The sequence below is a fragment of the Rhipicephalus sanguineus genome, chromosome 3, assembly GCF_013339695.2.
Source record: "Rhipicephalus sanguineus isolate Rsan-2018 chromosome 3, BIME_Rsan_1.4, whole genome shotgun sequence".
Taxonomy (NCBI): Eukaryota; Metazoa; Arthropoda; class Arachnida; order Ixodida; family Ixodidae; genus Rhipicephalus; species Rhipicephalus sanguineus.
In genome coordinates, this window is record NC_051178.1 from 118,763,618 (window position 1) to 118,890,170 (window position 126,553).

At 45.9% G+C, this 126,553-nt stretch overlaps 2 protein-coding genes across 2 annotated transcripts; one reads left to right on the plus strand and one right to left on the minus strand.

The window, feature by feature from the left end:
- Positions 1-7,844: 7,844 nt before the first annotated feature.
- On the minus strand, positions 7,845-44,397 carry LOC119387006 (ATP-dependent RNA helicase DHX8). Its single transcript, XM_037654310.2, has 25 exons — positions 44,113-44,397; positions 43,888-43,973; positions 41,868-42,029; positions 41,709-41,782; positions 40,141-40,206; positions 37,890-38,154; positions 36,122-36,220; positions 33,662-33,772; positions 33,318-33,509; positions 32,642-32,726; positions 32,440-32,540; positions 31,755-31,902; positions 31,265-31,446; positions 22,673-22,867; positions 20,655-20,840; positions 20,232-20,318; positions 18,576-18,699; positions 17,739-17,920; positions 16,765-16,905; positions 16,168-16,380; positions 15,919-15,999; positions 15,697-15,825; positions 12,044-12,240; positions 11,414-11,593; positions 7,845-9,314 (listed from the first exon to the last, which is right to left on the minus strand). Exons 1-25 carry the CDS (start codon positions 44,204-44,206, stop codon positions 9,092-9,094), a joined length of 3,603 nt encoding a protein of 1,200 aa, XP_037510238.1. The 5' UTR covers positions 44,207-44,397; the 3' UTR covers positions 7,845-9,091.
- A 111-nt stretch (positions 44,398-44,508) lies between these two features.
- On the plus strand, positions 44,509-66,614 carry LOC119387007 (transmembrane protein 19). Its single transcript, XM_037654311.2, has 6 exons — positions 44,509-44,775; positions 44,910-45,020; positions 45,119-45,256; positions 45,762-46,016; positions 55,912-56,127; positions 59,531-66,614. The coding sequence occupies exons 1-6, from the start codon at positions 44,688-44,690 to the stop codon at positions 59,695-59,697; spliced, it is 975 nt and encodes a 324-aa protein (XP_037510239.1). The 5' UTR covers positions 44,509-44,687; the 3' UTR covers positions 59,698-66,614.
- Positions 66,615-126,553: the final 59,939 nt, after the last annotated feature.

Sequence of the window (126,553 nt, forward strand, 5' to 3'; positions counted from 1 at the left end):
GGGAGACGCGGGTCTTTTTTTATTTCTTTTATTAGCTGGGTGAACTGAACAAAATTTAACAAACTTATCCCACTTTTTCTGCAGATACCAAATCTCTAATTAGATTTTTGGTAGCTGCATTAGTACAAAAGATGTGCAATCTCTAAAAGCATATTTCTTACGGGAATTTTTGGCAACTTTGCTTTGTCAAACACAGAAACAAAGTATATGGCAAGGCTGCCAGGGAGCTGGTTTAGCCGGTGATGCTAATCCGATTGTCTTCAACAAACTTTGAATGCAAAATTAATAGACGTAAATGTGAGTGATATTTTTTTGCTGCATACTATTTCTGATAATCGATAATTATAATTTGGTGAACAACATTATAAGAAAATAAATAGCATCACCGGCTAGACCAGCTTCCTGGCAATCTTGCCACATACTTTGTTTTTGTGTTTGACAAAGCAAAGTTGCCAAAAATCCCCGTAAGAAATATGCTTAAATATGTGTTAGAAATTGCATATCTTTTGTTCTAATGCAGCTATTAAAAATCTACTTAGAGATGTTGAATCTGCAGAAAAAGCTGAATAAGTGTATTAAATTTCATGCCATTCACCCAACTTTTAAAAAAAGAAATCACAGCATATCCACGGGGTGAATGATGATGAGTGGGGCGAAGCTACGGAGGGAATCATCTGTAAACCGTGAAACTCTTCCGTGAAATGCGCCCAGTACATAATATAAAGAGTGTGAAACATCGTGTATATATTAAACATCAAACTTTTATTGTACTGTTGGTTTACGTGGTCCCTTCATTATCACTTGTGATCGGTGAAATGCAAGGAAGAAGTCCGCTCCCGAGCGAAAGAGCGCCAAGAGCGACCGCATTCCCCGCTCGCCCTGTGCGAATTAAAGGCAAGGCTAGAGGGAAGACAGGACGCGCGTTCCACGACGCGAGGTCGGTAGCATGCCCAACGAAAGCCAACGGAACGCGATCGTGCAAGTGCTCCGGCTTCGCATCGCCTCATGGTTCCAATTAGCGTCCCAAAACCAAATATATTGTTCAAGGTGTGGCTTGCGTTTTTCGTAGAAATAATTTCTTTATCATGTACATTAAGACGAAAAGTTGAAAGCTCACTAGAGTGTATCGCCTGCAAAGTATGTCTTTTAGTGTGATTTAACTCTCGTACGGCAGGGTCCTCGCGCCGTTGCCGGTCCACCTCGCCCGTTGACGATCGGGCGAGGTGGCTACATACAACTACTACTACTACACTTTAAGAAAAACATCTGGCGTTCTTTCGTTCTGCTTTTACAAAACATCTGGCGTCTTTCGTTGGTTTATTTCATCAATCAACGGCGTTTTGAACAAAATTTTTATTGTTTAATCACGCACAGGAGAAATCTCACCAGGCACTACCTTGGAGGTAAACAATGGCTGCTAATGGGAATGAGAGACAGAAGAAGTCGGCTTTTAGCTAACACTTACACTTCTACTTCTACTAACGTTTCCTACTGGAACATGCCAATGGCTGCTAATGGGGAATGAGAGACAGAAGAATTCGGCTTTTAGTTAACGCGCACGCTGCGAATTTTTTATTGTTCAACAACGCACAGAGAAATCTCCCACCGGCACCACCTTGGAGGTCAAAGCGTAAGACTTGTTACAGACTACTATGATGACTACGAGGGACGAACGGGTGCCGCCTTAAGGAGCTTCGCCCCTAAAACATTTTTTAAGACCCACATCTCCCCTTAAGAGGTTTGTTGATCTATACAAGTTGTGGCTTAGGTTACTCGAGCCAAGCAGAGAGAGAGCCATACAACTGTTGCAGTCGTTTTCATGCAAGTAGCACAAAAACTGGGCATGTGCTTGAAACTTTTTAAAATGTATTAATGCGATAGCGATACAGAGCTCGCTTCGCAGAAATTCCAGTGTCGGCGTCGGTGTCAGTATCGACATCGGTCACGGAGTCATTGGTTGTGAGTGAAAAATCATCTTGTCTGTGACTGAAAAATCGAGAAAGATGCGAATAAAATAAATAATAAAAGTTTTCGGGTCCGAGTGAGGGTCGAACTCAGATTGTCTGCTTGGCAAGCAGGTGTTCTACCACCGAGCCACGCTACTTGAAACTGCTAGAGAAAAAAAGGCTGTATGAATGTCATGTAGTGGAAGGAGTGTCCTTAGCGCATGTAATATTGCGTGGCAGAAGTGTAGAATTGTGCCAGGCGTCAAAACATGTGAATTGTGCAACGAGTGGGTGTTTTAAAGGTCCACCCATTACAAAGCAGTCAGGCATACTTAAGGATCATCATCAGCAAAAGCATCAACGAAGTGAACAGCTCCATATGTTCACATGTTGCCTTACAGATGCATAGTGGGCCCGTCGCTGATTCGCAAAAGGAATAATTATGGCGTAGTGGGCACTTAACAACTGTACTTGCCATAGGTATGCTTGGATACTTTGAAATGGCCAATGCTATGTGCACAGCTGTTCGTTTCCTTACAGCACGGTCGAGGCATACACAGAGAACTGAAGCCAGGATAGCAATTGAGAAGGCAATGCACACGAGGCCTGATTACACTATCACGTTCTACTCTTGAAGGCGAAGCTCAAGCGTCCTCCAAGTATTTTATTAAGCTGATGGTTAAGATTAGTGGTGAACACGTATGGCTAATGCAGTTAGTCACAAGCCGATGTAATCATTACATACTTAGCATGTAAATAAAGCTACTCCTCAGCCTCCCACTCAAAAGAAGAACAAGAAAATAACAAACAAGGACTTTACTTTCATGCATATCTAAACTTGCCCACATGACTTATACAGTCGAACACTCATATATTGAACCCACATATAACGAATTATTGTGTATATCAAACAGTTGTAAAATCCTCTTCAAATATTTTCAGCATCTAAAATATTTTATATATCGAATTACCTATATATAGAACTTATTTGTGATCCCCTTCAGATTCTATATATCTGGGTTCGACTGAACCAGCGTCTGCCAGCACATTTCTGCATGTAACAAAAGGAAAGCTTTGCTATGGTTATGTTTGCTGACGGTGTACGAATGAGAAAATTTTGAATATTAAAATCGAATAGTGTCTTATTAAACTCTGTCTTTGAATCGAATAGGTGCTATTTGTAAATAAGAATGTCTCATGAATATTTGAAAATGTCGACTACATCGAAATAAACCGAATGGTATTGATTAGAGCTGTGCGAATAGCAAAATTTTGGGTGCAAAGTGAATTCGAATAATAAAGATTGAGTGCAAATCGAATCGAATAATTTTCGAATATTTCTCAAACATTTTTCCAATAATTCTAAGTGAAATTACAGAAAAAGTTGCAGAGAATCCCTAAGTATGTTCTTATGAGATAGCAACATGAAAGTGTTTCTTTTCGCTAGGTTGATGAAGCGCTGGTGGGGTCATATTTCATAGTCTTTCTTATCAAGAATGAGGCAATGTAGAGGCCGAATTGTATTTATGTACATGATTTGGTGCAACCAAAGTGTTGCCGACAACACTTTACACGTGATAGGCAGAGATGCCATTTCCTCAGCCTCTCCTCCTCTTTCAACTTCTGTGGAAGCTTAACTGATGTGGCAGACAAGGGTGTGCTCCCTTCAAGTCCAGAGTTCCAAATCTGCCTCGTAGACGTCGATATATAAGAACATCTGAACTTTTGGATGCTAAAAAGCTTCGGCTTCCAATTTTTCGGACTTCCTGCCCAAATTTCAGGTCCAAAACAGCATTAATTGAGCCCTCTGAACTTTTGGATGCTAAAAAGCTTCGGCTTCCAATTTTTCGGACTTCCTGCCCAAATTTCAGGTCCAAAACAGCATTAATTGAGCCCCCAACTCTGCCACATCTTTCATCTCCATATTGGAACCAGCGTTTTCTTGAATTAATACATTTGCGACCGTAGCGGAGCTTGAAAGGAAGCTTTGCCGCAATGCGGGGGTGTGATGAGGTGAAGCATATTGAAACTCTAGGGACCATAGAGTTTCCTACAATTTTAGGAAACTCTATGCTAGGGACCACTTCCAAACGGACGTTGACTGTCTCTTGGCCAAGTTCGACCGTTACGGAGCTTGAAAGGCGGCTTTACCGCAATACGGGGTTGTGATGAGGTGAAGCATATTGAAAATCTAGGGACAGTCTCTTGGCTAAGTTCGACCATAACGGAGCTTAAAAGACAGCTTTCCCGCAATACGAGAGTGTAATGAGGTGAAGCATATTAAAAACCTGAAGGGGTCACTTTTAACTGGACGTTGACTGCATTTGTCTTTGGGAAGTTCGAATAGTAAAATTTCAGTGCGAATCGAATCGAATAGCAAACACTATTCGAAAAATATTCGAAATTTCGAATATTCGCACACCCCTAGTATTGATGCAAAAGCACAATCAGTCAAACCTCAGTGTTACAAAGCCACATTTCAGATAGAAATGGTTTCGTTACATCCAAAATTTCTTATAAATGTTTATTCATAACACTGTGGCAAGACTATTCTTCATTACCTTCATTGTAATCAACAATTCATTATATCTGTACTATTTGTTTTATCAAGGTTTGGCTGCAATTTCCTTACCTGCAGACATATGTAGTGTATAGACGCATGAAATATTCACTGATGATTATGATGCTGCCCATAATGAAATTTGAGCACAGCTCTTAAGGTGTTTTTAAATAGTGAAAGTATTTTTAAATAGTGATAGGCAAGGAATTTGAGAGATGTACAGTACTTGTGGATTGAAACACAAAAATTTAGGGCTAAGTGATGCCCCCTACTTTTGTTCCCAGCATTTACTGTTTGTGTCACATCGGCGTAATTTCACTTAAACTTTTAGCGACTAGATTTGCAGCAAAATGACATTATCATGAGCAATTGCTCATTGCAGTTGTTATACTGCAAAAAAATTGTGCCTGTATACGTGCACCATTACAGAACACACTTGATTTTCCGCAGATACTCTTTCTTCAAGACACTCCTCTGCCAGTCCGTGATGGTCACGTATGAAGCCTTATGTTCAGAGAAATGGATGGATACACATTCCGAATTACTGCATCAATGCTTAATTCTCAAAGCCACGTCTATGCAAGCGTTTTGCGAGGTCATCAGTGCAGAGGAAGGAGTTGCGAGGGAAAGGAATGAGATGTTCTCACGCATAAGGCGCAGAAAGTTCCTGTTTATCTTTATACTGATTGACATCAAACTCTCCGATAACTAACACTGGTGTGGTTCAATGGGCAGTTCATGAAAGGCACAGGAAGTGCACGACGTCTTTGGGTAGTTCGATAGGCGAGATCAGTCATGGGCACGTTACCAGTAAAAAGTAACAGTGTTACAGTTACAGTTACCTAAGCCAAAAAAGTAACTCTGTTACAGTTACAGTTACAGAGTTTCCGAAAGTAACTTGTTACAGTTACAGTTACTGTGCAAAAGTAACGTCGTTACTTTTCCGTTACTGTATAAAATAATAGATCACAAATAAAATTATAGAATTTATTTAATAAGGGTTGCACGTCGTAAAACCCTAGACGAAGGAAACATAAAAGGGGGCCCAACACTAGCAATCATTTTGAACGCCTCTTACTTGAAGTGGAAAACGTGGTTGATGTCCTGGAACGGCGGCAGTATATCCTAAGACGTTTATTAACTATACCCAGAAGCGCATGCGAAGAGCAGCGGGGAGTGCATCACGAGTGGGTACGACGTCCATTGTGCCTGCTCCATATGTTTAAGGTGTGTCAGACTCTGTTCGGAGAGCTTCCGGTCCGCTGGGCATACAAACCGTTTTTAAGTCCCGTTATTATACCTTGGAACATGACAGCAGGGGCGTAGCCAGAAATTTTTTTCGGGGGGGTTCAACCATACCAACCATACTTTATGTATGTTCGTGCGTGCGTTTGTATGTGTGCGTGCCTATATACGCAAGCGAAACTGAAAAATTTCGGGGGGGGGTTTGAACCCCCCCCCCTTGGCTACGCCCCTGCATGACAACGTGTGTTCACAAAATCCTAAGACTGCACACCTGCGGGATCATGGCGGTATCTAAAAGTGCGATGCGGGGATCGGCGAAACGGGCAGGAAATGATCAACAAGGCCTAAAGAACTCAAGCGGAATGTCGCTAAAGCAACCCATGCAACGCGTTCTAAGACCGAGCTTGTTGAGCACTGCTGGATGACAGGCCACAGCTTCGACCTAAACAATGCGACGACGCCGGTTTGTGAACGAAGGTGGGGGAAAAGCAACTCTTGGAATCGTGGTTCATTCGCCGCGGCTTGCAAAAACAGCCGTGGCCCCCCACTGGACATTTACAAGGACATGTGTGACTAGTGGACTGGTTGACCTCGGCTCATTTTTTTTTTCTTTTTTAGGATGCCACCTGCATTGGGGGTGAAACGTCTGTCATTTTGTTAATAATTGTTGCATTAAGTCGGAGTAAACATTTTACAATCAGTTACAAAGAAGTTTCAGAAAATCGCTTCGCTAGTTCACGGAATTTCTGGCCTTAGCCGTTTCGCGTTCTGCTGTTTTCTAGCCACCTGTCAAACACGATTAGCTCAGAGCCTCAGACGAGCGAGACTATAAACATGGCATCCTAATGCTCCTCCACCTGTACACCAAGAACAGAGCTAGATGCTCAAGTGACGAAAAGGATATATATGCTGAAAAAAAAAAATGGACGTGAACTTAGCAGGCTGTTCAGTAACCACAATTGATTTACATGTTGTGTTAATGACAGACCTCCAACCTCGGTCTTCTGCAGGGAAGATAATCCGCTTAGTCACCTCCTCTCCTAAACTGCGAGGGGAGCCCTATTCTGGAAAGTTGAGGGGTGGAGAGGATATATGGTAAAGAAGAAAGTTCGAAAAAGTGTTGCTGTTGGATAATTTTTCATAAAGACAAAAGTAACTGTAACGGTATTTTCCGTTACAGTTACTGCGAAAAAAGTAACAGTGTTACAGTTACAAGTTCCTCTAACTTAAAAGTAACTAGTTACAGTTACAAGTTACTGAAAAAAGTAACTAGTTACCGGTAACGCGTTACTAGTAACTAGTTACTGCCCAAGACTGGGCGAGATGTCGACGGCCACTACTAGCAAGCCGTTGTGCAGCTTAGTGGCACAAATTTCATCGTCATCTGACATATGAAAGATTACAATGGGTATTGCAGACAGACCCGTATGCAAGTCGCTACTGCCACTGCTCTTTTGTGGTCTTCGCGAGCACCAGAGGAGTATTGGCGCTCAGCTTTTGCTTTGGCAGTGCATCCTTTGGATTTTAACGTCGGCAGCATCGAGTCTTTGCTTGGGTTGCCCATTTGGCAGTGGCAGCACAAGCAGTTCCACCAATACATCAATCATTGTTTATAAAGGAAGCGTGGCTAACCACGGGAGCACGTAGATATCTTTTCATCCTTTGAGGGACTGCTTCGTACTGCCAGTTATGCCAATGCTAAATGCAGGAACTTGTGCCTAAGAGCTGTGCTCTGAAACAAGGGCTTACAGAGGGTAGCAGGCTACTTTGCACAGGAGTCAGACTTTACCAGCCATACAATGATTCACTCACTCTGAGGAGCTTGGTGTATAAAAATCACCAACTTGTTTCTTTCTGATGCTCAATTTTAGCTTCAAATACCTAAAGTGGGCAAGTGAAGCCCAACCTACAACTATATTTCTCAGATGCTGGGTCTCGACATGAAAAAAACATTCTTTGTTCTAAAAATGAAAAGTACCTTTCTTAAAAGTTCCGTTATTTCTTTGCCCAGACAGTTAATGTCATTCAATAAAGTGATCACTATTCACTAAATTTTTTTAACCGACTACAGTGCTCTATAGCCACCTAAAGAGGCCCACAATGCCATATTTTAAGATTTCTACGTTGTTTATTGAGGCTAGTGTATAACATTAGGAAGCAAATCATGTTTTGGCAGATAATGGATGCTGCAAGCATTTGTAAGACACCTTTATTGTGGTTTCTTGCCCTACCATATTTTGTAAATAGCACCTAAAAAAAAGCACTTTAATTTTGTCATTTATAGGAGCACTTATAATAATGTAAATGTTGCGACAGTGGAGAATACAGCGTATTTCTGGCAAACATTTTTCTCCCAAATAGTTTCTCTCCAACTGGGAAAATTCAAAGTGCTCTTGAATGTTGAAAAACCTTTTTGTAAATCTGATATAGTTGAGAAAGTTGGTGTGGAATGACCCGCCTTTATTTAACGGCAGTGTAACAACCAATAAAATTGTATTTCGTATGTCATTACGCAAGGGACATGTAACATTTGCTTTAATGAGATGACTATCATTGCATCTGTGGTCAGAAAAATTATTTACAGTCATAACAACAAGAAAAGGGAAGATAGTGCTACTGATCATAGACAGTAGCAGCTCAAATTTTAGTTGAGAATCAAAAACAGCATTAGCATAAGAATATTAATGAGAACCAGACAAGGGGTCATATCTAATCTTTCAAATTACATATTTACAGTCATATTTACACATTTTCACATTATGCAACACAAACACAACACTTATGAGACAGACTAACATGTGCGCCACTTTTACAGGGTCAGTTGATTAATTGCCAGCAAGTTAACCGCAGTAAATAAACAGTGTTCACACTGCACAAGCCTTAGTGCTGGAAATGATGAATCATACATGCTCAAGTAGCAGTTGTACTTATCGGCGTGCCAGCTACGAGAACCTCACAATGGAAATTTTTAATTTTGTTTCGTGTGTGTCTAGTTTTGGGATTATCTCCAGAAAGGCATTGGCAGTCAAACAGGTCTGGTTACACAAAGAGCAAACACACGTAACCACGGTGAAAAGTGGTCATTGCTAAAAATACAATGAACGAGGTTTTCTCAATACAGCTACACAACACATCCCAGCAAGCACGTAACCAAACTGCTCTTCTTCTTCACAGCTAAAAGCACAAAAAACACAAAAGTACACACCATATTTACATAAAGGCACACACAGCCTGTGCTTCTGATACACCGCACAAATGCGAACGGCACTGTAGAACTGGTCGAGAAGCCACAGCTGTTCTTCGTGTAGACAGGCAAAGTTTGTTGATGAGTGGCGAACGATCAGTTGCGTCTGCGGCGCACACGGGATATTCTCCATGCGTTGGGCTCCTCGTACTTGTTGTAGAGGGGCTCGAGGCGCAGCTGCTTCTTGTGCTTGCTCAGCTTGGTGGGGTCGGCGAACTTGAAGAATGAAGACGCAAACTCCACCAGCCACTTGGGGTCGATAGTTGTCACCTCTCGCATGTATTCCTTCGTTGTCAGCACCAGCTCGTAGTACACAACCCTGTTGGGAAGTGACAAGTGTCAGTCAGCTTTCTCGGAGCAAAAGTAACATTTGTTTGTGCAATAAAAGAATACTAAGGTGCGTATTCACACACCAACCTTATCCTTATCTCTTGTTTCCCTTAACTTTCTTTACACTCTACACGCGGTATAAGGGCACAAAAACGGTACTAAAGTGCTTATTTGGGCCGGTTGGTACATGGTCAACAAAACGAGAAACAGCGCAAAACACAGGACAGTGCACACAGCTCCGTATGCAGCTGTCACGCCATGTTTAATCAATGCAAGATACTTCGGCGATACAGTGATCAACGAGTAGGTGAGATTTATGAGGCGTTTTACATTGACAAAAAAGGTGATATGTGCGTTAGTGTGCCTTTGTTAGCGCTCCTCACTAGGGAAATTGCGTGTCTGTCAAGTGGATGATGGCTTCTTTACACTTTTTCAGATGCTTACACAGATTTCGTGAACAAATTCCACGTCACTATTCTCCTCTCCTTCCTTTCATGTTCTGTGTGCTATATATACCCCCATGTACAGAATAAAGCCTTGGTTGTAAATCAGTGCTTGGTCCGTCTTTTTCTTCACTGTCCTGTGTTTCGCGCTGTTTCTTGTTTCGTTGACAAAAACGGCAATAAAGTAAAAGATAACTACAAGATTCGTTTGTGAATACCACCCTACTTTGTTTATCAAATGCACTAAAGGCACAAAAGCGGTAAGGATAGCGTGAGATAAGGATAAGGTTGGCCTGTGAACACGGGCCTAATCTTGAAGTGAAAATCACGGTCTCTTCTAACTCTTTCAAATGTGGTAAAAAGTGCATCAATGTTATGAAAAAAATGTGACTCTGATAAGCTAGACTAGACAAAGTAGCAAAAGAAACTAGAGAAAAAGTTAAGAACCACACAGCGTGTGATGGAACCAAAAACGATAGGAGTAACACTAAAAGACAGGAAGACAGCCAAGTGGATCAGATAACAGAGGTAGCCGATTTTCTAGACAATATTGAGAAAAAAATTGACCCAGGCAGGTCACGTCATGAAAACGACAGATTAAGTGACGGTCAGTTAAGACGACAGAATGGACACCGAGAGATGGGAAGTGTGGCTGAGGACGACAAAGTGTTAGGTGGAGCGACAAAATTGAGAAATTTGCAGGCATAAAATGGAATCTGCTTCCACAGGAAAGGGTCAGTCAGAGATCATTTGTAGAAGCCTTTGTCCTGCAGTGCATGGAAGATAGGCTGACAACAATGACGATGAGATATTTATGCAAGATTGAATGCAACTGCTCTACACTCCAAAATCTCGCTCCTACCCTAAATTATAGAGTGGCATGCAATTAAAGGGAACAATTTATCTAGTGTTTGAAAGCCATAGTGACTGCTTGTCCAATATAGTAGTACATCTACATATACATCAAATATAAAGGCGTTAAACAACCCTGTGTACAGTCAAGTCTGCATACTATACCTACGTTTTTGCATTTCAGGTTAAAATTTGCAAATGAGGAGCAACCAGTTTTTGAAAATTAATCCGGCACCCCTTTCAATGTTGCTAATTGGTAAGTGTTGTAGACCGCTGAAATTGTTCATAAGGAAGGGCTTTGTAATACTGACACAATGCTTTGCCACCATTTTGTTAGCACTCCTATGAGGAGCTTCTCTTTCACACTAATCAGTGCCACGCTGCATGCCAACAACATTCTACGAAAGCGCCTGTAAACAACAACAAAAAATAAAGTTGCACACACTTCACTGATTCCTCTGGCTCTGATCCTATTTATGACAGCAGCAAGCTCTTGGAGCAAGAACTATCAGCTCCTTTGCAATCACAATGTCATTGTTGTACACTAAATATCTTGACGTGCGTCATCAGAAATACAGAATCGCAGTGTCCAAGTCAAGATGTAAAATATATAAGTGCTCCAAAAGGTCGAATGCTACAGGCTTGATGACGCAATAACAATGACAAACTTTAATGCATACGGCATATTCAGCTCTGACCAGTTCAACTGCTGCTTCAGCAAAACATTTAAAGGAAGAAATCTGTGAAACATCTCTGTTTTGATTGAAAAGGCAACGAAAACGATGCCTCTCACCATTCCGGCTGGCGATTGAAGAGAGCACTGGACGGATGGATGTAGACAACTTGGCCGTCCACAAGTGTCCGGTATCCCTCCTGGGGGTCTTTCTTGGCGGCATTCCGGAAGAAGCCACTGCACACTGCCTTTTGCACGCGTGCCGTATTCTTGCCACAGGACACTACATCTAGCTTGTGCCTGTAAACAGGACAGTGCAAAACAAAGACAATGATGTGAATACTTGCTTAGTGGTTAGGGCGGCAGTTGCAATGGCACGAACTAAAGATTACTGCATTGAGGCCACGGTTTGATGCTACATTGCTACAGTGAAGCACATCAACAGTAGCGAAGATAATTGACATCTGCTACTCCGTGAGATGTCACTGCAGAAAACAGCTCGAACTAACGAGACAAGCTCAAGTCTGAACCCATTTAACATCCATATAACAATCTGGCAATAAAACCCAAATACTATATGAAATTTAGAACCTACTAGAAGATGTGTATTCACTCCACTCCACTTTCCAGTGGTTTTAAAAGTGCTGACCATGACCAAACCCTATAATTCAACACTAACGAAACGGCACTGAACAGAAGTTAAGAGAAAGAGTCACACAAACAACAGGTGCACAGAAAGGCACTACACACCTGTCCATGATTCCAAGTAGTTGCTTGCGCACATCCTGCGCCCGCTTGAGAGTCCGAATTTGGACAAAGTTCTCGTAGCACCACGCATTGGAGAACTTGTTGTTTTTCCAGGAGTTGTAGACGGCCAGCAGCGTCAGGTGGTCGCCCTCCGCCTGGTTGAACTTTGCCTTCTTCTGGTCGGCCAGTGCTTGTTTGTCCTGTAGGCACACAGTGTTACGCCATTACATATATCTTCATCAGCCATCAGACAAGTTTCCTACGATGTCACTGACAGCTGCGTTAACCATGTAAATAAGGAAGCACAGCGAAAAATTTGTTGAACGAGATAAAATCCAGCTGACCTTGTAAATTTTAGCTCAAAAATGACATCTCAAATTGACAAGCAATAGTGGGAATGGAGGAAGAGCAATGACATGGGAATGATCTAACTGTACAGCATAATTTATAAAGACTATAGTTTAAAAAAAAAAGAAAATTTAAAAATTTACCCTGTGATGTTTATACCAATAATATATTATGTTAAATAAGTGATGCATCGGCTGCTGGAAAACTTTTTAAAGCTTGCTTGAAGGTGTGGGTTCGAGCTAGTTGGTACTCCATGATCAACACTTCTTGCGCAAAATTTCTTAGACAACGGACGAAACAGACATGGACAGGCTAAGACTGTCTAAGAAATTTTGTGCAAGAAGTGTTGCTTTGGAAGCCTGAGCACTGGCTTGATGCCTATGTGCTGGTTTCAATATTCAAAGTATGTAAGCGTTCAATAACTTTGCAGCATAGTACTACCGCAGCCTCTACATTCAAGAGGCCATGCCATCCACCTGATCCTTCACTTCTTTGCCGTAACCTATTGCATTTATACTCAGGAAAAGCATAACAAATACATATTTTATTATTTTCAAAGCACTTTATAGTAGCTGCACTACCACAGTAATAAATTTTAAAACCAACTGCGTGAACCCATTAAAGCTAGCTACCACATCCTTTTCCGAAATCTTTCAGTGGCAGTTTGCCCATGAATAATGAGTGTGATACTATACGCTACTCAAACTTCAAAAAACATATCCTTTCACTGGCAAGTACACCATTTCAGAAAGGCTGGATTTTTCTCTAGAAACACTTTACTTGAACTTGAAAGTAATTTTGCAAGAAACAAATCATTTCAACCAGAAATTAGCATGCTAGTCGAGTATTCTTTAAAATGAAGTTCCTAATTATACTACACTCTAATGAGTTGCTTTTTAGCATGACACTAAATAATGTCAATTCATAACAACAATTTTTACAACTTATATACGTCTGCATTACATCCACTCACTGAATCACCAAAGGCAGAACACCGGTCGATGAAGCCTATGAAGTTCTGTGAATAAAGTTTCTTCCAGCATTGTAAAAAAAAAGAGGTCATTAAGATCTGAAGTTGTAATGTTTCTGTAAAGGCAGTGCTCCTGCTTGCCACATGGCAACACAAACGAGAAGGACTAGCACAGACTTTCAAGCTTGCAATTTTCAAACTGGAGGCCCTTGAATTTAACTTTAGTACTTGACTATCCTCTACGGCAAGCACCATCACCTAAATGTGTAAGTAATCTTGTACAATACTAATCTACCATACAATCCCCGTAAGGCAGGTGTAAACTGCACAATGCCACAGCCGAACGAAGGATGACAATCCAAAACACCTACAGCGATGCTACCGAGGACTTCAGATTTGGAGCAATTTTTGGAGCAGCAATATTTCCGTTTTGGAGCACTTTGGAGCAGCAAAATTTTCATCTTGGAGCACTTTGGAGCAGATTATTTTGCATCTGGAAGCACTTTAAAGCAGCGAATTTTACATCCTGGAGTGCAATACAGAAGCATATTGCATTAACATTCAAGCACCCGAGTATTATTATGGGGCTCTTATGAAGGCTAGCAATATTTCGATTCATTGCAAATCTCATGGAAAAAATCATCTCAGGAGCATAGGCGCGCGCACAGGGGGGGGGGGGGGGCAGCCCCCCCCCTAATCACCTAAGAGGGAGGGGGGCGCAAAATCTGCCCCGTACATTGACCCTTGCGATAGCAATTATATGGACACTCTCGGCGGATTTTTGCCATCGCCGTTGCCGTAATTTTCCGTATAAAGTCCAAATTAACAATATCACCACGCGCATTCTAGCCGCGGGTAAAAGCTCGCAAGCGCTGGTGACGAACGCGGCTGAAGCGGAGATTAAACTAGCCGGCCGTCTGTCTCCGCCGCACGGACAGCGCATGAGATAACATCTTCCCGCGTGCGGGCCTGCCGTCGATTGCTCATCAAACAGAGAGGAAACGCCCCGCCCGTCTTTCGTAAGGAAAGTGAAGGGACGCCAGGGGAGCGGGGGTGGGGGGTGGGACCGCATCGTTCGAAGGGCGCAGTCGCTTGCGCGCGCGCTATCTCGAGGCATCAGGAGACGGCTCGTAAACTTGTGCTCTCAACGCTTACTTCGCGTTTAGAGAACTCAGAGCAAGAAAACGCTTCGGTTGCTGGAGGGGCCATATTCCCTCAAACCAGCGTTTTGTTGAGTTATGCGAGACCGGATCCAAAAGAGTTAGCTGCCAGTCTTACTTCGTTTCACAATACAATTTTTTGCTATCGCATTCATTGTTCGCTCTTAAGCGAAACTGAGTTTTTTTAACCGTTAACTATTGACCCCCGAAAGCGAGGGGCGGACGTGTAACATGGCGTAGCCGCTTCACTGTGGGCCGTCAGCGACGGGCCCGCTACTGACAGCTGCGCATTTGCGGCTGCTCCGACCAGGAGATATGATTTTACTAATGAGATGACATTTTAAAAAAAGCAAGCGAAAAATTCGAATTGGAACCCTAGCACGTGAGCTCGAAAGGGCAGGGCCTTTTAGGGGGTATTTACCGCAGAGTGATTACAAACTCAGACGTGCTGGCGGAAGGAATTACGAAAAAGCTGTTCTGGATGAAGATCCATGGATAAAGTATATCTGAGGAAAAGTGTGAACGCGTTTCCACCGTTCACGTGCTCTTCCATAAACGCGAAGCAAGGAAAATTCGATATTGTCCCATATATCTACTGCGAGCGATCACAAATTTCATTCCGCGATGTCCGGAAACAGAAGTGACAGACATTTTAGCGGCACTCATGTAGTTATTACTGAACACTGCTTTCCTTACGTGCCGTGCGACGCTTGAAACGAGCTATCAGCAGCGTTTCTGGAACAGACGACGTCCGCCGATGAATCGTCGTCGCACTTTCTCGCTACCGATAGGCCTAGAGGTCACGAGCCTCTGCGGAGAGCGCGTTTTGCTGTCGAGCCGACTTGCAGAACAGAAGCTGCGTCGGCACCGTGCATGGCATCATGGCTTACTCGGAACACACGCGCGAGTGCTATTTATTCAGCGGAATAAATCTTGGTCCATGATTGCGACTTTATTGGCAGCCCCAAGATCGAGCTGCACATGTTCTGATGCACCGGCGGCGCGATAGCCGGTGATAGACGCCCCCAAACCCGAGACTTTGGCGCAGTTTGGCGCAAATTTCGTCGATATTATCAGGATGGCGCAGTAAATACAATTTGGCGCACTTTGGCGCAGTTGGCGCAGGAGTGGAATCACTGCACCTACGAAACATGACACCAGTTCATTTTCTCACGTACCTTTGGCCTGTAGAACACATTCTGCACTGAAAGCATGGACACCACGGTGAGGATCTCCTCACTGCAGCCCAGGTGAACAGACATGATCAACATCTTGGCCAAGTTGGGGCTCAATGGAAATTCAGCCATCTAGGAAGTAAGCGAAAGATATGCAGGGAGATGAGAGGCAAGACGACCACACTACAGCATGCTGAAAGACACAAAATCTCGAGCATTGCGTACTCTTCGCCCCAAGCGGGTGAGCAGTCCCTCGTTGTCTAATGCACTGAGGGAATGCAGCTGTTCCAAAGCCATGATGAGAGTCTGGAGAAAGCAGACAAGGTGGAAAGACGCAATTCATTATGACAGTACATACACACGATCGAGGTTCAGCACGTACACACAGTAAAACTACACACTTTTGACACATCAGGAGAGTGGTGAATGATACAGACGTTTGCTAGGGGCTGTCCAGCAAAAGTGTGGCTTTACCTCAGTGGGAGGAGCATCCATGAAATCAAAGGAGAGCAGGTCATTGATGCCCATGGCCTTCAACTGGAGCACAGTGGAGGCCAGGTTCGTTCGCTGGATCTCTGGCACGGGTGTTGTTAACATTTCGTCTCGGTAGGCTCTCTCCGTGTACAGACGGTACGTCTTGCCAGGCCCTGTGCGGCCAGCCCGACCTGCCCGCTGCTTGGCCTGGGCCTATGGGACATTGAGAGAAAATGATTTAAAACATGGCCTTCAGCCACATGGAGATGCGCAGTTGGCTGAGAACATTGAAACACATATCCAGCCTTTGTAGATCATGAAAAAAACAATGGATGTTGTCATCAACTTGTGCTGTTTAAAAGAGATTATTCATTTAATGGGCCCCGAAACTATAGATTGTGCATAAAGCAGAGGTAGTAGCGGGCTTTACACGGCTGCAGCAACAGCAATGCGCGTAAATCTCCTTGAACCATCAAACACAAGCAAGCAAACACTATAAATTCTAGCTAAGTGACTAATTTTACTGCAACATTAATGACAGTCCTCAAGTCAACTACACTTTGCTGCAGTGTACAAGGCTCTTTGCACACTTCATACCTGAGAGATAGGTGTGACAACAAGGGAATCCATGCCAGTTTTTGGGTTGTAGACATTTTGCTTGACAAAGCCTGGGTCCACGACATAGTAGATTCCATCAATAGTGAGTGACGTTTCAGCAATGTTAGTAGCAATCACGACCTGAAAATCAATACAAGTAGGTTGAAACCTAGGAAACTTGCAATTCAGCCCAAACTTCAGTGCTAGTAATAAGACCAAGTGAAAAGCATTATTGTGCAGCAAGGTTAGCAGTACTTTGTGCAGCGTCAGTTGCACAAAACATTCAAAGCCCTGCATGGAAGATTCGCACACATCTACCTGCACATTGTCAGGAGCTGTATCCGCATCAGGAAATTTACGGCTGCAAGTTTACATTTGGTGTCCCTTTCACAAGTGGTAACTGAGTGGAGCTTGTCAACAGTGACTTGATGTTGGCACAATTTACCAATGGGCGCAGAGCTCGGCCAGAGTAATGAAAAGAGTTGCCATAGGTACATACCATACAAGTATACTACCATAACTCCATCCGACACACAACCTACAACATTAAGAAGGTAAATCTCTGATGTTCAAGTCATCATCCCGCTCACCATAATGAATTAGAGTGCAGCTTCATGGCAGAGCACTACTACAAAGACAACTACAAGACAAACTTTGTGGTGGCTTTTTGTGGTGCATTCCATATTTCTTGTGTGGCTTATTTAATATATGTAAAATACTCTATTACATAGTGCCATGATTCACCAATGAGAGTAGGTCTCATTCACATTACTACGCAAGTTAACACAATCAGATAACTAAATCAGCAGCATTTTTCAACATGCATGTGCAGACTACTGTACTGTGCAAAATTCTTACAGTGTTACAAGCTTTTCTGAAAGGTGTCAGTTCTTCCGTATTTAAACAAGAAACAATATTCGTGGTACTAAGTTTTAACTGTGCCAAACAAAACTTGCAATGGCAAAGAGGATCACCTTTCTGGAACCTGGAGTTGCAGGCTCAAATATCCTGGTTTGCATTTCACTCGGCAGTGCAGAGTACACAGGCAGAATAATAAGTTCGGGAACGTCGGGGCCAAGGGACTTCATTCGCTCGTACAAGATCTCACAGGCAGTGTCGATTTCCTCTTGACCAGTCAGAAAGAGCAATATATCACCTGACACACACAAAAAAAAGAGAAAGCAGGGAGTGAAATCCCGGGGAAGAAACACATTTATATATATTAAGCTCTCATTTCATTTCTTTTATAGTTCCGTATTCTTGGTCAGTAGGTATAAACAATTATACATTACAGCCAATGTGCTGCAGTACATTGATTAAAGCACAGCAAATTAAGGTGCCTCCACTGTCAGTCTTAAATTAGGCTAACACAGAAATAAAGATCTTAACATATGCATGAGTAACGATAGCACAGTACTGATGCCCACTCCTAACATTAACTGCACAGTGGCTTCTACCTAGAACGCGGGAGACCAGCGAAACATTTAGTATAAGAATACTAAGGTACCCTAATTATACCGATTACCAATGACATCACTACTTCAGTTGTGCATTTCGCTGAGTTTGAATTCTTAATCACAACTACATAATTTCACTGCAGTGGAATTATTTGAACATCACTATACTATTCACAACTTAAATTATTGCGATGGCCACGGGCAAATGTACAGAATTGGAAAACAGCTTTCACTTTTACAAGCTGTAGGTACATACTGAGAGGTGTTCCCTTGCACGCACAAACAAGTAAACCTAATGATAGATTTAACCCTGAATTGACAAGCAGCTAGGCTAGAAAAATTTTAGACACTAACCGGGAGGTTCTGTCAGATGAATCTGCATCACCGTGATAAGCGAGGCATCCAGGTAGTCCGTCTCTGGTTCCTTTGTGTAGAGGATCTCAACAGGGAATGTTCTTCCCGGAATGGTGAAAATAGGCTGTTTGGAAAGAAGGTGGACAGAGATATGAAGAACTAGTTGAATTGAAGTAAGAAGGTGTTACTTTTATCTATGAGATAAGTACCCCCCCCCCTCCCCACAGTTTCTTTCCCACAGGGCTCCTAGCACTGGACAGACCAATGACAACCAAAATGTCCTACTCTCAGCAGCCACACAAAGTGAGAAAAATACATAAAGGACAAACAAAAAATGAAAATGAATACACGCAAACCTCGTTATAACGAACACGGATGTAACGAACGATCGGTTATAACGAAGTAAATGAAGAATAGTCTTGTCATAGCTACAGTGTTACAAATAAACGTTTATAACGAATTTTCGGATATAACGAAGTTATTTTCGTGGAAGATGCGACTTTTTTATAATGAGGTTTGAGTGTAATACCTCTGTCATACGGCCACCACCGAACTCCATTTCACTCCGTTCGGCATTTAACTACCTGATGGGGCATTACGAGAATGGAGTTGTGGCCGTGCTACACGGCTCAGTGCAAGCTTTCGACGGTTGCCGCATGGGGCAGAAACAGCGCTGCTGCGCTCGTCGAAACGTCCAATTTTTTGCCTCTGCAGTCGCCTTTAAAGCAACAAAAACGTGTTTTTGTGTGTTGATGAAGTGCTCGGAATCACCATTGCTGTCACAGTGCTTGTGCGTGCGCCTCACACGTGCAGAAACAAATATCGCGCGACGCTTCATAGCGGCGGCTTGGCGAGGCGTTGGTGTGGAGAGTACAAGTGCTGATGTCCGAAAAAAATACAACTAAAACTTACACTACGGGGCGTGAAATGCTACGCAAAAAAAGAGCATAGTTTTTAAAATTATAATTGAGCTCATTAGGACGATTTTGCTAGTGCGGTTTTCAGCATAACAGTAATGGGCTGGGAACGAGAGTACTCCATCGAGCTGAAATGGTCATTACCGAACCCCCTCCACCAAAAGCTCCATTTAACTTCCTCAGCGAAATGGTGACCGTGTGACATGAACCCCACCTCCCTCGAGGAAAAGACGAGGGAGTTAAACGGATTTCACGGGTGCCCGTGTGACAGGGGTATAATTAAACTATTTTTTCTTCAGACCCAATTGCATCATCATCATCATCAGCCTGTCTTATGACAACAAAAATGTCCATTGAAGGACGAAGACCTCTCCCAATGACCTCCAACCTACCCTGTCCTGCGTGAGCTGTTTCCATTTCATGCCTTCAAATTTCTTAATTTCATCGCTCCATCTAGCCCTTTGCTGTCCTCGGCCACACTTCCCATTTCTTGGTATCCATTCCAACGTTCTAAATGACCATCTGTTATCTGTCCTTCTCATGACACGACATTCCCAGGCACATTTTCTTCCTCTTAATATCTACTAGGATATCGGCAAGCCATTCATTCTCTGATCTATTCTGCTGTCTTCCTATCACTTGGAGTCATGCCTATCATTTCTTTACATTGCACAAGTGACAGTAATTGATGCTCATATCAATAAAAGTATGAAAAAATACCAAGAGAAGTGCCACATACTGCTTCGAAGAAATACTGTGAAAACTTCACGGCATCCAGAGTGGCTGATGTAACGATCAGCTTCAACTGCGGCCTTTTCTTGACTGCCTGCAATGAGCGTCAGCGAAAAACGAAATAAATAAAAAGTTAGAACAAGAAAAAAATACTGCAAGGCACAAAGAAAAAAGTAGAAAGCATTTCAATCAGCTGCACAGTGCTTATTACCAGGGGTATTTATTACCATAACAGTTCCATGCAAGTTTCATTCACTCCCATTACGTGGCTTTGTTATATCGCTGCCATTTCACAATGTCTGTGACATTACATAATGCCACAAACACTTATGAACAAAGCTCACCTTCCCAAAGAAACAAGCTCATTCCTCTTTACAAAATGGAGTTATGATAAGATAACACTATGAAGAAACAGATAATCGGCACATACATTCTTTAGAAGGCCGAACAAGACGTCGGTGTGTATGGTCCTCTCGTGGGCCTCGTCCAACATGATGATGGAGTAGGAAAGCAGGTCCAAGTCGATAAGGCATTCTCGCAGCAGCATACCGTCTGTCATGTACTTGATTTGTGTCTCTGGGCTGGTGCAGTCTTCAAACCGAATGGTGTAGCCTACCTGAAAGGGATAACAATGAACCAGGTAAGAACACGGTTCCTCAAACTACACATTGGGGGCCATTTAAAAACAGCAGCGAGAAAGACAATCAACAAATGAGACACAAACGGCACTGAGCTACAAACAGCATCGTGAACAGAGTTACACCATGATGATTCAATGCTTTCATTTTTCCTGAATGCCATCAGGCATTCAGGAAAAATTAAAAAACAGTTGCAGATCTCTCATGCATTGAATCACACATGTTCCCCACACCACAGCCTATACATACCAGCAACAGACTATGTATGTTCCATAATAAGAATAGCAACTCGCTTTAGAACAGACTCAGCTTTCCGAAAACTACGTGTGAATGAAGAAGTGCCACTGTAACTACATACTGTATTTACACGAATCTAACACACACCTTTCCTCCGATAAAATGAGCTTCTATATTACTGCCTGCTGGTTAGCATGAAGCATAAAACGAAAACCACATTTGCAGCATTGGCAACAGCCTCCCATCAGAGGGGTCAGATGCAGTGTCATTGCAATCACGTGAGTTCGCGTAGATTTATATCATGCTCGACTTCGACCTGTGCCCCTAAAGAAGTGCAAGTGGTGACGCGCCACTTCATTATGAAACCTCGTGCGGAAGGAAAGTTATACGGTAGCTCCCAGGAAGTTTTCTGGCTAGCGGACTATAAGAAGAGATGATGAGCACTAGCTGCTATCTTTGTGGGGACTTGACGAACCGCAACGTGTGGGCTTGAGGACTTTACATTCAGTTGTCGTAACGCCTGATGTCTAAAGCTCGTTCACACGAGCAAGATGGCGTAATTACGAGAAATCGCAAACATTTAACACATATTTTATTGCTTCTCTTTTTTTTTCCTGCACCTTGAAGCCTCATCCCGTGTACAGTGCGGCACACTCATGCCTGTTGAGCACATCGAGTCTCAAAAGTTGTAGACTTTCAAAGCCACCCGCTGAGGCGCCTTCTGGGTTTATTTTTCTGTGGTAGTATATTCATTCTTACTTTTTTATGTGGTGGTATCTAGTTTTCGTGCAGATAGTGAAGACGATTCTGGTCGCAGGTATTACAGCTAGCTACTTTGTTCCGCTGGAGGTTTGGATGCATGAACACCATCGAAACTGTGGCTAAGCATGTGGCTACTGATAAGAAGCAGGCTACACAGCTGCAGTTCTTCCACCTAAAGTAATAAATACTTTGTTTTAAGCTTCAAGTGAGTATTTACTGTGCCAAGAATGGTTCACCGATTGATTTGTACAAGAGTCTGATGCATTTTTTACATGGGTTTATATACTGAGTTCTGGCTGTATCAAACTATTTCCATTTTGTGATGCCTGCACTGTTCTATATATCAAGGTGTGACTGTAGTTTCAGTTTATTGCCTCAGTTTTCCTTTGCAGTAGCAGTGAGACTTTGTTACATATTGAAACCACGGATAAACATGCTTCATTATACTGAGTTAAAAAATGCACGGCATTCTATGAAGTTATAAAAAGTTAAATACTGCATTATATTGACAATTCCACTATACTGAAGTTTGTTATATCAAGGTTTGACAGTATATACATCACACTTGACAGGATAGCAGAGGCATACTACTAACAAAAATGCCGGCGTATGCACGGTATGGTGAGCCCCGTCTACCTGCATTCCTGGGGCAAAGGATCGAAGATACTTTTAGAAAGTGCAGTGTCAAAGTATGTCATCTCTAACAGTAGCTCTAACTTGGATAAACAAAAATTACAGTTAGTCCATACACACATCAAGCTCTTAGTTGCTCGCACTATCTCGTGCTCGAGGTAAGAGAAACCCAGCTCACCTCTTGTCCCAGCCGGCAACCAAATTCTTCGGCCACTCTCTTAGCCACAGACATGGCAGCCACACGCCTCGGCTGAGTGCAGCCAATCTTTCCCCTCGTTGTGAAGCCTGCTTCTGCCAGGTACTGAGTGATTTGTGTTGTCTTTCCCGAGCCAGTTTCACCAATGACAATCAGGATCTGGTTATCCATAACGGCCTGTGAGCATTAAAAAAGAACAAGCACGAATCAAGACAAGGCCACCAGGGTTGCCACTCACTTTCGAGTAAATGTCGCCAAATGACGAGCAAAAAGTCGCCAAAAGTCGCCATTTTTTTACAAACCTCGCCAAAAAAGTCGCCATTCTAGATATGTGCGTCATACCTAGTAATAAAAATTTCCTCTCACGTATAGCCCCGTAGAATACAGTACCATCCATGGCCCTTCAATTATATTGACGTTTCTCAATGCCAGTCGTATCGCCCGCTTCACCATGGGAGTAGTGCATGGTGCTGCTTCTCCGACTAGCCGCAAGATAGATGTGCGTGGTGGCGCAAGGGTGAATGAATGAAACGCTCACGATATCCTTCCATCCCTCTCCGCTCGTTTCAAAGGTAAAAGTGTCGTAAACCTTGGGGCGAAAACCTTGAAAGCGTTGTTTGTAGACAGCTTTACGTACCCTTTTATGAATTAAAACGATTACAAAAGGTTTATTGAAGGTGACACGACAGAAGTCTTAGAGGAACCGATCATTAGTGAGTCTTACACCTTTTCAGTGTGAACTAATATGATACCGGACGCTACCAACCCTTTCTTACAGTCACTTATATCTACACGCGTCAATCCGATGCGTTATTAATGAACAGGTAGGCAATGTAAAATGTTGTATAGCAATTGTTGTCATTGCACACGCTCACCGAGAACAGTGGAAAATGCCTCAATAAATATTTTTTTATTGCACAAATAGCCGCGTATCCTCCTCTCTTCGCTTTTCTAAAACAGTCTTTACCAGCTGTATTGGGGGTACTGCAACAGTGAATAAGTCGCCAAGATATTCAGAACAGTTGGAGCTTTGGTGGAACAAATGGTCGGAACACTCGGCCAACCCGTCGCCTAGCCCCTTCAGAAGAGAAACTTTAGATAAGCTTAAAGCGCCGAAAGCTATAAACTTATAGTCAAACACTGCCCCCTCGCGGTTTACATTCTGCTAGAATGTCTCTGGGGGACGTTCCCGTACCTCCTGCCTCTAGATGAATTGAGGAGATGCACACGAGTTGCAGGACGGACATACAGAATGACGCGTAATGTGCACACTCTACTCTTAGGTCTAAAACCAAGAAAAATACAGTGAATGTTGCCGCTCATTCGTTGCGAAGACACTGAGCTTAGGATGTATAACTCAGTGGAGACCAAAGCCTAAAATCGCCAAAAATTCGCCGTGTCGCCATTCATAATTTTAGGTCGCCACGGGCCCCTCAAATTCGCCAATTTGGCGAAAAGTAGCCACCATTGGCAACCCTGAAGGCCACATTCATAACAGCACAACAAAATTTAATGTGCTTCCTTTCTTTGGCTGCAATGAGCCTGAAAGCTTTTTAAAGGCGTAAAATGAGAAAAAAAAAATGCGCATAACAAGTCATGACCTACAGGTAAAAGGTTTGCAACCAAAGAACAGATATGCCCTCCTTCGCCCTGATACCGAATTATCAGATAAGGAAATAATAAAATTTACGTTCTTACTATCCATAGCTACACAATTCATGATAGCACTGCACTGAAGGGCGCAGGAATACCTTCAATCATCTAATGTTTCCTGATGTGCACTGTCATTCCAAAATAAATGGGCATTTCCACACGCAGGGGTGGAAGCGGGTTTAAGTGTTTTGGAGCAGCTCGGGGAGCAGGAATAATGCTGTTTTGGAGCAGCTTTGGAGCACCAAAATGTGTGTTTTGGAGCAATGCAAGTTTGTTTTGGAGCAGAATTCTACGATCAAATATCATTGTTGTTGAATTTTTTATCATTTCTGGTAAACACAAGAAATTCCAACGATTTTAGAAAACATTCAATACTGATGAACCAACCACACTTAACACAAATGATATATATATATACACACGCGCGTACGTGTTATCATTAAAACACCACAGCTGTGATAGAGCAATGACTCAGCAAAACGAGATAAGCGATGTTCTGAATAGCTACACTTGACTAGACTGACAAATGAAAAACGTTCATGGCAATGAACGTTTTTCAGCAGCGGCGTTATCACGCCGTGTTTGCCGGGTTGCTACATTTTCGTCAAAAGCCTACGCCGGGTTCAAAAAGTTCCTTCGAAATGCGCGGAGGTCAGCACCGTCTGGAGGCATTGGAAATAACCAAAGAAGCACGCGTCTGTACCCTAAACTCTGCTGGTCGAACGAGCGGGCGATGTGCCGTGCGAGGCGTTTTCTACTTCGTGTAGGAAGACACGGCGGCGCGATTTTGAGATCGCATTCGTCAAAATGACGCGAGTGGCCCTCCGACCACGCGTCAGTCGCGCATAAAATCAAGCCATTTGGGATGCAACAGCGCGATTTCACGAAGGCGTTCGTCAAAAAACATGCGCGCCCCTCCAAACGCGCGTAAATCGCACCAGAAATTGGGCCACGCGCTTCCACCTTTTCCCTTCAAGTTCCCTCCCAAGATTTGTCAATTATCGGAGTCGGTTATGTGCACGCAAATATGCAGGGGCCTAGCCAGAAATTTTTTTCGGGGGGGGGGGGGGGTTCAACCACATTTTATGTATGTTCATGCGTGCGTTTGTATGTGCGCGTGTATATATAGGCAAGCAAAACTGAAAAATTTCAAGGGGGGGGGGGGGGGGTTGAACCCCTCCCCCACCCCCTCGCTACACCCCTGCAAATATGGCACTTGAGGTGTGATGATACCAGATGTCGTAAACACACAATTTGTATCACGTGGTTCTGTTTTCGTACTACCTCACATTCGTCTTTTCAGTAATAAACGTTCCAAGTGTCTACCTTGTTCTTTTTTGTATATTTCTTCACACGCCACCTCCTGTATACCAAACCACACATAGCAACGGCGGCGAGCGGCATGTCATGTTGTGCTGCGGATGGTGCGAGCTACAGCGTACTCGACCACAAGCTGAGCGCAGGTTCTGACGAGCCAAAATCGAACAACGCGATCGATCGCACTAGCGAGACTAAGCTCGTCGCTGCACGAGCGCGTTTACATGCTGCATTTATAACGTCTAAGGGCTTGTGTGCAATGCAACAAGTTCTGCACATGGAGAGGCACGCTCTCGCTAAAAAAATTAGTTTCGGAAATGGTCCAACTGACTTACACAAACTGAAGCCCTGTGAGTGATTTCGCAATTGGTAGTGGCTTCATTGACCACAAACGGATAAAACAAATTTTTCGTTCTCATGCAGACTTATGACACAAAATCCATATTACACGCTCAGCTCTACAGCGGTTTCCTTAAAGGGACACTAAAGAGCAAAACGATTTTTCTCGCATTAGTAAAGTAGTCTTCCACGATACCAAAGACACCACGCTTGCTGCGAGAAGACGCTTAATAAGCGAGAAAACGCCCAAAAAGAAAATACAGATGGCGATGCCACCTTGGAATTCCCGCACCGTTTGCCGTGACGTCACATATTTTTGACGGCGCCTGCTTGGGCCTACGTAGTTCCTAATCGGTTAAATTGAAGTACATTGTCCTCTGAGGGGGCCAGAGACTTGACATAACGAGTTTGTGGAAATTTCGTCGAGTCAGTGGCGCCAAAATACGTTAAATGCTCTTTCAGACCTTTTACATCACGAATTACAAAGTTCGGCGCGAAATTTAAAACGAAAACTTGAACTTGGTTTTCTCCTCTAATAATAAACCTATGGTGGTGAAATAAACTACAAAGGAGTTCTCCGAGCACACTTTATCAATCTAAACCAATTCATTGTTTCTCTTTAGTGTCCCTTTAATGCAAAGTTTGTAAATAATGGTCGCGCGTTTACGTCCGCGGCAGCTTCTCGCCCTATCCTCATGGCTTCACATCAAATTAAATATTCGCAGTAAATAGAACCTTTTCGACATTATGAAGCGTCAACGCACTTTTATTCATGTTCGCAATACCAGGCCATGATGACAGGTCGATTCCACGAAAGATCGAAAAAGGGTGTATATTTGATGTTTCCGATTTTCCTGATAATTTTGTATGTTGTGCACATATGACTGCACAGCACGAAATCGCAGTTCGTTTTCAAATAAAATTTTTTTTCAACACAGCAAAATTCGACAAGTGTCGCCGGTTGACGACGACCATTTTACGAAGAATGCGTTTTCGTAACTTCGGAACCATGCTGGCAGCTACTCAAGCTATATATTACAAATATCTTTCTTTTGGCGGAAGTAGAAGTCAAGAGGAAATAGCTCTTATCATTTCATGGAATTCTGAGTAAATTATGTATTTTTAAAAATTCACGAAAAACGCTGCGTTTTTGAAAATCAGTCAAATTTGCGACGCTATGGCTACTTCTGTGAACATCTTAGCTTGTTCATATTTGCAGTATGAATAGGCCTTTATGTGAATAATGAACCTCTGCATTTGTATTTCTCTAATAATTTTCAAAGTAGTAAATTTTCATGCTCGAAACACCAAAAAGAGAAAAGTGCTCCTCCATTCAAAAATCTATAATAAAAAAAACCCAATCTCAATTTTGTTCAAAGTCCCCCAAAATGTTCTCAAAGGACTGCAGAATGATATTATGAAAAAACATGTTGCATCATTTTTATTACAACAAAAGCAGAAAATGTCAAACATTGTGTTTCCAGAGCGTGGTGGCTACTGCGCAAAGGACATCTCTAGTAACAAGAAAATACAGTAACACGTCTTTTTTCTTTTCTGAGCTTCGCTAAACAACAGTAATGATCTATGGTCGGAAATTGGGAACTGTTTTGTAAAGAAAAAGACCGTTCCAATTAAATGCATTCGCGTGGTTTGAGACTTCACGCCAGTGTTACACATCCCTCAGTCCACAGTATGCACTTTCATTTGTAGCCTCCTTTTCTTTCATCTATTTCAGTTGAGTATAATTCATATCTTGAGTGCTAAAGAATGCATTCCCTCCATGCGTCTTTTATGATGATGTGCTGTGCCAGAATTGAGAGATTGGTATAAAAGCCAAGGTCTCTTCATGAATGGAAATTTCTGGAGAGCGGTCGCCAAGAGGTGTGGTTTTTGTTGGCCCAAATGTGTACGTTGTCAAACCTTATGTGATCAATGCAGAGTTTAAAAAGAATCGATTACGTGAAGATTGGTGGCAGCAGTTCTGGCCACGGACAAAACACGTTTTGTTTGCATTGCATCTGCTTTGTTTTGCGTATCCTTTCTCTTGAAGGAGTGCTGGCAGATCTGGTTTCCCTCTTGAATTGAGCGCGCATCCTGCTTCATGACCCTCCGCAAAAGAGTCTCGATCCGATATCTTCTACGTAACGAAAATTCTGCTGCAGCGGAATTTTCTTTTTGTGCACCATGAGGCAGTCCGTACAAAATCTCAGCCATGGCTATAACGCCTACCCATAGCCACCTTCAGAGCGTAGGATAGTGATCGCATCAAAGTGAAGCACAATTTGGATGCTTAACTTCTATCTCAGGTGGTGTTTGGCTGACTGGCACAGCCGTGCTCGTTGCTGTCGTCTGCTCAGGCGGGCGTCTATCGCGCCGCCCTTTACACCTGTCCGCCTAACGCATGCTACTCCGTTTACACGAGTGCTTGTAGCGCGGGCCACACGATCCGCACGGTGCGGATCCAGAGACCGGGCGGGAGAGCGACGAGCGGTGAAAAATGTATCGTGTAACCAACGCAATCGACACCCCAGCTTTTTCTCGTGCATAGCGACAAAGCCTGGCAAACAATGTGTGGCTGCTGTGCTTAGGTTGCACTGCGGTACTCGCCGTTCACCACTGCCGCCATCTGCGATTTCTCACATTCTTACAATGCATGATCGACTCAGCTACACATATTTCGCGTTTAGCTTCGTTACTTTATATAAGCGCATTTACTAAAAAAAAAAATTATCCAGAGGAATGAAAATGTCCGTGCTGCCCGTCGACGAGGAATGTAAGTGGTGTCGCAAATGCATTTAATTGGAACGATCTTTTTTTTCTTTACAAAACAGTTCCCACTTTCCAACAATAGATCATTACTGCTGTTTAGCGAAGCTCAGAGAAGAAAAAAGACGTGTTACTGTATTTTCTTGTTACTAGAGATGTCCTTTACGCAGTGGCCACCACGCTCCGGAAACACAATGTTTGACATTTTCTGCTTTTGTTCTAATAAAAATGATGCAACATGTTTTTTCATAATATCATTCTGCAGTCCTTTGAGAACATTTTGGGGGACTTTGAACAAAATTGAGATTGGGTTTTTTTTTATTATAGATTTTTGAATGGAGGAGCACTTTTCTCTTTTTGGTGTTTCGAGCATGAAAATTTACTACTTTGAAAATTATTAGAGAAATACAAATGCAGAGGTTCATTATTCACATAAAGGCCTATTCATACTGCAAATATGAACAAGCTAAGATGTTCACAGAAGTAGCCATAGCGTCGCAAATTTGACTGATTTTCAAAAACGCAGCGTTTTTCGTGAATTTTTAAAAATACATAATTTACTCAGAATTCCATGAAATGATAAGAGCTATTTCCTCTTGACTTCTACTTCCGCCAAAAAGAAAGATATTTGTAATATATAGCTTGAGTAGCTGCCAGCATGGTTCCGAAGTTACGAAAACGCATTCTTCGTAAAATGGTCGTCGTCAACCGGCGACACTTGTCGAATTTTGCTGTGTTGAAAAAAATTTTTATTTGAAAACGAACTGCGATTTCGTGCTGTGCAATCATATGTGCACAACATACAAAATTATCAGAAAAATCGGAAACATCAAATATACACCCTTTTTCGATCTTTCGTGGAATCGACCGACAGCAACCGCCTCATGCGCACAGCATGCCAACAAACTCTGTTGCCGCCGGCGTCACAATCGAAATATAGCCGCACAACTCACTTTCTTGTAGCTAGGTTTATTGCACCTTCGACAACGTCACGAGAGTGAGCCAAGTGATGTGATGATGATATAAGCTCGCTTAGGCGCGCAAAGACACGTATGACAGCGGCATATAATGGCACCAAACGTAGCCTCCGTGATCGGTTCCGGCAGCGCACCGGAGCCCATCGCGGATGCCGTGCACCAAAGACCGCTTGGGAGCAGTTTCGGCGCAATAATGCGTTTTGGAGCAGGATGGCACAGCAGAAGCGAATGGGCACAGCGTGGCGCAAATAATAGCGCAGCACTTCCACCCCTGCACACTTTGCTTTTGCTGGCATTAAGCTGGAACAGCCGCAACGTCTCAGTGAGCAGCAGAATGTAATGCGCAGTGGGCCAGTGTGGTGGCTAGCTAAGTGAACAAAATGAATACATTAATAACTTAATAACGGTAAAAGTCATGTAGCAAAAGCATGCACTAAATGAACATGTGTATCCAGCAATGGTCGCAAATAAAATGAGTGATCCACTTATATTGCAGATATCTGCTCTACTGGAAACAATCATTCGAGAAGGGGGTGAAAAGAAAAAAGCGTCAGTATGCACAGCATAGTGCAGCTACAGAATGACACCATACTTTGCATGGTATGTAACAAATACACAGTAACGGTGATAATGTATACAAGTTTTCTACATACATTCTGCATGCATGTGCATATACCTTCAATTCCAATAAAAGCCAGCTTTATGAGAAGTACTTATAGAATATTTCGATCCCTTTTTCTTTCTTTGTTTTACCAGTAATGCTAACACCAGAGCACTGCTATGAAGCTTCAATTCCTCGACTGTGCAAGAAAATCAGGAAGCATGTGGGGATGCTATCACCCCCTGCAATGTGGTTTTCGCCTCATGGTGCACGCGCATCTGGCGGGTTGGTGTAGTTAGTGTTCCCACCACCGTGCGAGGAATGGCGCTGCTCTCACAGTGGCTGCCCTATTGGCGAGGTTACGCGCGTGCACGGGGAGCAGCAATGACTCTCTTTTGGGTATTGGTGCGGTCATGGTCGGTCGGCTCTCATGGGAGGTCTGTGGGTGCGATACCACGGCTCATTCCTGCGGACCCCTGTGGTGAGTCGAACGTCGGCAATGCTGCATTCACAGTACATTGTATGTGCTATGTTTGTGTGTTGTATTGAAATTCTATTCAGTTATTTAGCATGACTAGTTATTTACAAGATTTGGCTGGCAAGCTCGCCGTTATGTAAAAGCTGTTAATGTCCACGTGTTCGTTTGCACGATGGCCTGAACGGTGTACGGATGTTCTGAGAGCGGCACTCTTTTGAGACCCCACAAACCTAGCGAACCTACTCGAGCAATCATTCTACACTGGTTTTGGCATGCATTATAGACAGACAACACACTTATCGCTCATAGTGAGGCCCCTAATGCTTAGGATTAAAAAGCAAGATTGAAAACTATGTGCCACTGCTCATGTTATGCAAAGCTTTCTTGCAAAGAACACTACTTAGTTTCCAAAAGCAAATCTGTGGCATGCGACCAATGCTGACCTTGACCAGTTCGTCCTTGAGCTTGTAAATGGGCAGTGATTGCCTCTGCTCCAAGATGGTCATCTGTGTCTTCTTGCCGTAGGAAGCCTTGGCACCACCGGTCACATGCTTTTTCCATTCTGGCAGCTCCTGGGTCATCAGACCAATGCCCCGCATGTTGGCAGCCAGCGTCCGTCCATCCGCTGTGATGAGGAATAAGCCAAATCACTTTCAATATGTCTGCCTTACATTGAGCGGCACTGAAGCAATTGGGAAATATCACCACAGCCTTGTGCTCTACAAGCTGCACTTAATTCTTCAGAAACATGTTCAAGCTTCTTTAGGACCCCTTGATTAGCCAAACAAAGGAACGATACAGCTCTGATTCGCATGCCTGGCCAGAAACATTAATCATATGTTCCCCGAATTCTACAATGCTGAGCCGTTCCTTGCATTCATTAATCTGCTTACACTGACAGAAACACAGTTTTAGAGGAAAGGTGATACTAACCATCGGGCATGGGATCAATCCAATGCTTATTTAGACCAGCAGGAATGGAGTCCATTTCTGCTTCCCTCTGTTGCTGTTTTTGTTCTCGGCGTTCTTTGGCAAGTGCGGACTGCATCATGGCTGCTTGAGCCAGTGAACCATCTGGGTTCTGCCCAAAGAGATAGAGAGCAGACAAAAAAGCAAGATATAAACACCAAGATCAGCCAACTGATGTAGAATGGGCTAATACAGTGAATAACTGCCTGAAATGCCACTCTAAGCTTTCCTTCTTCTTTTCATACCCTTGCCTGTTTTGATAGCTTTCCTATTTTGAACTGCACACATCGCACTGCTGTGATGGATTTTGTTGGCCAGAGTTCTACAGAATCTGATGAAGGAAATGTGTCTAGTACTACATTGCTTCAAGGTGCATAGGTGCCAAAACAAAATTGCAAATCCAGCATGCATTCAAACATTTTACAAATATCAAATGAAGAATTGCAACGTTCATACCACTCCTGAAGTAAACACCTAGTGCCATCTATCAGCAATTCTAGACATGACGAGCACATAATGGCATTTGCATGTTCAGTGAATAGCTCCTCGAACTAAATCACTGGCTTTGGCAGCCAACAAATGGGTTAAGTGACAGTTAACTTTTCTGAAGAAAACAAAAACGCATCGACTGAAGTCAGACAGTACATACCTTGACAATCCTAACAGGGCTCAGGTCTTGCAGGTTTGACCTTCCATGGCCTCTCAGGAAAGGTGGTTCTTCTTCGACCAATTCAATCTCCAAGTCTTCCTCTGTGTGCACAAGCCATCAATATGTTGCATTAGTTAAATAAAGGCTGCACAGTGACAAATGCTACGGGTTTCGATAAGGAGTGGAACTCTGCGACACATACCATCATCATCTTCTTTGGGCAATAAGCCAGTTGCCTCATCAAAGTCGGGGAGCTCAGATTTGTCAATACAATTTGCAGACAGCATCTGAAAAAGGTACAAGGCTGCAAGTCAAGCCACTTTTCTAGAACAGGAATTTCCCTGCAATGTAGATTGTACACGCGTGACCAAATGAGCAACAGCTACCTTTTTTCCAGTGACAATGTGACTCTTATCATCTTGTTGTCTTTTTTTGCAGCTTTTACGTAAGCCAAATTAAAAAAAGAAGACATTCTACAATAGACTAACATCCCTACAATTCCCATGTTTTTCCTTTGCCTCAGTTAATTAAAATGATGTAACAGAATTTTAATAGAATGCAGAAATTGTTTCTATGTAGTGCCTCTGTGCTGGTATGTAGGTGCTTGGTTATGTAGGTGTAGGTACATTAGTACCTGAAGAACTCCATAAATTATCGCAGAGAGATTTATACCCCTGTCAAGCGGGCAAGTTAAGTGCACTTTTGTACCTTGAGTGAAACTTTAGGCCACGCAATGCTACATGGGAAAAGAGAGCCCTCTTGGCAGTGCTTGAAAGTTCTAGCATATCATCAAATTAAATGGCAGGGTCCAGTGAGGGACTCTGTGGACTAGTAGGGACATTGCACGTGTGTCATAAAGAAGCAGTCTTCCTACCGACCTGTTTGATCTCCCACTTCTCAGGTGAGGAGATCCTTTGGACACGCCGGCGATTGTCAACATCATCGTCATCGGGGCGGGTTAGAAGTGGCAACGAGCACGGTCGATCTGGGTTGCGGGCCGACTCGGTGCCATCCGTGTCACCCGCTCGCCGCACTGGATTGAGATCCTCCCCAGTGTCTTGGTCTACATCCTGCACACAGTGAAATGCAGTGATTTACACTTTGTGCCAGGCATTATTCAGCAGGTTTACACCATTCCTCCTTTACACTAGCCTACCCCTAGGTTTACACTACGTTACCAAACACGGAATCAAGAAAAGAGCGAGGTTCAGCAAAGTCGTACCTTCATGGAGAGACTGGTTTTCTGGCCAGTAAAAGACAGCACCTTGACTTTAACGCGCTGCCCTCTGGTGACCACGTCCCCGACGTTGGTGATGCGACCTTCTCTCCTCAGCTGCGCAAGAACACACAAACAAGAGGAGGCACATTAGTAGAACTGTGTAACCAGCACGATCATCCCTGTGAGTTTAATGCCTCATCAGGCATGTTGAAAACTGATAATTAATAACAATAATTTCCAACATTCTATGTGCCAAAACCACAGTATGATTGTGAGGCACACCATAGTGGAGGGCCCTGGAAATTTCAACCACCTGGGGTTCTTTTACAGTGCCCAGATATTGCACAGTAAACGGCCTCTAGCACTTTGCCTCCATCGAAATGCGCTTGCCGTGGTAGGGATTGAACCCACACCCTTCAGGTCAGCAGCGAAGCTCCATAACCACTGTTACACCGTGCCTAACTTGAAAACTGATGTACAGTTGAACCCACTTATAATGATCCCGGATATAGCTATGTATAGGTTATAATGACCATATTTTGGTGCACTTATGATTTTCTTATGCTACCCATTGAAACTGCATCCACATATAGCGAACGCTTTACAAAGCCTACAACTTTTACAGCGAAGATTCCAGACACGGTTGCGGAAAAATATGGTGCATATGAAACGAAAAAAAAAAGGTTATAACAGGCCTTCTAAAGCATGAGAGAGGTGCGCGCTCACGCATGCCCCACCAGTTTACTTGCAACTAAGATATCCTAGATCAGCGAGCACCGCACACAGATTCCGGACGCTGCCGAGCAAGGTCGCTCACTTTTCAGAAGTTTCTTCAGTGGCAGAATGGCAGTGATGGAAAAATAAGAAATAGGAGGCAGCATCAAGCCTTGCGGTGAACTTTGACGCGACAACCTTTTGTGACGCCATTCTCTGCAGCTACGACCGCCTACAATGAACCAAACAATGCTTTGGAATGCAAGAAGCCATAAATGCAAGAAGCAATAACCACGATAATTTTTCGTCGCACAATAAAGGTCCCTGCAGCCCCTCAACTTGTTGACGCCACAATGTATCACAAAGGGTGTTCCGTCTTTTTGGTGATAGTAGAGATTGATCGATCAGCAATTGCAGCTGCCGCGCGATTGTGACGATGCCTTCACGGATAAGCATCAGAAAAGAGCGAAGGCAAGGCGGCGGCCGACAATGAACGTGCCATTATGACTTATCGCCAACTACCTTGTCATAGCCATCAGCAGCTACCTGCTCGGCGGCGCGTGTGATGTAAACTGTGCAGATTGACAGTGGTACATGCACGCCATGGTGCCGTCTGCAAGTTCGCCGCCACCGCGTCGCGCGAAACTGCTTTAGTGTGTGTCACTTTGTGGAAACGAAAGTAGCTCACTGGTGCTGAGTGGCACAGGCACTGAGAAACGTCGATGCACTGGCAGCAAGCATATACTGCATGTTTTATTAGGCAACAACCTAAGCACACCGCGCCTCGTCGTGCAGGACTGCATGGAAACGTAGGGTGCGTGTTGCTTGCAAAATGCTTGTCTTCGCTGCATTGAACAAACAGGCTACTCACTGCACCCATTCATGCTTCGGAGTGAAGCAGGCACGAAGAATGCACAAATGCGCGCATACGGTATACAACAAGCGGCCCGGCTGTGACAGCGTGAGCCGAGTAGGCGATGCACTGCATGCAACTAGCCAGTGATGATCGGTTTCACGCGGCGGTACTGCACTTCAGTGAAACGGTGTCAATTCATTGCAGAGGTGGTTTAATTCACTTGTGAGCACACAGAGGGGGTTGCTTCGTGACGCGAAAAGGCTGAACTTGTCACTGAAGGTGTTGAAAACCAATGGCTTCAGCCAGCGGCAACATATTTCTATGAGACTAGACTTTTGTTATCTAGATCCTGAAAATCATCTTTGCTGGATTTTTGAAACATGGTTGGTTATCTTGCACGTTCCTGGCACCACTCCACTAGTAGTGACTCCCCTAGTGGTAGTGTCTGCCTTGAAGATGCTTCGTCTACAGTCAATGCTCTCAACACCCATAATCTCCTGTCGAAAATACATTTTGTTTTTGTTTTTACCAGAAAGGCATTAATGCGATAACAGTAGTTCACAATTAATTGTTACAGTATTTACCTTACTCTAATGTTCAACATTTTTCCAAAGAAGTTTTTTTTTAATTGCTCGGGCACTGCCATTCGATGCTGAACCAAAACCAAAAGCCTATTTGCAAACAGCCTAACATCAGAGCAAGCCTAGTGCAACCATGGTCCATGGATTGCAACCAAATAAGCATAGCATGACATAACATACCCCTTTGTCTGGTTGCCTCTCGTTATATTTGACCATCAGATCATTAGACCAATTTCATTGGTCTCGTCAAGGTTGAAGAGACAGAAGTTGATGGTAATACATTATTACTGACATAATGAATAGCATACATACCTGTGATATGTGAACAAGACCTTCCCATCGCTTAGGCAGCCCTTCTAGCTGAACAAAGCATCCAAACTGCATGATGTTGGTGACTTTGCCATTGTAGATCTGAAAAACGAGAAACAGCGCTTGAATCACAGCTACCAAGCGACAATCAAAAACTTCAAAACTATGTGAGGAACAACAAGATTGTTTTAAAAAACGACAAGTCGATGTTGGAAACATTGGAACAGAGCCCGGAAAGCATTTTTGCAAATTGTGAAAACAGATGCTGTGGAGAACAGTGCGGAATTTTTAAACGTGAACAAAAACTTGTTCTTCCTCTTCGTTTTGTCCACGTCTAAAATTCCGCGCTGTTCTTGACGACATGACTGATCACCAACCTGTCTAAATGTGCATCCTTCTGTAAAAAACACAACTGTGACATCTTTCAGACAAGCCCCTATCATAGGAAGGAGGTAAAAGCTATGCCAATAGTACACGGTGTTTGCCAAAGCAATCTTTTATACATCCAGCCATTAATCTGTTGCAATCGCACTGATTGAGAGCTCTGGGCAGGAAGGCAAAGCCTCACCTGTACCTTAAAAGAATTTCTGGCCCCAGTTTAAGAGGCACAATGTGACAGCCATAACACAGAAAGACTTGAGTTCCCTACAGACCATTGCGTCTAATACATGGTGTACCTATTTTCACTTATAAATAAAGTGACAACATATAACATCATACTAGTGTGTACCACAACTGAAACTAATTAGTAACCATGTAGCCTAAGAGTGATCAGTCCTATAAAAGAAAAGTTCCTAACAACGCTGTCATGACACAATGGAATCAGTAAGAGGCATTAATCAATTAAAAGAAATGGCTGGAAGATGCATTTTGTTTAATACCAAGAGGTCCAGTATCTGCATGTTGCATTTAGAGCAACTCAGAACTACCAGCATACATCTCGGCAGTTCTGCAGAAAAAACAATAAAAACATAATAATAATATAATAATAATAATATCTGGGGTTCAACGTCCCAAAACTACGATGATTATGAGAGATGCCGTAGTGGAGGGCTCCGGAAATTTCAACCAACTGGGGTTCTTTAATGTGCACCTAAATCTAAGTACACGGGCCTCAAACATTTTCACCTCCATCGAACAATAATAACAATAAGCAGAAGAAGAAAGAGAGAAGTTTCTCTCTCTATTATTTCTCACTGAGCACACAAATGGCATAATCTGCCATAGAAAGGTGAACTGGTACCACACAGGCAATGAAACACAATGCAGGTTTCATATTCCCAAGAACAAGCGACATTTGCGTTCTCTTCACTGTGAAAATCCACATTAGCATTCCCACAGACAATGACAACAGGACTTTAAGCTAATGTGGGTGGAAGAGACAAGTACGACATCCAAGCATGGCATAGAAAGAAATGTACATACAACATTCCAGCTGGGTATGAAATTCAAACGTCAATAACATATCGAATTGAGCAGAAGAGGTGTTTATGCCGGTGCAATTATCAGTACAAGGAGACTGGATCCTACAAGGCTGATTTGTGACGCTTGCTCCCCCCAGTCTGCGCAACATATAGCAAAACAAATCAAAGAGCAGTGACCAATGATGTTTAGAATAGCAATGAACTAGTCAAGTTGGTACTGTATTGGTCCATTTTAGAAATGAATGTAAAGTGATGGTAAGAGCAAAGAAAGAGTATCTTGTATTACTTCCCTGACTCATCTCTTGCATGACGCGCCTTTTCTAAAATCAAACATGAGCGTTACAAACCTGTCCCACGACGGGATCGGGAGACACTGGAACTGTGCTCTTGTCTTTGCGGCTAGACCCGTGGTGTCGTTCCCTCGAACGAGATCTCCTTCGGTCCCGGCTGCGGTCCCGGTTGCGGTCCCTGTTGCGGTCTTGGCTGCGACTGCGTGACCTGTGCCTCGAAAATCGTTTCGAGTAGGGGCTCTTGGAGCGGGAACGTGATTTGTGTCTCGATGATCGTGCAAGTGGACTTCGAGACCGTGATCGTGACTTGTGTCTTCGAGACCTGCATGAGTTTGATGATCACAATGATTCTAGTCTTGTTTAGCACTGCAGCTGTGCAAAACTAACAATTTACCAAACAATGAATAAGTAAAATTAAGGAGGCTGGCGTACAGGGCCACTTCTGTTAGTGGTGAAATTGCGATACAGTGAAACCTCGGTGATACGAATCTCACGGGACCAAGAAAAATATTCGTATCATCCGAAATTCGTATCACCAGAAAGCGTGGAAAATTAGCATGCGAGAAAAGAAAGCTGGCGTACATTTTCATTTATTGTCTTTCAGGGCTGCAGCAACGTCAGGAAGAACCCTGAATGATTGTCAGTTAAGTTTTTAGATGTCGGCAATCATACCAGCAGTCGTAAATATACGGCCCGTGCGCCCGTATTTAAATAGTGATCCAGGTGCGTTGTGACCCGCGACAGCAGTAGCGCCTTCCAAATTTTAGTATGCTTTTTTGCATGAAAACGGAATACTGCAGCAAGAGTAATGAAAGAAGAGCTTTGACGCGTTGGATCAAGGCCACAAAATTACAGAACCACGGTCCTGTGTTATGATTTTATTATCGCGGAAGCGTTGGGGATGTTTTTTGGAAGATTTACGGCCGTGCCCGCACAAGTGCGACCTCAACGGTCGCGCATGTTGACGTTGTGAGGCCTAACTCCTTCGCCAAGACCATCCTCGCCTTCTTTCGGTCCTCGTCCACCTTTCATAGGATGTCTGATGCACGAGGCAAGCACATGTTAACACAGTACAACGACAGTAGCCCGCGTCGACGTGTTAGAAAAAAAAAAAAGCACGGCGCTAATGTCCTCTGTAATCTAAACACGAAGGCACGCGAAGGCACATAAGAGCCTCAAAGATTCGCGCACGCAATCTCGGAGGCCGTGACGCGTCTCTGAAGGTTTATTCTGACCGTAAGAAAAGTTTTTTTTTTTTTTACACCGTGATTCTGACGATTTGGCGGTGCGGCGCATGCCCACACTTGCGTTCCCGCGCTCACATGTGCTTGACGCGTCTTCCGCAACAGCGCGGACAGCACCTCTTCGTACCTGGGTGGTAGCTTACGTTCGTATCAAACGTTGCTGGGTGAAAATCTGTTCGCAACAACCATATTCCATTACATTGCAGGCCAATGGGCCTTAGCTGGGACCAACGAAAAATTCGTATCACCCCGAAATTCGTATGACCTGTGATCGTATCACCGAGGTTTCACTGTATTGCAGGAACCCAAAGGGCATTCCAAAGCATATAATGTGAAAGTAGCAAGTGAAAAAGACAATTATGAAATGTATTTGCAAATATTTAGCAGTATACTGCAGGGTACACAGGAAGAACCTGTAAAGGAGTCAAAGTACGTAGTATGAAAATTGCCTATAGGGAACCCAAGCTCAAGTTTGCGGCGCGACGACAGCGCCGCGCCAGCCGCGCTGCGGCTCTGTCGGAAAACACTGAACCGTCGCGCGGCCGACTCAGCCCCTTTCACGGTAGCGGTAGCGCACGTGCGCTCGCGTTCTTCTCTCGGAGTAGTATGAAAATTGCCTATGTGAGCAGATTATCAGATGGAATTTCGTAAGAACAACAGAATTACCTTCATAAGTCCAAGTCCATGCCTTATGAAATCAGAAAGCTAATGTACTGTCCAGATAGGTGCAAGACGTTAAATGCATCGAAATATGTCTTGTATAAAACTGGCATAAGTAAACGTGCAATACACAGCACCAAAGTTCAGCAATTCTTTGAATTGACAGGAAGTATGACACATCTTGGATTTCAATAACCACAAGCATGTCTTTATAGTAGTACGGTCAAATGGTTTCATAATGTGCTCATGACACTCAAAATATTTTGTAATACAAGTCAACCTTCATTGTAAATGTGATGTAACATAATGTTTGCACTATAGGAGGTAAGGAATCACTTGTTATATAAGTCATTTTGTTGTAGAGACATTTGACTGTATACTTGGAAGTGCTTAGAGTGGCTTACCTGCTTGACTTCTCACTGGTTCGTTCATGATCTCGACTACGCTTCTCATTGTCAGCATCCTTTTTCCTGAAATGTGTGCAATGCGAGAAAAATTCAGTAAAGTTGCTTTTATTGCCATAGCAATTATATGGACAGTCTCGGCTGGAAAATGTCCGTCCCGGTCGCCGTCATTCACCGTATATGTATAAGTATGTATATACTTAGAAAAGCCACAAAGAAAAATAATTCAGAAATTCTTTCCGACGCGCGGAATCGAACGGGCGACCTCTCACTTTGCAGCCCGCCGCGTTAGACGTTAGGCCACGACAGCACCGTCTTTCAGCCTGCTAACGGGGAGCTATTTATATACACCATGTAATTCCGCATGCTTTCTTAGTGGCCACATAGATGGCGCGACGTGCGCGCGTGAGGCGCGCTTTAAAGATCGTCGCCCGCGCTTTTGCGAACGCCGTTGCTCTTCGCTCTACAGGGCGTGGTCGCTTTCGTGCGCTTATCTCGAGGAAAGAAGGGGCGGCCGGTGGGGTGCTTCGCTTCGCTCGCTGCAGCGGCCGCGTTTGCGAAAGGAGCGCGCTGTTCAAACAGAAATAAGTAACAAGTGTGACAATTAGTTCGCGCTCGTCTTGTGTGTACCTGTTCGTTCGTTTCGTGCGTCCTGCTTTATGTTTGAGCAGTGCGCTTCAAGTGTCGAGCTGTGACGCATTAGTTCGCGCTCGTCCTGTGTGCGTTCTTTTCGTGCGTCCTTTGGGCTCGAGCGACGCGTTGGCAATTTCGAGCTGCTTTCCGTTCTTCGTGTTACATTACAATTTATTGCTATCGCATTTTTAATATTGCTAACGCCTTTTATGTTTCTTTTTTTTTTTCAATTCATCATTGGGATGAAAACTGGACGTTAACAACCTCCTGAGCAACCAAGTCTCGTTGGAAAGGCAGTACCGTCAGCCTGGGGAAGCCAACTTGTGTTCACATTCCCACACGACTCAGTCAGGTTCTTCCAACACGTACAAGAGTCACCCAAACGAATGGCAAATTTAACCAATGAATTCAATGGGCACAATGATCTAATTCCAAAACTGCTACAACTGCACTGAATGAGTATGCTCTAAATGGGCCCTGCTCAGGATATCCAGACATCGCTGTCATATAAAAGGTTGAATTTTTCATGGCAGCTGAAAAGTGCGTCCATTAAAAGGATAGGTAGCACTGTGCATATGCTTCCTACAGTTTGTCATTACTTACCTGCAATTTGTTGTGCAATGTAGCACCAAGAGTTCCATATATAATTTATAACACTAGTTGAGCTCGATGTTGCACAGGTGACCGAACAAAGTTCTATTCCAAAAACTGAGAAGTTATGCAAGATGGTGGTTTTATAAAAGCGCCATGACTTGGTGGTTGATGAACAAATAGGAAAGTAGAATCCACACCAATGAGAAATATAATTTAATGAAGTCTAGCGTGCAACTGAGCTTTGGCTAAAGCCTCATGACCAGTCAAAGAAGTATTAAAAAGACCCTGGCAACCCAAAAAAGATGCAGCATGCTTCAGTCTGTGTCATAGTATCAGCATACCTGGAAGCTGGAGCCAATGCCTCAAGCTGTGCGAAGGCATCTGATGCCACTTTGACATCTTCTTCGAGCAATTTCTGAAAGAGGCAAGGTACACTGCTTCACACATCTTCGTGCACACTAAAGACAGCTTACATTAAAGCTAGAAAGAGCCAAACTTACATTGACATTTGGGTCATTTGGGAGTGCTAAAAATGGAAATCGTTCACGTTTCATGTCCAGCTCAGTCTTCGGCTTATCCTCGAAACCTTCTTTAGATGTGGTCGCTGCCTTCTTTGGCCTCATGTGCTGGATGATACGTAGGAGGTTTGCTATGAATGAATCCTGTGGGAAAAAAACGCAGGTAGTTGCATTGCACCAACAGTAGCATATGTATAGTAGTATATATATATACATATATATACATATATATGTATATATATACACAACAAAAAAGGTCAAGCAAATGGCAACAGCCATCACGGTTAGAATTACTTCGCTGCCATCCTTTAATAACTTGGACAGTAACACTGTATTTTAAACCTTTCTGTTTCCTGCTGCGGTTAGATAAACTCCCTATGGCTTACTGGACAACAAACTTCTTGGGCGAGTTGATAATTCTTACTGTGCATTAAGAATTAAGGGACGTACGAAAGTATAAAAAATGAGTACACAGTGTCTTTAAGCATGCCTTACTCACATTCCGAGTCTTACAAAACAAAATGTAGTTTATTACTCATAAATAAAATTTATAACAGCCATTGGGGGCATAATACTTTGAGATCACTCCAGTTTGTAAATTGTGCACGCTTAAAAAAATGTGGTGATAGTTGCAAAACAATTATTTGAGCCAACAGTTTAGAGCTAATATACCTTATCTTTGTTTTTAGCTTGCATCCACACTCATTCTAGGCTTTGTTGCTACTAAACAAAAGCTACTACGGCTATAATGCACCTGGTGCAGTCAAGAAAGCAGGATGACATTCCTGATCAACCTTGTTTAGAGGACATCAGTTTTAAAAAAGCACGATTACTGGCCCTGCCAGTGGCATCTTGGATGACGTGAAAGTACTCGCGAGACCAGTCAACTAAGTATAAGGCCTCCTAGAAGGACTGAAGTGTTGTGAAGACCATTGTCACAGTAGTGACCATGAACAGATAGTAATGGAAGGAAGCGAATTTCTGAAGCTTGATATGGCAAGGTTCAAGTATGCTGTAGTATGTAATGAAGCCCACATTGCAGATTTTGGAGTTGCACTTTTAGAAGTTTTGTGTACTGCTATGCGCAAAGTCCTATACCCATACACTGGAATACCCTGCGTGTCTTTGCTATTTCACATATTGTCTTCAGAATTAAGCTTAATGATGGTAAGAACAGCGCGAACGTAAAGCAAAGCACGGGACGAGGAAGGAACACACATTTGACAGCGTGGCAAACGCAGGAAATAAAGAGTTGATAGCGCTCATGTCGTCGTGTGTGTTCCTTCCTCGTCCCGTGATTTGCGTTACGTTCGAGCTGTTCTTACCATCATGATTCTCCAGCTTGGCCAGCAAGCTTCACTACTAAGCTTAATGACTTCGCGCTGTAGGAGCTAGTAATAGCAAAAGCAGTAACACTGATAGTGCAGCATTCCATAAAGGCCTCTCTTTTATACCTCTTGCTGTTAGCTACACCACGCACTTAGGAACAACAAGCAACTGTTTGTCTGTATACATGGAAAATAGAATTCCTTTTACATAATTATGTTCACTAACGTGAAACAAGCTTACAGCATATGACCATTCAAATGGATGCAATAAAGTGTACCAAGATACTGATCGCTCCAATCGAAGTTACTGAATCAACACGAAGCCATAAAGCCTACATCATTTATTAATTCTCACTGCTTGGCAGACATGCATAACATCTCATAAAGATTTCGATTATGCAGACCTTCACACAACACTTCGGCGGAAAAAATTCGCAATAGCTTCATCATTAAGTAAATATTCAGCGTGTGGTAGACATTTACAATACATCACGTCACGATTGATTGATTGATTGATTGATTGATTGATTGATTGATTGATTGATTGATTGATTGATTGATTGATTGATTGATTCCGGTAACCACTTATTTAGCCATGTTTTAGCACGTCGCATCCGAAGCAGGCATCGGACTCGGAAAACGATGTAAACAGTATTCGGTAAGTAAACACTCACTGAAAACTCCGCTTCATTTTCTTGCAGAGCCTTCTTGAACGACTCGAAGGTGTTGTTTTTGTCGGCTAGGTCGATGATGAACTCGGCTGCACGAAAATAACGCCACGAAGTTTTAGGATCGTACACGAAACACACTGGGAAGTACAAACGCGAATAAAGACTCTGCTCTTAATTACGACGGAAATAAACACAGATCAACTGAGCAGGTGCACCGAAATCACTCACCCATGTCCTTATCGTTGATTCCTAAATGGTTGTCCAATTCTGTGCAGATTTTTGACACGAGCGACAAATACTCAAGTTTGGCGATTTCGTTCATCTTGGCGAGAAGGCACGACGTGCCGAATGGGCGACTCTAGAGCAACGACGGGTTGAGATCTAGACGCTTCTGACGTGCGTAATGGCCACGAGTCGATGCTTTCAGTAAGATCTCCGCATTTATATTAGCTTGACAAGTTTTAGGTCATCGACGCACAAAATATGATTCACTGAGCGCGTCCATCTTGTCTGGAGTGAACAAGTGGCGCCGTGGAGCGTAGAAATGGAGCGCCGAGGCAGTTTCCGGTTCCGTTCGTCATTTCTTTTTGTTTCTTTTCGCACGCGATTTACCGGCGTTGCGTGTGTGTGTCGTGTGTGCGGTTTGTATCTGCGAGCGCACGGTGCGATCATCTGTGCTGTGGTTGGTTTCGCGGCTGTCAACGCCAGCAGTCGTGTACGGAACAGTGCGATGAAATTAACGACGCTCTTACGAAAGATCATATAACACCAGATCCCTTTTCTCTTTTTCTTTCTACCGTAACATGCTTTTAGTTATCCTCCTTGCTGTGACACTACCTCTATCACTGACCATTTGGTCCTTGTCAGTGGTTTCGTCTTGGTACACTGAAAGTAAGTAGCGTTGTTCTCTCTTAGGAAAGTCATTCAGCGTGTAGTATGGGCCTTGCGCATTTGTCACCGTTTCTTCAAAGCTATCTGGTGCAGCATTTTAACGTGCACCGATTGTATGTGTGTTGTGGTTTCAGGTGTAGCACCTCCAACGCCTCTCCGATTCTTTTTTTCCGCGTTCATTCCCATTTTAATATCGGCCTGGGGATACAAGAGGAAAAGCCTCGACCTTTCAGGAGCGCTATGTGGTTGGTATTGCTGTCGTGTCAAAAGACTTGCTGCTCAGAATTTCGCGGTGTTCGAATAGAAGGTTGTAACTTATTGGCGGCTTGTTCTTTTCTTTCAGGTCTGGTGGTCGGCTTCATTTTGACTTTAAGCAGCTACCTGTTTTTAGCGAGCCTTTTCGCTTTCTTTATTTCATCCTCTCGAGCAACAAAGTTTAGATCCGAGCTGAAAAAGAAATTCGAACCGGACCACAAGGAAGGTGAGTTTGTTGTTAAACTACAGCGCAGGAATTGATTCTGTATATTATAAGAGCTTTAATTTTGTACCCGCCAAGGTGAATTCTTGTCCTTCTTCTTCGCTCAATTTTCTGTGATTCATTTCACAAAGTCGGATTAATCATTTTTGCTAGTTTTTCTCCCCTTTTGAACTCGCTGCTGCGTGCAATTAAAAATGTTAAACGAAATTAATGTTTTGGTGTTGTGTGGAATAACTCTAGAGTGCAACAGTTTCTCGCAATAAACATGCAGTTGGGTGTCAAGTTGCCAACAAAAATGTTATTGCGATGTGTTCTTATTCCAGGAAAATATTGCAGACTTGAACCACATCGCACTTACAGGCAGTATTTACACTAGATCTCGCTCTTGCTAGCTTGCATTTTGAACCAATCGTAGCATGCCATTCTTCACTGAAAGGAGTGACGTCTGCACGGTTGTGCACACTTATCTGTGTGTGTGCAACATTACATTATTGCACGTTCTCTACAGGAGGTCAGCGCAATTGGGTCCAGGTGCTTTGCAATGGTGGCATTGCGACAGAGTTTGCTCTGCTGTACGTGCTGGAATGTGGGATGGGCGAGAGGCTGGTCGATCCGAGCAATGCCTGGCAGTGCACCATCCTCTCGCTGGCCGTGCTCAGCGCCCTGGCCGAGAGCTGTGGCGACACATGGGCATCGGAATTTGGCAGCGTGCTCTCCAGGGGAGATCCTTTCCTCATCACGTCATTCCAAAGAGTGCCCAGAGGTAAGACAGCTTTTGAGTTAATTTTTACATGGGCTGGTTGCATTATCACTGATTGGTTGAGCGAACAGCTGAGCACTGTTAACCTGTAAAAGGTGCTACTCCCTTTTCCCACATGTCCGTTCAAATATCCTTCTGGCTGTCATGCTTTCAACATGTAAGTAGGGCGAGTTGTCAACTGCCCAGCAAAATAAGCAAAACACATTGAAAATTCCACTCTATACCCGCCAGTAATTCTGCTAATATATCTACCTTTTGTAAATTATTCTGAAAGATAGATGATGCCTCAGTTCTTCTGTCATGTGTCTTGAATTCATTTTTACTTTCACGTGCCAAGCCTGTAGATCCCTCCATATCTGTATTAATGAGCTGATTTATCAGCTAAATAAAGGATTGTCTAGATAAAAGCAAGCTCAACCACAAAAATTACACAGGCATGCAAAAGCCGTATCAGAAACACAGACGAAATGCCTCAGTGTAGCAAGCCAGTTTGTAGGACCGTGCTCGGTATTTTCCACGTCGAGAGAGTTGGGCTTCATTTTTAACAAGTTCACAAGTTTTAACAAGTTAAAACCAGGTGGCCCATATTTTGGGTATCATCTGCAAGTTGCCTAAATCAGTTTAAATAGTTGTTTTGACATACATGAGCAAATCACACTTTTTTTTGTTAATGTTATTTTTAGATGTTGCATGTTGTTTTTTCTTTTTTTTTGTTAATTGGCAGCGCAGCAAACAGGCGTCTTATGATGTCAGAAATTACTCCAGCTGTAGTGGTGCGTTAATTCAATGACGGATTTTTTTGCACAAAGGTATCGCGAAAAGAGCGATAATTTCAAAGCAGAACTCCAAGAACAGATTGTTTGTGTGTAGCTTGATACACAAAATAACATCAAAGAAATGTGTGCATTTGATATTGAATCATATGGAAAGAAAAAAAAAAGGAAAACCATAATCTTTTTTTTACGTTCATTCATTCCATGAACATTCAAAGACTGGAATTGCCTTTCCGCTTGCTACTGCTCTTATATAGTGCAGTGTAGCTCCTTCATGTGTGAATTATGATGGACTGTCCCCATATGTGTCAAATTTATGCACCATTATTCCAAAGCACTCTATATTATATTTCAAGAAAGAAAACTAGGTGATACATTGTTTTGTGCAAGTTTCAGTAAGTAATTGTAATTACCGTGTGTAATTAAGTATCTCTTTATTCTGCTATGTCATGTTCCATTTTTGCATAAAAAAAGAATGAAACCTTCATTTCAAAATGCACAAACTTTTTTTGTTGTTGTTGTATTCATTATCAAAAATTATCATTTTGGCATGCCTTCCGGAACTCAGCACGTCAAATAGCTTGTTGAACACTGTAGCGTCTTCAGCAAAAGGATCCCCTCCAACGATACGCAGCACAGTTAAGTGCTAGTTATCCAGTCAGGAAGTGTGTACCAATGTGCACATCACGTTTCAAGCCGGTTGAAGTAACGTGTGGTGCGTGACAAGCCTCTACATTTGATGTGTACAAATGTGCACACTGCTGCTGAAGAGGTTAATCTAACAATTTGAAAAATTATTTGCATATTTTTTTTTAGAGTATCCTTAAAATGTTGCTGTTCTGCCCTCCGTACTAACTTTATTTTTTTGCATTGTTCTTTTTACAAATGTTATTTGAATGTATTCTTACTGTTTCTTTTTTTGTGCAATTCGCTGTTATTGTATTTATTATGGTGAATATGTTCCCTAAACTTGTCGCGCACATTTTTTTTTCCACTTCTTGTTTCATTTTCACTCCTGCCTGTAATGCCGACGGCCCTGAGGATATAACGAAAAAGACCTCAAGAGAAATGTTATTTTTAAAAATATTAACATATAGAATTGGCCCTCGGGGCTTTTGCAGTGGCGTGTCGTAATGGTACATCTTTCATTTTGTTCACGAGTAATCATACAGCTCATGAACAAAGTCCACATTACTGAGATTAAAGCCTTTCGGCGGGAAAATTGCACACAGGTAAATGACTGATTTGTCTGTACGGCTTTGTTGGCGGCTACACGAGATAACTGTAGCCAAAGATAGCCTGCCATCAAATCAAGTGCAAGTGGAGTGCAAATACTGGATGGCCCAGATAAGATGGCCGCTGTACTCCACTTGCCAGTCTCTGTTGTCTAGGCCAAGTTCATGGAACTTGCATAGTTACGGATGTTTGCATATGCTCTCCAGTCTGTCTAGATGGCGGGCGCTATTTTTAAAAATAGGTTGTCTGCTCCTTGATGTGTCACGCGTGAAGGTTAAGAGTTTGATTGTCTGGCTGTTTTGCAGTCTCAGGGCAGCGACTTACTGTAAATGTGAATGACATTTTAAGATGCACACTTTCTGTAAACAAATGATAAATTTCATGCAGCTTGTGTGCTAGCAAGCACAAAAAAAAAAATTTCTCATTAGCAGGCATATCAAGCTCTGTTTTTTCTTTGTGAAGGGGAAAGCCATGCACATAGCCTAGCTCTCGTGAAACAAGGAAAAAGTGACGTCTACGATAGAGGAAATGTCAAATGGTCCGTGTCTTTCCTTCCTTGCTCCTTTGTTTATTTACAGTTGTAGCAAGCGTCTTTTAATATTACCAACTATATACCTCCGGGATATGCTATAAAGTTTACTCTGCCAATTTAGGATTATTAAACACATACTATAGTAATATCGTTCACATTTTTTTTATTTACATACTACCACACCTGAATGAACATTGTTGCAGGTTGAGATGCATATACAAGCGGGCAAAGTAATGGGACTTCTATGTTGACACTTTTCATTGTTGTAGTTCCCACATCACAGATCATTTTTTTTTTACAAAACTTGAATTACTATGATCCTCATCTGCGAAGCAAATTTCCACAAGGAAGTGTACCCATTCCCCCCCCTTTTTTTTTTGCACAAAGTTGGACAGGAGTATCTGTGCATCTTTGTGACATCATGCTCTGTGGGAGTTTCCAAAGAAGTAGTCATAAGAAATGAGGCAACTAAATCTTGCCCTTATGTTTTTTTGTTAAAATGAAACATTGTTGGCCATTTCTGTGTGAATGCGTAGAACAGAGATTTTTTTTTTTCACATCCACTGACCCAAGTTTTGTGAAGTTTGTTGAATTGAGGGGGGGTGAGGAGGGGGAAGGAAATTAACTGTTGGGAGAGGGTAGACTTTTTAAAATTATTAATATGTTTATTTCTTTTAGAATTGCAATAGCTGCTAAATAAAAAATGATGCAGCGGTTCAATAACTCTGTAACTAGGGGGTAGAGTAAATAATTCCAAAAATTCTGTTAACTGAACCTTATTAGACAGGGACCATGTTCACAAACCAACATTTTCCTTATCTCTCATTTTCCTTACCATTTTCGGTCTCTTAACTTGCTTCATAAATAAATACGCAGTCAGTACTTACAAACCAACCCAAGTTATCTTTTGCTTTGCTTACTGCTTTTGTGCACTTAGCGCGTGTTAAGGGCACAAAAACAATAAGGAAAACAAGAGATAAGGATAAGATTGGTTTGTGAATAAGTGCCAAAAGCGAAAATCAGCGAGATTATACAGTCCTTCAAATTATAGAAATAACTTTGTATAAGGACTGTGCAGGCCTCACATAAGTGATGTGGTCAGTTCAGATTTGAGTTGTCAGCTGTAAACCAGCAATGTACTGTTCGGTTTAGTTGACCAAACAGATGTAGTTTACAGAACTCTGGTATGTTTTTTTAGTTTATAGTTTTAGAGGTGAAAGATTCTGTTTCTCAGTTTTCTTTGCTTATTTATGGAATTGGAAAGTTTTGAGGCCCTATATTGATATTACACTCTAACGCTTCTTGGAATTCAGCAATGTCTCTTTGCTGAAATTTATTTAGCAATTTATATGTTTGATGCAGATTTGAAAATAGAAAATAGAGTCGGTAGTAAACTGGCACTTCTCAAAAGTACATATCATATGTAGGCACATTTTCTATGAATCACGTATAAACGCACACATGTGTATTGCATCCAGTAAACGTGTGCTGCGTGGTTAAATTATTGCACACAAAGGGTGCTTTAATTGCTGAACATTTGATACAGATACCATGTATACTCAGCTTTAACACTGCCTTGATTTCTCATGACCAGAAATGGAAAATGCAACACTCTTGATTTTAATACACAGCCTGGTTTTCATACGTTTGACAATGAAAAATATATCTTTGATTGTTCTCTCGCAAGATTTTCATAGTAAGAGAGATGACAGCTGTTTGTGCTCACTTGTTAAAAAAAGTTTTAGACTGTTATATGCTGGCAGTACCTTTCTGCAATGACTTCATAAGAAAATCAGGCATTTCGACACGATTTGCTTATTTAGCAAAAATGCACACACAACGAACTCTCTGGCGCTGTTGTGTTTAATTTTTCTATTAAAGGGACACTAAAGAGCAAAACGATTTTTCTCGCATTAGTAAAGTAGTCTTCCACGATACCAAAAACACCACGCTTGCTGCAAGAAGACGCTTAATAAGAGAGAAAATGCGCAAAAAGAAAATACAGGTGGCGACGCCACCTTAAAATTCCCGCACCATTTGCTGTGACGTCACATATTTTTGACGGCACCTGCTTGGGCCTACGTAGTTCCTAATCGGTTAAATCAAAGTACATTGTCCTCTGAGGAGGCCAGAGACTTTACATAACGAGTTTGTGGAAATTTCGTCGAGCCAGTGGTGCCAAAATACGTTAAATGCTCTTGTAAATCTTCTACGTCACGAATTACAAAGTTCGGCGCAAAATTTAAAAATGAAACTTTGAACTTGGTTTTCTCCTCTAATAATAAACCTATGGTGGTGAAATAAACTGCACAAGAGTTCTCCGAGCACACTTTATCAATCTAAATCAATTCATTGTTTCTCTTTAGTGTCCCTTTAAAGCCCAGTCATGAACTGTAATGTCGTCCATAGGCACAGCCCGCACTGGAAAGCTCATCAGTTATTTTCATTGCGTTCACGACCAGAAAATCCCTTGAGCTAAAGTATGAGCTAAAATAATCTGCTTTACAAAGGTATGTATGTGTGTATGTATGTGCGACAGTACTGTAATTGGCTGAGGGGCTGGATTTGTAGGTTACCCTTTCAATTCGTTTTTACCAATTGCTATAACTCTTAAAAATGATTGTGAAGGCATAAATGGAAACCATGAGAATATTGATCTTTTGCCAGCCTGCGCACAATCGTTCTTGTTCTGCGCTAGAAATGGAACAGGGGACGACACGGGAACACAGACGCCCCCCTGGTCGTCCCCTGTTCCATTTCTAGCGCAGAACAAGAACGATGCAGTACCAACTAGCCCCCATTGAATCCTTGCTGCGCACAATGTTTGCTTGTTTGAATATTTGCTGCAATTATGGTTTCATTTTTGGCAAAGGTTACTTTTTGTATGCTGAACAGGCAACAGCTATTTCTCATGCGATTTTGTGCATTTGTTTTTGCATCAAGATTTACTTTTTCTCTGCTGTGAACATCATCACCCGAGAATTTATCTTTAAATGAGATTCCACAAATCAGAGACGTTCATATTTTCAACATCCATTAACAAAATTCAGTAAGAACCTAATGCATCCGCTATCTCCTCAGTGCTAGCTTTTTGGTAGTTGTACATGCAACAGTGTACACCTTGAGCAGTTTTTTGAACTAGTCATGTTTACATCTTAACCCTTTATGGGTTCATATATATTTTTCAATGATAACAGAAAATATGCCTGTGGAATATGTAAATAACATGCTTAGAAATAGTATAAAGCAATTTTCACCAAAATACGACGATTAGTTTACGAGACAAAAGTGGGACGTATGTGTCCCATTGACCCATGACATGTCTTTGAAAAAGTAGGACAACACCTGTCCCATTGTCTCATGAGCGCACCAAGCTGTGATCCTTTCCCCAAATTTCTCGCTCAAAAAGGATCGAAGCAAGTGGTACAGCGCTGTGCTTCAGAAACCTTGCAAAAAAAATGTTCCGGCGCAATTCATTTCCATCTGTAGTACACAATGTGCGCCTGCGCCTGTTGTGCTGTGCTGGCTCTGTCTGACCTCTTCGCATACACCAACCATTTGAGCTGCTTTCTGTCTCTTCTGTCGCTGTAGATAAGGAAAAGCACCTCACTTATGCCTGAATTTCCGCCCATATATAAAACTGCAACCATGAGTCAGGCAAGCCATACCAATGTGGTGTCACCGAATGCACTGAATCCTGAAATGCATTCATGAATTTCATCCAGGTATGAGGTATTAGCGTTTCTCTTAGATCTTGTATATTCGTGTTGTCTTTAGTTTCCTGACTGTCTACAGCATCAATCTCATGATTCTTTTTTTTTTTTTTTTGACCTGTAATTTTAGGAACGTCTTAGCCACAGCTTTTGGTCTCCTTGCCACTGGTACCGTAGTGGTAAAAAAGGGCAAAAAAGGAATTTCAGAGCGTTCTCCGTCATGAAGCATTGTCTTGTGATGTAATAATGGCCATCAAACTTGAAAAAAATCACAGCCTATCCACGGGGTGGATGATGATGAGTGGGGCGAAGCTCTGGAGGGAATCATCGGTAAACCATGAAACTCTTCCGTGAAATTCGCCCAGTACATCATATAAATAGTGTGAAACACCGTGTATATATTAAACATCAAACTTTTATTGTACTGTTGGTTTACGTGGTCCCTTCATTATCACCACTTTGTGATCGGTGAAATGCAGGGAAAGTGTCCACTCCCGAGCGAAAGAGAAAGCGCGCCAAGAGCAAGCACATTTTATAATCGCAGGCATCCAATGACATGTGCGATTCGCATTATATGAGCGCCATCTGTCATCTTTAAACAGCAACTCTAAAAAATACATGAAATGCCGTCTAGTGAGCAATTCATTAAACTAGAGCTGGCTACATACATACTACTACTACTACTACAGAGGAGGGAACGACCCAGACCCTAAGGAGCTTTGCCCCTAAAAATATTTATGCGTGCCTGCTGCGTAGTTAAGCTTAGGAAGGAACTGCTTCATTTTTCCATTCAAGTATGCTTCGACACGGTTATCGGCCAATATACTACTCCAATTTTTAAAGAAAATTCGTAGTTTCATGCTAGAACTACTTCTCTTGAAATTCAGAGAAGGAGAAACATACCATAAATCTAGAATTTTAGCTACCTTTCACACAATGACACAACAGTTACAAAAAATTTCTACGCAACAAAACACATTTAAACTTAATCTATCACTCGTACCACATATGATACCGCACACATGTGAAATATTTTTTCTTGGTTTCCTAAATATTTCTTACCAACGGCAGCAGAAAATCATAGCGCTAATGTCAATGTGCAGTGGCGGAGGAAGCTTTTACTGAAGAAGAAAAAGGGGGACAGATTCGTCCCATTATCCCTCACAGGGTTAAACAACAGAGCTGTGGTTAATACCTTGTAGTACAAGAGTAAAATGCACTACTTCAGGGACATCAGTAAGTAATAAATGTAGTGTTGAATGCATGTATGAGGTTCAGTACCAGATGGGATAAAGTGACAAGGAAAGTTTACATAAGGGTGGCTTCTTGGGCGAGTTGGCACATAGCACGAGACTCATATTGGTCTGTTTGTTTGCGTTTTCTTCAAATTAAAGTCAGTTGTTAGTCCAGCATCCTTCCTATTCCTGTCTCTGCTTTCTTTTCTGAATTTTCTGGTTTTGGTGCTACTGGCATTCCCTTTACATTGTAGAGTTTACATATTTCAAGAAGCTCTTGGCCCAAGGTGCATTGCACTGTAGAAAAATATGTTTGTAATAAGTAGCGCAGGGTCAACACAGATGCAACAACAAACTACTCGAGTCTCTACACATTCAACGCCTTGTATAATCCTTTGTTCTTCTTGTGGGTGTCCACTTTATGTTACTCGCAAAGATCATAAGCCCAAATTCCTATCACGTGTAGAAAGAGGATTTAAGTTTACCCTATCAGTTTCTGGCAGATTAAAATCACCACCATTAACCACGCATTGGTCGCTATTGCCATTGGTGCACTTAGTTGGCATATTATTTTGACGTGACTCCTTGGAGGGCTGTAAAAGGAGCAGGCTGACAGTCACCTAATGACTTGCCTGTGTGCTGTCTTATCAAAGCCTAGATAATCTAGCTTACACCAAGAGGTGTACTAAGCAAACTAGAAGAAATGTCTTCATGCACGACAATAAAACTGTCCCTATGCAACTATTGTAGTCTTTGTGATGACCAACAAAGTAGCCAAGGAAAATTTCATCACCACCTACATCAGCATCCAACTTAGTTCCTGATCCAAGCACAACAGATGATTTAGTCAGTTCAAGATTGGCCAGTTCATTCTTTTCATTCGTGATGCCTGTACACTTTGAAACAACAAATTACGGGTGACACCCTTTCATTCTCTGTTGAGCTGTCCTCTCCACTTGATGCAGCATATCATCGTGCATGTACGTTTCGTCGATTAAATAAAGGATGTCATAAAGTCATTTCACCAGCTTCCTTTAAATGAGCCTTGTCATGTAATCTAACTTGCTTTTTTTTTTTCCTGTTATCTTGCTTGCTGATTTGTTGGTGTGCTCCTTGAGATTCCCTCCAATATTGCATTCAGTGAACTAGCTTGGCAATCTTTGTGCATGCAGAACATAGCAGGTGGGTAAACCCTGCCTTGAATAAACGTTCCCATTCAGTGTGCTGTCCAAATTTTAAAATTTGCAGATTTTGAGACGTATTAGTGCAACTGTAACACTTCCTGCCTCAACAGCTGTAACGCGTCCGTCACCTTCAACAGGCATGCGTGTCAGCAGTATTCGCTGTAAGCGGCTCGTCATGGTGAAAGTTCAATGCTCGTGCCCATCTGCTCCAACAATCCAATTAGAGACTCAAAGAGCAAAATATGGCTGCACTTATGGCTTCAGAAAATGTGATGCCAGGGCATCTCCTATTTTGTCTGTTCCCTCCATGCTTTAGACTGATGAGTTGTTAGAGAACTTTTAAAAACTTAGAGACGTTATTTGTGGGTTTGGTGCCCACCAACGGCAACTTGTATTTTGTCCGCTTTAATACATTTTTCATTTGTGCCATGATTGCAGCACTACAGTTGAAAACTACAAATAATGTTTCCAATGGTTTCATTGACTTCAATGTCTGTTAGCCTCATTGGGTTGTGTACAACAAAAACGAGCCCCTCAATGAACGTCCCTTCTATAATTGAGAACTCTATTCTTGTTTTTTCATCATCATAAAAAATATTCGTTATTTGAAAAGAGAATGAAGGTAAAAGTTTTATTTTAGAATATTGTGCTGAAACCATGCACTCGAGCATCAGTGTGATGTCGTGGATTTGAATGCCTTGTTTTTTTTTGACACATTAGCTCAATAAAATTTCCTCAAGCTTGCAATGTCAGTTTTCTGACTGTATTCGAACTCAATGTGATTAATTTTAGCTGTAAAGAGTTTTGTAAATGCCTAGCAGATGGGGCAGTCCAAGTCCATGATTTCATTGCAAGTTGGTGCAGGTGTTTCAAGGTGGCAGGCCCCAGGGTACACCATCAAAATCTATGACGTCACAGGGATTGGTGTGGGAATCTCAAGGTGGTGTTGCCACACGCATTTTCTTTTTGTGCGTTTTCTCACATACAAATCGTCTTCTCTCGGCAAGTGTGGTGCTTTTGGTGTTTTGAAAGAGTAATTAACTAACGTGAGAAAAATAGTTGTTCTCTTTAGTGTCTCCATCTACCACGAATATTTTAATTTAACACTTATTAGTGCTCTTTGGCCAAGCCTAGTCCTTGCACCATTAAAACCCATATATCATCATCATCATCATCATCTTTAGTGTCCCTTTGAATCATGTTGATTATCTTCTCAACCATGCAGGTACTAATGGGGGCGTTTCCCTGGAGGGCCTGTTATTTAGTGCCCTGGGCGGGGCCTTCATAGGCATGGTGTATTACCTTGCCATGGCTCTGTTTGTGGGTCCAAGCAGCCTACAGGCAGCATCAGCACAGTGGCTGGTCGTCCTTGTTGGTGCCTTGGCCGGCTTTCTCGGATCCCTGCTGGACTCCTTCCTCGGAGCCACTCTGCAGTTCTCAGGTGGGGAAGCACATGTACCTTTTGCAGACGTAGACCATAGCCATCCGACAGAGACGCTCCACCAACATTTTCATCTCTCGCCACGAGTAGCAGCCACATGATTTTATAAATGTGAGAGCATTTCTCTGGCTGCCCTACCTGTCTTTGGTTTGTCTGTGTTGCCTCAGTGTGGTGACTACATAGAGAGAAAGAGTAACATCTAGCCCCTATGAGGAATCAAACCCGCGTTGTAGCATTGTAAGCAAGTACTTATTCTCAGTGCCATGTGAACAGCTGAGAAGGGGACATGTGGCTGTAGGACACCACCACGATCTTGCTATACAGCTCTACGGAGGGTTAAAAGGTCTCCAGAGATATGCAATGTGTTCAAGAGCAACAAAGGCAAACAGAGACATCATCATGCTCTGATTGGTCGTAACAGCATGCACAACTCGCGCATTGTGCGTTAGGTCCCTTGAGAGACGCAGCATGTTTGGCTGCAAAAGCAACAGTCAAATAAGCATGTAGCCAAATTCTCCCCAATCGGTTACAGTAGAAATTGAATACAGTATGGATGCTGTGCTAACAATCTTGCATAAATATATTAGATACTCCTTGTGCGTGGTCAAAAATTTTTACAAAGCTTTTGCATTTTACAAAACTTTTACATTTTTGCAAAACTTTTACAAAACATGAAAAGCAAGAGGAAAGCATGTATGAGTTGTCTTTACATCACAGCAGAGTCCCTAATGTAAAAAAGGAAAAAAAAAAAAAGTTGACTTCCATTAAGACTCCGGGTAGTACGACTTTTCCATTATTTTTATCTTGACCAAAAGTCCCGGCCGTCGCCTTCTCCATATTTCGATCCTGTAATGTAACTACCCTTCACCATATAACTCTAGCTTGGCTGGTCTTGTCACTGGTGGTCACAGTATTGTTTCCAACATAGAAGCAGTGTCCAAGCACATGTCATTTCTCATCAAAATGCTAGTCTTATTTTTGTGCTGCGCTAGCAATACTTTAATGCAAAAATGGTATCTCGCAATGAATGATTACAGCATTTATCTGATTATAATGCACGCTTTTACTTGAGAGAAAATTCGCCTAAAAAATTTCCCGTGTGGTACAGTCTGATACGAAACCAAAGCAGTGTCCACAACGACTTATTCAGAGCTGGGCAGGTGAGAATCATAGCCGTTGCCATCACCAGATGCCAACCACTATGGAGGACGAGTTCACACAGCATAAAAACGTTGATAAACTGCTCTCAATCTTATTATGAGGACACTTTCAAACAATGTTACGTTACTTGACATGTACAGCTATCTGCAACAATTTGTGTCACATGTTATCGGCATTACCGAAGATTTGTGTGCGGACTAGCAAAGTAGTTAGTCTGGTGTCGGCCGCCATCTCATTTGTGACAGTTGAAGAGCCATTTGATAAGTTCAGGGCACCAAATTTTCTATTGGCTGTTAGGAGAATTGCATATCTTCTTTTTCATAGCGGATTACATATTCTTCATGGCGATAAAGCGCTGCCTAAGAGTTATGAAGGCAGACATTAAATAAGTAATGTTTTGTTCCACAAAGATAAAGTTCACTCGTTTCGTCTTTTTCTTACTGCAAGTGTCAGAGATATGCTGTTTTCTGTTGTTGTTGTTTTTTCCTGGGAAATCAGGTGCACACTCAATTCCTGTATAGTTTAATTGCACTAATGTCATTTTGAAGATAATATTCTACTTTGGAATCGTAAAAGGTGCGTGCATGTTGGCTTCGGGGACATGTTACAGTCGGGTCAAATGCTACCAAATGAGTCTAGGATGTACACCGTTGTTTTTCCTGCCACTTGCTTAATTCGCCTAATTTCATGGGTCCCCTCAGTGTCAAATACCGGAAGTCGGATGACTTCAGAAATTATTTTAACAGGGTTCAAACACACGACCCATTGCATGGAAACCCAGTCATACTGTAACCATTACGGCATGGACACATGCATTGACAGGGTGAATAGAACACAGTTATAAACTTTCCATGGCAGGCTAGTAAATCGAAACACGACCCATTTTTATTTCACCACAAACCCCACTAGCTTGTTATCATGCTTTGTCTTGTTGTCTCCGTCTCGTGTAGTGGTGATTCACGCAATGTTTCACCTGTTGATAGTGCAGCGGATAGATGGCACGCCATCAAAATTCAGCATTATACTTAGTCATACTAGGTTTACTTCAGCAATGAAGAACTGCTAAATTTTCGATTATGTGGTCATTTCTGTTATTATCGGCATAACAGCACTGCAGAAGAATTTCAGGTCGGGCTTACCATGGCTTAAGGCGATTGACATTGCCCTAAACTGCGTGCACGTCTGGTGAGGGCTGAAGTTCATGCAGTAAACAATGCAATAACAACATTCCCCATTCATCGTCCGCCACGGTGGTAGAGTGGTTACGGTGCTAGGCTGCTGATGGATGTGGTCCCAGCCCTGGAGGTCGCATTTCGATGGAGGCGAAATGCTAGAGGCCTGTGTACTGTGCGGTATTGCTGCACGTTTAAGAGCACCAGGGTGTCCTCCACTACTCCGTGCCTCGTAATCGTATCGGGGTTTTGGCACGTAAAACCCCAGATATTATTATTACTTGCTACTCATCACTTTCCCGTCCTGACACTGTGCAAGTTCTAGCAAAAGCAGTGTGCAGTTACAAACATTTACTCGAAAACATCAACTCCTTGTTGCTGCTTGCTACCTTCATTTACTATTCATTTTCAGCAAGCTCTGCATGTGTAATATAGTAGAGTATGTCATAACACAGCGTTGCTAGCAACTATGAAGAAGCCAGGTGAGTGGTTTGAGGCGATTAACAGGACTCATTTGTTAGAAATCTGTGCAACTCTCAAGCGTGTTGTTTTGAAGAAATGACGATAGTGTGAGGGGAAACATGCACACCATTCTTCATTGAGATCTATCGGCCTCATAGAATCATCGGAGTTGACCTTTGACAATTTTGTTGTAAAAACACACCAGTACTAGTATGCATGACTGCCACAGTTGACTCTTTCATGCCCTTGTGTATTTGTTACACCACGGTTTCTTTAAGCAGTGGAAGGTGTTAAACATTTGAACACTTCAGCTTGATGTGAAGTTCACACACCTTTTTGTCCCTTGATTTGATGCTCGTCTGCATGCTAAAGCTGTGACTAACTTTGCAGAGCCAATGTTTGCTTTGAAAGGAGACACACACTGTCCGGACTTGTGCCTATTTCCTGTTGTGTGTCTCCTTATTCCAGACAGTATGTTTCCTGCCTATCTAACTTAACCTAACCTAACCTACTCCCTGTTGTACGTCTCTTTTTTCCAAACAGTTTGTTGCATGTCCCACGGACCAAGCGACTTGTTGTTGACGTTACATATTCAAATGTCTTTGCAGGTGTGCATGCCAAGACAGGCCGGATAGTCGAACGTCCCGGACACAATGTCAAACACATCTGTGGTGCCAACATCCTTGACAATCACTCGGTCAACCTGTTGTCCAATCTGGCCACGGCTTTCGCAGTACCGTTGATTTCAGTGAACTTCTTTTCATTCCTTCGATAATTTGCATTTGTTGGACTCCTTTCTATGCCACTCTGTCAATTAATGAGACGAGCAGAATGTAAGGGCTGTTATTTCGTTAATAGTGACCAACTTTGGTTGTGTTGCGCATGCGACTATTATTTTTTCGTATTTATTTTCGTTTTGTCAGCTCTTGCCGCATGATGCACGGTGGTGTTGTGAAAATTAGAGGCAATAAGGTATTACTTCATTGGTCAGTGCTTGGCACATCTTCTGCTTAGTCGCATGATTTGTTTTGATGAAACAAAGGGATAAGCCATGCATTCAAACAAGCTACTGATAAACTGTGACAACCTGCTGTTATATGTAGCAGTTTTGATAACAATATGAATAATATCAAGCAGATACGTTGCAGCAATAATTTATTCGTGTAATGGGATAGTGTATTGTTTCATTCTGCCTGCCATTTCACTTCAAAAGTCTTTCTTTTTCTTCCAAAGAAATCAAACTAGCAGGTGCCACTCTTTGCTGCAACCCTCTAACATGTTCTTGTGGTGTTATAGGCTACATTAGGTAATCTAAATGCTGAAGGCATGACTGTAGTGCGTTACCTGACTATAACGCCGTTGCTTTGCCAGCTTCAGTCACTCAAAAGTATGGGTTTAATAGCGTTAGCAGTGGTGACTAACTGATAATATAACAATATTCTGATGTTCAGTTTCTTGATTTGGTTAGTAAGGTTCAGTTTGTCAGCAGGGTAAACTAACTCATATGTCGCAACTGGTGAACAAGGATATCAGAGCAGCTAAGTGATCTTGAGCAGTTTGAAACTTTGGGTTTTCTGGTGTCCTTAGAGATGGTGTAATGACTTAAGTTTCATGCATGCCGACAGTGTGTGCATGCATGCGAAAGTGAGCAGAGACTCTTCCTTGCCTTTTGATCTCTCTTGATGCTCCATCCAATGAAGCTGTCACCGCTGTTAACACGTAACAAGCATTAACAGCAGCATTATATTGAGAAACTGCTGCTCACTCTCTCTCTTAGGAGGTCAGCTATTGAAGGGCTCATTGTTTCACAAAAGCAGAGTCCACGTCATAGCGCATGTTTCAGCGTCTGGCGTGGCAGAGAGCCCCGACATACAGTGTGTGACTGAGTCATGCCAGTCTTAAATTATTTTCCCGCATAATCTCTTGTCACGGGAGGGAAGTGAAGAAGGGAAGATGGGGAAGAGGTCTCGCCGCGCTGTAACTGGCTGGCTATCCTACAGTTAAGAAAAGGGAAATGTAGGTAAAAAAAAAATAAGGTATAAAGAGACATTCAATGTGAGCACTATCGCATCGAAATATTCGCCGACAATCACCGGCATTTGTGCACGCCACTTGCTTCCATTTAGTGCAATAGGCCTTTTGTGGCTGTCTGCGTGGAAGTATAATTGGACCACGGCTCCAGGACCTTTTCTACCAAAAGAAGAGCATTATCCAAGTGCCCAAAACTAGCTTGTTGAATGCATCTAAAAATGGATATTGGCACTGAAGATTCTCTATTAGCTTGTTGCACCTGCAAAAATTCCACGCAGTTCCGTGAGGAGTGAATAAGCGTCCACTAGTGAGATGTCCAACACACATGACGCAATGAAGATATCTCGTAACGGGATAGTCTCGGTGGCAGGCACAGTCTCGACTGAGGGTCAATTAAATAAAAGTGGAAGTTGGGTAAACTTAGTGAGTTCCATCGTCAAAGTTTAGTGTGTATGGTGAGCAAGTAAGCTAAGTTGCCACATGTCATCGCTTCTCGAAAGTGTTACATGCACACTCGTTGATGAGCAGGAAATGCAGCTTTATCTGCTGTTGCTGACATCTCTGCATTGGCTCAGCAGCCATAGAAATAGTCAGATGTTGGGTTCATGTTCTGCTACAACGAACTATGTTGCAACTTTTCGCTCTTATTTATTATAACGAGGTTCAAGTGTCTGGCCCATTTTACTATACTGTTTTTCAGTGGGCCTTTTGTTTGTCCATTATAGCATCTGCAGTTAGGTGAGGTGACGGTGATTTTTGTTGATAGCATGTTATTAATACCAGTTGCCTTCATTGCAGTGTGGGGGGGGAGTAAGGCAAGAGAGATAAGTGGGGTGAAAAGTAGAAAGTTTGGAACGGCTTAAACATTCTTAACTACTTTATCACATAAAAATGAAAAGTGAGTCTTGTAAGGTGTTGAACTTACCTCTCAACTCTAGCCACGGCAACCTCTTCCCCTTTTGTGTTTTATTACAATACTGCAGTTAAAACAAGGCAGGGTGTCTAATTTCACTACTGGGACAAGGGGGCCACCGTTGCAATATTGTGTTCTTTTTTTCACTGCTCTGCCACGCATAGGTCTGGTGTAATAACAGTGTTGTTTCACCTCTAGTCTAACTAGAGCAACACGAACGAAAGATCGGAGCTTCATCCTTGCCTTCCACAGGTTAGCTTGCAGTAGTGAATAAACTGCTGTGCATGTAGCGATATAGAGAGGAAGTTATGTTTATCTGTGGCCCCTGTCAGTGCATTTACGTAGAAAAATGAGCGTTTTTCTTTGATATTATAAGTAGCTACCATAGTTGTTAGTCGAGCAATGCTTGTTCAAGCATGGTGCGGCCGTTGGGGAGCCCCAGTCTTCCCTCTTCATGCATGCTCATGGATTGAAATGCAGCAATTTAGGCCTGAGTAATGCACGTACTGTCATTTCCACCATCTGCAGTCCATGTTATATCAGAATAATTTCGACTCATGCACTTGCATCAGCCAACATTACCAATACAGCCCGATTCGTAGCGACATAACACGGTTATCTCAAACCACTTGTGCATACCAGTCATTTTGATGTCACATTTCAGTCCGTGAGCAGTTTACATGTAAGAAGGGCTAGAACTATCGGGCAGAAACTGTCGATGATATTTTTAATGTAAGTGAATAGCCTTATGCTTCCGGAAAGCTTTTTACCTTATTGAAGAAACGATGGAGTTGAAGGCACATATTTGTTGTAGTGAGGATATTCAGGCAGCATCTTTTGTTTCGTTGCATAATTTTCTAGCGAACAGAGTCGTTAACCAGTGTACCTGTAGCAGCACTACACGTAGTTAAGCGGCACGCGCATCTCTCAGAACTATAAAACGGTTGGTGTTTGATGACAAATGTGATACTACAATGCAGTAGCACGTGTTCATGCGTTTTTTGCATCAGCATTTAAAGACCTACCACCACCAACCTCTGACCACTACAAAAATGAGCGAGAGAGCCAATGAAAGCACTTTAATTTAAAAAACTGTTTTATCGTGTGAGCTCCTTCATTGGCTGCAGCCATATCTTTCTGCTGTTTAGCTGAGGAAAGAAATGCTCTTAGGGACATAATAACATTAGCTATTTGCTGTGCTTAATTCTGCCATCATAATCTTTGTCATAACAAAGCTCACACACTTGTGAGCATAGAGTTCCTGCATGCACAGCATTTTATTGCTGCACGTGAGCTTGTGAAAAGCAAGGGGGCAGTTCTGACACTTCGTTTTTGTCGTTTCAAGCACATTCATCTTGATGATCTTGCACGCCTTGTGTTTGTGTTCCTCTCTTTCTTGGTCTCATCTTTCTTGCTCTGTTCAAGTATACCATGGGTTACACGCTTTGCCAGTCTTTGTCTAATATAGGATTGCTGGAACGCTGGCATCAGTTACGCCCAGTGTCTTATCTTTGCCGGAGTTCCAGCTTACACTCAGACAGTTTGCAGTCTATTGGGAATGTTTTTTTTTTGTCCTACGACAATAATAGTCTGCTTGCTAGCTTGCACTTCCTTTCTTGAAGACCTATGCACTTGCAACTTTCCTATCACCAGTTGCGTGGCGTTAAACCGAGGTAAGGCACGCTGGATAATATGAAAAATATTGTTTTGGGGGTCAAAAGTGTGCCCCAACATGTGCAACTGTCTTAGGAGTGTACCATCATACGTGCATTTGTTTGTGATAATTGTTCAGTCGTTAAGCCATAATACCATCAACTTACCGTATTTATTCGAATCTAAGCCGACGTTTTTTTTTTTCCGAAAAAACGATGTGCGAAAGGGGGGTCGGCTTAGATTCGAGTACAATGACTAGGTCTTTTTTTTTTTTTCTGGCCTTGTGAATTTCGGGGGTCGGCTTAGAATCGGGGCCGGCCTAGATTCGAGTAAATACGGTAAAATCACCTTTTCCAATTGTGAAGGTATGTATGACTTGCCGTGATTACGTTTGTTACCAATTTGAATTTTGGATGTAATCTTGCTTCAGGTGCAGGCTTGTCTAGAAAGGCGTTGAATGTCAACTAGTGTGCTCACAAAAGCAGCACCAAAAAAAGAAGGCTACATTCTCCTTGTCAGACTATTAGCTAACTCGTATGATGAACCTACGACATAGTACTTTTACTTGACACAATCATCTGTGAAAAAAATTAATTATGGAAATCGTTTGTGATCCACAGCATTCACACTCTGAGCTCAATCTTCTATTTCTGCACGAACAAAAAGCCGAACGGGCGCTGCTTTTAGCAGCTTTGTTAGCTTGAATGACAATCACAAATGACAACGATGTTACTGAAAAGGTTGTTTAACGTGTGTGTGTACGTTTAGGCATAGATGTCCATATAGCCGTTTGTTGTTAGTCATCAGTCTTCACATATTTGTCTTGTCTAATACTACTTGTTGGAAGGCCGATGCCTGTTATGGCACTGTTTATCTTTTTTGGAGCACTAGCATAACGGGAAAGCTTTGCTTTATCTTAAACCCATAAAAGTATCAGTTTCAAACAGACTGCAATGAATGGTGAACTGTCAGTTCTGGCAGTGCCACTTGTAACCATTGTTGTTTAACTTCTTGTTGTGGCAGTTCTGGCAGTGACTCTTGTAACCCTTCTTGCAGGCAACATAATTATTTCGATGCTTTATCACTGTAATTGTTTTGTAGGGGTCGTATGACCGGCTGTTGATGGAGCGCACTGTCTTCACATTATCTTTCTGTACACTGTTTTAAGCGCTTCACAGTAACCGATGGTATGTCTAATGTGTATACTATTCTATCTTATATGTGTGGATGACTTAATCCAAGCAGTTGAAAAGCTGCACGAAAGCTCCGTGCTCTACATTTCTTGCCTTGAATTTACGGACTTGTGCACGTTGGTATTTCGTCACTTGAGTGGTGCTTTTAGCAATATGTATATCTAGTATGATAGTGCAATACTTTTCCCATTGTAAATGCCTTCCACTACCAGTGCACGGATTTTGAAAAAAAAAGGGGAGAGGTGTGGGGGAGGGGCTAAAAAGAATCCTTTTGCCTTTTATATGTACAACAGCATAATGAGACAATCAACTCGTAATTTGCTCCCCTTTATTAAGTAACCAGAGCAACCACGAAATCGATGTCTCTCAGGCTGCACATGCGCTCATCATGTGCATGATCAAAGAGCAATGCGCCAAAACTGACTGCCGCGTTCGAGGCCGGAAAAATTTAGGAATAGCCGGGGAGATCAGTTTACCAGGTGCAGCGGTTCTGTTTCAACGACAGGCTGAAAACTTCACACAAGGTTGAGAGGTGTGTTAGGTACGCTGCTACAATCTTTCTTTTCTTCTAAATAGTGAACCTCGGACTTTGCTGCACATGACGCTAATCTTCTTGCTTTCTATCTGTGCCTCAAAACCCATATCTTTAACACTCTTTACCATTCTTTGCATCTTACAGTGCACGCAAGGCAGCCATAAACTCACAGTCAGCTGAAAGAGGGCTGCATACCTCTTACACTCATTTTTATTGCACAGATTTCGCGTGCCCATTATTTCGTTACCATCTCGGATTACTTATAGCGTAGTTCTCTTCTTACCTGCAGCCAAGCTGCACATTCCTACAAGCTGATAATATCATTGCACTAATGCAAATGTGTGTCCCAGAAACCTTGGCCTGGTTCAAGTGTGTGCATCTTAATACACATGGACATGCTTTGACTATTCCGTGACCACGATACGCATGGTTCATGGAATTCACATGTGCTCACTCATTCACATTCGATTGGGCGGCACCTCGTAAGCTGGTCTCCCATTGCGCCTCTGCATGTACTCCTTTTGAAGCTGCGCATTATTCGTAGGGAATCTTGTACCTCTGTGTTAGCTGAAGCTGCAGAGCACCAGTCTCTTTGTGCGAACCTGTGTAGAAACATTAGCTGCTACTGTTCAGTGTAGAATGTTGAAGTACCTTGCAAAACACTGCAAGTGGTGACATTTCAATCACAGTAGTGGTGCGCACCGTTTCCTGTCTGTCAGCACAGCAACAAGCACAATAGTTGACGTAGCACTCAAAAGTAAAGTGCACTGGCTGGGTGCACAGAGCTTTAAATCTTGCACTTGGATGGCATTAGGCAACAAGCAGCGCGCACGAACATTAGCACTTGAACCTCGGCCTAATGCCAAAGTTATCATAGTTGTGCATAGCTTTTCAGGGGAAGTTCACCTGACCTCTGATTTTGCCAACATGCTGGCAAAAAGCATGCATTAGATTTCACCTTGTATGTTGCAAGCTTGCTCTTGGGGTTGTGCATATCTATCATGCATAAAACATTCTTGGTAGCTTGTTGCTGGCAGAAGCAAAGCAGTGTGCTTTGCCTTTTGAAAGAGGTGTATTGTTCGATCAACTTGCATGGGTGCACCAAAAGTGAACTGGTGTGCCATGTTGCACTGAGATGTTGACCTTTTGCTCATTCGCGTCTGTTACTGTTAGCATGCTCGCATGTTGCTGTCGACATTTGCCATTTCTAGCAGCAGTGCATGTTGGAAATGAAATGAACCCATCGAATATATCTACGAGCTGTGACAATCACTGATGTATATTTGTACTGAACGCAGCGCAAATATTTTGATATGGCTATATTTGTGCGGATGCCTCTATGTGCATATATATACACATTGTGGCTTAGTGTTGTTCACTAGTGTACTACATAAGCAAGAGCATGCCTGGCTTAGCAGTAGTTATTGACACTAGCACACTCACACATTAGAAAGCTTAGGAAAGACATTGATAGTGCCCAGGCAGGTGTGTTCACATTGCAAATCACCGGTAAACACATCAATTTTTTTATTTCATGTCTCTGGCAAAAGCACCTAAGAAGCTTTGAATACATTGTGAATGGGAAGAGAACAGCGTGATCTGTTTTTAAATCCGACAGACAGTGCAACAAAGGTATTTATAGGGTAAATTATTTAATTTAGTTGAATTGTACAAATGATTAAACAAATCGCAATAAAAGAGGGCAGAAAGCAACTTGCTACAAGTAGAACTGAAGATTTTTTATGAGTTGAATTCAATTGCAGAGATTTTGATTGAGTCAAATGTCTGAGTTGTCAGTGTCATTATCCCTTGTAGAGCCAGCTGTTTCTTGCACTCTGTATGATGGCTTGCAGTATCCTCGTTAATGCTTTGTTACATGCAGCTAGCATTGTACATCTTGCTCTACTGCAGTACCCTGAAAGGGCCCCAAACCACCCCCGATATTTCTTTAAAGATTTAAAGTAAACACGCGCATCGAGTTAGAACGGCGTCACTATCAACAATGCCAAACGCGGCAGCGCTATGCGCCGATGGCACGCCACAGAATCAAAAAGCAATCCCGTGCTATTCTCCGGGTCTTTGCGGTATTGCCAGTACTGGTCGTGACATCACCAGCAGCAGACGATGCTGATGACATAAGAACCTATTCGTCTGCAAGCAGGTACACGCGCTACCGGCTCTTCCTTCTCACCGTGCAAGGAGGAGCACTTGGGGAGGATGAGAGACGAGCCAACATACGGAGCATTGAGAACGAAAGATCAAAATGGGCGAGGGCCGTGTTTCGATCATCAAACACGTTTAAACTGCACTATATATTATGGCCTCATTTTGAAAAAAAAACATTCGAGGTTACGTGTTTGTTATACACTTGTGCACAACTGCAGCACCGCAACTAAATTTCATCCTCTGTGTGGTTGAGGGCCCTTTAATACACTGAGGACATGCTTGTAAGCACATGATCACGCAGCGAATCAATTTGTTCGGCAATGTTGAATCTTTACTTCCATGTTGAAAATGAATTTTGTGATGGGAATAAATAAATGTTTGTGTCTGTGTTACTCTTGTGTGGAATTTGTCAGGATACTAGCACAATGCATTGAATAATCTGTGACGAGTGCTTTGCCGTCACACCAAAGGGCTGTGCATTGCGAACCTTGATATAACGAATTAATACATGTGGAAAAAAAAAGAACTTCGTTATCTCGCGAACTTCATTGCACCGCGGTTTTGGTGTTTCGGTGGCGCTGATGATGTTGCACATTGCTAAATCCTTCCCTTCCAGCTAAATATTTGCGCAGGACACTCGTCTAACTATTCATATCTGATTTTCTGACCACATTGCAGATATCGGTATTTCGACTGATGGTTGGAGTCAACTGCCGCCATAGGGAATTATCGTTGGCTAAGTGCAACGCTGCGGTGACTACTACGAAGGGGACAGTTTTTCAGAACATTAAATTGAAATCTGGCGATGCTGTCCATTAATCACATCAAGCAACCATGTAATTTGTCACAAGCTTCTCAAGGGTTGCTGGGACTAGCACTCGCGTAACAATCGGACATGCTGAGCACACAACGCGAGTGCCAAGGCGCACGTGCACTCAAAGGTTAGCTAGAACACTCAACACGCTGCACTCACACAAGCATGCGCCCACAACAAGAGTGCCGGAGCAAACAAAATCTCACGAGAACCCTCAATAACCACGGCAGCACAAGTACAAACAATTGCAAAAGGATGAAAAATCCCTAAAAAGGCGCGTGGCTGGAGCCAGCGTTTTGACAAGCGGTGTTGTCTTCAGGGCTAGACCACTTGAAGATGACAAGATCACTAGTAGAAACGTTGGCTCAAGTGACACGACCTGTCCCAGGATTTTACATCTCTTTGAGCCTCCATCCTCTCCTGAACATCTGCCTTGCACAGAAGGATAAGGTTTACACGAACACACACGCACAATACCAAGTGCTAAAGCACGCACTCAAACTCTCGCGAGAACACTAAGCACGAGAGCGCCTGCACAAATATTTGTGGGACAATCATTCACTTACGGGCCCGTGCAGGTTGACACGTGCATAGATGCGAAAACGAGCAGAGCAACCAGGCGTATACAAAACACGCCCCGTAGCGAGCACGCGTGCTTACAATCCTAAACTTAGTGCTCAAGCACTCGCAAGAACAAGTACGAAGACGCAGGCACAAGCGCACTCAGTAAATGTACACCCGGCAGCTAAAATCTACGGGACATGGGCTCCACTGCAAACATGAATTTCTGCTTTGTTAGTGCGTGACGTTTCTAATTTAACGGGTAACGGTATAGGTCGCAAGAACCACCACCGACTGGAACATTCAATTGGAAGCTATGTTCCCAGACAAAGTGGGAATATAGGACTTTCTCGAAAATTTCGCGTGCCGCGAACTTTTGCTGGAGGGTGTGCAGGGTGAGACGATATAGTCCCCCTTTGATGACTGGTTCAAAGGATCCCGGTAAATATGGCTTCTGCATAACTCAGATTTAGCTTCCTGCAGTATCGATGCGTTGCTGGAACATCGGCACGCATGTGTGGAGAGCATCTTGTTGAATAATGGACCACACGACGTAAATCAAGAAAAATCACGAGGGGGGGGGGGGTGCACACATCTTGCCATGGCGGCTATTTTGTGTTTAGAAATATAGGTTTTATTTGTAATTATCTAAAAGATCATGCTTTGAAATAAAATAAAGGAAACGAGCATGAACCTCGATGCAGGATCAAGGAGCTTAACCTAACAGCACTGAGCAGCCAACAGCAGAAACGTACGAATTGGCGAAGTTATAGTCTCCAAGTGTAACTCGTAGGTAGCCTCTAGCATATTTCTAGCTAATAAACCGCCAAATGAAAATGCTTGCACTTTTTCGTTATAACGCGTAAAGGTGAAGTTTTTCTTTAACTTCAGCTGCATTCCCCATTGTGTAGGCTTGTTCGAAGCAGCCTACCAGGATTTACCCCTGAAATCTTTCTTGTAAAGCATGGTGACGTTCACCACTGGTGGTAGAAGTAGAAAAACTTTATCTGTACGAAAACTTTATTTAATTGTACAGTGCTCCGCAGGGAATACAGCAGGGGCGTAGCCAAGGGGGGGTGGGGTTCACATGCCCCCCCCCCCCCGAAAGTTTTCAGTTTTGCTTGCGTATATATACACGCACACATAAAACGCACGCACGAACGTACATAAAGTATAATTGACACCCCCCCCCCCCACCCGAAAAAAATTTCTGGCTACACCCCTGGAATATAGGGGTGAAAAGCGGAGTCTGTCCGGCGGGGTGGTGCCCCTATTCCAATGCCCCATTGGCACGGGCCATCCGTTCAGCTCGTTGGATCAGTCGTAGCTGATCGTCCAGGGTCGGGCTAGACAGGAGCGCCTCCTATTCGTTCCATGTGCCATTTGTGTCGTGCTTTCTCCATGCTCTGCTCACTCCCACGTGATGTGAAAAAAAAGTGCCCCCACCTCCCCGAAGGGAATCGTGAGGAAATGCGAATGCATTTCTTGCGCCGAGAGGGTGCCGTTGCCGTCAGACATTCGCCTTCACCGACTTCTGCCATCGCCTTGAGAGGCGCCCAGCCAGCGAACGGTCGAGAGTGAGGCGCGAGCGGACGGGAGAGTGAGGCGCCAGCGTTCTCGGCTCGGCGTTGGCGTTTCACAGCGGCGTCTCGAGCACACATTTCCGGATGTTCTTGAGAGGCGCCCAGCCAGCGAATGGTCGAGAGTGAGGCGCGAGCGGACGGGAGAGTGGGGCGCAGGGACGAGAGAGAGCGAACGGCGAGAGAAGGAGCGGCGAAGCACTGCACCTACCCTCTCCTACACTCTCTCGCACCACATGCTCCGGTTGCTAGGGGCGAGGATATACGCGCGCGCCCGCAGCTGTTGCTATGGGAGATGGCGCCACGGACAACGCCGGACGCCTGACATAGCCCGATTAAGAAATGCATTCGCATTTAAAAGTGGTGGTGGTGTCCAGACATGTCTCTATACGCCGTGGGGTGGACAAGGCGGAGTGTGTGCAGATTTATGTAAGTGTTCGTCTGTCGTTAGCACGGTCGCCTCCACAGTGCTGAGTTTACCATGCGGGGTTGGATATATTTGTCTATTTTACCTATAGTATTTTAGAATCGTTGCATAGCCAGGGTCTAAGGGCTTAGGGTCCTCTATTGCAGAGTCCGGGGTGGCTCGGTGATTTGTAAAGCCTCGAGCCTCCTCGCGAGGGTGTGACTGGGAACCTGCATGTTCAGCGCGCTGACTTCTTTTTCTTTCGGAATACTGTCAGTCCTCAGTGGGGATTATTACATAAGTGGAAACAAAATACAAACGTTACAAAGACATATGTAAAGAACTGCGTATGTACAAAATAAAAAAGTTTATGCAGTTGCACTCAACGTGCAAGCTGTATGAAGTGCGCAGCAGTGATTCGCCTGCCCTTCGGCGACGCTGGCGCTCACGGGCAAACGCGCGCCAGAGTTCCAAATGTGCAGCCCGCTCGGCGTCCACAGCGGGAAAGGAAACCTTCATTTTTGATGCAGTGGTGCCCTCTCCCCTCCTCCCTTTTCTATCCTTTCCCTCCCCCTCACCCTAACTTCCCTTTCCCACCGCCTTGCTACACTATGCTATACACGGCTATGCTATGGTTTACCCTCCCCTCTTCCTTTCCCTCCTCATGATCACTTCTCCTTCCCACCTATTGCTATACTATACACGGTATTGCTATTGTTAAGACGTTTATTGACGGCGAGATTGACGGCGACGATGCACAACGACAGAGCGCAGACTCGCAGACTCTCACGAGCACAAGCACGAGGGGCGTGCTCTCCGAGGATAGGTGAAGAGGGTGACCCACTAGGAGGCGCTTGAGAGGACGACCCATTAGAGCGTTCCAATGCTTCTCTACAATTACCCCGGGTACGAAAAGGGAGCCGCCTGGCGACCTAACAGCTGGTCACTATGAGCGGGTCATGGTAGGGCTTGAGGCGCTCCACGTTGACAATGTCGCGCCCTCGACGGCGCATGTCGGAAGATGGTTCAATAGGTTCAATCAGGTAGTTGACCGGCGATGTGCGTTCGACGACACGGTAGGGGCCTTCGTATTTTGGTAGTAGTTTGGAAGAGAGGCCAGTTGCAGTGGTAGGAACCGAGAGCCATACGAGCGCTCCAGGGAGGAACGCGGGTGCAGAAGTGTTGGTTGCACTGCGAATGCTCTTCTGCCGCTCTTGGTCCTGCGTAGTGAAGGTCCTGGCTAGCTCGCGACACTCCTCAGCAAGTCTGGCTGTGGCAGAAATAGGCGCACACTCCGATCGATCCGGCGTGTATGGAAGGATTGTGTCGATTGTGTGCGACGGGTGCCTGCCGTACAATAAGAAAAAAGGTGAGAAACCAGTGGTGCTTTGAGGGGCGGTATTGTAGGCGTACGTGACGAAAGGCAGAATCGAATCCCAATTTGTGTGATCGGCGGCGACGTACATCGATAGCATGTCGCCGAGCGTGCGGTTAAAGCGTTCGGTGAGGCCATTCGTCTGCGGGTGGTAAGCAGTAGTTTTGCGGTGAACAACGTTGCACTCTTTGAGGATGGCTTCGACGACTTCCGACAGGAAGACACGGCCTCGATCGCTGAGCAGCTCCTGGGGTGGACCGTGGCGCAGCATGAACCGGTGGAGCAGGAAGGAGGCTACATCGCGCGCTGTAGCCGCGGGGAGGGCGGCAGTTTCGGCGTATCGCGTAAGGTGGTCTACAGCGACGATGGCCCAGCGGTTACCAGCCGACGTCAGAGGAAGTGGCCCATACAAATCGATGCCAACGCGCGCAAACGGCCGGTCAGGGCAAGGTAAAGGCTGTAGACCTGCTGGTGACTGGTGCGTTGAAGCTTTGCGGCGCTGACAATCGATGCAGGAGCGAACGAACTTCTGCACGTAGCGGTACATCCCTCGCCAAAAGTACCGTTGGCGAATGCGGTGGTATGTTTTCGATACCCCAGAGTGCGCACACTGCGGATCAGCGTGGAACGATTCGCATATGTCAGAACGGAGACTGCGGGGTATTACTAGTAGCCACTGGCGGCCGTCGGCGTTATAATTGCGTCGGTGAAGGAGGTCGTCGCGAATGGCGAAATGATGGGCTTGACGACGCAACGCGCGAGTGGATGGTGCTGCCGATGGATCAGTGAGCAAGTCTATCAGTGAAGCGATCCATTGATCCTTGCGCTGTTCGGTAGCGATGGTGCGAATGTCGATGGAAGAAACGGCATTGCGAGACATTGAGCTGTGGGTATTGTCGTCAGGCAAGGGGGAGCGCGAGAGTGCGTCGGCGTCAGCATGCTGGCGTCCGTTGCGGTACAGCACGCGGATGTCGTAGTCCTGTAGGCGAAGTGCCCAGCGGGCGAGGCGGCCTGATGGATCCTTCAATGATGACAGCCAGCATAGTGCATGGTGGTCGGTGATGACATCAAATGGGCGACCATACAAATAAGGTCGGAACTTCGTAAGGGCCCAGATAATCGCCAGGCATTCCTTTTCGGTGACGGTGTAATTAGTCTCGGCTTTGGTAAGCGTACGACTTGCATATGCCACGACATATTCAGGGAACCCTGGCTTGCGCTGCGCAAGGACAGCGCCAAGGCCGACACCGCTGGCGTCCGTGTGTACCTCGGTAGGGGCCGTAGGGTCGTAGTGGCGTAGTATGGGAGGCGACGTCAACAAACGACGGAGCTTCGCGAAAGCTTCGTCGCACTCTGACGACCACGAATTGAGCGGCCCATTACTTCCGAGGAGCTTCGTCAGCGGCGATATGATAGTCGCGAAGTTTCGAATGAAGTGCCGAAAGTAGGAACACAGTCCTACAAAACTGCGCAGTTCCTTGATGGACGTAGGTTTGGGGAACTCGGTCACGGCCCGAAGCTTTGCTGGATCGGGGAGAATACCGTCCTTGGACACGACGTAACCGAGTATTGTCAGCTGCCGTGCTGCAAATCGGCACTTCTTTAGATTCAGTTGCAGACCGGCCTCGCTCAAACGCGTGAAAACATGCCGCAGGCGTTGAAGATGCGTGGAGAAGTCCGGAGCGAAAACAACGACGTCGTCGAGGTAGCATAAGCATGTGTGCCATTTCAGGTTGCGCAGAACGGTATCCATCATGCGCTCAAAGGTGGCGGGCGCATTACACAGCCCAAACGGCATGACGTTGAATTCGTACAAGCCGTCGGGCGTGACAAAGGCGGTCTTCGGTCGAGCGTCATCAGCCATGGGTACTTGCCAGTACCCTGAGCGCAAATCGAGAGATGAAAAGAATTCTGCGCCTTGCAGGCTGTCAATTGCGTCGTCTATTCGAGGTAGTGGATACACGTCCTTGCGAGTGATCTTGTTAAGTCGTCGGTAGTCCACACAGAACCGCACAGAACCGTCCTTCTTCGCCACAAGAACGACAGGAGACGCCCAGGGGCTGTTAGAAGGTCGAATAACATCGCGGCGAAGCATCTCGTCGACTTGCTCGTTGATTACACGGCGTTCTGTGGGAGATACGCGATATGGACGTTGCCGCAGTGGCGGCTGGGTGCCAGTGTCGATGCGATGCGTAACGGCGGACGTGCGGCCGAGAGAAGTTTGAGCGACATCGAAAGAAGAGCGAAATTCTTCCAACAGGCCCAGAAGCTGGGAACGCTGGACTGGCGTAAGGTTGTCAGCAATGGAGGAACCAAATACATCAGCGGGTGATGAACCAGACGTGGAAACAGCACCGAGCGTACTGGAACTGTGGCAGTGCATTTCATCTGGTTCGTCCATAACTTGTGCGTCTTCGAGGGGTTCCACGCTACCGAGACATTCCCCTTGCACCAACGTGACACTGTACGGGAATGGATTGATAACAAAAATAGAGGTGCTGCCGTGAGTGACTTGCACGGTCGCGAAAGGCACCAGCAAGCCTTTCCTCGTGCAAACACGGTCAGATGGCGAGAGGAGTGCAACGGTGTCGGAAAGACTTGCGCAGTAGACTGACACCGCCGTTGACGAGTTTGCAGGCACCTTGGTGTCGTCTTTTACATGTACCTTGCCCGCAGCCGATGGATTGTCTGCCGGCGTCCAATCAGGGAACGGTGAGAGCTCTATTTCGGCTGGTGCGCAATGAATGACGGCGTCGTGGAGGGAGAGAAAATCCCATCCTAGGATGACGTCGTGAGAGCAGGCTGGAATTATGATCAATTCGACGGCGTACAGAGCATCCTGAATAATGACGCGGGCGGTGCACACCGCTGTAGGGTGAATACTTTGGGCGCTGGCTGTACGGAGGGAGAGACCGGAAAGTGGCGTCGTCACTTTTCGCAGTAATCGGCTAAGTTTGGCGTCCATGACGGATACGGCGGCTCCAGTGTCGATAAGGGCAGATGCGCGAACACCGTCCACAAACACGTCTATCACGTTCGATGGGCTTCGCTGAGGGCTTTCGCAGTTCGATAGCGTCGCAGCCCTTGCCTCGTGGACTGCGACGACTAGTTTTCCTGGTCACGTGAGACCGGACGTGGCCGCATGGGCGACAGTGAGCGACGTCGTGGAGACGGTGACCGGCGGGTAGATGTTGCGGCGCGGGACGTCGGTGACATAGGCGGCGCTTGGTCATAATAAGGTCGGCTTGATTGGCTGGGGAGGGCTGATGCGACCCGAGGCGGCTCCATGCGATTGCAGTAGCGTGCGACGTGACCGGCGCAACCGCACGCGAAGCAGATGGGGCGGTTGTCGGAAGTGCGCCAGCGGTTCGCGGGTCCCATCCATGTCGCAGAACGGGACGGACGAGACGGCTGCTGATATGAGGGCATTGTGGGCAGGAGTCGGGACCTGGGGACGACGTCGACGTACGTAGGCGGCACAGCCGCGTCGAAGGCCTGGGGTCCGACGACGGCTTCGGCGTAACTTCGCGGTGCAGCCACAGGAATCGCTGGGGGCGGCCTGGCTACAGCTTGCGCGTAGCTTAGTGGCGCATGCACTGGAGGCGGTTGGTGGTATTCAGGAATGACCTCTGCGATTTCCTGCTGAATCGCTCGGCGGAGAGGAGGCAGGAGGGTATTGGGCGGCTGGTCAACACGCTGCGGTGGAGCGAAAGCCAGTAGAGAGATCTGGCGGGCAATTTCCTCACGTACGAACGACTTGATTTCGGCGAGCAAGGTGGAGTGGTCGGAAATGGCCGACAAGCCCGCGAGATCAGCATCACGTGATGGCGGTCGACGGGTCATCAAGCGCTGCCGGCGCAGCTCCTCGTAACTTTGGCACAGCGTGATGACCTCTGCCACTGTGCGAGGGTTTTTGGCCAGCAGCATGGTGAAGGCATCGTCGTCGATGCCTTTCATAACATTCCTGATTCTCTCAGACTCCGGCATGCTCGCGTCGGCTTTTTTGCACAAGTCAAGGATGTCTTCAATGTAGCTCGTGAACAATTCACCGGCCTGCTGTGCCCGTTCACGCAACCGCTGTTCGGCTTGCAGCTTACGGACAGCAGGGCGGCCAAACACGTCGACGATGGCGGTCTTGAAATCGGACCACGTCGGGAAATCGGATGCATGGTTGTTGTACCACATGCCTGCCACACCCGCGAGGTAGAAAACCAAGTTGCTCAGCTTGCCTGCTTCGTCCCATTTATTTGGGTACGGGATCGAAGCTCCAGGGGCATCGAATGGAGACCGAAGTTGTGGTGACGGTACAGCACTCTCCACCACTTTGTTAAGACGTTTATTGACGGCGAGACTGACGGCGACGATGCACAACGACAGAGCGCAGACTCGCAGACTCTCACGAGCACAAGCACGAGGGGCGTGCTCTCCGAGGATAGGCGAAGAGGGTGACCCACTAGGAGGCGCTTGAGAGGACGACCCATTAGAGCGTTCCAATGCTTCTCTACACTATGTTTAATCTCACCATTTCCCTCCTCCTCACCCTTACTTTCCTTTCCCACCACTTGCTACACTACACTAGCCATGTCTATGCTATACATGGCTAAGCTGTACATGGTTTTGCCTGCCTGACGCCAAGCGACATGAGATGACAGATGACAGGGGATGACATGAGACGACAGCTCGAGGTCCTAAAGTGCTCTTCACCTAAAAAAAAAGCTCACTCAAGAAAAATTGTACAAACACGCACAATTGTCTTTTGCTTTCGTGGGAGCATTTGGAATATACGTACATACAATATACAAACAGAATACAGTGGTTTCAGAATCAGGAGAACACAGGAACGGATGAAGAAAAGAAACGTTTAAACGTAAAAGCATACACGCGCGCACAAGTGAATTAGTATTAGGAGCTTGGTAGATCGGGGATGCTATCCTCAATTTTTTCTAGAAAGTTTTCTGTTGTTGGCTGGGATACAGTAAGCAGATCAAGCGCATTTCATTCCCTCATCAGTACTTGAGGAAAAGATGAAAAACGGTATGTATTGTTATTGCAAAAATATTCTTGAAAGATTTGGTCATGTTTCTGGTGCAATTTCAGTTTTCCTTTGGTATAGCAGATGCTGTGGCTTTAGTTTTAAAGTAACCGTTTAACAATTGATAAAACAATTTCGGACAATGTTAAATAACGCAATCATAGTCGAGCTATCGCATTCATAATTTATTATCAATGGCTTCGACCAAATCGTCGACATAAATAAATAACGGTAGATGATTGGATATTCCTTACTGACTTTGCATTTCAAAGTCTAGCATAATAAACATTTGCGGCACATCAGAAGTCCCCTGTAGCATTTCAGAAATCTCGGGCTCTACAACGCCTTTCGAAACGACAAGAAGAGTTTACTTTTGTGCTTCGTTTGTACTCCTCAGAAGGGCTTCAGATCTCTGGGTTGGTTTTTGGAGAGGGCGATGTACTTAACTGTAAAGCAATTCAGATGTGTTTGAAAGATGAATCTCAAGGAAGGAGGGGAGGGGGCACTTGCATGTGCCCCCCCCCCCCCCACCCTCCGCCTTTCGGTATCAAACACGCGCAACTTTTACCTTTCGTGAACGCGGCGCCATACTGGACAACTGCGCATTTTTTGCGCCTCTAAATGTTTAGCGGGAAACCTCATACGTACGGAAAAACAAGCATCACGGCGTGGCCTTGAGAAAGAGAACAAGCAAGCTTCTGATAGACGCAAGTCTCTTCGCTTGTTTGCTGCTAGTTTCTTATTGCATTTTAAGTACATACTTTCTTCACCAGAACGGCTTAGCGCACTCAGAAACAATGTAACCACAAGACGTGTTCCAGCGTGTATACGCTCGGTACACAACTCCGAGCAAAATTTTTACTTGAGGCCGCTCTCGGCGTTTAATTAAAACACGCTGGTTTTTACACTCGCTCGGCTAGGCGGACTTGTCACTCTGGAGGAACTCGGCGGTGTCACTCGAACCGGTTTGCGACGGGGACGTTAGATGCGCAGAACCTATCTCTTGCCTCTTGACTTGCTCTTTTTTTTATAATCTTCATCCGAACGCTATTCTCGCTACGTTTGATCGCTTCTGTATTCAACAAACTGGCATTGCTGGGAAGACGACTTTTTACACGTTGAAATAAAGTGAACAGCGACCGCGAGCGAAATAGAAAGAAGTCGCAATGAGAGCGCAAGAGGGCTTATACCCGAGCGAACGAAGTCTGCTTTCAGAAAAAAAAATCACACTTTCTCAGCGTTATCAAGCCCGGATATGCGCGTTTTGATCCACTGTATACCAGATTTTACATGCCAAAATCGTATCAGCGAGGTTCTAATGTAGTTAGTGGAGCTAGTGGAACATTGTAGTTAATGGAACATCGGGTAGTTCTTGTCGTCTAGTTATTTTTTTCGTAAGTCTTGACTGCTGCGGTAGCCACTTTCACATCTAAAAATTAAGCAGGGAAGAAGCCACCGCCTTCCGAAGACTATGAACGAACACATATGTCCACGGAAGTATTATCCACAGAATGAACCCTTCAGAATTCTCATATCTATGCCGATATTGTGGTGTGTCGGACACTGTACAACACATGGTGTGGGAATGTCCGCAATGCGAGAAAAACAACCAGGACGAAGCTTCAATGCTCCTGCAAGCCAGCGAAGACACGTGTACGAAGGCAATGTTGACGGCAGAATTACCTTGGAAGTTTGCCAACGGCCTTCTGGACTGAGAAAGCCGCCCACCTCGAGGGAAGAAAGGACACTCTCTCGCTCTTTTATACATTGTTCCTCCTCATCTTGTGACCCTGTCGCTTCCCTTGCCAACCTCCTCATGCAACCCTGTCGCTTCCCTCCGTCGTGGGACCGTCGTGGGACCAGCTACTCGTAGCAGCGTAAATACCTCTTCTTTTTCCCCAGTCATTTTTGTTTATACAGAGTTATTTAACGCGCGCCTGAGCGTTTGTTATTTTATTTTTTCTTGAACCGCGCCCAGTGCGCAGCCCTTCTTAGGGCTTCAAGGCCATCAAATGTAGATCCCCCACCATAGCCTATCTTCTATCCATCTTTCATGATGGCAGACGACCTTCCACCGGGATTGCCCCCGTGCTACTCACTGAGTGGTGATTTAAACCACTCGAAAACGTACGAGCTCCTCATGAAAGAGGCTGCCAACCTCGTACGCGAGCAAGCAACTCAGGAGCCATGGCGTCTCAGCCCTCCCCGCATCTCTCCAGTCCGCACCAACCGCACTCGCGCGCGGCAACTAAAAGATGCGGCGAGCCTCCTACGCAAGGACACCATGCCTGTGTCCCGCACACGCACCCGAAAGGCCTCCAGGACTCCGGCCGCCCCGAAGAACGCACCACAGCCAGGCAAAGCCAGGAAGGGTGAGGCGAGCGCCATGACAGCACCCCCCACTACCCCTTCATCCCTGTCAGGAAAGTCGGCCCAGCAGACAACCGCGGCCATCTTCTCGCCGCCAGCCTCGTCGCAAACGCACCCAGAGAGTCAGCAACGCTCTCCCCAAAACCCGCTTCTGGAGCCAATAGGCAGCAGCAACCGGGAGGAATGCTGTACACAGCATGACAAGATCACGTTTGCACCCTCACAGCAGGAGAGCGAGACAAACAGCCGCGGGTCACCCCCGCCACAGACGCCCCCTTCTTGGAAGCAGACCGCGCCCCCTTCCTGTTACCCCGCCGATCCTCCCGCGGACAGCAGCCCAGAGGAAACCCGCCTGGCCGGTTCGCCTCTTCCCTCCTTTCCCGCAGCCGCTGATGTCACGAGGTCCCCTCAGAAAAAGGCAGCCTCCTCTCTCGGCACAGCCAAGACAGCGGCGGCCACCCTCGTCCCCATCCCAGCCACCACTGACACCATGGAATCAACTGTAGCAGACGAACAGGTGATCCCTCCTGACGCGGCGGCCAAACAGGCGACGGAGAGCGCTGGGAAAGGGAAGCAGCCCCCCTGCCAGCATGCCGCTGGAGGAGGCAGCATTCCGAGTTGCGTCATGGGCACGCTGGCTGTAAGCGACGAGGATGATGCGTTCCCCTCGCTTCCCTCCACCGGCGCCCCTCCTGGCACACCCCTCTGCGCTCCGCTTGTACCCGCACCACCACGTGGCCCACCACAAGCGAAAGCGAAACCAAACGGTCCCCCACAGCCTCCGGCCACCAACACGGCTGATCCACGCCCCTCGCCGAAGAGGGCCCGTCCCACGTCCAGCACCAAAGGCCCTGTGGAAACGGCTCTATTCCGCCCAAGGAGCAGAAGGATGAACTTTCGAACCTCCACACAGGAGGCCATCTCTTCACTCCTTGCCGCGGTGGACGGTGTCGTGCGCGTTCGCGTAAACTTTCGCCGGAACGTTGTGGCCGCTGATGTCCCCATCGGGAGCCCGCTCGAGCCCCTCCTCGCGATCACAGACATCTGTGGTATTAGTGTCCGCGCCAGGAGGGCCTCTAATAACAACACCTGTAGCGGCATCATTTTCGGCGTCGACACAGCTCTCGGGGAGGACGATATACGCAAAAACATTGCGTCCGATCTCCCTATAACAGCGTGTTCGCGCTCAGGGAAGAACCTCATCGTTCGCTTTGAGGGCACCAAACCGCCCGCGGAGGTCTCCCTGTACAAACAGCGCCGAACCGTCAAAGCACGACGCCCGCGACCTGTTCAGTGCGATTCCTGCGGTCGGTACGGACACGTCCAGACCACCTGCACGTTCGACCGGCGCTGTCTTCGCTGTGGGGCAGACCACGAACAGTCGGAATGCACAGCACCGGTGGCCAAATGCCTCTTTTGTGGTGGCAAGCACATTGCCACGGAACCGCGCTGCCCTCGCTGGCAAAAGGAGCGGCAGCTCGCAGAGGCTCGCGCTCAGGTCAGGAGAGATACCGCTAGCCAGGCGGCGCAGACACACGGCGCCGCGAAGAGCTCCTCCGAACAGGCCCGTGTTTTCCAGCCAACTAGGCAGGGGCTGCTGTACTCCTCCATCGCTGGAGGCAGCTCAAACAACGAGCTACCAGCATCCACTCCCGCCGACCCCTCTGCGAGCGCTCGGCGCGATTCGGCGATCGCCGTGCTCGCAGCAGCAGTCAGAACAGCGCTGGAGTTTCTCCCGCCGAACTCTCCTGCCCACTCGCTGTGCGTCGCGGCTCTCGCCACACAACAAGCCCTAAACCAACATGGCTAGGGACCCCAGCAATCGTTCCAGGCCGCGCATCCTGCAATGGAATTGTCGCTCGCTGCGCCGCCGACACGCCGAACTTGCGGAGCACAAAGCTCTGCATGAATTCGACATTCTCGCCCTGCAGGAGACGCACGCGCGCGCCGAGGACCTGACGCTTCACAACTTCATCGGCTACAGCCGACCGACGACGTGCGCGCTGAGCAACTGCTCTGATGCGCCCTGCACCGACACCGGTCATCCCCCTGGCTCGCCCCGAACTGCACTGTATGTGCGCGCCGCCCTCGCGCACACCTGCATTCCCTGTGAACGTTTCTGTGATGACGCAGTGGAGTGCCTCGCAGTGACAGTGCGTGTGGGTGGTGTGGACACTTCGGTTGCGTGTGTCTACGTTCGCCCGAACCTCCGTTGTGATTACGCGTTTGTACCCCGCCTCGCCGCGGCGCTGACAGTTGACTGCATCGTGTGTGGGGACTTCAACGCTCATCACAACAGCTGGGGTTGCGGACTGGCTGACCTTCGCGGCCGGTGCCTGTCGGACGCGATCGCCACCACAGGTCTCTCCATTCTGAACACTGGTGAGCCAACGTTTGTGCGCCGCAACACACGTCCCTCCACGATCGATCTGGCACTGGTGTCTCAGTCCTGCTCGTACATCTGGACACGAGCCCCAGACACTGCCGGATCGGACCATTACCCCATCGCCCTCTCGCCCAGCCACCCGAGTCGCGGGGCGAAGCGCGTGTACAGTGTCGTGAGGTGGCGTGTTTTTCGCGAACTTTGCGCGAAACCAATGCTCGCCAGTGACTTTTTCACTCACATAGCGGAGTGCGCGCGTTCAGCCACAACGCGCTGTGTTGTGCCTGCCGGCTCCCCCTGCCCTGACGTGAAGCTGCTGAATTTGCGCGCCGCTCGCCGACGTGCACAGCGCATTGCGACCCGCACGGACCGTGTCGAACATTGGACGGTGCACAATCGCATAGATGCGGTCTGCAGACGACAGGCACGGCGACTCAGGCGCAACAGCTGGTCCGGCGTCTGCTCGTCTCTCAGCGATCCACGTCGCCGTAATCGCGCCTGGCCCATCATGAGAGGACTTCTCAACCCAAGGGCCCCTCGCCACCCTGTGCTCGCGATTGCGGTGGCTCGCGGCATCACGGAGCTGGAACTTTCAGAGATATTAGCAGACGCTTTACCCCAGCCCTCCCTGCGCCTCCAAGCGTGAGTGCCGGCACTCTCGGAGGCCACCGTCCGACCTTATCGCCCTCTGCGCCGACAGACGCGGCCGTCTCGCAGCAACTCGCTTGCCTGTGCGACGCCGAGTTCACTGAGCACGAACTCGCTCGTGTGCTCAACCGCAGACGTCACCGCAGCGCGCCGGGGCCGGACGGCATAACACACAGCATGCTGCGGAACCTCAACGACGACCAGCGCCAACTCTTGCTCGTCGCCTTCAACGAGGTCTTCAACAGCGGCTCCCTCCCGGATACCTGGCGTACAGCGTTGGTCGTGCCAGTTTTGAAGCGCGGGAAGCCACCGCGCAGCCTCGCCTCATACCGGCCGATATCCCTGACATCGGTGCCGGGGAAAACCATGGAGGCAATGGCGCTTCATCGCCTCCACTGGATAGCCACTGCGAGCGGCACCTTCCCTCCACAACAGTGCGGCTTTCGCGCCCTTCGCGCCACGGCTGACGCGATTGCCGCGGTCGTTGGCACCCTGGAACAAGCGCTACACGACCGGGAGACAGCCCTGCTACTTCTGCTCGACGTGCAGTCAGCTTTTGACTGTCTCCCCCACACGACGATCATCCAGGCGGTCTGTGCGCTTGGTGTGCAGGGCAAACTCCTGCGCTACATTGAAGCCTTCCTCGCGGACCGCTCACTGACTGTCCGTGTGGGGAAGGCGAACAGTACGCGCCGCCCTGTCACCACCGGAGTGCCACAAGGAAGCGTGCTGAGCCCCTTTCTTTTTAACTTGGCTCTAGCACCGCTCACCGAGTGCCTTCCCAAACAAGACGCTTTCACTGTGCACGCGGTCACCTACGCGGACGACATCGCCCTGTATGTGCGCGGCCCCACCCGATGCCTCGCCAGGGTGCGTAAGTGCCTCCAGAACGCCCTAGAGGCCGTCGCCGGGTTCCTGGACAGCATAGGACTGCGCATCTCGGCCGCCAAAACGGAGGCACTCCTCGTCCACCCGCGTGCCAGTGAACGGCGTACAACCCGCCCCATCACACTCCACGGTGTTCCGCTGCCCTGGAAAACCCACGTCCGCTATCTTGGTATCACCATAGACCATAGACTAAAGTGGAACTTGGAGGTGAGCCGTGTGAGGCGTGAAGCACGCCGTGTCGAGGGTGCGGTCCGGCGGATTCTCGCGCGAGGAGCCGGATGCCCGGCCTCCTTCGCGATTGTGGCATCGGAGACTACCATCATCATCACGAGCAAGCATCACGGCTCGCCGGCTGCGTGTTCGGCTCGTGACGCTCGCGCTACGAGTGAACTCGGGTGTGCTTTTGTTCCATGCTGATGTGGAATAAAGTGCCACAGATGTTTCGTTAATTGAGTGGCGTGCTTCATAACAGTGGCGACGAAGACAACGAGGACTTCAACGAGTCCTGGACCCGCAGAGCCATGAGCGTGGGACGGCCACCAGAGTTTGAGGGAACGTGGTCAACGTTCCGAGTTCGCCTCGAAGCATACTTCGAAGCGCAAGACATCACGGACGCGACGAAGCGACGAGCGGTGTTAGTGGCCTCGCTACCGGACAGCGCGATTCGAGTGATCCAGGGACGTTGCCATCCGAGGCAAATCAACGCACTCAACTACGACGACGCCGTAAAGCACCTCGAAGAGTACTACGCCCCGGAAGTCAACGAAATAGCGGCAAGTTATGCTTTCTTCACGCGATCACAGCAAGAAGGAGAGAGTGTACAGGAATTTATTGCAGAAATAAGGCGGCTAGCAGAAAAGTGCAATTTCGGATCGTCTCTCGAACGCATGCTGCGAGACCGAATCGTGTGTGGAGTCTTGGATGAAGATGTGAGACGACATCTGCTGACTTTGAGGAAGCTGACGCTTACGGAAGCAGAGGATTTCGTTATCTCAGCCCAGAACGCTGCCGCTAATGCTAGAACCATGCAATCTGCGGATCAGAGTACCATCCACTTCACGCGGCCGCAGAACCGGCCAAGAAAAGGGCAACCGAAGGCCGAACGCATGACATCTTGCCAGAGGTGTGGTAGTGAAGCTCACTCGAACGAGCAGTGCTATCACGTCCGTACGATATGCCGCCGGTGCGGTAAACGAGGGCATCTCGCTCGAATGTGCCCAGGACAAACTCAGTGGAAGCCCCGTGGTGCTTACGCCCTGTCGGCAGCATCTGATGACAGCTCGGGAGATGAGAAGAAACTTTACACACTAGTGGCTCATAAAACGACTGATGGCCGCATGGTTAAGCCAATTTTCAAAAAAATCACTTGGGATGGTGTGCCTGTTAATATGTTGATCGATACGGGGTCCCCCGTGAGTGTTATCTCAATGAGCCTGTTCAAGCAGAATCAAAGCAGATGGCCGCCTCCAAGCAGCACCACTCTTAGACTGTCGTGTTTTTTGGGAGAGCTTCCAGTGGTTGGAGAACTGCACATGAAAGCAACCTGTGAGGGACACGACATACAGGGTACCCTGGTTATCGTCGATACTCCTGGACCAGCGCTGTGCGGAAGGGACACGATCAAGGCGTTTAACAACTGTGGAGTGGCCATGATGATTCCAAATTTCGTCGCAAACCTCAACACGCGCAAGGAAGACCGCACAAGCCAGCAACTTCAGACCTTGCTCAAGGAGTTCGAAGATGTGTTTTCGCCAGGTTTAGGACTATACAAAGGTCCACCTGTGAAGCTGATCTTGAAAGAAAACGCCACGCCCCGCTTTTGCAAAGCACGTACGGTGCCATATGCTTTGACGACCAAAGTGTCCGATGCTTTGGACCGATTAGTGGCAGACGGCGTTATATCACCGGTTATGGCAGCAGAATGGGCGACGCCGGTGGTTCCAGTAGTTAAAACTGATGGGTCCATTCGACTGTGTGGCGATTTTCGGCTGACAGTGAACGTGGCCACCGTGACTGAGCAGTACCCATTACCTCGTGTGGACGACATCTTCGCAAGACTGAATGGCGGTGAAGTATTTAGTACACTGGATTTGACTCAAGCGTACAACCAGCTGCCCCTGGATAACGAGTCCAAGAAGCTGACTGTCATAAACACTCACAAGGGCCTATTTTGCTTCAATAGGCTTCCTTTTGGAATTAGCTCAGCTCCGGCCATCTTCCAGAGGCATATGGATTCCCTGTTCAAGGATCTTCCGGGTGTACAAGCCTATCTGGATGACATCATAGTGGCCGAAAAGCGCAATGACACTTCATTGCTAAAGCAAGTCCTGCAGCGCTTACGTGACTATGGGCTCAGACTAAACATTAAGAAATGCAAATTCAGACAAGAAGAAGTCACCTTTCTTGGACATCGAGTCGATGCTAATGGGCTCAAACCGAAGGACGACAACATTGAAGCAGTTCTCCAAGCACCGGTCCCCAAGTCGGTGAGCGAACTGAAATCTTTCTTGGGCTTAATCAACTATTACGCCAAATTTTTGCCGAACCTTTCCACAGTACTGGCCCCATTATACAATCTGCTAACTAAGGGGGCTACGTGGAAATGGCAACAGGTACATGAGGAAGCGGTTCGAAAGGTTAAGCAGGCCATACAAGCGTCAAAGTTTTTGACACACTTTGACCCTAACAAACCTTTGAAGTTGGAATGCGATGCTTCACCTGTAGGAGTGGGGGCAGTACTTTCCCATCGCATCAATGGCACAGACTATCCGATAGGATTTCGCTCCAGAACTCTGTCCAAAGCAGAACGAAACTACTCCCAGCTAGAAAAGGAAGCGTTGGCCCTTGTATTCGGCGTGACTCGATTTAAGGACTACTTATATGGCAATCACTTTGTTTTGGTGACCGACCATAAACCCCTGACGGGTTTGTTTAACCCAGGAAAAGCCATTCCTCCCATGGCTGCGGCAAGGATTCAGAGGTGGGCACTTCTCTTGGACAATTACCATTACACATTGCAGTATCGCAGGGGAACAGAAAACTCGAATGCTGATGCCTTAAGTCGCCTGCCATTACCAAACAAACTACACGATACCAGCACAGAAGATCCGCCAGAGTATGTCCTGTACTCGGAATGCTTGGAGAAAAAGGCGATTAGTGTCAGAGACGTGGCACATTTTACAGAAACGGATCCTTTGCTGCAGCAAGTGAAGTTTTGGATCAAGAAAGGCTGGCCGAAATTTTTGTCTGAAGAGCAGATCCGCTTCCGGCCATACTTCAGTAAGAAGGCTGAACTCACGTACTACCAAGACTTAGTCTACTGGGGACACCGCATCGTGCTTCCCACCGCTCTAAACCGACGTATCTTGGACTTGCTCCATGAAACGCACCCAGGCATGGCGACCATGAAGAACATTGCAAGATCCCTGTTTTGGTTTCCGGGGCTAGACGGTGAGATCGAGCGATTGGTGCGGGAGTGTCCTGCTGGCGTACAGGCTGCAGCGATGCCTCCAGCGCAAACACCTGTACCATGGCCCACGACGGGAGAGAAATGGAGCCGGCTGCACGCTGACTATGCTGGTCCTATTGAAGGACACATGATACTGGTAGTCGTGGATTCCGAAACGAAGTGGATAGAAGCAGTCCCAACGAAATCTGCAACAGCAGAAGTGACAGTGGAGGCACTCAGGGCGATGTTTGCAAGGTTCGGTCTACCTCGTACTCTTGTGACGGATAACGGACCTCAGTTCACGGGCTTCCACTTCCGCAATTTCCTGGCTCAGAACCAAGTAAAACACTTGACTACAGCGCCCTATCATCCACAATCAAATGGTTTAGCGGAGCGGGCCGTAAGAACGTTGAAGGAAGGCTTGAAGAAAAACTATGAAATTCCGCTGCAAACTCGAATATCTAGACTTCTGTTCCGTTATCGCCGTACGCCAGTGAAGGAGGGCAAGTCACCAGCGGAGCTCTTGCTGGGATATCAAATAAGAACAAAACTCGACTGCATTATGCCGACCACCGAGGCCGTGAAAGCAAAGCCGTGCAATGAACGTGAACAGCGATGGCAGGCTGGACAGCGTGTTTGGACTCGAACTTTTCAGCCACGCAAAAAGTGGATACCAGGTATCGTGCGTGACCAGCAGGGAAAGCGCATGGTCACAGTGGACACGACTCAGGGAACGGAACGGCGGCATTTTGACCAAGTGCGACGGCGGGACGTTACGGTCGACGAATCGTGCGACACCGACACGCTATCGCCCCGTCAAGAGCTTTCGGGCGAAAGCGCAAGCGATTCGCTGACTCCGGCAACTCAACCTTTGCGGCGCTCAACGCGACAGCGCCGTCCTCCAGATCGTTTGAACTTTTAAGAAGGGAAGAAGCTGTGGCATCGGAGACTACCATCATCATCACGAGCAAGCATCACGGCTCGCCGGCTGCGTGTTCGGCTCGTGACGCTCGCGCTACGAGTGAACTCGGGTGTGCTTTTGTTCCATGCTGATGTGGAATAAAGTGCCACAGATGTTTCGTTAATTGAGTGGCGTGCTTCATAACAGCGATGAACATCTACGAGGCCATGGCAATGTCCAAAGTGCATTACGCGCTTCCTCTGTGCAGCCTTCGCCCCCATACAGTGGAGTGCCATCGACGCTGACCATCGCCGAGTTCTCCGCATGTGTCACGGACTCCCGCGCGGTTCGAGAGTGGCTGCCACGCTCGCGGAGACAGGCGCCTGGCCGGCGTCACTCACAGGCGAACTGCGCGCGCTCTACCACCTCGAGCGCCTCCAACGTGCACCGGATGGGGCCGCCATCCTGTCCCAGTTGCGGGCACTGCCCAACTCGCGTGTCGGAACACTATTCGACACGTTTGACTCTGTCGTCGTGGACTCCGCACCCGAGATACCGTCGCACGTTGGCATCGCAGGGAACGAGGCTGCCGATGACCTGGCAAAGACAGCACACGACCCAGCTGTTCCACTGACAACGTGCGCGGACTCCGTGGACTCAGCGCGCCGAAACCTTTGGCGAGAGCTCGTGCGAAACCACCCCGACGAGCGCATGGCCGCCGGCTCTCCACCACGCATTCTATCGGAAACCGTGCTGACCAGGAAAGAGCGGTCCCTCCTCCTCGCACTGCGGACAGGTTCCGTCTGGCCTGCTGAGCTCCGGCACCGCCTCCGCGGTGCGCCCTCGCCCCTCTGCAGTGACTGCGGAGAGAGCGAAACCGTGGCGCATCTCTTCCCTTCCTGCTCCGCCCTCTTCACCCACCGCGAAGCGCTCGCTCGTGCCTTCAAGCAGCTGGGTCTTCCGTCTGCCACGGTAGATGACATCCTGCACCCGGTAGGATCAGCCCATCGCGTGCGCCCTGCCCTGAGCGCGGTCCTCAACTACATCGAAGCCGCGCAACTGGCCGACCGTATTCTCTGAACCACGCCGTCCAAGCCCCCAACAAACGGAACTTCCGTGTTTTTTTTTGTTTTTTTCCCAGTCATGTGTTTATCGCGTGTTCCCTTTCTTTTTCTTTTTCCCCCTCTCCCCCCAGTGCTGTGTTTAACTCCCCCAGGCCTCCTCCTCCACTCTAACTCTAACTTCTCCTATACTTTTCTCCCCTTTCCCCCCAGGTCTCGCGGTTGTGGTGTCCTCGCCTGAGAGACAGTTACTGCGTCACTTACCCCCACTATTCACCTAATTTTCCCAAATAAAGAATCTCTTTCTCTTGCCAACCGAAAGCAGGCTTTTCCTCATTATTATAAATATTGTGGCGAAGTATCTTAATGCAACCGACAAAAAGGCGGCAGTGTTTATGATAGCTATTGTTAGTTAGCACAGTTTGGTACCCGTTTCAGATCTTCCTTGCAACCTGAGCGCCCTAACGTACTTCCGTGTCGTCAGTGCCCCTGCATCGGCCCTGATATTCAGATTCTGCGCGCGCATGCAGGGGCAGCGCCAAGATTTCTTAACTGGGGAGAGGGACCCTGCCTCCCCGAAGGAACTCACGACATTCCCCGTCTACCTGCCCTCCTCCCCCGAAGGAACTCACTCGTCGTGAGTTCCTTTGGGGGGGGGGGATGCATAGGTCGGCAAACTCACTCATGAGTCGACTCACTCAGGCTCACTCAGACTAGGATCGAGCCGTGAGTCTTAGTCTGAGTGATAAACTTTCTTAAACTGCGCGAGAAGACGAATACACAAGCAAGAAAACATTCAGAACACCACGATCGAGCGCTTGCTTGTGTCTTCGTCTTCTCGCATTGAACCAACTAGCCTGCCAGAACGTATTACTGTAGTCTGAGTGAGTCCGGGTAAGTAATATTTCGGTGAGATTGAGTCCGAGTGACTTTGGTTGTGGCAAATTTTGGTGAGTCTGAGTCTGAGTGAGCCCTAAGGGCAAAATGTATTCCATGAGCGAGTCTGAGTGAGCTCAACATTTTATGCCGAGCTATGGGGGGGGGGGGGGGGGGGGGGAGTGCTGCCGCACTTCCGTCTCCCTCCCTCTGCGCCTTCCACCCTCCCCTCGTCTGTTGCCTGTTTTTTGCGCTGAACTACGTTATGACTGACTCGTTCCAACTCGCCCAACAAGTAACGTTGCCCCTCCCCTTGCTCGCATGCAACGGGCACATTATGCATACCTGCCTAACTTCGCCGGCACGTTATGCACATGCTGCTGGAATTTGCTAGGAATTGTCGGCTTTAAATAAAGAGCGTGCATATCGCTAAACGTGGCGAAATACTCATTTTTCAAATACCATGCTGCTTCATTTTTTTTAGGGTGCAATCACAATCAGGTAAAAGTATTAATTCTGGTGTAAACATAACAATGCGAACTCTTAATATGGTCTACAATTGATGAGATCGCTCTGCGGCCCACCGGCTCGGATGACCAACTCTGGCTGGTGGACCAGGCCTGCCTTAAGGTCGGTCAAGGGAATCCTGGACGTCTAGGGGCCCACCTATATAAAAAAATAGACTATTTAAATGAATTTTAATCAAGCCGTTTTTCCTTCAAACAACGTGTGAGTTGAGTTGACGATTGGTCATGAGTCAATGCGTCTGGCGAACAGCGTTACCTGAAGGCACAGTCACGCTATAGCTGCAAATACGCCGCACAACACACTAGCCTCCTGACCGGTAGAATGCCTGCCACGCAGTTACCCCCAGTCTCTCAATCAATTCAGCAGGCCCGTAGCCGGAGGGGGGGGGGGCGCCCCCCCCCCCCCCCCCCCGCATTCCCGAAATTTTGATGACACATGGTGTTTTGTCGAAAATAAATCATGAAAATAGGCGTTTTTCTCAAATAGTCAAGGCTTTCAGCAAGTGCCCCCCCCCCCCCCCGAAAAAAATTCCTGGCTGCGGGCCTGCAATTCAGCCTCGTTGATTTGACGGGTTGACTGACACCTGCTGATACCAACAACTGAGCAATCGTGAAATATGGACATGCACTTGGTATAAGCATCGTCACTGTGTGTGTCACTTCTATCTTTGTCATGTCAAACCGACACGCCCAAAGCGCTACGTTACTGAGGTTGTGAGAACATTTCGGTGAGAGCCAGCCGTAGCTGAGCATCGCTGAACGGCACTTTGCCGTCTTCAAATGCACACAGTAAATTCTCTTCGAGAAATTATGGAATTACGGTACGTTTTCTCCTTTTTATTGGTACCTTACTGCTGGCGAAATGAGGCCCTCATTAGGACACATAGTTCATATAGTTTAAAGGTCTGAAATGTCCAAAAATGCTTTTACTGTTTTCAAATTTTCGTGTTCCTCTTATTTTGTATGCTTTATTTGTCTGCCCCATGTTCGTAGAACTTGAGTAAATAATAGCCTTATTGGTTCGCCGAGACACAATTAAAGAAAGACAGCTAACCTCCGACCTGGTTAATAATCAACAGCCAATTCTGTGTCAACTACAGGACGAAACCATCTCCCAATGACCTCCAATTTACTCTGCTTTGCGCGAGCGGATTCCATTGCAATCCTACTGCCTTCTTCATTTCATCGCGTCACCGGCCTCGGCTGCGTTTCAAGTCCCTTGACATCCATTCAGGTTGCCAACATCGTTATAGCGTGTTCTTCAAAGCTTTGTTGCCATTGTTTATTAGTCTATGTGTATTCCACATTATTAATTTAGGATGTTCGCGTGGTGTCGTCACACGTATCGTTATTGTAATATCTTAAAAACTCACGGAGGAATATATGTGCTTTGTTTGTTGTATCTAATTCTGTTTGTTCTGTTCGTTGCATCAAACTAACAAAAAAAAAATAGTGTGCCATCCGTGAGGGTTCAAAAGTATGTACTTTGTCGGCTGGCCGGCCACCCGACCTTGACCGCTGGATTAGTGGACCTCACCACCGCTCGTTACTGGACTTCATACACGAATCAAATTTGTATGTGTATTTCTGAAGCAATAATTATTATGCATAAGGGCAGACTTTCGAAAAAAAAAAGAAATTGCCAAAGGCTGAAGGGGCAACGAAATGTTCTGGGCTTGCAAAATTTTTCTATCGCTTTTTTTTTCTTCTGTAATTGATGTAAATGCTACAGAGCGTGATCATTCCACGCTATCTTGTCCTATGTGGAGTATTTTAGAACAGGGTCACCTCAATAGTGTGAATGATAGTGCTGATTACCAAACTCGCTAGACATAGCAAAGGTAATTTTCCCTATTTAAAATTTATTCAATACATGTCAGATCAACAATTCATGTGCGGCCAGTTAAATAAGGTAGCAGCAACATATCGCGTAATATCTTGTTGCATTTCCAGAGACCGTCTGTTACGCGGAACAAAAAGTCGATATAAATTGTACGGTCTTCAAATTTATATACATTTGTGTAAGTAACATTGTTGCGCATTAATCGCGCCAACACAAGCATGCCGCCAAGTTTTTGAACTAAAAGATAAAACGACAACGAGGCCCCTTCCTGATATATACGTTAGAACAAAAAACTATGAAAATATGCGTTACAAAAATGACGATAAAAATTAGTGAATGTGACTAAACTGTAGCGTCAGCAACGTTATAAGTGGTGCTCGGAATACCTATATGGTGTTGCTCTCAATGTTTAGTCCAAATATTTTAACGCTTTAATTAAAAAAAAAGGTTTCTCTGCGTAAGAAGGCCCTGGGCCCGTATTGACAAAAACGGCTTGCGCTAAAAAAAATTCTTAAGATAATATTTCAGCCAATCACGATGCAGGACATATCATTAGTGAAGCCGGCTGACCAATGGGAAATCGTACTTACGAAATAGAAATTTTGTGAATTCGGCCCCCTGGTGAGCACCCTATCACGAGTGTCGCTTTGACCGCGACATGGCAAGGGGAGGTCAAATTTAATGCGGACAATTCCCTGTACAACAACAGACACTATAACACACAGACTATAACACACGGAGCAGGTCATGTCGGGTTCATGCTTACGCAGACAATTCAATAGATTGAGTTATTTCCAGTCTCGTAGTCTTCGTCCCTGCCTTTCATTCTTGCTCATCTTTCCTTTCTTTTTTAATATCTGTGTTACCATATTCCCGTCCTTGCATCTAATGCACGGGCACCACTTTTGTACGTTGCTCAAAGCACGAACGCACGGCTGAACGCACAAATTTCTTTTCTGTTGCGCTCACGCTGAATTTTATGGAAGACGCAAAGCGATGCATGCTACGCTCTGAACGGGAAGAAAGAAATAACGAGTTAAAACCAAAATGGTTGGAAAGTGAATGCGCTTCTCCTAGTTATAAAAGAAGCATCGCCGCACACGGTTTTGAACAACACCACTCGTCCTTCTAAACTCCTCCTCTCCCCACCCACCTTGTTGTTTTCTTTCTTAGTTATAGGTTTCAGAAATCCTCGCCTTCTCTCTCTCTCTCTTCTCTATCTGTCCTCAAGCAGACCATTTGGCGAGAAAGCCTTCACCGAAACACAGACGCTACTGACCCATCCGGGCAGGCTGTATAGGCCCAGCCCAGACGACTCCGTAGACAGTCTAGCCAGGCTGACCGCGTCAGTCATCGCCCTTTCCTTCTAACTCCTCTCCCTGCCTTCGCCGTGTTTCTTTACATCGGCGCGTACTTTCGTTCCGCTTGCGAAATGGACCGACGCCGGCGTCTGTCACTGTTTTCGTGCCGATCGACAGTTAGCCGGCGCGTGTGGCAGTTTTCCTTTCGCCAAAACTGACGCAACTGAAACCACTCGCGCTATAGCTGCAGTCCCCGTCGCGGCCTGGCGCACGCGTGGATGTGCCCAGCGAAACGAGCGTCTTCTTCTGCGAGTCGTCTATCAAAGTAGCTAGCCAGTCCGCATCCACAAAGGGCCGCGGCGGCTTAAGCGAGACCTCAAACACGAGCGAGCATTAATACAGCGCCGGCTGTAAATAGGAGAAGTTCACGGTAGCATTGGCCCCGTATAGCTGGCCGCCGCCGCCGCCCGGCGATTTGCGACACATCGTCTGACCTTGTAGTCGACGACGCGCCGAAGGTTTCAGACGGGCCGCCTGTTGTTCCAAGTCTCGGGATCAGCGTCGGTGCCGAACGTGATCTTATCCTCGCTGGCTCTACGTATTTTTTTTTCTTCTTCTCCTCCCCTCCTTTTAACTCGAGAGTGCTGCGTCGTGATGTTGCACTAAACTAGTGGCCGTTTATGAAATTGCTCAAGTTGACCAACTCGCCGTTGGGATTCAGTGTGACAGTTTTATCGCCGACCGGCTGGCTGGTATAGTGTATATGGTCGTCTTACAGAGAAACGGAGGACGTTCATGGGCTCCTTGCTCCGTAAGACAAGGCCGCTGTTTTTAAACTCCTTTCCCCGAACTTTGAGATGACGGGTCAATTCCGAGAAGATGTAGATGGGAAAACATCGGGAGGCGCGGCCCAAAACGATGTCTTAGTTCTCAACGTTTCGGAGTCTCGATTGCGTTTAGTAGTCACGAGGGCAGGCTGATCTCGTTTACGTCATGTATGCATACACGCATGGCCAATAAAAGCACTGAACTGCGCGCAGTAATAATTTATTTTAACGCGATAGCGTTAAAGAGCTCGTTTCGCTGAAATTCCGCCGTCGCTGTCGGCGGCGTTGGTTGTGAGCGAAAAGCCGAGGTAAATGCAAATAATGAAAATCAGGCTTCGAGCAGGAATCAAACCCAGGCCTTCTACGTGGCAGACAGGTGTTCTATAACGGAACCGCACCTGTGCATCAAACTGCTTCGAAAAAAAAAAATAATAATAAGGCAGCTTCGCGCTAGGGGTGCCAAACCTGAAGGAAGTGCGGAGCTGGACAGCCTTCTTTATTTTCTTCGGTTTTATCTTTCTCTCCTCCTCTCTTTTTCCGTTTTTTCTGTCTTTTTCTCTCTTTATTTCTATTTATTTCTTCCTATCGTTTATCTATTTCTTTCTCTTTCTTGCTTTTTCTATTATTCTTCCTATTTTTTCCCCTTTCTTTCTCTCTCTACCTGTTTCTCGCTTGCTTCCTCTATTTTTTCTATTTTTATACGTGGTTTTGCCAGGCCCCTAAAATCCGCCGCACTTATCATCATCAAGGCGCTCGAAGAACAAGAGGAAGAAGACTTCTCCTTGGCGCGAGCGCGCGCTCAGTATGCTACTAGATGGCTACGCTATTCGTGGTTTTGCCTGCTTTACGCCAAGCTACGACAGCATACGATGACAGCATACGACAGCCCGCCCCCCTAAAGTGCTCCGCACATAAAAAAAAAAAGTCTATACAACAGTCAATTAGTTCGAGGAGTCGCGTTAAAAAAAAAATGTAATATCGCGTTGCAGAGGCATGGAATCGTACCCCGCGTCACACTATCTGAATTGCGCAACGAGTGAGTGGTTTAAAGGCCCACCCATTACAAAGCGCTCAGGCATAATTGATTATCATCATCAGCCAAAGCATCAACGAAGTATGCAGCTGCGTAGGTGCGCGTATTGCCTGAAGTATCCAGACGTAGTGGGTACTTCAGTAATTCACAAATTGATGAAATGTGGCATATACTTCGTAACTGTACTTGCAGTAGGCATTCTAGGACAGTTCAAAACGGCCAATGTTACGCGCACAGAAGTTCCTCTCTTCGTGGCGTGGTTGAAATATCCACGGAGAAGGGAAGTCAGGCTAGCGACTGAGAAGGCGATGTGAACGTGACCCGATTGCGCTATCGCGTTCCACTCTTGAAGGCCAAGCTCAAGCGTCCTCCAAACTTTTTCATCGCCTGGAATTACCGCTGTTGCGTTCTGTCAGCCACGTTAGCGTGGTATCCAATTACACCATCGGTGGGCTATCGCCAGCACAAAGTATTATAGAAATAAACTGCGAACAATGGATAACACTTAGGTGTGTGTCCCGACTCTAGCGTCGTTGTTACTATGCACCTGCGTGTCGTCGCCACAGGTGTTCGGCCAAAGTTAATAATGTATTATTGCCATGAGTGAGGCTGTGTGGGTGATGCTTTCAGCGATGTTATAAGCCAGGGGTCTCAAACACGCGGCCCGCAGCTTCACGCAGAATAAAGGTTTGTGATTTTGCTAAACGGTACTCGCCTTATTTTCTCGCCTGTTGCAATTAATAGCGCTTTGTTCAGGTAAACAGCAGCTACAGACACGGGACTGGTCTCAAGCATTTTTTTTCATAAGGCACCCCATGCGGTCACTATGAGTTGAAACATCACCGTGGAACGAAAACTATATTTCAGAATTGTCGTCAAGATTTTAGTCATTGTGGAAATCAGGATCGATATGATTCTCGAGACCTGACGTCAAATACCCTTCAGAAATGACCCATATATTGCATATGGGAAAGGCGTTCTTTCAAATGGCAACAGCTTGTTCAAACTCTCGGTTAAATTTCGTGACGGCGGCCCGCTAGCTGAGGTGAGGTTGAGACCCCTGCTATAAGCGATGGCTTGGGGGGGGGGGTGCAAACATAGAACATTCTGACAAATTTCTGGAGGCTTATATGGCAGAAAAATTGCATTAATATTATTGAGCTTCGAGCACCTTCCACAACCACCTTTCCTTAATATGTTAACCAATTTCGGCATTGAAACGAGCAACGTTACTCTCAGAATAAATTTCCCGACAAACATCACTCAGACGACATTATGCGAAATTCGGAAGGGCTCCCACGTGACCAAAATTTTGTTCTCTTTTATATGGTATTATAGCAATTTTGTTTTCAATTCAATAAATGATGCAATGGAATGCAACACATTGGAGATGGTCGCCGAAATGACTGGGATGTTTGGCGTGGAATGCCTTATTGCAACAGGTGAGAGTGACGCCCTTCATTTTATCCGTGTTTTTCTCGCGCTGCGTCTCAGCGTTTTTCTCGAGGTCAAACCGTGCCACTCTCGATGTATTACGCACACGCAAGCTCGTTCACGTGCTCCTTGAGCAGAGCAATTCCTAACTGTTCTGTTGTCACATGATGGTTGTCAGTGGAGGTCCATGCCCCGAACTGGCGCACGCTAGTTGGACGCTCACTTGGTAGACTTCGCGCAACCATCCGACACAGACAACACAGTTACTCCGTACCGCAGATGTCGGCAACGTCCGCGTTCCGCGTCGTCAACATACGTGGCAATAACCTCGTTAGGGTCGCCGCCGCACCACCGAAAATCGACGCGTCAAACGCAATACGAAGCGCTTGCTCAAGCGCGGTGTTTGCGCCGCAGTAAGTGCGAACTCGTGGCGAAACCATGGCTCTATGCTCGGGGCACTACAGCGTTTATAAAGACGTATATGGAGACACTTGGTCCGGTAATTGCGCAAGACACGACACATACACGTCTAGGCAATGTAGCATCTTCACTGGAACTCCGATGATTCACAGGAAAACCGAGAGTGCTTAGCCTTGTTGGCTCGATACGGCGCGCTCCGGTAGTGTGGAATAGCCAATGGAGTAAATAAATAAAGAGAGAGAGAGAGGGAGGTCTTGAGGGGCACGAGATAATCCAGCAAAAGAAAAACGAAAGACGGATAGCGACTTCGCCTTCGAGTTTTTACACCAGCTCGCCGTAGCGTCGTTCGTTTTAAGCGAAGGATTTACAACTCACAGATTTCGGCGTCGTGCGCGAACCCCCCGGCGCCGGCGAGCATATACAGAAATACGGCCCTCAAAGGTGCATCGGTCACGTGCGCACTTGTGTGCGCCTTTTTCCAATAGTTGACGCTTTTTCGATCGTGGGCTTGTCGGCGATCAGCTGTTTCCGATACGGCAATCTGATCGTTTAATCGGGACGACTTGTCATCCGACGTTGCCACGTTCCATTGTCACCCGGATATGGACGCATGACCGTCGTTGTTGCCAGTAGCAACTGCAGTGTTACGTTGCAAAGCATGTGTATGAAGGTCCGATTCCCAGCATGGAAGAAGGAAACAGTTAGGAGGGAGCATTGCGTAGTGACAAAGAAAGAAAGAAAGAAATAAGAAGGAAAAAGGAAAGAGAAAAAGCAAGCAAGAAAGAAATGTAGTACGCCCGGCACGCATACGCGAAGCTTCGCTTTCCCTCATTTTCCCGACGGGTCAAGGACTCCTGATTTTTTTTTTGTGGTGCCTGTTCGAAGTCATGGTTAACTAATTACTGGTAAACTTTGGCATTCCACACGCGAAGGTATACACTGAAACGTTGTCTTAATCACACATTTTGTCACTTCATTTTTTACTTACGCCGGTTACTGACGACAGAGGCTGTCTAGACGGATGCCACAAGATGCGTAGTTGCCGTATTCTGAGAGTGTGACGTCTTTCCGTGAGGGTATACGTTCTCCAGTTTGCGAATAGCAGCATCAACAGCGGCACTCTCTGCGACACTGAAAGAGTCCATGTGACCCGAACGGCGAGACAATGCGGCACCGAAAGACGACGTTCAATATGCAGCGGCACAGCTCTCAGATCGTATAGGCTGACCAATCTGTTCGGGTGTATATATAGAGAATAAAGCGCTCTCAAGGCATCAGGCACTGAGAACTTATCACCAACTCCATAAAGAGGCGACTTGTTGCCACTATACAGTGTGGTTTAGAAACCGCCGCGTCCGCCCATGCGTTTTGAATGTGCTAAGCTATACGCCAAGGCCACCCTCCTATTCGGAATAGCATCACCTGCATTGACGTTCAAAGTCGGCAGTGCCGCTTCTCTATCGTGCAACGTGTACAACAAATTGAGCGACGCAGGTCACTCGCCTGGTCCTAGAAGCGATTTTGGATATCATGAAAACAAGAGGGTGCCGAGAACGGTTAGGGACCACGGATTTAGTGAGCAAGAAAGTGTCTAGCTTCCTTTTGACACGTGTGCGAAATACTGTACGCTGAGTGAGTCATTGCGAAATAACTGACGAAGGAAGTCACGTCTCCAGGCGGAGCAGCTGCCCGCCAGGTCTGCAAGATTAATCCCGCCTGTGGCAAGATAATCATCAGGGCCCGTCACCACCACCACACCCTATAGTATAGGTTGACTGCATCGTATTTTCAACCAGCCCAGCACCGAACGTCTGAAATTAGGAGAGTTTCGAGATCTTTTACGGCCGCCACAACGTTGGCATGTATATTAGAGAGAGAGAAAGAGAGAAGCCTTATTTTTGCTCGAGGATGTTCCCCAACAGAAGACCGCGGCCGCAGGTGGAACGTTCATGTCTGGAACCACATGAATCCTAGGCGTCCGGCGTGCTCTCCTGACCAGACAAAAACTCACAGGGTCCCTTTAGCATTTGCCTAAGACGACTCGAAGGCGAAGTGCATCTTCTTTTTTCTTCTCAATCGATGTAGTGATGCTCCCCCGCTTCTCTATGAAAGTTTCCTGTACCTAACGTAGTTTTGCACTGCCTCCGGGATCGGAGGCATTGCAATGGATGGAAAAACTTTATTTCGTCAGAAAACAGTTGGGGACGATTCCGTGTTAGATGGCCATCAACCCAAGGTTGACGGCGACCTGTGTGGCCCACTCCACGACCCTTTTCTGGACGACTGGGTCTGAGCTGGTCAACACGGCCTCCCACTGCTCGAGAGAGGGATCACGCATAATATCCGCCGGTGGCGGCACCATGCACTGCCTCCGTGATAAGCCCACCTTTGACCGGGCGACGATGTTATATGATGACGTCAAAGCGATGTAATGATGACGTCATATTGTGCCGTCATCACGTGTTGATGATTTTTCGCGTCACTCGAGTTGACGTCGCCGACTGTCAATACTCGCGTTTGAAGAGGCATCTTAGGCTTTCGCCTTAATACTGATCCCGTGAGTCGACGCTGGACAGCAAAGCTTCCCAGCTTTAGTGTGTGGTTGTGTGGTCGGATGTAGATTTCGGGGTGTTACTGTTAACTGGCATAGATGCATTGAAATACACGATGTCGCATTGACGCACGGGTGCTTGAGTTCAGGGAAAATCACCAGCCAAGCATTCCGTATGGACGGTTAACCAGCGAAGCTGAAACGTTAGGCCCAGTTGTTTATCACTGGGTTACTCTCGAAGGTTCGTTGAAGCCTTTCTACATTATTAGTTACGTCTGTCCAGAAATCTTAATTGGTGTTTGCCGCCCGTGTGTTTCCTTCTACATTTTTAGTGGACCCATGGTGAGTATTGGGGCTTGCCCAATTTCTGTGGCACGTAGGCGTTAGGAGTTTATTGCGCACGCACAGGACGGACTAATTTGGGTTTCACCTAGCCATATGCCGCCTCGCTGTAAAACAATAAGAGCCGCTGTATAACAAATGCAATAGCATGCTTCATTTCGTCTGAAATAGAAAAAGAAGGGGGGGGGGGAGGCGGTGATCTGACACAATAAGAATATTCACGAGATTTGACAGGAAACGTGTGGAAGCGATAACGCTTGGAGCTCTACACTAAGACCGGAAAGCATCATCTTCAGAAATAGAATTGAAATGTTACGATGACACAAAACGCCTCTCCCAGTGAACTCCTAATGCGTTAGTCGACTCCACCCCTTATTTGCATTCTTCAATTCTTTTTTCACCCCACCGCCCAAATAGCAAGTGACGAAATTTGAATTAAATGTGTGTGCATGTGTGTGTGTGTGTGTGTGTGTGTGTGTGTGTGTGTGTGTGTGTGTGTGTGTGTGTGTGTGTGTGTGTGTGTGTGTGTGTGTAAATGTGCGTGCGTGCGTTTGTGTAAATCTGCGTGTTGCGTGTGTGTGCGCGCGCGTGCGCTTTCAAGGCAGGACTCAAGAGGTCCGTGTGTTATCGAGTGTGTATGCTGTAGCACGCATCGAAAGGGGGAAAATTTCTTTACCAACGTCTTGTCGTATCTGTACCTACAGAAGTCAATCGGATGTTGGTATGGGACCCACACTCTCTCGATCTTTTCGGCGCACGTGCAGGTGGCGTAATTTAGTGCGTATCAACACGCTGCCGTAGAGAAGGTGCGTCCCTCGTTCCCTCACTTGGAACGCAATTAAGGCCAGACACATCATGCACGCAACGAACCGTACGTCTGTGCCAGCCGTGCTCAACAACCGGAGTCTTCGGCTTTCCCGTACATACTGCTTCGCAATCGGTCCGCCTCGTGTCTCTGCTGGCAGTGCGCTTTAAATAGAAGCACAGCATAATCTTCGTGACGGAGACTAGTTCCTGGTTTTCCGTTTATTCTATTAAACTCGACGGTCTCTTTTCTCGTCTCATATTTCTGTTTTTGTATCTTTCAGTTGAAGACCCATTTAGGCGGTGGATCATTGCGCTCATTTTCTCTTGAGCGTCTCACTTAAGAAGACCACTTGAGAACTATTTTAGGAAAGGAGAGCAATCTGAGTGTGGGCGTTGCTGTATTTCTCTATTTATGTGTGTACCAAGGTCTTTCAATTTTACAGCATTTATTTTTCTTTTTTTCTTGGGGGGTCCCACGATTGGGCTCTTTGGCTGATGAATCGTCGCTGATTGAAGGGCGGCTTACCCCAGTGTGCACTTGTGTCTCGACTCGTTAATGTAGAGGGCAATTATGTACCGATCCCTTGACAAACAAATAAGCAAAACGAAACAAGCGAACAAAAAAACCGAACAAGCAAACAAAAAACCGAACCTATATCTTTGCATCATCACTGAAAGTACATAAGTTTGCCTGTTCTCATTTGGCGGATGAAGTTTGTTGAACTTCAAGAGAAAGAGTGATGGCATGCACTTCTAATAAGTAAGTGCCAGACGGAAACCAGACCAATTGTTCTCGTTTCATGGAGACAGGGAGCACCTATACTTTCTGGGCTGTTGAACGGGAGTACTTAGGCTGATGTCACAGCCTCGGCAGTGCATTTTTGGTGGAGGTCACGCACATTTACAACAGCCCAGACAGAATTATGGCAGCACCCAGACAAGCCTTCGTTGAAAAGGTGCATAGCTAGCACTTTACGCGGGATATGATTAAGAGTGTGGGCTAGCGGAAGAACTTCTCCCAAGTCTCGACTGCCTAACACGAAGATATAAGGAAAACGCGAAATTTCGCTCCTGATATCTCTCAGCTCCAAAGTGAGAGTGGCCACCGAATGTTCAGTAAGCAAGATGTTTGTCAGGAGACAGACATAGAGGGAGAGAGAGTGAGCGAGAAAAACAAATACAGGAAGATCAACCAGACGATCGTCCGGTTTTTCTTCACTATACACTAGGGGCTGGTAATGGGGACTATAATCGGTTACAACTTTAGAAGTCTGCGGCATTTCCTCCTCAAAGGCAGATGTACACAAGCCTGCACTAATGAGCGCGCACTCGATACTGACGTCATGAGCCGGACGGCCGGTGTCCCCCACCTTCTGAGAACATTGCCAAGTGCATGAGCAGTACTATTTCTTTCGTCGCGGAGGCGCTCGACGGACGTGGAGCTACGGTCACCCGGGCGGGGCTTCTCCGGACTTCTTAAGTTGCATGCGACTACAGAAAGAGGAAAAGGGGGGGAGAGATGATAACTTAGCGTGGACAGATGGACGTAAAGAAGGACTACAAGTGGTCACTGAAGCCGGCGTATCTCTGAAATATACGAGTTCAGCGCTCAAGCATTCGACTGGAAGATCGTGACTTTTTTTCAAGCTCATTGCGACAGAAGGGCAGTGGAAGAGCCATCGTGATAAGTGAAGCGTTTGCAAGCTCTGCACTTGCGGAGGACTTCAAGCTGTCGAGTCTGCTGTTTACTCGAGAGCATACGTGTGGCATTGGACGTCCCGCTAAAAATTAGGGGCTGCTTTGAAAACGCGTGTGTTCACAACGCTGATGAGTACCTTGGAAAGTGTCCAGCGTGATCTGTCTCGAACAATGCAATTTCATTTTTAACTTATTGTCTCGCATTTCGGACACCGAAAAATGGGGTGCAGTCCGGGGCGTTTTTTAACTTTTCCTGAGGTGCTTGCTTATGGCGACTATACCTTTAGAAGTATGGTAAGTTGGGCCAATTGGTACTGGTTCATGGTGTAACAGCGAAAAAAAAAAAAAACAGACGAGAACACAAAAGAGAAGAAGGCACTAACAGGCACCTGTTTGTGCTTTCTTCTGTTTTGTGTTCCCGTCCGGATTTTTTTTTACGCGGTTACACCCTACCATGTTTCTGAGAACACGAGCAGGATCACTTCGATGGACTACAATTTCAAAAAGCAAATGCCGGGTGGTATCACTGGCATGTTTTCTCGAACGTAGCACCGTAGTGTCCTAAGTGAATGTGACGTTCTTGTGTATAACAATGAGTTTTCGCGGGTTTAGTGCTTATCAGTGTAGTCACTCTAGTGTAGTGTAGTGTAGTGTAGTGTAGTGTAGTGTAGTGTAGTGTAGTGTAGTGTAGTGTAGTGTAGTGTAGTGTAGTGTAGTGTATCGCGGTTTAGTGTTTAGGCTTTGACAAAGCCGTGTCTCATCCCGATGGGGCAATGAACGCGCAACAGTCCTTGCTTTGATATTGATAGTTGAACGGTAAAGAACACCATAAATAAATTGTATTCGCAGCGCATGGATATGATCTGGCCGAAATAAGTGCAATGACGGCTACAACGACGACTACGACGACAACAACGACAGCAGCACTTCATCATCGCGATATTTTTGTTTTCCACAAGAATGTAAAGCCAGGACGCCGCGAGAATCTGGCATACACCACACCACAAAAGGCGCAAGCTGAGCGCCGTTGGAAGTGCACTCACTCAAGATAACCTTGCCTCTTGTTTATCACAGCACATATTCTCGTCGCGTTCTTTTAAAACATCGAGCGAATAATGACTTTGTACCACGGAATTTGAGAACCAATCGGAACATTGTTTTGGAGCACGGTCCCACCAGACTCTTTAAAAATACCACGAATCTATACATGTCACTCGGCTCACTATACAGATTGAGGCCTACCACATGAACAGAAATAACTTTGCATTCCATTTCCGATTTTTTGCAGTGGAGGGGCGTACATTTTAGCAATACTTGTAGCTATATGCGTGTTGGTACATACTAATGAGCATAGGTCGGCAGAAAACGGGGAGCTCACTCAGAATTATTCGAGAAGCATATTTAGCGCTTAGGGCTCACTGGGATTCAGACTCACCAAAATTTTCCTCAGCTGGACTCAATCGAACTCAGACTCACTAAGTTTTTTTCTCAACCGGACTCACTCGGACTCAAACTCGCCAAAATATTACTCACCCTGACTCGCTCATACTCAGACTCACGGCTCAATCTGAGTCTGAGTGAGTCTGGGGCATTCGACTCATGAGTGCTTTAGCGTATAATTAGCTTTTTCGATCATGGTGTCAATGCTCTTTAACGTCAATATCTCACATAATCGGTTCTCTGAGATACGCCTTTTCATCTCGTACCTTCAAATAAGAGTTATTAGTGGTTGCAATCCAATAAGGACATTTTATTCCAATAGCAATTTTATGGACACTCTCGGCTGATTTTTGCCATCGCCGTCGCCGTCATGCCTGGATATGTGTATGTATGTATATATAAATAAAAGCCACAAATAAAAATAAATCAGAAGAAAAAATTCCGATGCGCTCGATCGGGGTTTCCAACCCGCGACCCCTCGCTCCGCAGCTCGCTGTTACATCATTCGTTCTCCAGGATACTAACGGCAGAGTACAAGCGCACGCGACGTTGGGTGAAACGCACGTGACGCCATACGTGGCGAAATTAAAATTATGCGAGACGCAGGCCATGTTGCATCGTCGCCCGCACTGCGTTTGCGTCGTATTGCTGGCGACCCACGCTAGTTTTCTATTTGCGGGTTGTAGCGCCACGCCACTCGTGCCCAGTCGGCTAAGGAAAAAATACACATCATCTCCCCCTGCGGGCAACCATGGTGGGATGCGAAAGCATCGCGAAGGGGGTGGGGGGGTGCGCGCATCGAGTTTCCGTTTCTCCTATGTGGCTTATGAGATGGTGGTTGTCGAGGCGTTTGAATTACCGCTTGCCGACGCTGACGTTTACGTTCGGCTTCCCGAGCCTTCCTCTGCTCCGCGGCGGTGGCGCTGCCGCTGCAACTAGCGCCCACGTTGACGTTGTTCATGGCGTTTCGCACACCGTTGCACAGAGAGAGAATGACGGAAGCACAGCGAACGCGTGCTTTCGCAGCCTCGCAGCTTCGAGATTCGCTTACCGGCGTTCCCGTTTACGTTCAGCTTCGCGAGCGTCCATAGCGCCGTTGCGAAGCCGAGTGCAACGTTTGCCGGCAAGCCGTTTACATTCAACTTCGCGAGTGCAACGGGAGCGAGTGCGCGCCGCATTATATACGAGCGCACAGCTTTGGCGGAGAGAGAGAAACGGGAGACGAGAACGAAGCGGAGGCAGCGCTCAGCGCAATATGGGTGCGGACGCCGCAGAACGGACACTGCCCCGAAACGAAAAAAAACCGATATTTTTGACCGGAACGAAAACGTAACCGAAACGTTATCTGGTTATGGTTTCAGTGCATAAAACCGGGGCACTTATTTTATTTCGATTTAGATTTAGAGTACAGGCGTTTCTGTTTCTAAGAAAACAGCAAGGAATGCTGTTGTGGATGAATGTGACGTCGTGTGTGCCACAAAAACGTATTGTGGTACTGCCCATAAGAAGACTGCATGGTTTGCAAGCGCCTAAGAAATTGTTTAAATTTGCACACGGTAGCCCAAGAATGCCTAAGCATCAAAAGCCGTAGATAATTTTGGGCTAAGCCCAGGGAGGTTTTGAAGCCATACGTGTGTGTTCAGAACAAAAGGTGAAGCATTTCTGATAAATCGTTTATGTACAGCCGAAAAGAAAGCAGCGGTTTCCTCATACGCCCAAGAATACAGAGAGAGAGAGAAAGAGAGAGAGAGAGACTCTTTTTTAGAAAAACAGAAATTTTTCGCCGGCGTCTGTATACCGCTGGCATTGTACTCTGTGTAAAGATGGGGAATGAGTTGACAGACTAAAAGAAGAGAGGGAAGGAAATAATAGTAAAAAGAAAGAATGTAAAACAAATGAAATACGCAAGTGAACCTGATAGAAATATTTGTGTTTAGAAAAATTTATTGTATCACAAACGATTAACATCAATAACAATTTAACATGACGTTTTCTTGCTAGAAATACGTTCACGAGAAAGATAAAACAATTCAGTAACATGGACATAAATAAACACATGGAATGACGCGGAGGCAACACGTACAATTGATATTTGGCACATTTACACACACATACATATAATATGTCACAAAAAGCTAGGTATATATATATGCACATTACATGGTAAAACAGAAAGCACAAATAAAACATTAGTATGTACATTTTGCGTTTTTACGTGGCGTCAGCCTACCAAAACCAGGCAGGCCGAAAAACAAGCTTTACGCGTCTGTCACAGACCAACACAAAGGGGCAAGACCAGTGCCGAAGGAATTCCTCCTCACCGAGGAAGAAGAGCTCCTCCGACAGAACAGATAGAAGCTCCGTGTACAGTCGCTCTAGGATTGGGAAGAGAGCACGACGGCGACAGCCCGTTGCAACCGCCTCGCAGCGGTTGCGCCAAAGACAGAAAGCGCCGGCAACAATGAGAAGGCACACTAAGCGACCTCGAGAACAACGCCCAGAACAAACGAAGCGATTTACTCCGAGGCCGCGAAATCCGGCATGCACGGCCCTCTAGAAAATACGCGCAATGACACATTGCCTCAGAACATGCTGTTTTGTTTTTTGAAGGGTGCAGTTCGGGCATGTTGCCGACTGTACCATTCTCCACCGCTCGAGGCGGTCGAGAGTGGGAAGCACACCCCATCCCAGACGCCACATGAAGTCCCGGAGGTGGCCAGGAAGAAAAGACGCCGTTAGCGCGCTCCAAGTCACACGACTAGAGCGTACCCGGCGAGCCGGTGGAACTAACGGGAGCAATAAAGCAGCAGTTGTGTTAACAATAGGATTATTCAGCACATCCACTCCATGACAGGTCGACTCGACATGCCGAAAAAATGCAACAGCTGTTGCATAAAATGCAGGAAGTTTTATTGACTGTGGGCCTCTGTTAAGATGTACATTAGGCATCAAATATCGGAGGTAAGTGTCTAGAAAGTAATACGCAAGAGTTCGCGCGGGGGTTTCTTCACCTTGTAAAACGCGCAGCAGGAAGCGCAGTGCCAGTATCCGGCAGCGTATGGACACCGAAGGGAAAGCAAGGCCTCCCTGGGAACGCTGTACGAGGCCGTCAGGAAAGTTAAGAATTTGCTATGTGAAATAGTCTACCATTAAAGCTACAGAACATAAAAGGGCATCAGTTGGTTACTAGTTACCTTAAGAATGCTCGTAATCTTCCTGAATTTTATTGTAGATCAGATTATCAGTACTCATCCGGATGCAATACTTCCGCCGGAATCAGCGATCTCTTATTTTATATTCAGCCTAGAATGTGCATTAGCAGAACAAAAGCACTTTACCTCTAATCGGACATCACACGAGAAGGCTATGTTTTTGAGGTACATTGCGGGAGCTTCTACTCCTGATGTCTCGCGTTGTTGTCACGCAGGTCCCACGTTTGATACGCATAAACGCAGCAGGCTGCACGTTTGTAACGCTAGGGCACGCTTGCCCGGAACGCCAGCGTTGCCGAAGGCCTAATTCGTCTGTCCGGGCCAGCGAAACGCCAGCGTCAGGAGTTAGACAAAAATCTTCGGAGCAATACTATACTATCATGTTGTTCCTCAATACTACTATCATGTTGATGGGATAGCCGGCTCTAAAGTAGCCTACATTCATATGTCTTTTTGTTTGTTTTTTCATGTATAAATAAAAAAAAAGAAAATAGATAATCGCAAGACAAATCAGATAATCACAAGAAAAGAACAGAAAAGAATATAAAATATCACGTAATCACACGAAAGGAACATAAAAGAGAAGAAAAGAGTCGATAAACACAAGAAAATAACACAAAATAACGGGAAAAAAATCCGGCAGATCCCACAAACTGCGGGAATCGATGTAATGCTAAGTAGCCAGCAAAGAGCTGCATACATCGCCTTGTTTGCCTTTGAGGCAAATGTAGTAATTCATGTCATGACATCTAGTTCACTGCATATCGCATGTTTGTCATGCATTCATGCATGTACAATCGTTGATATAATGAAGCGTATATTCTGGTGCATGCAATGCATGACGTGTCGTTTATGTTCGTCACGCACTCATGTCATGCCATACCAATTTTGGTGTATATCTAGTTAATGAAACGGCCGGAAGCGCACCAAGACAGTGCCATTTAAATCGTGCCGTACATGACATGCATGTTATGAGTTGCGTGTTAGGACCTGTCATTTTTGTTCGCCATACAGTCTCGTCACGCAGTACCAGTTTTGGTGTATATCAAGCTAGGGAAACGGCCGCGAGCGCACCATGAGCGTGGCACGTAAATCATGCTGTACATAAAATGCATGTCATGATTGTCATGCCACCACCTGCCATTAGTGTTCATCATACAGTCCCGTCGTGCAATACCAATGTTGGTGTATGTCAAGCTAGTGAAACGGCCGCGAGCAGCCCATGAGCATGGCATGTAAATCATATGCCCTACACGACATGCATGTCGTGATTTTCATGTTGCCCCTTGTCATTTGTATTCGTCATACAGTCACGTCACGCAATACCACTTTTGGTGTATATCAAGCTATAGCCAAACGGCCGTGAGCAGCCCACGAACGTGGCATGTAAATCATGCCCTACACGACATGCGTGTTATGATTCTCATGTTACCACCTTTCATTTATGTTCGTCATACAGTCATGTCATGCAATACCAATTTTCGTTTATACTGCCACGCCCGCTTCTTGATTTATTTTTATGTATTCGGATTTGACCCGCAAGGACGGTAGCAGCGCTCGACGCAGACCGCGCCGCAGCGTTTGAGAAGCTTCGCGATTGTAGTAGATCACTTTGTTAAGATTGCGCGCAGGGCGCGAATAGTCTAGATTATTCCAGAGCTTGCGCGGCCACCAGTGATAAGGCTGGAAAGTTCGATGCGTGATGTATAAAAGACGGTGCGTCCCAGCCATGATCAGTTTTTTCGACGGCCGACGCTGTTCGCCGCTATCAGTGTACAGTGTGTATTACTGTAGTTTGACTTTCAGTTTCCTGGCCACAAGTTCGGCCAAATAAAGAGTTTCATCCTGGACACGCCGACTGCTGCCTTCATCGACATCACGACCCCGTGAAAATATCAAGCTAGCGAAACGGCCGCGAGCGCACCATGAGCGTGGCATGTAAATCATGCTGCACATGATATGCATGTCATTATTGTCATGTTACCATCTGTCATTTATGCTCGTTGTACAATCAGTCATGCAATACCAATTTTGGTGTTTATCAAGCTAGCGAAACGGCCGCGAGCGCACCATGAGCGCTGCATGTAAATCATGTTCTACATGACATGCATGTCATGATTTTCATGTTACCACCTGTGATTTATGTTCTTCATACAGTCACGTCACGCAATACCAAATTTGGTACATGTCAAGATAGCGAAACGGCCGCAAGCGCACCATGAGCGGGACATGTATGTCATAGCGTACATGACACGCATGTCATGATTTCATGTTACCATCTGTCATTTATGTTCGCCATACAGAAATGCTTCGTCGTACCAATTTTGATATATATTTATATAATTAAACGATCGCGATCACCCCGAGACCATGTCATGCAAATCATGCTGTACATGCCATGCGTGTCACGATTTGCACGATAGGACCTGTCACTTATGTTTGTCAGACAATCTTGCCACGCCGTACCAATTTTAGTATATATCAAGTTAACGAAACGGCCGCAAGAGCACCAAGACCGTGTCATCTAAATCATGCCGTTCACGACATGCATGTCATGATTTTCATGTTATGACCTATCGTTTATGTTCGTCATACAGTCATGGTGTGCCATACCAATTTTGGTATACGTCCAATTAACGAAACGACCAGGAGAGCACAAAGTCGTAGGCGGATAGATAGATAGATAGATAGATAGATAGATAGATAGATAGATAGATAGATAGATAGATAGATAGATAGATAGATAGATAGATAGATAGATAGATAGATAGATAGATAGATAGATAGATAGATAGATTTTGTTTCCCTTCACTTGGGGTGGAACTGGTTTTGATTTTTTAAAAACTTCCTTGGCTACGAGAGATAGTGCACAACGGTAGACGGTGACGGATGTACTGTAGCTACTTGCATACTGTAACTTGCACGCCAGTACCGCAAGTGGACGTGTACTGAGTGGCTACAGGTGGCGTTTTCCGATGAATCACGTTTTACGCTCCATCGGACAGATGGACATTGACATACACGGCGTGAAACCTCTCAAAGCAAACACCCTGCAACCATTGCCGGAAGGTTCCAGGCACCGGAGTCGGCAGGGCTCAACATCCCAGTGAACACCTTCAGGATCCTAACTGACTCTCTTCCTGCACGTCTCGCAGCAGTCCGCTCGGCGAAAGGTAGTTATTCTGGCTTTTGGCAGGTGGTCACATTAATGTGACTGGACTGTGTATTTACTTTTAGGGGCGAAGCTCCTTATAGCATCACCTGGTCGGTCGTCACTCCATTCGGCGTTCCCCCGCCGTAGCGTCTCCCGTATCATTCAATAGATGGCGCTGTCCCATAGAGATGCTAATCTATAAAGGCAGGGGAGAAAAGGATAACATTCGCTCGTATAGACCGCTAACCATTGCATCGGTGCTATACAGGTTGGCGATGCAGGCAGTAAAATTAAAAATAGAAGCGTGGGTAGAACAAAATGATATTTTGGGAGAACTTCAGAATGGATTTCGAATCGACAGGCGGTTAGACGATAGTCTGTTTGTTCTTACCCAGTGTATAGAAATATCGAAAATAGAAAACAGGCCGTTATACGTAGCTTATCTAGATATCACCGGGGTGTATGACAACGTTAATCAGGAAATTTTGTGGGATATATTGAAAGAAGTGGGTATAGGGGACGACTGTATACAGCTTTTGAGGGAAATATACCGAGAAAATACAGTTTGTATAGAATGGGAAAGAATAAGTAGCAAGGACAGCGTTGAAATTAGCAAGGGGCTGAGACAGGGATGTCCTTTGTCCCCGCTGTTATTCATGCTGTACATGGTGAGGATGGAAAAAGCGCTAGAAGGTAGTAAAATTGGATTTAATTTGTCGCACAAACAGGTCGGCACGATGGTTGAGCAGAAGCTTCCAGGTCTATTTTATGCTGATGATATTGTCTTATTTGCAGACAGTCAAGATGATATACAGCGACCGGCAGATATATGCGGAAGGGAATGTCAGGCTCTAGGACTAGGATTTAGTGCAACAAAATGTGGATTGATGGTATTCAATGATCACGAAGACCATGCGGTCGTAATACAGGGCCAAAAAATACCGAGGGTAAGCGAGTACAAGTACCTCGGAGTATGGGTAAATGAGGGGGATAGATATATGGAGGTACAAGAGAAAGCATCGGTAGCAAAGGGAAAGAGGAATGCTGCAATTATGAAGCACAGAGCTTTATGAGGATACAATAGGTACGAGGTGCTTCGAGGGCTGTGAAAGGGTGTGATGGTCCCGGGGCTTACATTTGGGAACTCAGTGGTGTGCATGAAGTCAGAGGTACAATCAGGAATGGATGTAAATCAAAGGATGGAGGGCCGCCTCGCGTTGGGCGCTCACGGGAAGACGACAAATGAGGCTGTAAAGGGTGATATGGGATGGACAGGCTTTGAAGTGAGGGAAGCTCAGAGCAAAATGAGATTCGAAGAGAGGCTGAGGAAAATGAAGAAGAGTAGATGGGCAGAGAAGGTTTTCAGGTATTTATATAGAAAAAGCGTTGACACGCAGTGGAGAAAAAGAACTAGGAGGCTCACCAGTAAATATACGGCTAGCAGTGCGGCCGATATGGCAACAAGGAGCATTAAGCGGAAGGTCAGAGAGGCGGAGAGGACTTATTGGATGACAGCGATGGAAAAGAAGCCCGCTCTAAGTAACTACTGAAAGGGAAAAAATGAAATAAGGAGGGAAAGGTTTTATGATAATTCAAGGGGAAGCGCTTTACTGTTTGAATCAAGGTCGGGCTGCCTTAGAACGCGTAGTTATAAAGTGAGGTTCAGTAACGAAGAAGAACAATGTACATGCTGCGAGGGAACTAAGGAAACGATGTAACATGTACTGATTCAATGTGGCGATATCCACCCAGGTATACTTGTGGACACGAGTCTACATGAAGCCTTGGGTTTTAGGGACAACAATGGAAAGCTGAACACGTCCGCGATAGAAATAAGTAAGAGACGGTTTAGAGTATTGGTGGCAGAAAAGTAGAGATAAAGTACAAAAATAAATAATAGGGAAAAAAATAAGGTCATTCTGCCTTAAGAGGCAGAGAGATAGACCGTGAATTTATAATTTTTTGGTATAATAACATAGATTTAATCAGTGTAGATAAGGTATCAGGCCAGCATGAAACAAGGAAGTTTTTTCTTTTTTCTTGGAGCATGGTGACAGACATGTCACCGCCCCGTTACAAAGGGGACGCTCATAGCATCCATCCATTCATCCGTGTGCAATGTGTGTGCAAAAATTAAAGAGAAAAAAAGAAAAAAAAAAGAAAGAAAGGGAAAAAAGAAAAAAAAGAGAAAAAAGAGAAAAAAAGAAAAAAAGAAAAGCTGCGGCACCCTGCACGCTAGATGGCGTGCAGTAATCAAAGCGGCGTATCGCTTTGATTACTGCTGGGCGAAACCACTGAACATTTCACGGTGTAACCATGATTGCTTCAGGAGCTTCGCCCAAGCTCTTCATCATTCACCCGTGGATATGCTGTAATATTTTTTAACATTGTCTCCAGAGTAGTCTTCATTCGGTTGAACGCACGTTTGCCAGTGCATGACCAACGTTACTTGTTGATTCCACCAACGTCTGTTTGGCTTCAACACTCAACTACTCAAAAGTCATCGACAAACGCGCTATTGGTGAACGTTATGATGACTAAAATAACTATATTTGCTGGAAAAATGCGATTAAGCCCAAGAAACGCGACAAGCTACTGGAAAATTCTACAAGGGACTCGGCGAAAAAAGAAGCCTAAACCCGCTTATTATAAGCGGAACTGGCAACTCTGCTGTGGACCCAACTAGCTCGAGCTACGATCTTCACTTTTCTTTAATTATACACACCGCCGCCGAGTCAACTCTCTACTATTTTCACTCTTCCTTCATTACATTCGAGACGTTCGCGATAGGCTCAGGAGGTGCCCATACTACGAAAAGAAAATATGTGATAGTATAAAGAGGTGTATAGGTACCCTAACACCAGTACGAGAAAAAACTTGAAGGGCAAAGAAAACAACAGCGCTCGTAGTATCGCCTTTCGTTCGTGCTATCAATCTATTATCTTCGGTTACCACTGCTACCCTGATCTATCCCATTTTGCTACCCTTCTTGCTCAAGCTCACACATATACATCTGTATCTAGACTCACGGGCGTGTGACGCCAACCACGGAGACATCGGTACAGCTCCCGTTCCCACTTCGATCTGTGTGGGATCTTGATTGAAGTGGCTCATTCCTGTAACGCTCAACGTTCCGGTCATTCTGTTCACACACTGATCAAGTAGGTCGAAGACGATTAAAGCGATAGCTAGCCGCTAACAATCAAAATTAGTTGGTGTGTTTTTTTTTCAGTATCGCAAGTTGCTATGCCGTGGTTTCGCGCATGACATGCCGCATTCAAGAAGGCTCCGAGGCTGCGTGCCTCTGCTATTACTGAAAGGAACCTGACAGAGCGAGTGTCTGCGACACCGAGTTTCCATTGCGTTGGCGACTCCAGTGCCTATCAATCCTGTCTTTCTTTACTTCTTTTAGGGGCGAAGCTCCTTATGCCGTGGGTCTGTCCATCCTCCGTTTGTAGCGTTGTAGTAGCCACCTCTAGCTCGTGAGAAGCGCGCGTTCTTGTATGCAGTAGAAGAAGAAAACGACGTTGACGAGTGAGACTCTCGTGCGTGTTCGCCTGCGTGGCATTCCTTCTTCTTTACTGCGCGCGTTCTGGTATGCAGTAGAAGAAGAAGACGACGTTGACGAGTGAGACTCTCGTGCGTGTTCGCCTGTGTGGCATTCTTTCTTCTTTACTGCGCGCGTTCTGGTATGCAGTAGAAGAAGAAGATGACGTTGACGAGCTGACACTCTCGTGCGTGTTCGCCTGTGTGGCGTTCTTCTTTACTACGTCTCGTGTTTTCAACGACCCGAAGACAACATTTCAGAAGTAACGCGCCATGAGGCTCCCTCTTGGCACGCTTTGTCTTTAGCTCGGAGTCGCCAGATGGAAGACAAGGCTGCGGAAACGGAGGGCACGGAAGGCGGCGGCAGCGCTCGATCGCAGACAGAATCCTGAGGTGAGAGCCCGCGAGGCCGAAGCTGCACGTCGACGCCGCGAAGCAGATTCCGCCGTTCGAGCCCGCGAAGCCGAAGCTGCTCGACAAGCTGCACGGCTGCGGCGAGAAGACCCCGCCGTTCGAGCCCGCGAGGCCGAAGCTGCTCGACAAGCTGCAGGGCTGCGGCGAGAACACCCCGCCGTTCGAGCCCGCGAGGCCGAAGCTGCTCGACAAGCTGCACGGCTGCAGCGCGAAGACCCCGCCGTTCGAGCCCGCGAGGCCGAAGCTGCTCGACAAGCTGCACGGCTGTGGCGCGAGGACCCCGCCGTTCGAGCCCGCGAGGCCGAAGCTGCACGGCTGCGGCGCGAATCGGATCTTCAAAATGTGAAGGACCGCGAAGCGGCGAGAAAGCGCGCGTACCGGCAGGCAGAGCCCTAGGCCGTGCGAGCACGCGAAGTGGCTGCAAAACGCATCAGACGGGCTCTGCCCGAAGGCGCCGAAGCGCGATTCCAGCGGGACTTCCTTGATAACAGTTTGGGCTATAGTTGCGGTGTGTGCAACAGATTGCGGTTCTCAAACAATCTAGTCACAATATCTTCCATCAAGAAGGACCACGCTCGCGCCAGTGCCATCGCCGTGCTGCAGCGTGAGTTCGCTTCGCCGCACTAATCATCATTCACCACGTGAATATGCTGTGATTTTTTCTGCTTTTAAATGCGAATGCATTTCTTAGTCGGGCTATGTAAGGCATCCGGCGTTGTCCGCGGCGCTCTCTCCCATAGCAACAGCTGCGGGCGCACGCGCTTATCCTCGCCCCTAGCAACCGGAGCATGTGGTGCGAGAGAGTGTAGGAGAGGGTAGGTGCAGTGCTTCGCCGCTCGTTCTCTCGCCGTTCGCTCTCTCTCCTCCCAGCGCCCCACTCTCCCGTCCGCTCGCGCCTCACTCTCGACCGTTCGCTGGCTGGGCGCCTCTCAAGAACACCCGGAAATGTGTGCTCGAGACGCCGCTGTGAAACGCCAACGCCGAGCCGAGAACGCTGGCGCCCCACTCTCCCGTCTGCTCGCGCCTCACTCTCGACCGTTCGGTGGCTGGGCGCCTCTCAAGGCGATGGCAGAAGTCGGTGAAGGTGGAATGTCTGACGGCAACGGTACCCTCTCTCGGCGCAAGAAATGCACTCGCATTTCCTCACGATTCCCTTCGGGGAGGTGGGTGCATTTTTACAGCAGAGCTGTTAAGCCCGAGGTTTACCATGTGTCGCAGACAAAAAAAATATATCATCTACCGGCACGCGCTCTCCTCGTTCTCATCTTCATCATTGTCATCTGCTTCCTCTTTTGCTTCGCTCCGAGAACACGTGCGCCGATTGTCCGGCGTGGGGTGCAATAACTCTGATGGTTGAAACAACAAGTACACAGAGAAAGAAAGATAGAAAGAGAGAGGGAGAGAGAAAAAAGATAGAAATTCTTGGCGAGGCGGGATTCGAACCCGCGCACTCACGATCCGAAGGCGAGCGTCGTGACCACAGGGCTATCTAGGCTTTTTTTTTTTCTCCTTTCATGGTATTTATTCAACATAGACATGACACTTGGAAGCTCTTCAATGCAGACAGAGAACTACGTTAATTCTGCTCGTATCGCGACACAATTACGAACACACAGCACTAAAGAATTCGCAATCATTTCTAGAGCGAATACAGCAGCTAACAGCCTTTCTCAATTATACACTAGAATGGCGGATATCCAGGTACGCTAGCAGAGCATAGCATAGCCTTGTATAGTATAGTATAGCAAGGAGGTGGGGAAGGGAAGTGGCGGTGAGGATGAGAGATGTGAGGATGAGGAGGACAGAAAGGAGGAAGTAGAAAGAGTACAGAGAGATATATGAAGAAGCAGATATAAAGAAAGAGAGAAATAGATAAAAAGAAAGGGAAGAAAGAGAGAAAGCGATAAAAAGACCGAGAAAGAAATAGATAGAAACAGACACAAATAAAAGATAGAAAAGAAAGATAGCAAGCATAGCCATGCATAGTATAGTATAGTATAGTAAAGTATAGTATAGTATAGTATGGTATAGTATAGTATAGTATAGTATAGTATAGCATAGCATAGTATAGTATAGTATAGTATAGTAGTATAGTATAGTATAGTATAGTATAGTATAGTATAGTATAGTATAGTATAGTATAGTATAGTATAGTATAGTATAGTATAGTATAGTATAGTATAGTATAGTACAGCAAGGGGTGGGGAAGAGAGAGCTGAGAGGGTAAAAGCCTAGGCAAGCCAGGACCGGCTACGTGCCCGCCAGCTCTGCTGCGACCCAGCCCTGCGCGACTTAGTGCAATCTGCGCATTTTTTTTTTCTTTTCGATTATGCCTCTCACAGTGTACGTTAAATAACTCTGCTTAGCCACGGTTAACCTCCCGAGTCTATTTTTGTTTCTATGATAAATATCAAGTGTAAAAAGTTTGAAAACTTACCTGCGCGTGTGCGTAGCAGTCAATAAACGCTGCTGGAGGTATTTTAATGAATCACATCGTGAATCACAACGTCACATCGGGAGACTCTGAATACTTGCTTGGAGCTCAATATGGTTTCCTCTTGAAAGTTCTAACACGTGTCCTAAAGTATTTGGGTGTTATATTCAGTTTAGTTAACGGATAAGTGACTACAAGTTCTTTGCATTTTACTGTGATGATTTTCTTTATATATTAAGTGGAATTGCCGTTTTGTTTGTGCCATTGTAGTCAGTTTCTTGGTAGGCTTGTGTTGGCTTGTACACTGTTATGTAGAAGAGTACACGTTACGCACACTTAGCATTATGCATGTGATAAGGTTACAATATGTTGCGTCTGCATGTCACACACATGCGGAGACTTTCATGTATTTGTTTTGTTAAAGAATTTGGGAGTGCGTAGCGCCGTACGAATAAAATTCATGAGACAGAAAGTCCCGGCCTAAATTAGTGCGCTATCCTTTTCTATTTCTTATTACTCCAATAAAAACAATGCTATCATTTGTCTATTCACCCGAAAGTTTCAGATGTCCGCAGATGGGTCGCTGAAAGAAAAAAATCACTCATATCCACGAAGTGGATGATGATGAGTGGTCGAAGCACAGGGGATCATTCGGGTAACCGTGAATCCCCCGTACATTGCCCACTCGAGCATGCAAATGCGTGACAAACACGTGTGTACAGTATATACAGTGTTGTTTTATTGATGTCATGAGGCGTATATAGTGTTGTGGTGGCCGGTCCCGATAAGCCACGGGCAGGGCGCGGCGCGTGTCTTTTATTTGTTTCGCGCGCCTGCGCATTATCGACTCGACGATCAACGGCGGCGCTCGGCCGGACACCACATAACTCTGCTCGATATCGCATAGATTCACTAAGCCGACGACATCCATGTTCTCCCTGTCCATTTACTGCGTAGCCGTGCCGCCGAAGCGTGAGAAACCTTCACCTCGGGCTCCGCTTGTTGTCTGCGTCGCCGTACTGCAGCAGCTTTGCGAGCCCTGGACTCCACTTGCAGTTGAGCCACCACTCTCGCCTTTTCATCCATGTCAGAAGCGACCGTTTTTATTCATGGCTGAAGAGAGAAAGAGCGCGCGCCAGGAATGCGCGCTTATATAGCCCTTGGTAGAGTCACTGTATATGCTACCTTTAGGTAGCAGAGTAGCGCATAGGTCCGGCTAGCAACCACAGCTATGCGGTGAAGTCGCACTCCCTTTTTGCAGGCGACATGCCTACCGCGTCGCCGATAAACATGTCTGGCGTGTCGAAGGCCGGCGATAAACATTGGCTGTCGATGACTAGTGTTAATTGAGTGAGCTGCAGCGGCGGCGTCGAGAAATACAAAAATTGGCCCGAGCGTCAGCTTCTCCTCAATGCATGGTTGCTAGCGGCGTTGGAAGACGGATGCGCAACTCTGCTACCTAAAGGTAGCATATACAGTAACTCTAGCCCTTGGGGCACCGCAGCGCCCCTAGTGGTCTCCATTCAAACCAGAGCACGCGCCGAGACGGGAGCGAGCGATCCCGGCGCGTGCCCCGGCGCATGCCCCGGCGGGTGTTCAGTGTAAACCAGAGCTACGCTAGACGCCGGGGGTACAAGGCTCCCCCTACGGTGCTTCGCCCCTAAAAAAACAGCTCCTGCAATTCTCTTAAATGTTTAGGTATAGATCGGATAGTCGTTTGGTAGCACTCTTGCTATGCCACAAATATTGTGAAAGAGAACTTCAAAATGTACTTCAGGGAGAATTGTGGTGACGATCCTGATATCTTATTGTCATTAGAGCCCACCTGAGGAAGCAGTACCCCTTAGTTGCTCGCTCCTTTACATGACGGCCTCGATAGGCGCAGCCACTGCGTCTTAAAACGACCGTTAGAATGTACCGGCAGTTTTCGCACAGACGACTGAGGTGCCGGTTTCCGTCTTCTTCTGTTCTTTTTTTTCTTCTGCAAAAGAATGTACTCATCATTACTGCGAAATTTCCTTGGCAAAGAATGATACAGATGCTTCCTTGGTTTTTCGGTGTATTTTTTCACGTTTTTATTTCGCCGTTCGCACAAAACAGCATATGGCACTGAAACATATCTTAAATAACCTCCTTCACACAATGGTCTCAAAACAGCGTTCGTCATCCTCTCTCAAACGTCCATATATATAATATATATATAGCACCAACTCTCTCTCTGTTCACGTGCACTTTGCAAGTCCTTAACTGTCTTTAATTTTTGTTTATAATGTATCCCTTTGTACTTCCACGGTCATTCTGATCCTCAGGTCAAGTGAAGTGACAACCTATTATGACGCTGGCCTGCGCGGTCATCTAAGCATCATTGGGAATGTGTCCTGGCGCCTGTATTTCGGGCCAGGCTGATGTGCTGTAGAAAGCATCCTAAATCGATGCATTTGCGACAACATGTTAGTAATAGAGCTTGGAAAAAAGGAAGAAAATATGAGAGGTAATATAGAGGGGGGAGAGTTGGGGGCACTCAGCCGTCTTCAGCTTCGACCGCTGGTAAAAAAAAAGCAAAAGTAAAGAAAAATAGATAGCTTCGAGAGATAAATAAAACAATTTGGTTTGAACAGGTGTGGCAGCAGTGGCGCCACCTTACGTTAGTTCAAGGCCCCGCCACAAGGCGCCGCCACCATATCCCAGCAGGCCTGGTAAAATAGAAAAGTTAGCTTTGAAGTTCGTTTGAAAAGTTAGCTTTGAAAACTTAGCTTTGAAGTTCATTCTTTATTTCTAGCAACAAAGCCAGAAAAATAACCAATACACAAGTTCAGCTGGACTATGCTCACTGCAAGTGGCCGTCTCTGTGCCTATACTGGGCGCCACCAAAAAGGGAGATAAACGCAGACCAGACTGAAAACAAGTTGTTTAGATGAGCACGCAGGCCGCTGCATTTTTCATCGAAAAGCGATGAGCTTGGCAGGAGAAACACAGCAGCTTTCAGCGAACAGTGGCAGTATGTATCTAGCTCACGGAACTGTCTTGTGTCAAGATGTGTGTTTGTGAGAATGTCGCTTAATTCATAACGCGCTATATTTTTAAACATTTCTAACATAAAAAAACACAAAAAGACTTGATTTAATCACAGACGTAAGATGTGATGTCACTTTTTGAACCTGTGCGATTCCCACCGTTCATCGTATTTTGTGTGATCAGAACGAAAAGATTTGTTGCTCAAATTCGTTCAACTATGAGTCGTCCACTGATAAAGTGACTCTGTACTTATTCAACGCACCAACTGTCTTCGCGGAAAAAACCTCGTTTGCTAGGCTTACTTTTGGTCCGGAATGTCTTACAACCTCGTCCAACACTCACGTGCAGGAAACATCGGCAGTGTCTAGTTCGGTTTAATTAATCATTAATACTGTTCTTCTGGCAGTCGTTCGTGGCAGCCATGCATGCTTGGCGCATAAATATGTGCGGCTGCGATTCCGTAGCCTTGGGTGGGGCGTTAAAATGGGCAGGGTGAATTGTGGTGCCGTATATAATGACCTAACCACGGTCGCAGTCTAGAAAACACACAGCTTAACGTATTCACCTTGCTTTTACGTACATACAGATAAAGCTAGATACCGACGAACAATTTTGCCTATTACGCAAGTAGGAATGTGTGAGAGTTCAAGTGAAAACTTGCAATCGGCTACCCACTCTCAAAAACAAGACGCACTTGTACGTACGCCTTGCCATGACATACGACTTCGAATACGTACGGATTTCGTTTTGAATCAGTGTTGAGCCAAGCCGAAGCGCGACAATCGCAGTACTAAAGGCAGCTAAGACATCGAAAACAGATAAGTATGGATAAATGGCACTCCCAAGCACAGAAGCGGGAAGTTGTAAGTAGTGACTTACTATAGAACATGCCGGAGGCTTTTGCGCCTCTTCAATTATTTGGAGGAACTTTGTTTGCTTAAACGTATGTTCGTATTTCAGTGTAGCCGTCAGCCTCAGTGTCTTCTGTATCTCCCAGTGACTTTTGCTAAGCGCGTTTTTATGCGCGCCGCGCGCTTTTCACGCACTCGTTGTAGGGAATGCTACTTTGCTTGAAGTGTGACGCCACAGCCACGTGCTTAGGAGGAGTTTCTCTCGGCTAAAGACGTTGCCTTTTACCTCACTATCTGTCATCGCGTGACTTGTTTTCACGACCGTGAGCATGGGAAAGACCGTGTACACAGTGCCTGCGCCACTTCGAAAATTTGTAACGAGCTCCGCTTTTTTCTGGAGCCAGACATGGAGAACAACTTCACCCACGAATTAACTAACCCCCGTTTCATCGACCCCCAGACTATTATATACTTCCTTATATTCTTATTTTCTGTCTTTGAACACACCACTTCCGTCTTCTTCCTTCGCCAGACCGATATCACGACACACATGCGAGTACACACGCGCGGAGCACACTCACGCACATACACATTGCCACGCACGCACACTGACGATCGTTGTTGAGGTCCATTGAATCACAGCTATGCCACGCGGTAACTTGACTTATTGTCTTTTTTTGAGATTCTTCTCAGCATTTTTTTCCCTCTTCTCTCTTTTGTTCGTCGGGCTCACCCTCTTTTAGTACCGGCGTTGCGTCCTTCCATCACCCGAGTTGGTGGCACAGAAACGTCGCTTTTCCTTCATGACGCAGTGTCGTGTAAAGCAGCACACCTCGCATTTCTTGAAGCACGCCGAGAAGCAAGCGAAGAAGAGGTGAGAGAGAGAGAGAGAGACGAAGGGGAGAGTTCTCATTTCATCACAGCTATGTCGACTGCTCGGGGGGAGGGGGGTCAAAAAGGTCACCGCTCATCACAGTTATAGGCCGGTCGGGATACGATGACCGTCACACACGCACACCGTCCGGTTGTCCACCACCATCACCCCAAGTGTTGCCCGGGGAAAACACATCACTTAACGTCACACCGTCTCAAATGTTTAGCGAAGTCCCGTAACACGGGACACTTTCGGAGCACGTACGCAACTGCACACAAGTCACGACAACACACGCAAAAAGTGACCACCGCGTCACCAGCCCTCGGCGTCTCATTTCAGCGTCGAACTACGCCTAGTGAGCGGCACGGGTGAGTAGTTCAACACAGGGAGGCAGCAGACGATACGGGGTCGAAACCTTCGCAAACCTCAAAACCCTCTTCAGGTGTGTCACGACTCCGCGGCACCTCCCCCGCCGCAGACACGTTGGTTTTTTTTTTTTTTTCACTCGGCTCAATCGCACGCACAACATGCACACGCGCACAGATATACGCACACATAACACGAGAGATAGAGCGTATCAGAGCGGGCTGAAGGAAAACCCCCCAGCGTGAGAAAAAAAGAAAACACGCACATACAGGAGACACAACAAGTAGACAGACAGAGCAGGACGAGGCTGTGACCAGCCTCGCTCGCATGGTGCGGACACGAGCTGACGCGCAAAGCACGTTACATGCTACGCCGGATAGAAGCGTGGTTAGAAGTATTTTCTTTAAGAAACGTCGCGACAATTTCTCTGTCGGAGAGATGCACACACGTGACAATGGGGGAACGCGCGCTTGGTACCGAAAGAGACGGAAGAAAGCGGACGTGCAAGGGAAGGATTTAGGCGTGTTAAGCTGTAGAATATCTGTGCGAGATGGCTCGTGTAATGGTGAAGCCTCGGAGACGAAATTGGGTAACGATACCACGCACGCACGATCTCCTTCTCTATGAGCTGTGTGAGTATGAAGAATGTCACACGACAGCGCGCGATAGTCACGCCGAATATTTGCCGTCGCGCAACGCACCGTTCCATACCTGCTCCGTTCGACGGTATGCAATCAGTTCGCCAGATCAAGGGACTGTGTAGAGAAACTAACACGATTCCACAAGTGCCCTGCTTTTGTTGCTGTCGCATTCCAGAATTGTATCGATCAGTTATGAAATACCGACGCCTGTTAATTAGAATCTCCCCGTGACTTATGAGACGAACGTAGCCGCACAAATATATTAAGGTCTCGCGGCTAAGCCGTTGTGTTTAAACTGTCACGCTGTCATATAGATCGAGCACTCAGTTCGCACTGCCTGACGTTTTCAAGCGATAATGTGCCGACTGCAACAGCACTAATCAGACTTCTAACGCTTTTGAAGAGAATGTGATAGAATTAAAAGCATTTACAGCCGTGTTTTCTGGTATTTTCTTCTTTAGTACTTTTGTAATCCACTAAATGAACACTAAGTTTAAATGAAATGATGCCTTACTTCAACACCTTCACTTCAACAGTCCACTACGTGTAGCTTGTGCGACGAGACCGGGCGATGTTAAGTTGACATCTTCCTTAGGTGATCGAAAACAAGCCCTGGGGATATAATAGCAATATAAAAAAGAGGCTAAAAACAGCGTTTCTTTTGGGAACAGTCAGTGTGTAATAAAATAGGTTAAGTCCGTGATTATAACAGGTAATCATAAACAGGAAAAAAAGATGACGTCATTTATATAATTGTTATAGTAGAGGACAGAAATTGACGTATCAAAGCTCATGTGCGAGAAAGATGTTGGTTTTTCAGTGCAGTGATGCAGCAAAATGAGACCTGCCGCTTCAGTTTGCAGCACACCCATTTGCGTAGATTCACAAGCACGTTAGATGTATCCGGTTGGTTTAAATTAATCCAGGAGCCCCCACTACGGTGTGCCAAATAAGCATATTGCGGTTTCGCCACATGGAAGCTCGGAAATTATTTCTTTAACACAATAAGTGAGATCAAAACAAAGCCTCGGATGCCTATTACCAGGAACGACGCTATACATGCCGATAAAGTGGTCACGAAAAGAACTACGCTTAAACCCGACAGTCAGACGCGGTATAGGATACTCGAGTGACCGCCTTTTTTTACTTTTTTATTTCTTAACGTCAAGCTGGGTAGCCAAAAACAACGATGGCGTAGCTTCAAACAGTGACCGCAACACATGACACACTGCCCTAACCGAGGAACCGAGGAACCGAGATACCGCCTCCCCTCCTCCCCCTCCTCGATCCTTTCCTGAACAACGAGGAGCTTGCCTAATGTTGTTCCGCTGCCTTGGATCTCGCGAAGGAAAAGGACCCTTGTTTGACGACGGCAAGGCCATATCGGGTTCGCGTGCGGGACGCAGCTTTCACGCTTATCAGCAACACGGCCACACGGCCGGGCTAGCAAAAAGAGAACAAAAATATGTGGAGATAGTGGGCATAAATTGGGAACGCCAAGTTCCCAGTTTATATATATATATATATATATACAGACAATAGTGCCAAGGAAAATATAGGAAATGTTATTTGTATTAATCGGGATATAAATGTGAAGAAAGTAAAGTGGACCGGAGGATGACAGCCGCCGTAGCTCAGTGGTAGAGCATCGGACGCGTTATTCGAAGGTCGCAGGTTCGGTCCCTGCCGGCGGCAAGCTATCTTTTCGTCCAATTTACTTTCTTCACATTTCTCGTGGCTTCCAAATTTACGACACGTGCTGTGGCATTACTAGCGGTAGGATATTAAGTCCCGCGATCACGCAGCAGTGGTCCCGCAGAATTTCACACCGCCACCACTATCACATGCAAGACGCTGCGACAGATTCGGTAAAACTTATTCGACGAGATTACACCCAACTTTCATTTTCATCTTTTCCACAACCCGAAAGACGCAATCTACGTTGTAACGTTCACGTGCCGTTACGTTAGCTAGACTCGCTATCCGGTGGCCAGTTCCACGTTGAGATTGTTGTTATTTATCTATTTATCTATTTATCTTTGTGAGCGTCTACGGTGTAAACACGGAGAAAAACGCTGTCGAAATTTCGGTGTCTGCGGGGTTTTTCGTTTCCCTTAATTAAAGGAGACGAGGACACGACGACAATGGACGCGAACGGAAGGAAACAAAAAACGAAACAAGGTGCAGGGGAGGCAGCAAGAAGCAATTCTGGTCAAGGATAAAGCGGCCCGAAGAATACCCGCGCGTATTGACCGCCCACGAAACACGGCGTGCTCCCCGTTTTCCTTTTCTTTCTTTTTTTTTGTATTTCCCTCCGTGGAACGCAGCACGCCGCGATCGAATGTGACCCGAATGCGACGTGATGTCAGCCGCGCTCGCAGCCTCCTTTGTGAGGAACACTTGAGGCCCATTACAGTATAGCTGTCCAGCTCTGAGCTATAATATGTGCGGTAACAACAGCTACAGGAACCGCTGCCCAAGAAAGAACCAAGTGAACGCGTGCGAGCTCTTTCACTAGTTTGACGCTTTCTTTTAGGCATTACTCGCACAGTTCCCGCGGCTGTCGCGCGAGACGCCCAATTTTGACGCGGTGAAAACAATCTGTCTACCATCCGTGAATGGGACAATGGAGTGGCGCACGCGTCTGCTGTGTTTTGGTGCGTGCCGCCTGAGGTGTAATCATTACTACGATTACGAATGTAGGCCGTTGATGCGTTCCGTTGTTTATGCTACAGACAATGCCGTACCCCGACCTTGCTCGCGGTACCCTGTCTCAAGTGACCTTTGCCGCGATGACCTCCGCTGAATGCTGTAATTCAAGCATAGTTGTTTAAGACAGCCGAAGGAGAGGAAGAAAAAAAAAACAAGCAAACAAAGAAAAGAACCCGGCTGATCATTATGAAAAGACTGATTTATAATTGTAGGACTTTTTTATTTAAAGCAACGCGTATTATATGTAGAGCTATTATAAACCTTGTCAAGGATAACACTAACGACGACATCAATGTTTCGGTTACCTGTACAAGAACCGTGTTCACAAAATATAGAAGGAAAAATGCCATTGCCGAAACCCAGCTTTATACTCCCGTATGAGTGAATAAGTGACCGCGCATTTATGGAGTAAACATTGCCGTAAATTCTGTTGAGGGTGTTCTCAATAGTTTGAATGATGGGCGATTGCAGATGAAGACGTAATGAAAACTTTCCATCTGTCGCCAATACACGTATCACATACATAAATGATTGTACAAATAACGTAAATTTATGAGTAATCGTTTTAGCGTCTTTGTCAGCCCGTAAGGCAGTCTCCCTATACTGACGTCGCCAGGTGACGACGGTGGCTCAACGGTACATAGCAGGCACATAACAGTAATAACATTACAGCGTCCGAAGTTTGTTCAATTATTCTGTATCAGCCTGCCGGTGTGAGAAACAAAGGGTGCCTTGAGTACGTGCACACAAATAATCGCCCTATTCGAAACTCATATCACCAAGCAATGCACTTGCGTTGCATTTTGCTCACTGGAATTTCTCTGATGGCATCACATAAAAATAGCACAACACAATAAATGTCACAGCTCCCCGCCCACCATGGTAGCTTAGCGGCTAACGTGTAGCTCTGCAAAACTCGAGCACGTGGGTTCGATTCCCGGTCACGGCGTCCGCGTTTCAGTTAGGGTGAATTGCAAAAAAAACAAAAAAAAAAACAAAAACGAATAACACCCGTTTACCCGGATTTTGATGCATGTTAGAGAACCCAGGGAGGACAAAATTAATTCTAAATCCCCCACAACGGAGTCCGTCAAAATTATATCGTGGTTTTGACACATGAACGCCTGATTTTAACTACCGTGTTTGCACGATTATAACGCCCGCTTTTCTTTTTCCTGAGGACTGCAAGAGCGAAGTGTTGGAAATTATGGGAGAAGTCATGGGGTGTAGTTTCTTAACATGTCACACTATCCGTTGAAAGTTCAACGATGACGCGTTTACATCGCTCGAGGCACTGAGGATGGCAATCATACAAAACGTTAACGAACTCGCAGTGGAGAACAGTGAAAGATTGT

Coding starts and splice junctions, on each gene's coding strand:
- LOC119387006 (XM_037654310.2), bottom strand. CDS start 44,206: ATGAACGAAATCGCCAAACTTGAGTATTTGTCGCTCGTGTCAAAAATC. Junction 33,510..33,661: donor AAACCAGTCTCTCCATGAAG/GTACGACTTTGC, acceptor CACTGTGTGCAG/GATGTAGACCAAGACACTGG. Junction 31,447..31,754: donor GATTGATCCCATGCCCGATG/GTTAGTATCACC, acceptor TCCTCATCACAG/CGGATGGACGGACGCTGGCT.
- LOC119387007 (XM_037654311.2), top strand. CDS start 44,688: ATGCTTTTAGTTATCCTCCTTGCTGTGACACTACCTCTATCACTGACC. Junction 45,021..45,118: donor CCTTTCAGGAGCGCTATGTG/GTTGGTATTGCT, acceptor CTTTTCTTTCAG/GTCTGGTGGTCGGCTTCATT. Junction 46,017..55,911: donor ATTCCAAAGAGTGCCCAGAG/GTAAGACAGCTT, acceptor TCAACCATGCAG/GTACTAATGGGGGCGTTTCC.